Source organism: Sipha flava, unplaced genomic scaffold, assembly GCF_003268045.1.
Source record: "Sipha flava isolate LNK unplaced genomic scaffold, YSA_version1 47_pilon_pilon, whole genome shotgun sequence".
In the NCBI taxonomy this organism is placed as follows: Eukaryota; Metazoa; Arthropoda; class Insecta; order Hemiptera; family Aphididae; genus Sipha; species Sipha flava.
In genome coordinates this window covers 1,188,858-1,324,780 of record NW_020273276.1, presented here as the reverse complement: position 1 = coordinate 1,324,780, position 135,923 = coordinate 1,188,858, and the positions used below count along the sequence as shown (strand labels likewise).

Below are 135,923 nucleotides of genomic sequence, written 5' to 3'. Positions count from 1 at the left end.
TTCCAATTCAAGTCAAGTTTTGATTAAAGGCCACAAGGATTATGTTGAAAAAGTTAAAAATGAAATCAATAATATTATTATTGACTTGGTAAGTTGTATAACAATACTTATTGTTTCATCGTTAAATTATTAATCAATAATCGTGTTACACAGCGGCGTAGCAGTAGTGCAGTAGATGCGACGCACCGAGGCCCTCGTGATTTAGGGTCCTCAATTCAAAAGAAAACTAATATGAAAAAAAGAAGCTTGCGTTAACTACAATCAATTTTTTATTTTGATTTTTGGTAGAAATAAATAATGAAAACATTTTATTGTCTTTTATTGTTTGATTAGTCAAAATAATTAAACTAATAAATTGAAATGTAATTATAATGAAATAAAATATATTAAATACGAAAATCTTAATATAAAAATTACTATATTAACAAACTTATTGTTAATTGTTGATTATGTTCTTTTAGTATTTTGGGTTTGGCCCACTCCATTTTAAAATCTTAGTTAGGTACGCTACTGAATGATAATATTCTTTATTACATAAAGTGAACTAAGCTACAGTCATAAATATTTTTATTCCATATTAATTGATGTAAAAAAATAGAGGAGGATTATTTTATGTACATCTCGTCAAAACAAACTGTACATGCTTTTTTTTTGTAAAATTTGTGCTGAAACTTCTTTCGACAAGATAAAAAATATATTATCGATACCTGGTAAAAATTTTGATTACCTAACCAATCCAGCGTCTAATGGTTGAAGAAGCGGGCAAATTGACTTTTTGCAGTCGTAAAAAGTTATACGTGGTAGGTGATTTATAAAATAAATTTAAAGATAGCTTTTTTTCATCATTTGTCTATGTACGACGTTTATTTTTTAATTGCATGGTTACCATAGCTTTTGAGTTTTACGATGGAAACTTAAAAGTAGACATTAAGTTATTTAAATAATTACGAGTTTTGTGTTTAGAAACAGATTTTTTTAATTTTAAGACAAGGGTATTTTTATTGTGAATTAATTTTGATTTTTTTTCTATTTTTTGTTTTAATTTAATTTTTCTGGGCGAAGCACATAATCTAATTTTTTTTTTTAATTTAGACTAGGCATTTGAATTAAATTTGATTTTTTTTTTTGCAGTGTAGAAATAATTGAAGAAGGACTAGGAAATACTAATCCTACTGTATCTGAAGCTCTAGGTTTATGATACATTTTAGTCGGAGTTAGGAATTGTTATTGGCCAACACCAGTCGATGTGACGGTGCTTCTTCAGATTCCATATTATATCTGTATGGTACAGCTGTCGGTTTCAATGATTTTATATTTTCATGCTTGAAATCATTCAAACTGAAGTGGTCCTGACACAGATATTTATTGTGTTACTTGTTTACATCAAATGCTAACAAACTATGATTTCCTTTATATAAATACAGAGAAAACTGTATTAATAGAAAATAAAACAAGTCTCAAAACTTAAATTTTTTTTTAGCGTTATTTCCAAAAAACTAGAGCTCAGATGTTTATTCAATTAATCTGTACTTGGTATGGCGGTGTTTACCTTGTTACTATTTTGATAACCACTCGTTTAAATATTATGTGATTCCTTTCATACTATTTATATCTTTATTGACTTGTTTCCAAAAATGTAATAATGTAGTATGTAGTATTTCATTTTTATTGCTTGAAATATTTATAATATAGAAGAACAGTAAGAATAATTTTTGTAAAACGGTAAAATATAAGTTATTTGGGGCTAGTTTTAATGGTCTATATTTATTAGTAGGATTTATATGTAAATGCATATTTTTATTAAAAAAAGAATTTAAGATTCGATAAGAAATTTTTACGATTGAAATCATTCTTATTCATAAGAAACTAAGTGATACTTTAAAGTTTCTTTAATTTCACATATTTAAAAAAAAAAAGAGCTGATACAGGAGTTGAGTGGGATACACGAGAGGTATTGATAGGTTAGAAATTTTGGATTGATTTTGGGATTATTTTATATTATAAAAAAAAAAAACGATTCTGAATGGAGGTGATATGTCAGCCTTTTCAATTTTTAGTTTTGAATACCTAATGATTTTTTAGCAAGCCAAATTTTTGTTATCGACATTTTAAAAAAGAAGAAAAAAACTAAGAAAAGTTAAAAATTTCAATTGTCTATAAAAAGCTCAATAAAAGTCGAAACTTTTCAACAATTTTAACATGTATAGATTATTTCAATATAAATATTTGGTAAAATTTCAAGTATCTACTATTTTTGGTTTTTGAGTAACAGCGAACAAAAAAAATCGATTTTGTCGAAAACTATAGTTTTGCACAAAAATTACCGTTTTTCCCTAACTTTTGAGGGGTTCTTCACGGCGCATTTGAAAACTTTTCAAAGGTTTAACTTTTGACCTCTATAAAGTACCTCGGATATTCTATTTGCTACTGGAAACCACCTCTGAAGTTCAAAAATTGAAGCACTATTTCGACTAGTTAAGGTGTACACAGACACAAAAATTAAACAAACCCAAAAAAAAAAAAAAAACACATATTGTAGTAAAATATCTTCACTCTGTTCAGAATCTAAAATCGAATATTTCAAATGCCTAAAAATGGCTTAAAAATTAATAAAATATGTGAAGAAATTGTTACTTTAAACAGCTGGTGAAAATTTCAAGTTTCTGCGACTTATACTTTTTGAATAAGGTCAAACATCAAAAATCGTTGAAGCCTAAATTGTTATTTTACGTAATTGATACCAATGACGGGTTAAAAAAGCTTAAATATTGTGTAAAATATGTACTTATAAGTAAATAATCACCAACATATTATTTATGTAATAATCGAGGTAATAATCTAATTATTTTTATACATCTGAGTCTTAATTTAAACTATTATAATTTAAAATATTTTATACTATACATGATATATTATGTATATTATAAAGTTTGTTTCCAATGATCTCAATTATTAAATTAAATTGTAAGTATACTTAATTACCAGAATAACCCAAATTTCACTTCTTGAATCTTTGGGAAATCTGAATATTCGTAGGCCAGGATATTTAACTGTCGTTTTTAAACAATTCAAATATTGACATTTGTTTCCAGGCATGGTTTTACAAATTTGAATTATTTTAATAGAAAGAAAAACAGAAATGTTACAACAAGACGTGGTGGCTGTATCAATCATTGTTATTTGTAGCGTTGATTATATAATGCCACAATGATAATTGATAAACCAATATTGCAAAAATTATAAGAATAACTATAAATACAATTTATAAATAACCCTAGCGGCACTGCTTACCTCGTCAAAGATATCTATGGAGAGGTGGTACCTCTACCGTTGACAGCACGATTACAGCGCTCCATAGTGGTTGCAAGCGTGGAATAGTCCCCAATATTTTGTACAGCATGGCCTATCTGTTTATTCTATAATCAATGATACAACCGTTTTCGTAAGAGATATAGTAAGAAATACTCCACTAGATGACAGTACTAATTTAATATTGAAAATAGTCAAGGTACCACTTTTTTCGTTGGAACAGTCGATATGTATGTACCGTGCGGACATTTCAGGTTCAATCATGGGGCCAAAAAATTTTTTCGGAGAAATAATTGAAATTAAGAACTGTGTGATGGACTTATGAGAAGTAATTCCCCGGTGTGATAAATTCGAGTTTAAAATCGAAAAATCATTTCACTTTACCGTAACAAGCATAAGTAGAAGGATTCAAACAGTGGAGAAGACAATTTTTCATCGAAAAACAATACTGTTTTTATGTTTTTTTTGTCTAATAATATTTTTGTACTCTATGTAGTAATAAGTGGTTTTGAAAAAAATATTTATATACTATTTAAATTCAATACTATGTTAGCACATTTTCTTTTTTAGTCTTACAATTCGTAAAAGAAAAATTAAGATAAAATATACCATATATATATATATTTATAAATGATAATATAATACAAGTTTGAAAATTGGGGAAAAAATGGTAAAAATAACAGGATTTGATTATGGAATATCGAATTGTATTAATTTTTTGTTGTACCTCATAAAATAATAACTGTGTTTTAGTAAATGTATGTATATAGTAGACATCAAAAAGAGTTCTACGGATAAAAAAAATTTAGAAACGCTGATGTAAAAAATTGCGTCAATATTAAATTATTCCTAGAAATTAAATAATGTACAAGTGTACTGAGGAAAATGTCCATTTTTAAATTACAGGTGAAAAACCTAGTAACAATTTCTCCCATAGGGTCATGGCTTTTATTTGAAAAAAATGTGTCAAGACGTACATTTCTGTACTAATGTACATCACGAATTAGATATTTTTCTGCAATCGAGAGAAATGTATTATACATTTTATAAATCACTTTGCAAATTAATAACAGTTTTTCAAACTAATCAAACTAAAAGTTGTATTGGTAACAGTTTCCCATTCACTTAATGTAGGACTTGTAATTGTATAGGTATTTTTTCATTTATTTTGTGTATATGAATGATTATTATTATTCTATAACATAATATTATCCTTAACTATTTAATGATTTTGTTTAATAATCATAATTATTACATTTGATAACTACGATCAGTTGGATTTTGAGGTTTCATAATTTACTAAAAATAATCAGCTATAATAAATAATTGTAATTTAAATTCAAACTCTAATAAATTATAAACTTCTAATAAATAACTGAGTCGTTCGATTATAATTTGCTGTCAAAATAACGACTGTTATCAATCACCCAATTTTTTTAAATTTCATATAAAATATGTAAGTACTGGGGCATTATTTTGACTATTTTATTATTTTCTAATTGAAGGTTTTCAACACTGAAATAAAAAACGTATTACACATATAATAGTGAAGGTCAGAGTAAAAATAATTATACGATAATAAACATTATGATACAAATATATAACATTTTTGTCTCAAAATTTGAAACATTAATTATATTGGGTTAACTTATTACAATAAAAATAGAAAAACATTATTATAAAAAAATTATCACATTTTTGATACAAAACAAAGTTAAACATTGAGCTTGTTTCAGCTATCCAACCATATATTTTAATCCAAGTCCGAGCCGTTACGTTCTTCCTTTAATTGATGATAAAAAATCAGTGATCTAACTTTGTAACTAACTTCATAAAAATAATTACATTTACGTGTTTAGCGCTTAGTTGTACTTCATACATTTTATATATAAACGCACTCGTAATATTTAAAAAAAATGTACATAAGAAATATATAGTACCTATTTTTAATAGTATAACTTGACCAGGAGCATTTCTGATTTCCTAGAATTTATAATTATATTTTATATTTTTATTGAATTTGGTCGGATTGAGATTAAACTTTAAAACTAGCTTAAGTCCAATTAATGGCCCGTGCAGTATCTGTATTACCAGAGCTCCTTAGTTCACGCTAATACGTATTCACGTGTTCACGTGAAATTAAGGATTATTTAAAAAACCCGTTGCTTAAAATTTCAAGAGTATTTTTAATTTTATTCACGTGAATCCGTGAATTTATATAATCACGTGAATACATGAATTTACACAATCACGTTCTTCGCCATCGGTCCTCGTATGTAATGACTATGGATAAACTATGCCTAATATTAAGTACAAATGTTTAGGTACGTTTAGTAAATAATATTAATAACTAATGTTTTAAATAATGACGTAAATAATTTAATGTTAATTAATATATATAAAACTTCATGAAACAAATTTAAGCAAATAGATTATGTAAAAAAAATAGTATGTGTTATGAATGTGTGTATACGTGTTTGTGTATATACTGTCGTCGTTGACTGTGAAAATGTTTTATTAATAAATTTTTATACGGCGATAGCGCGATTTGGCTTGATTTTATTAAGCCTAAACAATATTACTATATTGCATATATAATATCTGAGCGGAATTTGATTATTTTATATTTGAGGTCAATATTTAGGACATCGAGTAATTAAGAAAATTTACATTTATTTGAATAAATAATTAAGAATATATTTTATTAATTTCCTCTTTTCTATAAATTCTTGTGGTGGTTTAATACCATGAACACTTTCTAAATGTCTTATTAAAGACCCTATAGTGCTGCCTATACAAGAATATTCATTGTTACCTTGACCGTTACATAAATCGCAAATGGCGCGATCACCTTTACGTTTGACATAATCCCACAACTTACTTTTTCATTTCAGCATTCTCACAAAGTAAACTTTTATTTTTTAATGAATACAGTCACTTAAAGGTTACACGCAAACTAAACGCGATGTATACTACGTTGATATCTAATTATTATCAAGTTATCGATAAAGTCATGAAAAGAGGATTTCATTATATACATATAGGAATTTTTATTCATGTATAGAATAATTTTTTACGATTATATATTGTACAATTGTAACTTGTAACGTTCAATCAAAATTATGGTATCAGTGAATGAGTTCTATTTTCGCAACCGGACGCCGTGAATTGCCACGAGCACATAAAGATTTCCTGGCACATCACTACTTATCCAACAACTAGATAAGTCACACGCGACGGGCACTAAAGAGTTCAATAAAAGATCATGAAGCTAATCAATAAAATTATAAATATATTTTCGAATAAAATACAACAAAATAAACAGTACCTAAAATCGGTTTTTATAATGCAATATATAACCACCATGTGGGTATCATTAACAAAATTAACAAATTCATTTTGTTTTATAAATAACTATTTTAAATACAATCATATTTTTGATTAATGCCAATTCACGTGAATAAGATTCAGATACATGCTCACGTGATTAAGCTTTCGTTAATTACCGTATATTAATCATACGTGATTTATTTTGATTCATTCACGTGATCACGGTATACGTGAACACGTACATTCAACACGTACAAAAACGAGACCCCTATGTATTACCTGTTGTGTCCATCTTTATCTACTTCTAATAATATAATACAAAAAATAATAACGATCCATGAAAATGTTTTTAATGTATATTTTTAGTTTTTATTATGGCAAAAAGTATTTAGCATTATAAACATTCCAACCGTTCTAATAAAAAATTGACTGGACCTGCATTTGTAGCATCGGATAAATTAACATTTTTATTACAATGTATGTCAATGTATAAGATATATTCGTATTTGATTGCAATTTGTTATTTATACAATGACCGTTAATAAAAATTGACAAAAAATCAAGCACGTTATTTAAAAAATAACTATACATATTCTGAGTTAAAACCAAATATTATTTCCTACATTAATATCTGGAGTTCCTCTAGGAAAATTATCAATACGGCGTAATGGATAGGCAAAAGTAGAACATACCTGTAATGGGGACAATCTATATATATAAAAATTTCGTGTCACGAAGTATGTTCGCGATAATCTCCGAAACTACTGGACCGATTTTGATGAAATTTTTTACACCGTGTGTAATTTGGTCCAACTTAAAATATAGGATAGTTTTTTTTTAAATTTTTTAATATTTTAAATATTTTAATTAACTTTTTAATAAATGTGTATAATTGCATGGTGTATTTCGGTGTATTTCTATCACCGGAAACATCGATGAAAATTTAAACGCCAATGACATCGGAACTGCATGTATTTTACCTTCAAGCTACATCGGCAGTCCACGGAGCATGCAGGAATACATACAAGATGCGATGACTTATGTACGTCATTACGGTCGACCTGATTTGTTTGTTACATTTACGTTTAATCCAAATTGGGAAGAAATAAAAAGTTTGTTATTACCAGGCCAACAATCAATACATCGTCACGATATCGTTACACGTGTGTTTAAACAGAAGTTAAAATCTTTAATTAATTTAATCGTAAAATATTCAGTTTTTGGTAACACACGTTGCTGGCTGTATTCTATTGAGTGGCAAAAGCGAGATTTGCCTCATTCTCATATTTTGGTTTGGCTTGAAGTTAATCGCGCCGTCTCGAGTTTTGTTTGTTATTTTTATTTATACAGTTTAATTTGTACCGGTTTAGTGTTTTCGTATTTTACTTTACCTACACACTAACCATAAATACTTGGTATTGTGTTATTATTGTGCAGTGTTCAGTATTGAACGAAATTAACTTCCATATACAACAGATTTTGCCCGGTGATTTGATGTCTTTTAATCACAGTTATTGATGAAAACGAAATCGTAAACTTTCCAACTGAATTTTTGAATTCTCTGGATTTGCCAGGAATGCCACCACACAACCTTCAATTGAAAATTGGTTCACCAATTATTCTTCTACGTAATTTAAACCCACCTCAATTATGTAACGGTACACGTTTAGTCGTAAAAAAAATAACCGAAAATATTCTTGAAGCAACAATTTTGTCGGGAAAATTTAAAGGAGATATCGTCCTGTTGCCACGTATTCCACTGATAGCGTCGGAATCTTCAATACCGTTTAAAAGGCTCCAATTTCCGATTTGTTTAGCTTTTTGCTTTTAGCTCAAGGCCAAACAATGTCTATTTGCGGTTTGGATTTGGAAAACACATGTTTCTCACATGGACAGCTATATGTTGCCTGCTCACGTGTAGGAAAACCATCAAATCTCTTCGTGTTAGCGAAAGACAGGTTAACCAGGAATATTGTACACAAAGTAGTACTTAGATAATTTTTAGTTTTAATAATTTAATTTATTTTTGTATGTTTTTAATGTATATAGTATTTTTTGTAAGTAGGTCACTGATTACAAACAATAATTTAATATAAGATGAATAAAATGTAAATTCAGAAAATATATATTTTGGTTTGTACTTAATTTCAACTTTTAGATACTTTACCTATTACTTTTAAATTTTCTCATACATAATAACACTAATACATGGCCTACGAAAATGCTAAAAAACCAACTAATACGCGGGCAACGCCGTGTCGGGACAGCTAGTATATTATAATCATTTTGTTATACAATAATAATTAGAAACTCTTTTTGACTATACGAATGCATTAAATATCGACAATATTTTTACTTATAAATCAAATTTTCATTTAAGTAATCACTTATGACTATAAAATTTGAATAGATGTCAGCTCAATTATCTAACGATGGTAATTTCGCAAGGCTACTAATGAGGGTCAAGAAGGTAACGCGTTGCCTCGCAGGCCTTTTCCACTAGAGGGAATTACATTTGTATTATAATTTTATATTCAATTATGCTATAGTTACTAAATTAACAATAATAGATAATAACACACAAATACACTATCCTGGGGCACGAATTGTTTTACATAATATTATTATTTATTTGTAATATCGTAGATATATCTACATTTTGCTAATATATTTAATAATCTATAGCAAGTAGAGATCTTGATAAATTAAAACTGGAACTTCAACATTTTTCCAAAGTTTACCCAAACATATCTAATCCAGTAGAGAAAAGAACAAAATTAATATTCTCAGAGTCTGAAACCGAAGAGAAAAGTGACATGGAAATCGAATTAGGAAACAAAGAAGTTGATGGGATCTATAAAAATTGTTTCCTTGTAAGACTGATAGTGTAAATATTCGTTTATTTACAATGTTCATTTTATCATGATCAATTGTTTATGGTTTTAGGTAATGCAGTTTACAGTAACCATGACAAGAAAAACTGCTTGCATTGTGTCTAAGTTTGATATATAACTTAAATTTACATGTGTCTGCTTATACTACAATATGCGAAGCGTATACATTTTTTTTTTAACTTTATCAATTATAGAAGTTATACGTGAACATAAATTTAGTAAGCTGAAACTCATTAAAACTTATATTAAGATCCAATTTAAATCAGGAAAATTTGGAGTCTCTGCTTTTAATGTCAATAAAAAAAGAGGTGTTGGATGAAATAGATGTGTCGGAAGTCGATAACTATTTAAAAAAATCATCCACCATTATGCATCAAATGTTGAATTTTTATATTTAAATTTAAATAATAAGCATTTGGTATTTTATTCATTCATTTGTTACCTATTATACTCGTATTATTATTATAAACTATTTATGCGAAAATAAGAAATTCAATATTTTGTGGTCATAATGTATTTGATGAATTTTTGTGCTGCAATTATATTTGACGTAAAAAAAAAGACTAAATCTAGCCACCTAGGGTGGTTATTAATGTACTTAATGGCTGTTAAATTTGCCAATTACAATCCTATATAAAGTAGGGTCATAGGGGGTCATGGTCCCGGGCATACCACGAATATCAAACAATAGTAGGCCCCTGATGGGTAGTAGGTTTTTTCGTTATTAACTATTTTTTTTATCTTATATAAAATACAAGTATAAAATAGTATATAGTTTTACGGTTTTGTGTTCAGAGAATAATGTTTTAGATGTAATTAATACCGATGATATAATTAAAGGGTTTGCTTCCCAAAAAGAAAGAAAAAATTATTTATATAAATAACATTCTTATTTTTTGTATTAAAAAAACCAAGAAATAAATTTATCAATTAGAATATAATTTTTTTTTGTCTCTGAAATATCTTTATGTGTGTGTTTTGATTATTTTTATGAGCCTCTTAAATTGTTTGGCCCTGGGCCCCAAATTATCATAATCTGGGCTTGGCCAATCATAAACGACATAGGCGCAAATCCACCTAATACTCTGGGGGTGTTCAAGTCCCTCCAAAATTAACTTATCAGTAACTCTGGGGGGGGGGGCTTTGACCCTCACACTCACCATAGATCTCAAATACTTTGCCAAATATTTAAAATAAATATTAAAATAAACAGAAGCAAATTCATGAAAATAAAAATTTACTTATATAATAATAATAGGTACATATTATAATTAAAACTTTTATTATATAATAGTAGATCAAAACTGCACAAATGAACAATGATCACTATATCATTAGTTATCTGAAAAATAACTACCAAATAAATTGTTGTCGGAGTAATATCCAGGCCCATATTTAAGGGGGGGCACGGGTAGGCAAACGCCCGGGGGCGTCAAGTCTCAGGAGTGGCGAAATATTTTAGCAAAATTAATTTCAAAAATTATGTACCTAATGAAAAAAAGAAAATAGTATGATTTATTATTTTTTAATTTGTAAATTAAAAAAGAAATTGTATTTTTATTATATTATTATTATTTATTTGGGGGGAGTGGCATAAATTATTTACCTGAGGGCGCGACATTTTTAAATACGGGCCTTGTAATATCTAAATATAAACAAGATTTTAAGTATTAAAAACGATGTAATATAATATTATAAATGATGATAAGTATCATTTATTTCTAGAATATATTGATGGTGCTAAATACCCTATAGGATATAGGATATTTTAGCCTATGACAAGCGAGCACAGCGAACTGCAAATTTTTTGATCATACAAAAAAAAATGTGACTCACTCAAACTTTCTCCACCCGGGCTGAAGTACTCTCGGTCCGATCCTACATATAATCTTTAATTATAAAAATAGTTATGATAAATCGTAAAATTCGTTTTCAAATTAACGTAAATTGAAATTCACATCTTTATAAAAATTATTTGGTTAATTAGGGTGAACACCACGTTCTCCCGTTCCGGTAAAAATATAGTTGGGGCATGCAAAAAAAAAAAAAAAAAGAAATAGTAGATGAGCTCTGTTCCCCTGTGCATCCTTCACAATACGAGCACTGCTGTTGACTTATGTTAAAATTATCAAAGTTACGTTGATATTTCATTTTTATACACAAAAAAATACACATAAGATCATGATATGCATGACTTATGTTGACATTACTCGGCCGATGTTGAATAAATCCAAATTTTATTATTATTTGTATCATTTTATATCATACTAGCTGAATTACCCAGCTTCACCCGTGTGTAGTTTTTGCTTTTTCTAAATTAAATACTTAATTGTTTTAATTTACTTAATTTCATTAAGTGCTAAATAGTAGTAGTTGCTGAATAACAAATAAAAAGCAATAATAATAGTTATAATAATTTTTACAAATTATTCTATACTGAGTTACTCATTATTAAAATTATTTAATTCAAAATCTCTTGGTATATCACATACAGAGTTTTATTTTTTGGTGTAAGAACGTATAAATATTCGGGTCTTCTAACTCTAGAAAATTCCACGTACAATTCACTAATATAGAGTGAGGAACAGCTATTTTCCATATCTACACCACAATAAATTAAAATTTGTCCTTGTGCTTTGTTTATTGTCATTGTAAAACAAACTTTTATTCGAAACTGTATACTTCTAACTAAACTGAAAAATCGTTGAGCTATAATGGTATTTTCTGTAAAAATATTTTTTTTCTCTTAGAAAATCCAATTAAAATTTTAGCTTCAATTATTAATTAATTACATTTTTTGGAAAAGAGGTAACCCGGACACTAGACTTACAATATAACTTTAGAGAATTCAAAATTCTCATGATATGATTGGAATTTCCACCTTCAGTGTTATTTTATGAGGAGATATAAAAAAGACCATTACGTTTTATATAAATAGGGATGAAAATAAAATTATGTCCTCTTTCTCCCCTAAGACAAAAAAATGAAAAACCGGGTGATGTGGTGACACCCAGAAAGATATTTGAAACAACTCTGTGAAAACAAATTGGAAAAATGTTAAATAATGGGAATATAAAAAATTCTTGTTCTTTTATACATATATAATTCACGTGTATTTATGTAGATGGTCACAATAAATAAAATTAAATAATTATATAGTTCGTTGATTGGAAACTCTGACAACAAATTGAATATTTGATTGTTGTTGATTTGAAGATGTTTGAACCGTTTCATTTTACGACTTGTACGGGATATTATACAAAACACTGAAGAGATTTACACAATATTCACTATATTCACTATATATTCACAATATTAACCAATAACGAGATTGATGTTAATAACTACTACACTTGCAACAATCATTTATTTTATATTCCTCATTCCTCTAAAAATTATATTACATAAAGTATAATGAATTATAAAATGTAAAAGCTATTATATTCCTTTTTCTCGCACTATTACATTCCGATCTATTTAAAATATGTTTGTATTATTGAGTATACAAATTCGGTCATCAATGATTACGAAATTCGTGTATTTCCGAAAAATATTCAATGCAAATTCATTATAGTACATGTATTACCGTATAACAAGACCACCAATAGGGAATGGGACAATAAGCAATAGAGATAGTTTCAATGAAGTCAATAGACCTTTATTTTTGTATTATCAATCATACTATATGGAGCGATAATTGAGTTTTAAATTGTGGACATAACAAAAAAAAATGTATCAAAGCCAAATTAATAAATTAAATTACGATAAGTGTACAATAACAAAGAAAAAAAATGTGATTGAAATACTAGGATGAATATTGGACTTTCAAAAATAAAAGGAGGTATTTAAAATATAATTTGATATTATATTAATTATTTGAATACCGATTTTCAAATAATATTACACAAAGTTATGACTGCACTTTGAAATATATTATATGAAATATTAAGTGCAATTTTATAAGCCGATTAGTCAAACAAAAACATTAATATAAATTCAATATAATTGTTACTGAAATAAATCTCGAGTCAAGGAACAATAATGGATTTTTCTCTTCTAATTCTAAATAATACACATGTATCATTTGATTTAAATTAGTAGGTATATGGTATGATTGGTTGATAAATTTAAGTATTTATTTGTTAGCTGGTTTGAACAAAATCAATTCGAGAATTTATAAAAGTCATAATAATAATAATTGTATATTATAAATAGCTCAGTGTATTTATACATATTGATTTTCATTTGTTAAAAACCATTTTCCGTAAAAGTGAAAAATATCAACTACTGTGAAATACAAAGGTATATTTATAGAATGGAAAACAAAGGTATTTATTCGAAATCGATGGGCAAGCTTTGTCAGAAATTAATTCAATAATAAAATTGCTATATAGTTTATCAAGAACGATATTGTTGAAAGACTCCGATGCGGGGTTTTAATTAAGAATAAATGAAAAGAATTAACTTAAAAAGTGACTCGATGTATTTAAATGTAAGACATAAAATTGGACGTCCGGGGAGAAATGTTATAAGTTACATACATGGATCGTATTCATGCGTTTCATTTCATAGTTTGGCAGCTTAAGTTCTATTTTTTTTAGGTAAAATGGCAACGGATTGCAAGATCGATCCATCTCTAGAAAACAGATGTCAGACCGCCGCGTTTGCCGTAATAAAATCATGTTTCACAAAGGAAATGTTCGAAACGCAGCCGCCTACGCAAAAAATTAGGTCAGTAAACACAGGGTACGAATATGTGGTGTCCTCTAAGGTGTTGTGTGAAGAAAATCCAAAAAGGAAGAAATTAATCGTACCCGAAGAACTAAAAGTGAATCGCGTGTCACTGACTTATAAAGAAGATACGCTAGTGTCGAAAATTGGATCACAGTGTAGAAATGAAAATGTTGAGTGCGCTGTAAAAACGGTTTGTAAAAAAACATCAAAGAGGAAGATATTAGTTTATGAACAACGGCCGTAGGGGCAGAATATTGAATTAGTCATTAAAAAACCCATTGAGGTATCTGAAATGAATACAGAGCTTAAACATGTGGTGACCTCTAAGATGTTTTGCGAAGAAAATCCAAAAAGAAAGAAATTTATCGTACCCAAAGAGTTAAGAATGAATCGCGTGACACTGGCTTATAAAGAAGGTACGTCAGTGCCGAAATTTGGATCACAGTGTAGAAATGATAATGTTGAGTGCGCTGCAGAGACGGGTTGTAAAGAAACACCAAAGAGGAAGAAATTAGTTTATGATCAACGGCCGTAGGGGAAGAATATTGAATTAGTCATTACAAAACACTTTGATGAGGTATCTGCTACGGTAGTAGGTGGAAAAAAACCACCGATAATAAAATGAATCGCGTCCGAAAGGCAGAGAATGGACCACGTGTCATTGGTCAAAGCAAAACAGTGGCCGCGGTGGAAAAGTAATACAATATCAATAAAACTGTATACGGTGTAACTACACAAAAGCCAATAGGTAGAAAAAGTGTTGAAAGTTCGACGGGTATATATTTTTTTTTCGTAGTAGCAAACAAATCAATCACTTAATATTTTATTATTAATTAAATTAATATAAAAAAAAAAAAAACAAAAATACAATAGAATCCGAAATAACTAGTGTGTAAGTCGTAATTATTTACTAAAACAATGTCATCACATACTTCATTCCCAGTATATCCATTATGAATGGATATTGAAAGTTATATTCACCAAAATATCAAAATAATCAAGTGTAAAAAATATTATTAAAATATAATTCGACTTATTCGACACTACTATAAGATTTACCTTGGACAGAGGTTTCTCGAGATCCTTAATATCTTCCCTGATAAAAGAGATAGTCCTGATGCTAAACATAAATTTTGGCTTTGCAAAAAAAAAAAAATAAAATTAACATTGGAAAATCAAACATTTAAACTGTACCCGTTTATATAACTATATTTCCCTTTTTCCTAGCAGATAACTCATTTTTTCATTCTTATCTTTCCTTGGTTATATAACTCCCGATACTAATCTTCTCCTTAACTCTCGTTCCATTCCTATCATTCATTCCATTATTAATTTCATCTTTTCTCCTGGCTTCTTTATTTAGTTTATAAACAATTATTTTTAGCTAATTGTTTAAAATCTTTATGTTTAAATAATTTAATTGTATTGCTGGAATGTTTATTAACTAAGGCGAAATAAATTAAAAAAAAGTTTATAAATTCGAAGTATGTTTGAAATGTTTTAAGAAAAAATATCTATTTATGAAAAAATTTTTTATTAGAGTTCATAAAGTGAGTCGTATTATATTGCTATTAGGTATATACTTGATCCACTGATCCTCTGGAGGATTGATAGCAGACGGTCCTGGTTGCTCGAGACCACCTTCGATTTTTTCGTCATTACTAATGACGATTACTGACAGATATGTCTGCAGATAACATAAATACATTTTATATAAATTATTTAATAAATAACCGATGTAACAATAATATGGTTACAATAACAGTTTTATTTTAAATTAATTCCAAATCCAAATAATTGTTTTTAAAATTATTTTTAAGTTTAAATAATTTGTAAAAATTATTCAAAGTCAGAACTATAATTTACAAAACAAAAATCCAAGTATAAATAATTATTCGTAAAAATTATTCAAAGTCAAAACAATTATTTATAAAATAAATATAAAATAAAAAAAAAAATGTAAAATAAAAAAAAAAAATAACTATGAACAATTACCGTAATATATTTTATATTATTAAATCGAAAAAAAAAATAAATTAATGACTATGATTAAGGACTGACATGAAAATATTGTGATTATCTTGATATTAAAAAATGCATTTTAAATTTTTAAACATTTTATTAACTGAAGTCTCAGGTTTTTTTTATTTCCGTCTTACTTATATCTCTTTATTTCAAAGGCAAAATAAAAAATATTACTTCTGTAATATAGGGATATAAGTGAGATCTAATGTCAAACAATATAGTCCACAGATCAAATATTTCTTGTTTAAGTTTTAGAATATCACATAAAATAAACTTTTATATGTGTATAGATAAAAACTCGATAATTAAATCATACAATATCGTTTATTGTGATTTACGATTATCTAAATAACTTTGAACTTGATTGTTACGAAATGAAAATAAAGTCGCTTATCTTCTAATACGTACCTTTAAGTATCTAAGTGTAATGATGTGCGTTTAAGCCATCATATCTTTTTAGATTCAATATATATATAAAATAAAATAATTACAATAATTGTTAGTCGTTAAGAATAAGATAAGACACACACACACACACACACACATACATACATATAATATTAGATATAAGGAGCTCCGTTTTTAGTCACTGGGCTATACGCGTTATTATTGTCTATTGGTGTAGACGGTCAAAAGCGAGCATTAAAAGACTACGCAGATCGTCTGTACAATAAGATATATTATATATTAATTGTAAATGTTTAAAATATATGTACGTTAAGATATATTGAAGAGATTAAATAAATTAATAAGTATTATTGTAAATTAAAGAAAAAAGTTTTTCTTGCTTTATTGGTCATCACATTTAACACCTCAGATATTGGCTACGGTTTCAACAGGCAAGGATCAGAGAGGTAATATCATTTAATTTATAATATAATAGTTAATGAATAATTGATTTAAAGACATATAATAAGCCATAGTTAATTAATGTTCGATTTAATTCATTACAAAGTGGCGCCCAACTAGTGGCTCTTACCGCGTTTAAAAAATCCCCAGTATAGTTTCAATAGCTCAACAAAACCAAAAAAAATATCATGACAAATTACATAAAATAATTAATTTTAACCCAGGAGACTTAGTTCTTATTAAATTCCCATTTTTAGAAGTAGGAAAATCTCCAAAATTAGGCCCAAAATACAGAGGCCCTTTCAAAATTTTAGAAAAAGTCAATGACCTAAATTATAAAATCGAGCTTATTTTAAATAATAAAATAACTGAAGATATAATCCACATTAGGCGTCTTAAGCCATATCACTCAAGAGAAAACATTAAAAATATTAACCATCACTAATTAACACAAATAAATAATAATAAATAAACTATCAAACATTTAACAAAAAAATATGATATATAATCTTAAATAATTGTTTAAGATACATTATAAATAATAAGGTAATAAAAGTTGTCCAGAAATAATTTGATAACCACATACTCAAATCATTATAATAAACACTATATAACGTGAAAACAAAATTTTTTCAAGTATGTACAAATTATATGCGTATTGGATATGATTAATTAAATCCGATATCAATAAATAAAATAATAAAAATATATTCATACCAATTTTTTCAAATGTCCTAAATTCTTAGTATTTAAATATTGAGAAATTAAAACAATGTATATAAATATATAATAATAATACGTGTTAAAAACATATGAATAATTTAAGTTAAAATAACCTAAACTCTATAAAAGAATAATATTATGTAATGAACTGAACACGTCGAGTTTTATCATTACAAAATAAGTTTATTTATAAGCATAATAGTTTTACCAGAATGGATAAAGATATATGTATGAATACATAATAAAATATAACATAACATTTAACATAACATAAAATTTAACAAAATATAACATTTAACATAATAAGTAATATTTAATATGTTTATCACTTACGGCTCTGTAGCACTTTGAAGTAAAACGATAATTTAAATTATTCAATGTTGCGGCGTAAAAGGGGACACGAATGTATTACGGAGCCCTATAACAACGAAAAATAAAATAGTCAAAGGTGTGGGGTATATTAAGGCCACACCGGACTATTTACTTACTCACACAATTTTAAATTTAAAAGGAAAATGATTTACGCGCCGAATATGTCAATGAAAACTGAGATTATTTTGGTGGGGAACGCTGACATCGGTGGGGAGATATTTTTTAGGCCAGGCAGTCCGACAGACGGGGTTTTAAGGCCGTACCCTGAACTCTGAACCTTTAGAAATATCTCGCAACAGATTTTGGTCAGAAAGATGTAACGAATTGGTCTGTCGGTCTCTTATATATGTGTATTTGGTGTTTATTGATTTAATTTCCCGGATGAGTAAAAGGTACATGTTTCATTTAATAAGTTTTGGTAGATTAATGTATATTGTATTTGGAGATATGTATTTATTGTGCACTGTAGGCGTTTCTGAATTTTACTATTTATTTACTGTTAAAGAAAGTTGAAAGTTTATTAATTGTATTACACATTTTATGTTTTTTAATATTACATCGCGCCAGCGCTATCTACCGTCGTTGCAGTGTGAGATCGACGGGTCGATGCGTGACGTCATGAGATACCGGTGGCGCAGTATAGCGGATGGTAGTAGGTGTGTGTGATCGTTACAATTAAATAAATGAAACATCAAAAAAAAAAAAAAAAAAAGAATGTAAAGATAAACTAACCTAAATAAGCATAAGCATATTACATTTTTGTAAAAAACACAAAAATAATAAATAATTCATATTATGATCATTGAAAAATGCAATAAAATGCATTTTCCTCCTGGGCCCGCTATTGATTATTTACTATTTTGATCTTCCCGTGAAAATTACTCTATACGTTGCACACACGTATAATTTACGTCATACCTTGATGGTTTCGCGTTGTTTGGATGTCTACTAGAGCTCTTAAAACACGTGTCACGGAACTCACGCGTCATGTGAAATACGCGCTTATCCAAAATATATATCCATTTTTACAATGGTAAAATTAGTAATTTTATCTTATGTACTTGAAGTTCAATAAAATATTATTAGTACAGTATTAAGTTAAGGTTATACGTTTTTATTTTGGATTTGACACGTGACACGTGAATTCCGTGAATTCACGTGTATTAAGAGCTCTAATGTTTACATTACCGCGGCGTTATTTCCTTAGGCTTTACATTATTTACCAACTTACGAGTATACCGAGTGCCTTCAGATATTGTTTTGTTCGCGGTGTGCATATGGCTGTTAGATCGTCGAGGAAGTTTGCGCCCCGAAATTAAAAAAAAGAATACTTGCTAAAAATTCACGGAAAATTAATCGCCTGAACGTGTTCATTTGCATCGCAGATAAAATTTTCGTTGAAATACTGTACAGTGAATCTACTGAATCGTCATTTGAGTTTGCATAAATTAATACCATTTACATTTTATTTCTTAAAAATCTGAAATAAGAAAACCCAATGGATGTGTCAGGTTCTAAATCTAAATTTTGCATCAATTTATAAATTTACTCATTTTTAAAGAGAACGCCAATTTAAAAATGTTATAATTAACATACATTTTAATAGTCTATAGATAATAATAAAACTAAATGACTTGCAGTATTATTTACACTTATTTACATTAGCATTTCTTAATTAAATTATTAAATATAGATAAAATTTTAAATTTTTTTTTCGTGTCTTACAACTACAAATAGATGAATACGAACAAACATTAATAAATCATAAGTTGATAAGTAATAGATAATTTTTAATGATCATTGGTTAGTTCCATTTTAAGTTTAGAATGAGATTTTTGTAAAGCTGTTACAATTGGATCAAATGAAACCAGTAATCTATGAATTATATCTGTATTGTTGTATATCCTAGAGTTCTTGTATGTTATACGAGAATATTCCCTTTAATTCTTTTAATCTTTATTCTTATAATATTATACTTTCAATAGTTGTACTAAAAAAAAAAAAAAAAAAATTAATGAACTAACTGTTTTAAGTATACATTTTTACTTTGAATCTAAATAAAATACTAACCACTTAGAATAAATGCATATCGAATAACGTAAATCCCATGCAGTAAAATTTAATTTGATTTGACCTGAAGATTAAACGAATGATTTTAGGTTCTATTATAAATTTTGAAATATACACTATTTTTATAGTTACCTTATATGTCTTAAATGATAAACGTTAGAATACATGTAAAATACATTGAAAAAAAAATTTAATATATATAAACTATACTTAAAATTGTCTATGTTGGTTTTTTTTATAACTTTATCAATGCCATTAAAGTTTTTAGGTGTGGACCCAAAAATTTAGATTAATATTTTATTTTTTTTTTGTATATTCCGAAAAGCCCGTGAAAAACGCTCAATTCTACTATTTTTTGCGAGTAACATACATTAATATTGAACCCATCTTTCATTATAAGTTAAAATTTTTTTAAATTACTATTATTTCGTGTTAAGCAACCGCATGATTGGAAATTACAAAGCAAAATTAACATAAAATAATATAATTTATAAAATAAAATAAGATTTAATATTTAAAGGAAATCTAAATAACATTAAATAGAAATAAAGTAGACTTAAAAAATATATATTGGTAACTCTTTTTTTTTAAAATCTTTTTGGTATTAACTTTTTTTTTTTTTTTGACAAAATTAAGAAAATTCTGCACTTTGGTTTGAATCGACGCTTTATAATCCTCCGTCCAGTATGTATTTTCAGAATATGTTTTTTAATTTTTTGAAAAATAATAATATTAAAAACTAATTGCAATATCTAAAACATATTTTTTAAATTAATTCTGTCATTCATATTATTTAAAGAAATCAAACTGTGCTGGATTCTGCGCTTCATCGTAAACTATTCTTCAAGTATTTAATAACGCAAAATTTTTTGCAGATTCGTTTGACAAAAACAAAATATTCTCCATCTCCGTCGACAAGTGTAGGTGTACGGTCATCCGCCAGAGATCGGTGATCCCTATCACTAACATCGATCCGACCTCAATGCGAAACAACATCGTCGCAGCTGTGCTAACCAATCCGGTTAACAGTGCCTACGTGGCTGAAACATATGAATTTCGCAGGCAGTTGAAAGAGTTGCCAGTGGAAGTACAGATTCGAGAGGACGAAATGCTAAACCTGTACTTCTAGAAGACCATCGGAATACAAATTGGATTTAAGCTCTTTGAATCCGAAGAGCTATCTCTATTTTTTCAAGAGAATAGTCCGGTTGGTCATGCCCCACATGAAGCCATATTACGATTTAGGTCGTATAACCAAAACAATGTTTAAATCCTTCGGAAAATTCATTGCCAAGAACTTCACCTTTCATAATCATGATTCAAGTAATTTTTATACATTTTATATTTTTTTCCCGACTAATTCCAACCACATTGATTACGTTTTGTCCCTGGTGTTAAAGTGAACTTTTACAACATTTCAGATGTGGTTATGTGAACTTTTTTAATGCCAATTTTTTTTTTTTTTTGTTTAATTTTTCAGACGAAAAAACATTAGCGAGAACGATGAACGGATTTTCTCTGTTATCACGGAATACATTTGCAAATTTGAAGATATCAATAGCCACTTCATTGCGCAGTAGTAAATAGGCGCTTTCTATTTTTTCAAATCCTGCTGAAAACTATAGAATGACTTGCACACCCATTGTATTTCTAATCACACACTATTTTACATTTGATCACAATACTTAAGCTTGTATTTACTATACCAGACTAATCTTTAATTGATATTGTATTTTAAAACCTATATTTACCAGTTAGTAGATTCGAAGGTTTACAGACATTTTCATTTAGTTGCATTTTATGTACTAACGATTTTTGTCCTTCATTGTCGTTGGCTATTGTTTTACTACCTTTATAATGAACGATTACTGTTAAACAATTTCCTAATTTTTTCTTTTTTACCCGTTATTTATAACGGGGCCCATTGGTCAATAAAAAAGGAAAACCTATACTTCACATACATTTTCTTGATTATATATTAGTATGTAATTTGACGATTACTAATGTATATGTATTTATCCATTATGTAAATAAATTACTTGTTTTATGTAAAAATTATATTGTTTTAATATTTATTATTATAGCTTGCATGGTTTTTATTCAAATTGATATATTTGATTATACAATAATTAATGAAAAACATTTTGCTTTTAGAATATGACAATTTGTTTCGAATTTTAGTTCTCATATAAAATTCAAATTTTTTCTTACCTGTATCTTTTATTGCTCTTTAATATAAAATTGTACATTGTAGGAATTTATTAATATTATTAATAATAATAAAAATTTTTTGTCTTTTACTTAACCAGAAATTTAAAAATTAAAACAAATAACTTTGGATATAAAGCATTTTAAATTTAATATTCGATACGGAATCTCGGTAATATTAATATTTGATATTTATATCTTTAATAATGATTGCAATTATCTACTACAGGTAATATCAGTTTGGTCGGTCTAGTTTTAGAGTTTTTAGCTAAAAAATATGTCTGTAATAATTCGTAATTGTTTTAAATCAAAATACTACACAATTACACCTCAGACAATACTCTTTTAACACGTAGTTTTTGGTCCAAGGGAAAATGGTCAAAGTGTACTATCGTGCACGCCTTTAAATGTCCGAACTCCTAAAAACTTAGGACTTATTGGGAGAGTCAACTCTTTTTATGCCTCATCTTCCATCCTTGTCTAAGGAAATATCAAATAGTTCTTTTGTTATTTCTCCTAGAATTAGTTTTTTTTTTTAATCAAATCATGGATTCAAATGCGTCATCACCTATAGTGAATCAAAAAAAAAAAAATAAAAAAAAATATCATACAATTCAATGCAAGTTATAAGTGAAAATAAATAAATTCCAAGAAAAAAAAAATTAAAAAATACAAATCGGCATTAAAAAATGTTATTAAAAAAATAAATGATCCATGATTACAAGATATATAGACAAAACACTTTTAGAACAAAAACAGTTTTAAAAAATGAAAATATTTTAAATTCAATTTGCATTAGAACTAATAGTAAAAGTGCAAATTCTTCATAAAAAAATACAATATGGAATTAAAAAAAAACTAGTTTGCTTAATAAATATATATGATATTATAGGATTTATAGAACAGGGTTTAAACAAAAATTTAAAAAATCATTAAAAACTATAATATTAATACTTAACTAATATATTGTTCTATTGAAAAAAATTTATTTTTTTGTTAATTTTGATTATTTTCAATATATAAAACCGTATTCAATTTAAAAAAAATATTTGAAACTAATGCGTGATAAATAGTGTTTTATATTTTATGCTTAGTATAATTATGAACTAACAAATAACCTTTTTGAATTTTTTAAACTTAAGTTTATGATATTTAAGTAATTATTTATTTTTAAGTCCTCCCCCCCCAATTAAAAAATCCTGCGTATGTCACTGATAATGAAGACTATTTACAATTTTAAATAAATATTTATGCGTTTATTATATTTTAATGTTTCAGTCATCAATCTACATCAACAAATAAACGAAAATTAACAATAACCTACCATACTTGTTTATAATTCAAATTCCATTTCTATACAAAACAAAAAATACATGTATATTATATATAGTGAAATTAAAAATGTACCTACAAGTCGGTGTAAGTAGATTACCCACTATTGCTATTATCCGACTGTTGATTTATGTTCATAGATGTGATATACAACGTATTTTAAAATTTGCTTAACAATCAAAATAATTTACGTACATTTTTCCCACATTTATGATTTTTTTTTTTCAATCAAAAATATAATATATATAATTTAATATTATCCTTGTGACCCATTTTAATTTGATTATGACCCAAATATTAAGTATACGCTGAATTAGTACGGACACATGATGATAGAGGTATGTAAATGCCACCGCGGCGGTCTTCACAAGGAAACGTCTCCGATTTCCGATTTGGTGCACACACCTGGGCTGTTGTTGAACATCATTTCCATTTTGCAACCGTACTTTTCGGGATCCGTGTCGCGCCGGTGATGCTCGTCTTGAGCTAAGCAGCACATGAGCCCTGGTGGAGGGTCTGCGTCCGAGCAGATGGCACTGTTCGCTGAGTGCATCGTGTCCTGTTGGCCAGCCATCAGCTTGGACACGCCGGTGGTGATGTCGCCGTCCACAGAGCCTTCAGAAAATGTAACCGGAATGTTCAGAAAACGTTTCCACGCTGAACGAAACTGTGAATCGAATTCATAAGGCTGTATAATTATGTAACATATTATCGAGATAGGTGTATTATTGCAACCAAAAATAATAATATTAGTAATTAAAACCTAACTGCAGTTAAATACTACTGTGAAAGATCACCAAATATACAATAATATGCGATATACGAGTATACAATTACACCACAATATTTTTTGAACAAATCGTTGTAGCGTAAGGTTGTCAGTACCATTAGTTGCTCTCTATCTGTGATCTATATATAACATATCGAAGTCTCCAAAGTCAACAGAAACATATATGTCTTCTGATATTGGTAACTTAAATGATAAAATAAATAAATCTATGGATATGGTATATAATTTGAAAAATACTCAAAATAAAATAATTTCGTCTGTCAAATCTTATCGCAAATAAAATTAAATCACAAGAAAAAAAAATTTAATCCGTTATTTAATTAATTATCTCAGAAGCTAGCCGACATTGTCAAAGATTCATTAAAAGCTAAAGTTCTATCAAAAAAAAAAAAAAAAAAACTATTGGCTATATAACAAATTAATATTACTATCCCTAAAAAAAAATTATTTTCCGAATTGTTGGTTCCACAGGCTAGGGCATGTAATAATGTTTAATTCAATATTCTAGAATTTTCACCCATTGTCCTACTGATAAATGTAATGATTTATTCTTTTTTTTATTGATTTATTTCACATTTGGTCTAAAAATTCATCCGATTTTTGTGCATTTTTTGGATAAAGTTTCATTACGAATATTCTTACCAACACCTGGCGATGTGTTTGAAATATTAAAAATTAAATGTAAATTACTGTACAAGTCTAAATTTACTTCAAATCAGATTTCAAAAAATTGAACCGTAGTTAGTACAACGGAATTATTTTAAAACTGTTCTTTCTAAACTAAAATCAAGACGGGATAGAGGCAAAAATATTATTGAATATGAAGAATATAAATATTAAAGATAATAGGATGTTGTTGACTTTTGGATTTTTTTCTCTTTTTTCCTATACAATGCTATCTTAGCTAAAGATTCGTTTCATGATTTTGTGATTCAAAATATTTTTTTTTTTTACATTTTTTGACATTATTAGTTATAAATGCATATTTTACGTTATACGTTCATATTAAATGCCATTTTTGTAGTTTCTCGAAAGACAGATTTTAAAGAAAATTTAAGAAATAAAGTAAGTGTATTTTTATAATTGGAGGGTTTTGTTAAGATTATATTTAAAATCGCATATAACATCTCTAAATTACTAAATATTTATATTTATTTTTAATAATAATTATGGAAAGGCACAAAGGGAAATGATATCTTACTATATGACTTACTAAAGATGACTTGATATACTTCATATATACACCCATAACGAACATTGATGTCGAGCGAAGTTATTCATCTTACAAAAATGTATCGATGTTGTCTTTTGTTTGAAAACATCAGACACATTTTAATTGAACTATGTAATGGAAGGTAGGTATGTAAAGTAACAAGATTCATGTTTTTATCCGAATATTGTTTAAATCATTGTTTTTTTTTTTTTTTTCAGATTTTCATTGAGAAAAATGTTTTAGTAATTTCTTTTATATTTTTTGGTCATTTTCTGTATATTTTAGGGCATAGAGCATTTTTTTTCGTCATTTTTAGTAATTTTTTAAGTTATCAACATCGTATTTTTAATAATTATATTATACTATTTATTACTACTGATGATTGGAGTACTACTTATAACTGTATTGTAGCCAATGGGTTAACGGGTTATAACCTCCCACCGAAATGTTTTTCTTATTTGGTAAGATATACAATTATTTTATGACATAAGTATAATATTATATCATATCATCATCAAACAATTTTCACAGTTTTAACAAACTAAATAATAACAGATTTTATATTTTAACTTGTGTTTAATAGACTTAATTCTTCATGCACAAAAATAAATAAATTTTTATCTAAATATCCTACCTGGTTTACCACTAAATTGAAAATAATTAATATTTTCAAAAAAGATACTTCATAAAATATAAAAGCAGTTTTCTATAGAAAAAATGATTGTAATTATATCTATTATAATAAATATAATCACTATAATTCTTACAACTTACGCGCTTAGGGTAAAATTATAATATATTATACATTATATTATTATACATTATATTATATATATATATATATATATATAATATATATTATATATTATACATTATTATTATAATAAAATAAATTATACATGCTGCTATATACAAAAAGTTCAAAACTTTGTAGCAAATAATTCAAAATATTTTTCGAAAGTTTATTAATAACAAACGGTCTAATGTATCCCTTCTATCTGGAATGTATTATAATTATATTACATTATTTGGAAGTGATAAAATTTCCAAATGATTTTCTCATTATTTTTTTACTGTATTTAATCCATCAAATACTGTGTCACATTTATTTATTTAAATTTATTCACTATGCATAGAAAATTTTTTTTTTTTTCATAAACTTTACAATCTTAGCAGTAATTTAAGTCCTGGTACTGATATTATTTCAAATATTTTTTTTATTAAATTTAAATTTGTTCTAGCAGTTGTATTATTATATTTATTTAATTTATTACTAAAATCTGCTATTATTCCCATTAATGGAAAATTAGTTATGTTCCTCCGGTCTTTAAAGGTGAAGATCATTTTATTATTATAAACTACTGTCCTATCTCTAATATGTCTATCTTTCCAACAATTTTCGAAAATATTCTTATTAAAAGATTATCTTTTTTATTCCACCAATATTATTATCCATGAATAACATGTTTTTTTTCCCGTTAATAAACCTATTATTATTCCAAAAATACATATTTGACGTTTATATTCTCAGGTTGATGTTATTTGCACAAATTTTTCTTAGGAATTCAATCAAATATATCTCAAAATTCTTGCGGCGAAATTATATAATTTAGGTTTTCGTGATTATTTTTATTCTTGGATAGTCTCTTTTATATCGGGTGGGAAACAATATGTTAAATTTAAATATTTCTAATTACCAGTAAATGATTCAAGTTCGGGATTCCACAAAATCTCATTTAGCTACCCTTTTATTTAATATATTTATATATATATAAATTATATAAAGATTATTAACTCTGACTTTCTACTTTTTGTTGATGATTTAAAAATATTCCAAATTATTAACTCTCCTAATGATGATAAATTTTCTTAGAATGATCTTAATCGACTACTTAATGATTGTTGCGTTTGTAATAAATTATATTTTAATTTTGGGAAATTTAAAACTAGGAAATATTCAAAAAAGCACTAATCTCAAATTCATAATTATTAGTTAAATTATACTGATTTGATTAGTTTCTCATAAAAAGTATCTTGGTATAAACCCTAAGTTTTCTTTATCATTCGACGATCACTATGCATATGTTAAATAAATCTGCTTCAATAATAAGTCTCATAAGTATAATCTGTTTTGATTTCAATAATCCAATAGCTCTAAAATCTTTTCATTGTTCACTATTTCGCTTGATACTTGATTTTAATTCTATTGTTTGGTTACCTTATACCTTATATATTAGAAATTATTAAAACAAGGAGAATTAGACTTGATATTTGTTCTACTTTTAAATTATTTTATGGTATCATCAATTGCTCAGAATTACTAGATACATTTAATTTCTTGGTAAGAAATGGTTTTAGTTCCTCCGTAATAGGCAATCTACTACATTTTATGTGCAATTTCATCGAACAAATCATGTTCGAGAGGACCCTATAGCTAGATTAATGAGCCTTGTGAACAGGTATAATGTAGATTTATTCTTTTCTAACTATACGATTATTATTATGTATTCTATTGGGTATTTTAAATTTATAATAAAAAAATAAATAAATTATATTAATTTATGAGGATTAGGTAATCATTTAATAATTTTTTTATTCTTTTATTATTTAAACTTTAAGTTTCTTAAATTGAGTGTAAACATAAATATAATTAATACAACATACACAAACAGTTTATAGGAAACAAACGTTGAAGAGGTATCTAGTAGAAAACAGCGGTTTGGAACGATAAAATAGTGATCTTCCAATTTTTGTTGAATTGAGCAGCCACCCGAACTTAAATAGAACAGATGAATTTAATTGAATATAGATGCGTAACGCCTCAAAGCACAAAATGAAGAACTTATTGTTTTGATATTGTTGTATTGATATTTTAAATTTACAACCAATGTAAAATTGCTCTCGAAAAAACAGTTTTGAGTTAAAGAGTATGGATAGATAATTTTATGTTTCTAAAGATGATAGATACAGAATAGTAAAACCAACAATTTTTAAGGTTTTTTGAACTTTTAATTTTTAAAATTTTATAAAAAAAAAACATCTAAAATTTGGGAGAATTGAAAATTTCAATAGCCCAACAATACAGGTATATATTTTATAAATTTATTTCAAAACTATAAAATATCTATTAACTGCTTATAAAACTATTCAGTAAATGTTTCGAATCGATATACGATTAATATTTTTATAATAACAACTAAATAAATCGAAATTCGTTGAAATGCAAATATCGTCAACATATTTGTGGGAGCATCAAAAGCCCAAAACTATATTGGGCCGACTTGTTCACCTGTTATTTTATTTGATTTGTGCTAATAGTAGGGTAAGAATATAAATAAATAAATAAAATTTATATAATACAAAACGATGTATAATAAATAATTTAAAAATAATCTAAGCCTATGACAGCACAAATAAACAAATATGTAAAATAATATAATAAAATAATGTGCAACTCTATGACACGTCATGACGGCTAGGTAATATAAAACAAATAGGTATAACGGCTCAATTAATACAAAATAAATGCCTATGATGGCTCAATTAATTCTCACTTAAGTGACTGTGTCAAGTGACGGATTTTATACCACCGTGACCCACATCGGCGTATATACAACAACAATAAAATTCAGTAAAAACGTATGATTCCACGAGTGTGTGTCTACCTAGCCACAGTCACTGATGAACAATTTTTCGTCACAGGAATCGAAAACAACAATATGAATGTGTCGAGAGGATAACTGAAAATGAATTGTCAAGTAACATTCCAAAATGTTGAATATAATTATTATATACATTTGTTATTCAAAATTACAATGGAATATATCTTATGGTATGTCACAAATAAATGTCTCTTACAAATAACAGAACATTTAACGATAAACTCGTATTATGAGCAAAGGCAGAAATTACTAACGGAAAATTTTTAATTAACAGTAAGTAGCAAATAAATGCCTGATACAACTAACGGAATATTTTGAATTAAATAAAAACCATTGTATCAGGTTTATACATTTTATGAGAATTATAAAAATGCCATTTTAGCGTAAACCATTTAATTTTCTAAGGCTTATATAACATCGTTACCACTATTCAGTAAATTATTTTTTTGGCAACAAAGAAAAACTCGTATGGAATTATATTACTTGTAGTATAAAAGTTGAAAGTTTTAAGAATTTTTAGTTGCATAAATGTAGTAGATTTTCGTTATTTTTATTTTTTTGTCAATATCTATTGTTCAAATAATCATAACTTTTTTGATATCAAGCTAATTTTTTTTTCATTTTTAGCGGAAGATAAATGATTCAAAGACCAATTCAATGCAATGTACAAATCAGACAATATTTCTTCTTGTGAAATCTCTAATAATTGTGATAGTCATAGCAATCCTCTTAGTCAAAATTTTGTGTACAGATACAAATAAACGTTAATAAAAATAAATCTCTAAAATACGGAAGTTATATCATGTTTTTATCTTCATTTTTTCATATTTTATGTGTTTGTTTGAAAAATATTAACTATAAATCTTACACTATGGTTAACGATAGAAAATGTTCGCAATTTCGTATAATTTTATGAAATATTTTTATGAATGTTTCAAGTTTTTCGTATAGTTTAGAAAAATTTACAAATATTAAAAACAAAAACAGCATTTATAAAATATTGATTTTTGTCGAGATCAAATTTGATTCTTCTTCGGGATTCAAAAATTAAAATTAAAATTAAACTTGTTTTACATGATTTATCTTAATATTTATTTAGATATATTCTCAGCTAATACTTTGGGTCCTCATAATGACAGTTGCAGATGATGGTTGTAGTACTGGGATTAATTTTAACGAATTTTGAATGGTAGTTATCACATTACAGAATAAACGAATGCAATGTAACAATGAAATTGATATGTCATGATGAAATACATGAGTATAATATAATATAGCAATGCAATTTACCTGCGTATTGAGTCCTATGTAGATAATTGGATTCCAGCATATGCTCGACTTGGCGCACAAAGCTGGTATTAAACTGACGGCCGGACTGATTTGAATACCACCAAATGCAACCAAAAGAGACAGCACGGAATACGGTATCCACGCAGTTAAAAAGGCCAATATCATCACGGCCACCATTATCGCTACCCTGCATTCCGCTTTGGTTGCTTGCCCGATGATTTTTTCAGCAGCTCTCTATATCAAAAGAAATGCATAAATTACAGTAAATAGCAACAACTAAAAACGTCAGAAATATTTCATTTTTTATTAGTAAACCTAACTTTCTGAATTAATTAATTTAACCACGTTCATGAAGTTAGCCCCACTAAGTTGGCCGATAAACTCAAAATTTATAGCAATATTTTGCAAATTTACTTATAGGATTTGAAAATCACTCGGCAATATAATTTTTTTGATTGGGGGGCTATATTTATGTAGTTAGTTGATCGATTTAATTGGAATCAATGGCAATATTTTTCAAATTAATAACAAATTAATGCAAATTGGTTTTTACGATTTTCGTTTGACCTACGAGAACTCTTTGATACAAAATGTATTCAATTACATTTTTTTTAAGATATTTTTGGTGTTTTTTACCTGGCACTATTACATTTAAGAAGTGGTTATTGGTAAAAAAGTATATTTTATAATCATCTTTGAATATATTATGCTTATGTCGTTGTTTCATTTGAATTTTAAAAATGAATTTAAATGGCTAGGTTGTTGAAAAATTTGAGTTCATGAATATGAAATTAAATTACGGATGGTTATACTTTGTCTAGAATCAACTATAACCGTACATAATGTACATTGTATTGTTGTTAGTAAAATTATTTTTCTTATTGATAATATTTTTGGCTAGGTAGTGAATAAGCATTACCACTCTCTTAAATTATCTTTGAATACAGGAATATTACAGGATAGAGTTTTACACAAAAAGTGTTTTTATTTCTTCAAAAGTTTTTGTAGCCTAAATAAAAACTAGACTTGTAGAATGTAAGAAATAAAACAGTTGCATGACAAATAAAATATTATTTGTCAAAATATGACAAAGGTTTCGATTTATATTTCCTTATTTAAACAATTCATTTAATAAATGAGTTTTTTAAAAAAATGATTAGTTAATATCAAAAAATGTATGTAATAAAACGTGTAATAATATTACATATTAATTACGGTTATACTGGTATTATAATCGTAATTAATATTAAAACAAAGTTATAAATAATATTAATAACAAAAGTTTTGATGTATAAGGTAAGAGGAAATTTAAATTTTATTTGCAAAACGTGTGCTTTGTATTTTCGAAAAAAGACCATTAACACCATAGTTCCAGAATTAATTGATACAATATTATGGTCTTTATCACGTACACCACTATCGTGGACTCGCTCTTGCTCTCTACCTAGCCACAACCCAGGTAACGACAACACCGACGCGGCAAACTCAATAGTTTATATTCAGGCACTAGAGGCACGTATCTACCATAGGCGCGACTACAGGGGCATAATAAGATTTTTGACACCCCCGAGTTCAAATATAACACTCCTGTTTTTTTTTTCAGATCTGTATAATCTATAGTAACTACAGTTAAATGCTATTTAGTTTTATTTTCAGCAATTTCAGCACCCCCAATATTTGGGCTCTAGTTGCACCCATAGTGCCTACAGAAGTAAATTTTGAGGGGCGGAAATTTTTAAAGATAATAAGTTTTACGGTATTACATATTATTATATTTATATACGTTTTAGGTTTTCTGATATTGTAAAATATGTTACATATACTCCTATATGAAAAGATAATTGACAATAGCTTACCCCATCAATAGTTATCTACAGACGCGTGCACACGGGGGTGTTTTGGGTATTCAAACGTCCCGTGAAATATTTGGTTTTTTGTATGATTATTTACTTATATAATTGTAATGTTAGTTATTGATATACTTTAATGAACAGGTATAATATTACTTGTGTTTGTAAAAAACCAGATGAACCAAAATATCAAGTTAAAAATGTAATATAATTTGAAAAAAAAATTAAAATACTTAAAAAGGATGTATAAATAAAATAAAGCTATACATTTTGTATAATGACGTGAGCACCACATAATTATAAAATATACACAGATACATGCAATACCTAAGCTATACATGAAGGAACAATTACTGCGAATAAGGGTATTATAAATAATGACGTATATCTTATATTTTGTTATCGACATTATATAGTAACGAGAAATATGAACTTATTTTAAAATCGTGGGTACCTTATGTTACCTATACATTTCCAACTTCAAGTAAATGGAATTTAAAGTTTTGAGATTCTCAGTTGCGGTATTTTCCTTGTTGACGTACTTAGCAATTGAGAACATATTTTCCCGTAGATTTAACATTTTATTCTCTCAAAAAAAATGCAGTTTAAGAAAATCACGAAAAAATCTTTTGTAAAGATTTCGTTTTGCAATTGGAAAAAAGCCCTTATAAAATGAATATACCATAAAAATAACGTATGCTACAAGGACGCTGTAGAAGATACACACAATGTCCGTCTGATTTTTAAAAACAAAAGAAACGATGTGATCATTGAAATTACCAAGGTAGGAAACGACAGCAATTGAAAAATTGAAGAAAACTAACTCCTATCATTAGAGTAATTTCACTGTGTGGCAGACAATGACTTGCAATGATAGGTAACCATGACTATGGTCAACTATCAATGAAAGTTTCCAAAGAAAGCGATATAAAACGAGAATTTCGTATAATTATTAAAAAAATAAAAGTTCTACTATTCAGTAACTGATAACTTTTTTTTCCATACGTCCCCGATTATGAATATAGCTATTTTTACAATTTCTTGTCGCCGTCTTTAAATATATATATATATATATATATATAAGATTCAGGTATGTTTAGGAAAGAAATTGTTATTAATGATTTCAATAAATAAAATATCTAGCAATAAACAATTATTCTGAATTCAGTCTCTGTTCACATTGCCATAAATATAAATCTTTTATACGCAAATCATTTTCATTTTATTTTATTAACTAAATCATTGTTATTTATTTATTTTTTTACCATCCTACTTTTTTTTTTGTTAAGTTGAGTAGAAAACGGTTAAGCGGTGACCAATATAAAAAAGTTGCCAAACCGAAGAATGATCATTTGCAAAATGTTTTGAATCAAACAAAAATTGACTGATTTTATTGAAAATAAAGCTTCTTCAACTTTTTGTAGTAGTAACAGTTCTTTAGTGACTACTAATAATGGACATAAGTGACTAATTCAAACCGACTAAGTAGTGCTGATTGAGTAACTCTACGTGGTATAACTAATCGTTTAATAATTGAATTTTAAAGATTTAATCGACGCTTTTGCTACATTGACATTGACCGACATAATTAATAATTTCACATTCAAGTTTGAAAAATGTATATTATTTATTTTATGTAGTTATTAATTACGAGTATTAATGAAAATATTTGAAGCCATAAGAAATTATGTTTTATTATTTAAACAATATTTGTTACATAATAAATGTATATTTTATAGTAAATAAATTATAACTTAGTCTAATAATTTAGTTATTGATGACGGTAATTTTTCACAGGCTTACAAGCGGGAAGTATGTAATTATCCCCTGGGAAAACTCCCGTCTACATCGTCGCCGAGGAGAGGAGTTACCAAAACCGGTGACAACATACCTCTGGGTCATTATTCCACCACAGTAAACGTACGATACTACTCCATCTTGACCGGCAGCTATCGAGGATATTAGGGCATCTTGTTAAATTGATTTCCCGAAAGGAATTATCCCTGGTAAGAGTAGTAAGAGTAAGTAAGAGTTTTTTTTTTCTCGCTGATACTACCTCGAATTTGCTATAGTCCATAATAAATTTTTGGTGTGTTTAATATTTTTGGTTTAACGTACTCGTAATACACATTTTCGTCAAAAATATAATCATAAAAAATAAATTATGATAAATAATAACGAGTATGGAAATATGCGTATCCAGAAAAAATAGCAATGAGACATCGGTTGGGTTGTTTTAGTTCTCTAGCCATTTATCACCCATCCATCGTAAAGCACGGTTTACAATTGTCAGATTTAGCTCATTTGATCTTAATTTTTTAATACTCGCAGTAGCATACTTTGAGCGCCCAAGCTCATTACATTTAGCAACCCATTTTCGAATCCAACATTTCTTTTTACCTTTTTTATCTTTAGAATTTAAAATTTGATTCTTATATTCAAGAACTAAAAGCCCACAAACAGAAATAACATCGTCTGCTACTTTTGACTCTATTTCGCATACCGAATATCACTGATAATGTATACAATAACGTCAGGATTTGTATAAATGACACTTGGATTCGAGTAACACGGACGTGGCTCGAATATAAAATCTGACAAGTAAAACCGCGCTTAACTCTATCTTTCCGTGTCAACCCGCCGATAGTAGACCGACATACGTGAACCGCGGCCTCGAGCACCACACGTGCAACGCGGATCATCGTTATAAATATCCACAATAAACGGTAAATGACCGCATAAAGGCTATTTTGGCAAAATTCTCTACGATTTTTGGTATTCGGTTAACATACACCAGTGACCGTCAACATTCATCGACTACGGTACAGAACATATTTGTGTACAGATGTTGTAAAAAGTACAAGTATAATATATGTATATTTTATTATATAATCTCTATATGCAAATGTAATTATTTGTAACAACTTACCTTTCTCACAGTAATTACGAGGTTTACATACGAATATATAATCACGGTTAATGGTATGAATAATCCAAACACAAATATGTATATGACATAATTGCTGTGCTCACCACTCTCCCAATCTATCGAACAGCTAGAAACAATTTTTTTTTTTTCATATTAATTAATGAAATAATGTTTTTGTTCCTACGACAAAACTAACGCTAAGAAATAAAATATATTACAATTAAAACAAATATTTAAAATTAGTATCAATAATAATTGTTTAGCAATTTTTTTTTTTTTTTTTAATTGAATTTGAATTGAAGGACGTTTAAAAAAGTTTTTAAAACAATTTATTTTACGGACAAATATAGAAATTTCTTATATTTATAATTTATTGGCCTGATAACTTATGAAATATTTATAGTGACATATTTCCATAAATACCCGATGATTAACAAAATACAGGAACAAATTTGGTCTGAAGTACATACATATAATTTATAATAAATAAAGTGATTCCGCACAGGAAATGTATTCAAATTGTTCACGATAAAGAGATGTACCTATAGATCAAATAAATTGCTAATAGAAGAATATAAATACTTCATGTTGTGAAAATGGCTCTATCGACTTAATTATAAATTTTACTAAAGATTGAATATTTATGCATATTTGTATCGAAATTTTTATGTTTTTATTAGAGAACGGATTTTTTTGAAATAAATATGTTAATTTTCTTTTAAATATTTTGGAACACGAGTCAATAAATATTTTTAAATATTTTACAAATAAATATAAATGTTTTGTATTATTGGTGTTAATTGTGGAATTTCGGTTCTTATTTTAGTATTTTATGATTTACGACGCAGATACAATAAGGTATCATTCTATATATATCTAAATAGTAGGAACAAATTTCAGTATCTACTCAGTTACATTCAGTTGTCTTTTTAATCATCTTGTTTTCGTGTCGTGGTTGTATGTGTAATTTGAATTCGTTAGTTTACGTAGTAAATTTTACGTTGGTTTATACATATTTCATATTATACTTTTGGAAGTGATGGACGAATTTGTATATTGTCAATCTGGTGAAAAATTAGTATCTATTGACCAACATGGTCGTATTAGTTAGCACGTCAATACTGGTAAGACAATAGGAAAAAAATATATAAATTTCAACAAAATTCTGTCTACATAATCTGTATTTAATATTAGTAAGAATATTTTTAATAATGGTTTGTGTCATGTACTAACACGTTTAGACATCACTGTTAATGTTTAATGAAAGAATTCTGCATTTAAAGATTTTATGCAGTGGTGTAGTTATAGTTTAAACCCAGGGGCCCAATCATATTGTTGCACCCCTCAAGAAAATACACTTTTTAGGTAAATAGTTAGATGTTATATGACTTATATAAAAAAATATTAAATAATATACTACTAAAGAAAGTATTGCCATTGCGTACAGATAAAACGGTAAAAACAAAAATTGAAACTGTTTTAAAGAAAAATGAGGGTTACAAACCAATGGTTAAAATGTCCAAAATTTTATTTGGAGACGAAGAAAGACTTGAAGGTGTTTACTCAAAAAATCACCCTTATTTTAAATTTTAAATTTTAAATTTTAAATTATATGTTGTTTTAAAATCACGAAGACTATTTGGATGAAGCAAAATAAATATTTTTAAAGTATATTATGTTCAATATATTTTTTACGTTACATTAATTTAATTTTAAAATTTGAATATTTCAAAAGTTTTAAATTAATATTAATTAATATTAATAAAACAATATATAATTAAATATTTTTAATTTTATACTAAATTAAAATCCGTTTCTTAATTATTATGAGTCTATCATAATTAGGGGTGGATCGATTTAGAAAAAATACATGGTATCGAACGATATTGGTGGTATCGATTTTATCAAGTATTAGTTTTTTATCAAAACAAAATATCTAAACAGATATCATAACAAAAAAAGAACCACCAGCATAAAATATTTATACCAGTTATACCACAAGATCGTGGTTTCGGTTTATCCGAATTGATATCGGCTTATGGTACCAGTTCATGATCTCTGTCAAAAAAGATTTTTTTATACATCTGGTATTCGGTTATATATGGGTTACGTGTATCGGAAAATCGGATATCCATTAAAAGTGGTGTCGATTTGTCCTTAATTATAATATCATAATTATTAGCCATTTAATATTAATATTTGTCCTTTTTAAGTCTCACCTGATGTCAGCCGATTCGTTAACGTAACGATTCCATCCAAACAACGGAGGTACTGTTACGGCGAAAGCGTAAATCCAGATTCCACCAACTGCGTATAGTGCAGTCTCTTTAGTTAACCTTTTACTACTGAACGGATACCGTATCATTAGGTATCTATCATACGCTAGCACGGTTAAAGTCGTAATTGAAGCTATTCCTGTAATCAATAGTTCAAAAATTGTACTAAAAGTAGTTAATTTTTGAGTCTCAACAGTTTAAGTTAGTATAATTTTTATAACTTTCGATCAAAAATAATAAGTTATTATCGTAAAACTACAATACTTGGACAAATGAAACATTTTTATGAAGTGATCGCTTTCTCTACATCCAAGCTACATCTTAAAAAATGTAAATTATTTCGTTTTCAAAGAGTTAACATAGTCTAAAGTTTCTGATAAAGTGTTTAAAAATAAAGAAAAAATAATAATATTAATTTAATATATTTGAATAAAAACAAACTTATAAACATTTTAGCATAAAAAACGAGTTTTTTGGAATCGTTTTACAAATCTTACAATTGTCGCGTTAAAATCCTATAATGTTCATGTTCAAATTAAGAACAATAATGTTTATTTTATTCTGTTGAGGTAAGTGTAATAAAAAATAAAACGATTGATCACTAGTAGAATACTTGACCCCTTTTCCCAAAGTTAACAGTCATTAAGTATATAAGTATCCGCATTGTACACATTTAAACACTTTTACATTTAAACAAAGAAAACAACACATTCTCAACATTTCTAGAAAATGGATTTCATTTAAGCTGCGCAACTAGCTCAAGTATTTTGAAGTTATTGAATCTCCTTTTAAATTCGAAACATAAATATTGAATTATATTTATGTGATTTGTAGGATTATAAATATTTTCAGAATAATTAATTATTGTTTCTTGAAGCGTAGGGAAATACTAGACATCACCATTTTTCATTTTATTTTCCCAATATGCTAATTCACTAAAAAACGAACATCTGATATATTAATAATTTCCCTTTTAACTCTAAATATAGGAAATTAATTTCTTCAGTAATATCAATTAAAAATGCAAAATCTTCAAGCCATTTTATATCCTCTTATTCTTCATAAATAATATTAATATTTGGTAAAAAATAAGCTGAATTTTATATATTATCACCAATGGATATGAATGTTGATTCTGTCGTTCATCATATTGCATTGTCAAAACCATATGCTTACATGCCTCTAATTTCAGAGAAATTTTCAGTTGAAGATCAAATATATCATTGGGCTATTCAATTTAATATTCTTCATAATGCAATCAATGACTGTACAATTGTTAAGAGAAAATTATTCCATGATTCTAATGGTAATCGGAAGTTAGGTACTATACTCGTCATTTTCATTTATTATCTCTACCAAAATAATATACCACATAAATAATACATTTAATTTACCCTTCTATAACCGCCTTTTAAACCACAGAAACCCACTCTGCGCGATATTTCTTCTTTGAAATCTTCTCAGACGGCTAAAGAGCAAATGGTGTAGAAGCCTACTGACAAATTAATTCAATTTTAATACTCATATTTTTTTTTTATTGTAGTACCTCCACTGGGAGGCTTCAGTGCTCTGTTGTCTTCATCTATTATTTTTTTAATTTATTTTTTTATATACTATCTCTTACTCCCTTAATTGTTCTTATTGTTCTTTTTTGTAACAGATTGAATAAAACATTTAAAAAAAAATATATATATCCTTAAAGTTAATATAATTTCTGTTAAAGAAGTCTGATAAAAAGTAATGTTTCAGACAAATGATGTCTTCATATGACAACAACAATTATTTAAAATCTTATCATTTTTTTGTATTAATCAATAAATCACATGTGTGTTTAATATTACATAATTTCTATTTTTTAGATTTTTAAAATTATGTAATTAATGCCTTAAATTATATGAAATATAATATTAGTGGCTTAATCAAAGTAAACATGATTAGTTGTTCTAACATTGAATTATTAATGGAACATGCAAGTAAGTCAACAAAATTAAAAATAAAATTATGCCTTCACATGAAAACATTTTGGTAATATTATATTATATTTTTATTCCTGTTGATAGGTTTGCGATAGTTGTAATTTTAATTGTAATCTTATAAAAAATGGAACATAATTTCTAGGGTTAAATGTTGGAACATTACGTGTTAATATGGTTCCTAGTAAATCGGGATCTTTAATAATATTATTTAATAAACAAATTTGACATCTAAGTATTTTCTTCTTTTAACTAAAGATCTAGTTTTGTTCTTGATCAAAATCTATTCAACTGAATTATTAAATTGATAATTTAAATTTCGTAAAAAATGATTTTGATATTTTTAAATATTGTTAATTATATATGATTAAAATGGATTCCATAAATAGAAATATAAAGTATTGAATATATATAATAAAATATAAAATTGAAAGAACCAATGCATAGCAAAATGTTTTTCAATAGAGAAGGACATTAAATTCAAGACAATTTCTAAATATAAATTCTGATATTCGCATATCTTATGCAAATATCTATTTTTAGATAGAAATAGATAAATTTACAAATAGAAAATACTGGTATTGAATGGTAATGAATTCAAATCTAACGTCATTAAAAAATATTACAAATAATAAAAGGGCTGGATGTACTCTCTGGGGTACACCCGAATGAATATCAAACTTTTCAGAAATATTATTACCAATTATGACTTGCTGTTTTCTATTTCGGAGATGAGACACAAACCAAGAGCGAAGTGGATCAACCTACATTTCGTAGCTTGATTATTAATTAATGTATATTAAATAAATCAAACGTATTTTTATGATCAGTGTAAATGGCATCAATTTGAAAACCAATCTCAACAGATTCCAAAATGTTTGTATAGAAGTGTAAAATGTTGATCAAGGTTGATTTTTTCTGAAAAAATTAGTATTGCTCATCAATTCCAATTTTATTAGATGTTTTAAACATTATAGGTTCTAATTAACATTTAAAAAGTTTAGGAAAGACACTAAATTTTAAAATAGTAAATTTTTAACGAATATCAAGTTGTTGATGACATAAAAAAATTTGTATGTAAAAAAATTCTCGTGTATAACTGTTCAATATTTTATTATTTTACTTTCATAATCAATATATTATTATACTGTTATTAATTGTGATCAAATATTTATGTGTTCCATATGAAGGACATTGTGACTGTAGAATTTGTTCATCGCACTATTATTTAGTAATTATGGATTTGTAGAAAAATAACTTATATCTGATCTACTAAGAACAATCTAATATAATCATGACTAAATATATAACTACGATACAAATATATTATACCTAGTTTTAGTTTATTATCGAAATACTGAGGGACGAGAGGGGATGACGCTACGGGATACGAGCGATTCGTTTCCAATAATTTATTTTTACGAAAAAATTAAAAAAACTAAAGTCAATAACGTTTACGGGTATAACAAACATCAATATCTTGATTGGCACAAAACCAAAATAATAAATAACAAAACGCAAACGCGAGAACGTTACCAGTACATAAAATAAGAGAATTTTTGGTGGACGAGACGTAAAAGTGGTGTCGTGTCAGAACACAAGATAGTGACTGGCGCTGTAAGGTGAAACGTAGCCAGAAACGAAAATCGGGTGACGACGAAAGTTTTTGCATACGTCGCGGACAACGGTCAAAAAGCGTGGCGAGCGCGGGCAAGATTACCAATCACGATACCAAGTCACTTCAGTGAGGAATGATTGTGGTGGCGGCCCACCACAAGATATTCAACATATATATTTAATGTAATAATCATGTGACTTATGTGAATTGAGAGTTGCAACTTTTGAAAACACAATTTTTTCGTAAACAATATTAAATTTAAGCTCAATATATTAAATAACTAACAGAATAAATTCTAAATTTTCTTGTATTGTTATATTTAAAAAAGGCTTATAGAAATCATAATATATCTGTAAAAACTGTTTTAGTCTTACTTGATCATAAGTTATCAGACTTTGATGGAATTTCTTGTGTGTCGATCAACATTTTAATAAGTAATTTTTGTAATAAAAATAATTGTTTAACGATAATTTTGTTAGTGTTAGAGATGGACAGTAAATTCGAAGTAATCATGCAACTTAAAAGTGTATACCTACGAATATATGAATTGGTTTTATGGTATTAGGTACTGGATAAAAATCTGAGCAACATTTTGAAAAAATTATTGATATAGATGTAATGTAATGTATAGCTGATCAGCTTAAGCATATTTTATTTTTACAAATTTAATCATAAGTTACTCATTAGTACATACATTGATAGATTATTCTGAAAACACTTGAAATAGTGTATGGTACGACTACTAAGGATGGGCAAAATTATTTGAACATCGATATTCGATGTATCGATACATCGATTTTTAAAATATCGATGTATTCGATGTATCGGTGAAAAACCATCGATGTTTAAGAAAATCGAAGTTTAAAAACATTGAAAAATTTTTTTTCCCCTCTAGAGCTGCCATCTGTTGCACACCTTATTATCTGTACAGTGTACTATTTTCTTGATTAAATAATAAATTAAAGAGTTAAAATACTATTGTTTATTTTATATTTTTTAAAAACATATTAAATACTTATAATCAGGTCTCGCAAGTTCATGTACTTGCATGTTTTCTTTGTTACATCAAAAAATATGCTAATTAAGATAAAAATCCGTTTCATAAAAATGGTAATAAAAATCTAAAGTTTAAAAGAGCATGTTTTTGCATGTTTTGTGCGTATTGGTATATTTAGCATATAGTTGATATTTTTTTTGAGTTATTAAAGCATACTATTTTATGTAAATTCAGCGAAATCGATTTTTGTGGAAGTCGAAAAAAAAATTAGATCAATAAATGTTTAAATTCTTTATTATTTACTTTTCCAAAATTGTTTATGAAATCCGTCCAATAACAAACATTTTATGATTTGATGAAATACTAGTATAAATATATGCACCATTTAGAGCGAAATACAAGAAGTAGAGAAAAAGCAACCACTCTTCATAAAACTTTATCTTAAGAGCTTATATATTAAAAAGTTCGATTTTAATGAAGGACATTTTTAACAATTAATTTCGATTGTTTTCTCCATATTCCTATACCAGCATAGTTATTTTAAATTAATTTTATTTCATAGTAAAAAATAAATATAATTTTTCACATGTTTAATATGTTATGATCATGTGATTCAAAACATTTTATTTGTTAAAATAATATACTTCTATAAAATTAAAAAAATATTAAAATAACATTTTACTAATATTAATATTAATATTACATTGATGTTAATAATTTAAATTATAAACAATGTTAAAATCGTGATTAAAAAACTTTGTAAGAATGTTACATTAAAATTTAAAAATCTGTAATTACCATTCTAGAAACTTAATTTTTTAATATTATAATTTTTTTTAATCATTATTTTAAAGTTTTTAAAATATTGCTGTGTGATTCTCGTCATTTTAAGAGTAACTTTTTACAATGTAAATAATTCATGATAACGGTTCTCACACTTTTACATTATACCTAATGGATATGTTAAAAATCAACAACACTAAATACATTATACGAATAATTACATAATTACCTAATAGTGCCATGAAGAATCCATAGATAACGCAAATGGTCTCACCAAATATCCAACCTTTGGTGATGGCAGCAGCCAAGGTAACTGGATTTCCCAAAACTGATACAGCAAAGTCAGACGATGCTAAATTAAATATGATCATGTTTTGAGGGGTCCATAGCTAAGGAAAAGAAAAATGTTTAAACTAAACAAGCCATATGAAATAGAATAATATTACATTAATATTAATATACATTTTTAAAGTTGTATAAACTTAAATAATTGTGCCGAATATTAAAATTTGATTATGCCCGCAACTTATATTAATATAATTATATTTTAGTTATTGGATAATAAATTTTTGTTATATTAGAATCGTCATAGAATTTATTATTAAAATAAATCGCTTTTTTTAGTAAAGCATTATTGGTACACTGATTTTATAATTAACTGAAAATTGTATTTACTCGTGGATCCCTAAGCATAATGAAGATGACACATGCATTGAATAGACATCCCACTATTCCGATAAGGCTCAATACGGTGGCAGCGCCCAGGTAGGTGGCATCTGAAATGGACTGATGTTGCAAAGGTTCTTCGTTCATAAGGACTCATCATAAGACCACATTGAATGCTGATCATCAAAGAGTTTCATTTTTAAAAACATCTGCAAAATAACATGAAAAAAAATTATGCTGTATCAAGTTTCAAACAATTGACAGCAGCAGGATTGTATAAAAACTAAAAAGGTTTTTATTTTATGTACTTTTTTTTGTATTTTATTGATAATTTTTTAACACCATATTCACTTTGTGGATTTAATAAAGAGACCTCCAAGCTTTTATTCTACCATGTTATAGTTGATAAGAATATTATAAGGTTTTATTCAACCCTTTTAGTCATATTGTCCCATATATAGGACATACAATTTAGTAGCCGATTACATTAAATTTCGTCCATTAATATGTAATATTTTTATCTTATTTTGTTCCTAAACATAAGTATTGTCAGTTCTGCAAGAATTTTTTTTTTTTTGTTGATAGATTTGTGATAATTGATTTTAAGTGTAATCTTACTATAGACTAGTATATTCCTTTTTTTTATGTACTTTTTTTTTAGTATACCAGGTATTGAACTCCAACATTACTTAACTCAACCCGGTGCAATATATACCCGAAAATTAATACGGTAAATGGAATTAAGTCATATTTCAGGATTTAGGCAGAGCCAACTTTAGGCAAGGGCCAGCGGGGCCTTTGCCTTGGGCTTCACACTTAAAATGACAGTTTAAATAATAGATTGTTTCATACATTATATTATTTCACATGTATATATTTGTATATAGAGTAATTCTGAAAAGACAGTAACGCACGAAAAAATATTAAATAGTATATTTTTATTACATATTATTTTTAATATTACATTATAGATATTTAAAAACAAATTAAAAAAAATATTTGCAAATCGAACTTGTACATTTAGAGGACCCGTACGTGGTGGTCTTCCCAATTATCAATTTATAAGCTTAACGCCTTATCAATGAGGCTTCATATTTTACTCAATTTGAATTTTCTTAGTTGATGTATTTATTGTCAGAAATGTACCTGTATTTCAACTTTTTGTGGCCCAGGACTAATTCTCTTTGCTGCCCCTATCTATTCAATATTAGTCTATTGCAGCATTAGTTATTAAAATATAGATAAGTATATAATTTCAAATAAAAATCAGTAAACATATTACGTAAACAATTTCCTTTGTAAAAAAAAAAAAAAAATTAAAAAATTAAGTAATATTAAATGAAGTATCCGAAATATTTATGATTATAACTTTGGTCACGAAAAAATTAAAATTTAGAAAAATTGAATAAAATAAATTAGATATTTAGACATTTTTACGGTGGGATCTTATACATGCAAATTCATTAGTTATATTCTCATAATTAATGTATATTAAAATTTAATTTTTAATGTTAAAAATAGTAAAATTGTTTAAATAATCCTTTGTTAATCGTGACCGCGAGTAATTTTTGATTATTTTCAATGTTAAGAAAGATATATCAGCAGAACCGTTTTAGGCTGGATGGTCCCAAAAAAATATTGAAATTATGTCTATGTAAAGAAATATACCACATATTATTTTCCTTATACAACATACTGATTTCCAATACTGTACATGAAATTTGTTGAATATTTAAAAGGTAGTTACAGAAATGTTGACATTAATTAAAAAATCTATTCTATATAAAATAAATTTGAATCTAATAATTTTTCTGACAAAACTACTTTTGTCTGAAGTCTAGAAACTGCACAATCTGTATCAAACATTGCGAGTGTTTTGAATGTTTTTACAATAATAAATTGCAACATTTATCCAAGTTCCTCAACTGGTGATAATCGATAGAGGAGGTAAACATACTTTTTGCATTACTTTTCAAAATATTTCGATACGACTTTGACATTTTAAAATTATTTTTTTTATACTAATTAGTTAATAAACTCTTGAAGAAATACGTCTTACTTCTTCTGTTACATGATAAAGACCGAGTGCCAAATAAGTGACATGTATTGTTTTATCATAAAACTCTTTTATAACACTATTTGCTTTAATCATATGTGGTGTAGCATCGCTTAAAAAAAGTAATACATTTTCATGTTTTATGCTATTGGGCCACAAAAGATGAAAAGTTTTATCAAATTATTTAGAAATACTAAAACAATTGGCCTAATCTAATATATTTCAAAACTTAATAAACCTACTTTTCCAAGCTTATCCGCATCATATGAACCAATAATCACGTTCCTATGTAGCGACGTTCCAGTCTGTTGTTTCTTCTGTGGCTATCCATATTTTCTTGTCTTGAAACGTAGTTTTTATTTTTCATAGAGTATCTTCAGAGTAATTTTTAAATAATTTTTTCTCAGACTAAATTTATCAGGAATGGCTTCATATGTATATTTCTCTAAAAATGATTTAAATTCGAAATTATTAATTTTTTTTAATATAATATTAACGGACAGTAATGCTTTACATAAAACAAAATGTAATGACGATTTTTTGGTAGTTGATATACACTGCGTGATTAGCCATTACGAAAATTCCTTTTTATCAGAATATTGTTTTACAAAACTAATATGTCTATATTTATTAAGATATTGCATTGCAGAATATCGTATTTCGCTACTAATTTTTATCCCACGTGGTTTACAAAACAAATTTTTTTCATAGGTTGAAAAAAAATGTTCACCCAATTCGGAAACGAATTACCGCATTCGAGCTACTAAAAAAAAAAAAAATGTTTCTTTAGGTATATTAAACAAAAGTTGATATAAAATACAAACATTCAATTACTCCCATAATAAGGAAGCACAACGTAAGCACTCGTGAAGGTTGTGAATCAATTTATGGACGAAGATAAACTGTTGCAGTACTTTTTGACTCATTAATTAACTCTGTGCCCTGCGTCGTGTTAAACTTTCATAATAATAATAATGTAAAATATATGGGCGTATTATGTAATTGTATTGCTGACCGAACAGAAGAATTAGCGGTTTTAAAAAACACATCAAACATCACAAAAAATATAAGCTATCCGGTCATCCAACCTAAAATATTCAAATTCATTAAGTACTTATTTCACTGAAGACTCAAAGAGCAAACTTCAATATCAAATTAAAAGGCGGACATTTTATGTGGATTTTTTTCGGAACATAATTTGTCATTTAATACAACAAACCATTTTAGTAGATTATATTAAGAAACATTTCCTGATACATATATAGCAAAAAGTTTAAACATTGGCCGTAATAAAGCAATGGTAATTACAAAAAAGGTTGTTGAGAAATGAATTTTTAGCTAGTAAATTAATGAAGTACAAATTTAGTGTAATTATAGATGAAAGAACATATGTAGGATTAGTTAAAGATATGGCACTCTGTGTTAAGTACTATGATCTGGAAGAAAATAAATTATTATCATATATATTATTATATTTTATCGATTTTTTTTCAATAATCTATAATTTGAATTTAAATATAAACATTACATATTAATACAAATAATACAAAATGCGTAGTATTATCTACTGTACGAGTATATTGGAAACTACGAGTATAAACTTATTTTATAAAAATTCGATATTTTATATTTTATTTTAATACAATAGAGTAGTTTAGTTGTACTTTAAAATTCCGAATAAAATCTGTTATTTCCATTATAACAAAATTATCAACTATGAGAAAATCTCAATGTCCAATGTCTCTAAAAATAAATGTTTGATAGGAAAATTACTTTTTAGGAATAGATCATTTTATCAATACTGTTTATGAACGGACGAAGAACCAGTCACGCGATAGTTTATTAATTTATAATATGTTACGCCTGATTTTAGTAGCCATAGAGAACTAAACGTAGGCGTCTTGAATTACATAAGTAGGCAACTAAATGTTGCACTTGAACCGTACGCTTTACGGTAGCGACAAAGGAACGGGAAACAACGGAGGGCAGGAGTTAGAGGTTAGTTATCGGGAAGGAGGTCCCTGTGACCTGATGAGGTTAGATGCAATGATCACCGTGCGCACGCAAAAATCGGAAAAAATACTTAAGTAAAAATTAAAACTACGTGATAACTGAATTGCAACTGGTAACTGGTGATTCCGGCAACCTAGGCGGCCTCTCATACACCACTGGAGATTTTAGTAGTCATACGCATGGTCTAAATAGTTCATGAAAGGAATCGTACAAGAACTTCAATAATTTATTTGAAAATTTCACACTTACGTGGTCAAGAAATAATTCACAGACGGTTTTTATTGTATGGTAACTTAAAATTGCAATATTGTGTCAATAAGACCTGATACACTATACAACAATATTTAATAACAATTAATTTGCCACATTGGCGTAAATAACAATAATTTATGTGTCGCTGTAATGGCAGACAACAATTTATGTGATAATAAAAATATAAAAAGAAAAAATGATTTATTACCGCAATAGCAAACAACGATAGAATAAAAAAGAACAGAAAAATTAAACAATATATCTTGTATAAGAATTAAAGAGAGTTAAAGTTATTACAAGAGCGAATGACGAACCACAGAACCGACGGTGCGATATCGAAACGGATGAGAAAAAATAAAGGATAAACCACTACAAAAGTAGTCAAGAATACATTCTTATGTAATAATTCATCTGATTTACATAAATTACGAACACTACGACGATAAACAATTTTACCGACTATGAACGGCAAGTGTAGAATGGATAAAATGGAAAAAGTTGTCGTAATCGCCGCCGCGTGTGCGAAGTGGTTCGGGTCGCGCATTGCCAAGCCCGGTTGACGTAAAATATTAAAAATGAATTATTCTTCCTGATAAAATACAGAAGTTATTTTTGAGGAACAATATTTTTTCATGTACTTGTATTATTTTCGATATACAATAAAATAAATACGCAATTCAGATTTAATTAAAATTATAAATTAATATTTTTCTATTTTAACATGATAAAACAACAATAAAATGATAATATCACAACAACAAGTCAATAATTTGCTTGCAGATCTTGAGTACAGTACTATATTATACTAATAAACAGTATTTGAAGTGTAAAAAAAAATAGAAGAGTTTCAAATATAGGTTAGAAAGTTGATAATTAATTAACTATCTATCTCTGTGTATGTTTCGGCTTCAAATAATGACGGACGTGGTTAAGTTATATATCGTTTCTAGAGCAACTCGGACAGAGCCATATTTAGAGGGGAGCTACAGGATGCTATTGCCTTAGACGGCTAATTTTTTATATTTTCAATATTTAATGATTTAATGTTTTTGAAGTGAAACTTCATTACAAAATAAAAAGTCTATCTCAAAAAAAAATACATATCGCCAATCACCGCATCACGATACACACATACTCGGTAACGGTCAAATACTGTCGATAGATCCGAAGATTTACAAATAATCTATCCTTATGTTAACACTGCGATTAGAATATTTTTGTGTACACCAGCAACAAATTGTTTTTCAGAAAGATCTTTTTCAATCCGTAAAAACATATTATTTTTTAGAAAAAAATTAATTTAAAAAGAAATTGTTCATTTTTATCTGACTACGGTTTATGTGATAACAAGCATTAATCAAGTATATATTTGGATGTACAATCCACCTTAAATTATTGCTTATATTATAAAAAATAATTCAACAAAATTGAAAATGTAATATCATATAGGCTATTGTACGGTGTATTATATATAAATTATATAATAAGTAATAAAAACATGAATAACAATAACGCAAAACTGATGAATGTAAAAATTAAAATCAACATTTGCGAGTAGTTTTCACAATAATCATAATAAATAGGAAAAACCCGTGGAAAACAACATATAAATCACCGATAAACAGGAAACGTTATTAGTCAGCAAATCATGTTTACCACCGACAAGCCATTCAATTTTTAGTTAGATTACAAAACAATACATTAGATAACTATAGTTTGTTGATGAAATTCTCGATAAACACTGTGTAAATAATACGTAAGTAATATTATATTTATTTTTTTCTATACGAAAAAACTGTCAATAGCGCGAACAAAAGTTTCCATTGTCCTTCAAACTTTAATCTGTGGTCGCAGTGAAAGGTTTTGAATTAGGGCGACACGACGTCGAAGACTATTGACGTTGCTATATAGACCAAGTTGGTGCTATGAGCAACCGGTATTTAATTAGGGCAAAGTGCGAATGGCGAAGCTTCATTTAGAATAGTGTCAGTACCAGGGTCGCAGCAAGCTCTGTGTAGGCTGGCTCGCAATCGCCACCTCATGATCCTGTTGGCCATGTCACGTTCACCGTATACGACACTGATACAGCGCTTCCTGATCACCAAAGAAGGAAAACGACGATTTCACGGGACGCGACGTCTGCAGCGGCGGAGAAAACCAATGGAAATGTTCGTGAAACACCACTTTTTCCATGCCAAATGTCAGATTGTTGTTTTTTCGATGACAACTACAACCGCCTCCGCATCATTGTAACCAACTTACGAGAAAATTAGTAAATATTATATAAATCGATTGAAAGCTCCCGCGCTCCCGCGAAAATTCGGCCATTCTGCATTACATACCTCCACAAAACTTACCATTTATTCCATCCCATCGTTCACCTCTCTAATTTTCGGATTCGCTTAATTATACTGTAATATTACATTCTAACCATATACGGTTTCCATGAGTTATATATAATTCATATTATCATAAAGGCAGACTTTGTGGTTCGTGGCGTGGCAAACGATAATTGAAGTCTAACCATGCTTTTTATTATAATCAGTTTGTATTATATTCAACGAGTCTCAAAGCATATGTAGAAAATATATTAAATTCACATACATTTTGTTAATGATAGTCTTTTAAGATAATAAGAGTAGTGATTAGGTACCAAAATTATTAGAGTAGTATATTTAATATTCCCTTTTTTATTTTTATTAAAATCATTTAAAATATATCGCAACCGGGTGACTATAATGACACAAGTCAAAATTTTTCAAGAAAGGATATACCAAATGTATAAATAAATAAATAATAAATTAATATTTAAATTAAAAATTAATCATTTGTTCAATTGAGTTTTCGAAGTTGTACTAAATTTTATTATTTTTGTAAATCTATTTTTGATATAATTAAAAATTTCTAAAACACAATCACCTAAAACAAATAATTTGAGTTGAGTCAATGTTTATGATTTGTTAAGAAAAGATAATACGACTTGTGTCAGCAATAATATTTAAATGCCATTTTCACGTCAAAAAATTTTCGTATAATATAATAAAATTGCACACTACTACAAAAAATTAACATCACCCTGACATTTACATATACAACGAGTGCTAACGAACAATCAAAACTGACTAATAATACCACCGTAATAATGAAATTGGAAAAATGCATTGCAGCATGATGACAAAATTAGATTATTTTGGAAAGGTAAGTATTAAAATCTATAATAAACAAAGTACAATGGATTTAAATTACTGTTGAAAATATTCAATATCAATCCAATATAATAAATAGGTTTAATTTAAATTAGAAAATAAAACCATTGGTTAAAATTAGAGTTAAGCCAGTCTTAATGACATTTTATTTTTGGCTTAATACATTCTATATATGTATAGACACATGTACATAAATAATGTTTTGAATTGAGCCATTTTAACTATAAATGAAATGGATATTAATCATTTTTGTGGTGTTATAAACATTAAAAGTAAAATATTTGACTTCAGTTATTATAGTCGCCGGAGTGCGATATAGTTTATATTATAATACATATAAAAATAAAATAATAGGTAGCCAAAATAATATTTAAAATAAAAATGCATATATTATTTAAATAATTTTTTTTCTAAATTTTTCACAACAAAGTAATTTGTTTTATTTTAAAATGATATGTTATCTTAAACATCATATTCAATGATTAAAATTGACAAGTTTTTGACGATATTCATTCATTGTAGTCTTCAATCTATTTTTTATAATTTTTGAACGCGAACATTTTTGTTTGTCGCTACAATTTGTTACTATAATAATTAAATAGATGTATAAAGCATTTTCTAAAACATTTAGGTACTTCAAAATTTGGGAGTTACTAAACTGAAAAATTACGTGTTTTCTTCTAGTTAAATAAGTAGCTTATCCCTATTATATGATTGTATGTTTATTATGTAAATATTTTTGTTTTAGAGTATTTAAAAATAATCCTTCATTATGTATTTTAGAATAAAACAGTTCAAAGAATATAGATAGAATATAGGAAAATATATAATATAGAATAGATCAAAGAACGAATGAAGAACTATATTGTAAATTTATTAACTTGTTGGTGTTATATTATCTTTTTTTAATATTTTTTATTAAATCGTTTGACATAAGATTTTAAGTTGTAGTTTAGTACTTTCATTGAGTGAGTAAAATTTATTTGTTAAAATATATAATATATGCCTAACTTATAATCCAAACAATATCAAGTATGTCGTGTGTCATTTCCGCCTGTCATTCGAATCACCCTTATTAACGCTGTGATCCGATAATCAGTTGTATACATTTAATTTACTATATTTTATATTTAAGTGACCTTGTTCATTTGATAACTTTATACTTTATTAGATTGACGATTCCTTGAAGTCCCGCAATAAGACTATGAATATTGATCACAGAACTTTAGAATGTCTAGTACGGAGATAGTGTATTCATATATATATAATAGGGATTTCATTAGATAACTCTACGAACGGAAATTTGCTGAATACCAAATAGTCACGTTACAGGTGTAATCACTCGAAAAGTAACAGCAAATATAAATCGATAATCTGTTTAAGTTTTAAGTTAAAATTTTTACTGTACGAAGCTAAAGTATATTGAACATAGTATGGTGTACACGTAGGTCTGTGTTTATTAACACAAGTTAGTAGATTTACTAATACATAGTTATTTCCAACGAATCGTTTTTAAGTGAAAATTTTCTAAAAAAGTTCATGGCTCACGAAAAATCAAATAAATATATATTTATTTTCTGTATTATATATTTTATTTTTAGAATTTTTTCAAATCATCTACTTTTGATTAGTATTTTATAAAGGTGCCTAAATAATTTAAGCTGGTGTAAATAGGTATATGATAATCGGTGAAATATATTTCGTATATTCGTCTATTCTACAACATAACATGGAAATATAACGCTAAAACGATATTTTCGTAGTTTAATTAATAATAACTTTTATAATTTTACGTTTTTTAACAAATATTTAATTACTTAGTTTTAGTATTTTACACTTATTCTGTCAAATCCATTGAATATGAATTCACAAAGAATAATGTTAAATTTACGCAAATCAATGGCTTATTATTAGAAAAAAAAAATTAAACTGTCATAATACTATATATACATCAGACGAGTGATCACATTGTGGACCATGTAACTATTAGACTGAAAAGGATGATGGGCTGCGAAGCATTTGAGTGTGACATAAAATACCTTGTCCTGCTTATCTTATCATTTGACCCGGTTGGACTTGTCCTTAATGCTGAAGAACTCTTTCAACCGGGTTGCGGTTACCCTCTTTGCAATAAATACGATTGCCACCAATGAAGACACGGAACGCAAGAGACAAGCTCAGCAAGGGATAGATCCCACATATTAGATGAGAAGGAGAATGGCACGTAGGCGGGTCTAGCCAATGCGTGTACCACCGGCCTTCGGTCATAGCACTCCAACCACCGGAAGTTAGTTCACTATTATTGTAAGACATCGCCCGCATATGACTGTTTCATAGCCACTCTAAACCCAAGTTATCTGTAAAGTGGTTGGCTGGGGGAGATTGTCCCACAGTCGCCTAAAATAAATATATTGTAAAGTTTTAATAAACGTTTGTTACCTGCCACATGTAGAATCGATTAACGGAATTCTCAGGTGGCGGGTGTACTGTTATATTTTCGGAAAAAAAATGAGTATGAATAGGAACAGTGTCATATCGTGGGTTTCACCGTAATGCATACGTTGATAATATTCAGTAGAATAAATAGTGAGAGTTTCGTTTCTTAAATCCCTTTACTGTTTTCAAAAAATAAATTTAAATTAAACTTATTAATATTACATACAGAAAAATAAACTTTGAATAAACAAGTCATTTTAAATTGTAATAATGTTATATATTAGTATATTAAATATGTCGTATAAAAAAAAATAAGTTAACTATCATAACTAGTACATTATACAATCTAAAATAAGTAAAATTAAAAAAACAACATTTTTAAATGATAAATATTAACCAGGTTTTTAAATTTATATAAGAAATTATAATAATATGTTATATATTGTAAATATATTATACTTATCGCACTATATTTAAATATTATTTATTACCATTTGTAAATAAGGAAAAGGAAAACAGCAATTTTGAAATAACTAACACTAAATAAAACATAATATACACTTTTATTACTGTTTTTTTTTTTTTTTTTGTTAAAAAATAGATCCCATAAACATATCAAATATCGTTATGTAAAATAATATTGTGAAATTGTTCGTTGTTTGAGAAGAATCTTCTATCGCTCCCTCATCAAAAAAAATATTTTGATACTTTTTTTCTAATATAATTGATAGCCGTATTAAATGTTTACGTTAATGACGAAAGTATTGTCAAATGTTGTTACTCTAAGCATTATTGGTGGTTAGGAAAACATTAAGTGGAAATCAGTATAAAGTACTGCTGATGAAAGAAATAAAAAGTAAAATTAAATTATACAAAAATAGAAGAAAAATGTTGGTTCTTTTTTTTTTTTAAAATACAAAATACAGTAGTATTGCAAATATACCTTATAATATATAATATATATAATATATTAAAATTACTTGAAAGTATCAAATTTTATTCAAATTAGTACTAGTGATATTTAAAATAAATGGAGTTAATATTCCTCAAGCTATGAAAATAAAGAAGGCGTTGGCCCGTTGTTGATTTAATAATTGAAGATAATGCAAATTAGAGAATTAATGATTGCCGAGGAATACCTTTAAGTATGTAGATGAATTTAGATTTTCTAAAAAATGTATAATCCACAGTATTTTTTTTTCCTATTTTATAAGGAACACAATTTAATAAAGTTTTTTTTACTGTAGGTATACCTTATATACATATATTAATACTACATTATATAATATTAAACAAATATATACATTTTACCTATGTAGTTTACATAAATTAAATACAAAATTATAATTTTTATGGATTCCAAAAACTATGACAATTTTTGTAATTTATATAGGCGCAGTAATTAAATTCGGAACTAAGACCGTTATTATACAAGTAATTCTATACAAAACGTATTTATAAACTAATGAACGATAACTTTCTTTCAATATTATTCTCAAATAATTTCTTAGAATGTAATGATTTAATTTCACAAATAAATAAACAGTTTTATTAGTTTTATTTAACTATTTTAACTGTACATTTTAAAGTGAACACAATTGGCATCATTATATATATGCATTGATGATTGCATAAACGTCAAGAGTCACATATTTGATGAAATTGAGATATTTGTAAAAACGTGTACTAGTTATATGTTTCTATACGTCAAGTGTAAAATAAAAATATATATTTACAATTTAAATAAATTGTATAACATATACGTCACTAGTACAAACAACAAGTATAGAGATCATAAATCTCACAGGAAACATTTTTTTATAATTGTTTTCTTATACGATGTTTATACATTGACATAACTAGGAATAGAGGAATAGTTGATAAATAAGACAATGGATCGAGATTAAAAATTAGTATTTAATAAGTTATACAAAATAATAGGTACGTGATGTAAAGATCTAGAATTTTAAAACTTAAGATCGGGTGTATAAGTGTGTACATCAACTTTACGTATAACAGCAAATTTGTATTACCGTACATAATGTATATTAATAAGTTAATTTTGCTAACTTTGGTATTTTGTAAATGCCGGAACCGTAAAGACTCGAGTTTCATGGTTAGAACATATAATTTTTTTTTTTTTTTTATATCAATTTACAACACGTTTTTTGCGAGGTAAATATTTATTGATCTGTGTACCGTGAAAAAAACAGTTGAGTAAAATTTCCCAGGCGTCTGGGTTATATTCAGAGCTTAATTATTGAATTTTGTCATCGTCCTACGTAGCTACCCGTACGTCATGCCGTTGTCATCGGGACTGAAACGGAAAGGTGCTATCCCACGGCGCATTTCTCGACGCGTTTCCATGAGCGTTTATCACGATCGTTTACTAGTCACATCGAGGTACGTTTTCCAAGTCTAGGCATTAACGAGTTAATTAGTTAAAAATTAAATTAATATAACTTATTAGCTTAACTCATTTTCTTAAAAATTAACTTGGAATTAACGTATTATTTTTTCATGTATCCCAATTAAATTAATTTTGATTTTCAAGACCAAAAAAATATTTTTGTAAAATATCGCATTGGATAATAAGTTCATGAAATTTAGAAAAATATGAAAAAAAAATTTTGAAGAATCTTTAGATGAGATCATAATAAGGTAGTATTTATCTCGTTATTAACTATTAATTGGGGTTCCACAGATCCTTGGAAAAGTAATCAACCGTCTACAGACTATTGAGCAAAAATAGCTAAGCCCCCCATGAATTACATTACCTTTGTCATGAAAAAATGTCTTCGAAAAAAAAAGAACATGATCCATTATTTAAAAAGAAAAGTACGAAAGGTTATCGCGAGATACTTAAAGATATATTTAAATCTTTATAATCGTCAAAATGAGGATTATAAATTGGCGGATGTTTAGCAACACATTCAATCGAATCATTAATTCGTCTTCGACTTTGTTAAATTTGATCATTTGAGCACTGGTTGTAGAATGACACGACTAACGTCAACCAGCAATCAATTATAAAACGAATGTCTTATCATAATTTTTTTTCAAAACAAAAATAAATCGAGGCGCGAAAAAATTTAGATCGCCGACCGCGACCACGCGAGTTCAACCATTTGTATTTAGTTCACATAGGCAGTTGCGCCATAACGATGCGCGATCTTAGCTTTCTTTGGCACGTGTCGCGTTTGTAGTATTACGGAAATTGTGATTCGACCCAAAAGCGTCTCTACAATGTTGGAGATTAAAAAAAAAATGTTTACGCTAGCTGATTTTCTATTGCAACATATTAATGTGACCGGAATTTGAATCGCCTAAAGGTCCCTTAATGACCTAACGACCCCACTGAATGCGATTTGCGATGCGAGCGATATTGCCCAGCGATTTTTACAATTTTAATGGGGCTAGTCCCGCGTTTTTATTTTTTTTTTGTGAAAAGTTATAGTCGCCATATGATTATTTTTTAGTCATATGACTTCGTTCAGTTAAACCGCTTGCGTAAAATACTTTTATCTGAAAGTTTTGCTGCAATAGAAGCATAAGTTAAAATGTTTAAAGAACGTTTATGGGTACACGTGATAAATATTAATAGTGTACTTGGATAATTTATATTTTGTATATATTTGAATAATATATAATGATTCGTGAACTTACCATCTATAATCATTTTGTTACTTAAATCAGACCAACACTGTTGAATAATAGTCCTATTTTTACGTCCAGCATGACGAGGGTTCCAAATCGGTTCTTTTGAAAAAACTGCTGCAGCTAATTTTTCTGGATCAACCGACACGGTGGGCTTTTCAAAAGCGATTCATCGCAAGAAAACCGACTATTTTGATTTATTTGCGTCGAAAGCGATTAATCGTAAAACGCAAAACGCGAAACGCCGCCAGTGCGGCCATATCATAATTATTCTATTACTTTTGATATAATCGTAAGATCGCAAAACGCAAAATCGCAGATCGCGCTCTGTGGGGCCGTACCGTGATACTGTACACTCACACGAGCCGCGCCGAGCAAGGATGCGCGCGCATTGAATGCGTTTTCGCACGAATTCGATTCGTGTGAACTCGTACGTACACGCACGAACGATCCCGGCCTACCAAATACTAAGTGCGCCGACTGGGTGAGAGGTGTTCGTACGTATACGTACATGTATATCCGACGTACGAAAACAATCCGAACTTGTCCGGATTTCATTAACGTTCATACGTCGGAAATGGAATGTCCGTTGCGTGCCAGGACGTCACGATATCACCGAAACGCCGACTGTTTTACGGACAAAAACGAGTTCAGTGTGCGCACCCGATTCGTACGACCAGTATTCGTACGTTTTTGGTACGAGTCGAATTCGTATCCAATGTGCGCGCGGCCCAACACCGATCGCGTCTTTGTTCGTTCCGGTGCCTTGCCCACGCGCCGTACGGGATCGCGCCGGAACTCGCTCGCCGACACACGGACCTCATGCGACCCTGGTACACGGCGTACGCGTTCGCTGACACAACGCAACTCGGAACTAACCGAGCGATTTTTTTGTGCCGCGACGCGCTCGCACCGATCGCGACGCATGCGGTCCTGGTATCGGATCTACCCGTATGCATTTCGTACGGACGTGCGATCGCCGTTTTGAAAATCCGAGGGAAATTGTTGCCCGCCAATGTTGCCGCGCGCAACACGTGTGCGTCGTGTTGATGTAGTAATCGACAGCGCTCGACAGACAGAACTAGCACTAACTACATTCGTTCTTCGTTTTACGTTCGCTTCACCAACATTATCGACACGCATTCTTTTTTTCTTCTCGCACGTGGAATTTTCCTATAAATCCTTTTTTTTTTTTGCCGCACCAATAAGGTAGATCCGATAGGTACGGCTACCAGGACTTCAGGCGCATTGCCGGTTTCACGATGTTTCGCTACCATAACCGAAACACCGACCACAACGTATTATTGTTATTGTTATTGTTGTTATTATTATTATTATTATTATCAAAGTCGTAAGTGGGGAGAGGGGAGGTTTGGAGGTTTAAACCCTCCTAAAAGTTTTTCGTGGTTTAAATTAACTTTTTCGGTCTACAATTATTACGTTATTACATTTACGTCACATAAATATTAATGCTTTTGTGTTTTTGTAGCGTGTTCTCGAAGCATATTCTGTAACTGCAACCAACTTTTTTTCTCCAAATTTTTCATTTTTATCAAAAGTTAGAAACTTTACCAGTTATTGCGGCAACACCGGAAAAACATTTTTGGACACCGAAAAGAATAAAAATTGACCTAAGAAATACAACTAGAGAATTCCGGCCCACTGACTAGCCACTATTACGCATTGTATATTGTCTATAGGAATATTGTTGTAGATCCAGAAAAAATTATTTCAAATGAATTACAAAGAAATATAGTTTGTCAGTTAAACATTTTACTAATTAAATTATTAGAATTAAGTTAAATAATGTTGAACACCTACCAAAATGTTCTAAATGTTCGTGCAAAAACTTATTATGATAATACAAAAGCTACACATAACTGCAAAAGTACAAATTATTAATAATTGATGCAATTATTGCTATTAAAAAATATACGATATTCAAATAAAACCTATTCATTAGGACTAATATACCACAATATTAAATAAAAAATTAAAGTTATGTTTATTTAATTATTTATACATTATACTCGTAATTTATTACATATATTTACACGTTTTATTAGATAGGGTATTGAAAGTATTGAAGGAATAGACTTGTGTAGAGGATATTCAAGTTATGCAGCTGCATACTCTGAACATAGAGCGTTGTTTCTAAAAATACTAAAAATTATAAAATAAAACATGAAATGTATATAATATGCATTATTGACGATTTCAAAATTTCAACTGAAGCAGAACTGTGTTATGATCAATTATAATTATTCATCAAATTTATTTTGTTTTTTCATTAATGCATTTGAATACATTTTGTTTATTTATGTGATTTAAATATATTAACTATATATTTATATAGTAAATATAAATATTTACCTACTTAAACCATTTCAAATGTTGTGTACTTAATTTTTTTATTTGTAATTTATTTTAAATGTTATCTATGAAGACAGTTATACTATTAAAAAAATGGTTATTCAGTCACTTTTTTTTAGGAAAACATTTAAATTTTAAATTAAACAGTTATTTAGACATAAGTGTGTATATTTTTACCAGAATTTTGAATACTTAAAATAACTGTTGATTGGGTGATGAGCCCCCACCCCCGGGCAGTATAAATGTGCATACCCAGAAAGATAGATATGTGTATGGCGTACATTGTACGCTTATGACACAAGAACCAAATTTAATGCCAAAAATTATAGCTTTATTGAGCAGGCATTTATAAAGTATGTTAAAGAATTATACAAAATTGTTGAACTTCATGAATGCTTTTTTCATTTTACTCAATGTTAATATTAAATCCCTTATTGTACTGAACCAATAGGTAAAAAATATAAATTTATTTCTAATTGAATAAATATTAATTATTAATAATACATATTATATACTTTAAGTAATATATAGGATTCATATCGTAAACGAAAAAGTTCAACTCTATAATGACTCTGAACCTAAAATTATTAATAGCTAAAAATAATTGATGATTAAAGACGTAATTAATTAATAAAATATAATTGTGTAACTTGAACCTATAATATTAGGTTATTTAAATTATTTTTAATAGTTATATTAATGTTATCTTAGTGAAATATTACTTGTTAAAGTTTAGTATTGTATTGGCACAACTATATAGTTGAAATTAAGCATTGATAAATAATATATCGCAGGCCTATTGTTGAATATTGCTGTTTCAAATGTTAACAGAGCAATGTTTATGGTTGATTGACCCATTGATTTCGATTATATTATTCTTTGAAATAATAAATAACGAAAATTAAAATTGGGTAAAGTTTTATATAAAATATTTCAAAGTCCGTACAGCAAAAAAATAACTGAACATTATAAAAAAAACAAATGATTATATACGAATCAATTCCTCATCATTTATCAATTCGTTTTAAACTTATAACAAATTAAAACTAAAATACAATACCTAAAAAATGATAACATTTTTTGTTTGTGTTCTTTGATTTAAATATCCATAGCTATTCAATTTTACTCAAATTAAATATATGCAATTATTTGATCATGCTGTCATGTTTAGATTTACTCGTTATTTATTTTTTTTATTTAAAGCCTTAACAATTCAGATTATTGGTTTACATTTTTAACAATATTAATATTACATTATAAATTATATACATTTTTGGAGTATATCAATATAGCTAGCTTAAACGAGCCATAATAGAAAAAAGAAAAAGAATTAGATAAGGTAGTACAGTTTGGTTATTTTTAAAAAGGTTATGATTTCGTGGAAGTTTTCTTGGTCGGGTCCCAGTGCTTCTTATACATGATCCGGTATATGCATAATTACAACAGTATATGAGGACATGTTTGACGGTCAATGTTTCCCCACAGGTTATATATTGGTCGGGTATTCGCGTCTCATGAGTGATGGGTAAACCAAGTATGTTCAATTCTTAGTCTGTTAATTACGACATTGTGATGTCTTTTAGTAAGGTTACTCGTTTTTATCATTGTTATTAAAGTATAAAATGGCGATTCATACGTCGAACATTATAATGAATATTTTGAAAAATTCAGTCAATACACGGAAACATCAAGTTATATAGGTCATCGTTTGATACATTTCTATTTAAATAATGCAAAAGTAGTGTTAAATTCCGAACTTCATATATTTTAAACAAAAATGTTGTTGTATTCAAGTGCTATCGTCGTAAACTTGCCCTTAAAAATTAAATTATATAGGTACGTGGTGCCTTTCCCGTTTCCACACCAAACACATAATAATATTTACGTGAACATGAATCAGTTTCTTCGGGTCATTGTCTATCGAATTTTCACGATTTTCACTACAGCATTTGATTTAATCCAAAAAGTTATAAATTCTTTAAAATATCACCGCGTCTAGAAGACTTAGTACGTAACGTTATAACGTCGTCGCAGGAAAGAACACAAAGTGTCTAATGTATACACCGCCGGACTGTTTGACCGAGATCACGTAACAAAGGTCTCGCCAAAACTGTATTTGTATTATGTGTTCGAGTTATAGAGGCATTACGAAAACTAAAACGGTAGTGCAGATGGTTTTAAAAATTAAATCCCAATAGAACCTCATAATCGATTGTAGAAAAACTTTACACGCGATCGGAGCCGCGTCGAGAGTAAAAATACGCAACAGAAACATTATCACTACTAGCTTGTGTGTAAAGGGCATCCCGACCATCGGACGCCGTCACGTCGAGAACGGTCGCGTCCGACCGCTGCATCCCTGGTACCGAGTTCCCCCGAATTTCTTTAGCCGCGCGTTGACGCGGTTGACGGCCAAATGACGAGCGACGGACAACCCGCGGGGCCCCACGGTATCCGCGGACCGATCGCGTCCGCCACGCCGTGAACGTTTAATTTTGGCGAATCAATTTTTACCCGACACGTTTCGCCAATCAGGGGACCAGGAGTCGCCCGCTCGGCTAAACGTAACAGGGGCGGTTGCCGGCGACGGGCACCCGACACCGAGCGGGCCGAACGCGCCGGCACCAGGATATCAGGCGGCCCACCGCCGCGCGTTACCGTTCGCCTCGTCGCCACCGCCGTCGCCACGTGCCGAGAGCGTCGAAATGCAGTCGACACGCGGCGTTCGAACGTGTCCGAAGTGGTAAGTCCGGTCGAACGTTTTCGTGTGTCGGTATCAGGGCCGTTCAGAGGGTGAGGGGGGGGGGGGGGGGGGGGGGGTTATATTTTGCCCCATGCCCCATTGTTGGAATATTTTTTAGGGAGCCCCCATAAAGTCTTGAAGTATAATAATTAATAATAAAGCCTCGATTGCACTCAGCAATTTTACACGCTGTGTGTCGGTCATTAAAGTGGCGCGCTGTGAGCATGTTATGAGACTTGTCCAATTATATTGAGCGATAAAATTATAAATAATAGGATTAATATTCTATTCTATCTTGTAAGTATGTAATGCAGTACATGAATTGAAACGAGCTTGATTGGTTAAGGTTTGGAAAAATACGTTTGCAAGAATTTCGTTATTTTTAGTGAGTATTTCGTTTATCATGTTTTATTGTTATGTTCGAAGGGCCCCCAAATTAATTTGCCCTTGGCCCAGAAAAACCTTGGGACGGCCCTGGTCGGAATCGCGTGAAGCACGAGACTTGTAAACTGTTCAAACGGTGCCTTTTCCGGGACGTTGAACCTGTTACCGTGGTAAGAACCTTGAATCTTAATGTTTTTTAAGAATATCTATTGCTAATCAATGAAAAACAAAAATAGTAATTAATGGTTTTAACAAAATCGGATATTTCAACGAATTTCTATCCTAATCCTACAATATCTAATATAAAGCGTAATGACAGTAAACATTTACGAATCACTCAAATTAGCGTTTTAAAAACATTTCATGGCTTACAAATATTTTAATTTGAAATTTGAATAACACGAAGAAACATAATAATATTTTGATGTCATTTACTCACCTACCTGAAAGCGTTTTTCAGAAAGATATTAAAAGTTTATCCTAAATTATTAAGAAATTCGGTTCTACTATAGTATCGAATATCTTTTGAAATATAAACTAATCCTTTTTAACTCAGAACAGTTTTTTTTTTTTTTTTTTTTTTTTTTTTTGAGAGAGGAATAGTACATTGGTTTCAAGTTTAAAAGACCAATCCATCAATATAATTCATCCATATCTGTATCTCGTTCAGCTAAGAAGTTTCACCATTTTTATTATTTAATTTGATTCAGTATATATATGGTTTAAATCAAATAATATACCAATAATTTTTAAATTTACGAATCATAGATTTTTCAAATTTTGAAACTATATCTTCTATGTATAACATTTTAACATTTGAGAAATGTGTGTCACTATTAAAAACACAGTTGTTTGTTAATATATTTTATCATTCTTTATGTTTGGGCGATTTGAAACAATTTAGGTATTATTTAAAAAAAGAAAAATTAGAAAAATTTAAAAAAAATCTAATACATGGAAAATCATTTGAGTATGAAAATGTACAGCATTAGTGTTGTATAATATAAATAAAATATAAATATTAACACACAATTAATACTATCATTAGATTAATGAATTTCAATAACAATTTAATTTTATAGGAATGTAATTTCGATAAATTAACGATACGGTTTACTTACGTATTTTGACTTTTAGTAAAAACAACAATTTTATACTTGTTAAATTTATTACACGTTTTTTATTTGTATTTTTAACTTAAATTAGTGTATTATTTGACCATTTTATATAGTTATATAAAATTCTTTATTTCATTTTTCCGATGTATTTTTTAATGATTTATTTAAACACATAATCTGTACCTTCATTGTAAATACATGAAAGTTGCAAAAGTTTTAAGCAAACATTGGGTTTTTTTTATAGATTAATAATAAATAATTCAGCTGAAATGTATTTTCTTACTTTTATTATTTGTTAATTGTTATACCCAATACAACAACAGAAATTCCACAGTTATTTTTGTTTCATAATTTTTCTGCTCATTGTTTTTTTGAAATTAAATGAACATTAAAATGAATTTAGTTTATAAATAAACGTTTAATTCTGATAGATTTACACTCTTAAAAATAAAATTTGTCAACTCAGTATTAAATATAGAGGTTAATCTGTACAACTACTTTTTACTGAAATTAATTTTTTTTTTCGTAAATGATTAAATATTGAAATTTCGCTTAACTAATTAGCGTAATGAATTTTTATTTTTAAAATTATAATTTTTAGACTAAATAAGAACAATAAAATTAAAGCTTTTTTATTATATGTTACATTTAACTTATTAGTTTTATACCAAAAGACATCTTGCTATTTTGTTTATGACGTAAACACGAGTATAATACATCACCGATTTTCGTTCAACATTTTTTTTCGTAGTGCAGACATTAGGTATTCATTTATTTCAAATGTATATGAAAAAATATGACTAACAAAGTAACAAAGAAGTTGGTATCTTACCGGATTTTTAGTTCTATAATTTAAAAGTTGTTTTCATATTGCCGTTGATACATATCGACTTGTTGATTATTACTTGACTTATTGATAGTTGGTATCTTTCATGTATAATAAGCTATAGGGTTCGGTTAACTTACAAAATGTAAATGAAGTATACTTTAAATATGTTAGTTATTATAATAATTAATATATATTTTTTAATTTTAATTTACATTATCACAATGATAACTATTAGTAAATGCACTCATGTGAGTTCCATCACCGTTATTAAATTCAGTTAATACTATTTCTATTCATATTGAAGGCAATATGTTAAGTTATATTGGTAATCCGACCGTGTTGGCACTTGATGTGTAAGTTCAGTTGTGTTCATTTATTCGTATTTCAAAAAAATGCAACACAATACGTTTGCAAATATTACTTTTGTACATATCCAGTCATTATTTTTTGTTGATGATTAGATGGGCTTGTAAAAAGAATACTTAACCTTTAGAAATCTGACATTTCATTATTACTTATAATACAATATATATTGCGACGTAATAACTCAAAGATTATGTATTTGTATATTAAATTGAATCCTGCAAGGAATGTTTTTTTCATATTAATAATAATTTTGGAGTGTTAAATTACATACATTATATCTGATTAAATGATAATTTTAAGTATACAATTAATTGTGTTTAATTAGAAAGAATAAAAGATAAATACGAGTATATAATTATTGTATAAAAATTATTTAAAACATCTCCAGTTTTCCTCATTGATAACGACATTGAATAAATATTTTTTCTTCTTACTCTAAAATACATAAGTTGAAGCGATGGAGATTTCTATAATATAGATGAAAATATAAATATATTATATCACAGTAAAAATATTGTTCTTTCATTATTTGTATATTTAACACTTTTTTAACTAATATCTGCCATTGACCGGTATCATAACTTATAGTTATTTCAATACTCAATAAATCAACAGATTAATTTGAATTCACTGCTTCCGGTAATTAAATAAAAACTTTTCATTTTGTAATTTCTTTTTTTTTTATCTTAATATATTTTAACAGAATATTTTATGTAAAAATATAAGACGTATTCTTGACCTAGTCTTTTGTGATCTCAATATCAGCATCATTACTTATTTTCTGATTCATCCTGATAAATATCACTTTCTTAGTAATTTTAGCAACTCAACATTCCATGTGAACTGAATCACTATCTCAAATATGCACACATTTTTCATTGTAAATCGGAATATTATACTTCTATGTCTTCGTTTCTAAGTTTTATTGATTAGGAAAATATTTTCTTACTTTATTCTAGTAATTGAACAGTTGACGTGTTGAATTACATACAACTGATTAAGACCTTTTCGACACTCATAATTTCTTTTTAGATCTCCCGTGATTTCAAAAACTTAATAATTAAAAATTTATATTTATTGGCTTAAGTTCAATATTGTCCTCGGATTATCTTATATTTTTGAAAATTGAGTTAAATGCAAGCTTATTCGTTTATATCCAACCACTAAGCTCATGTCAGAATCACGAAAATAGCTTTATCTTCTTCTTCAAATGTTTTAAATATTCAAGGGAATTAAAACGAAAACCATCGATTGTTTTTCAGTGAACTTCAATGTTGTTTTCAAGAAACCATATTTGAATTCTCTGATTTATTTTCTAAATATTTTTCTTCTACCTTAAACCAATATTTGACACAATTAATTAAGAAAACTGATTATAATTATCCAGTTATCTATGGTATTTTTATTGACAGTATGTCTTTTTTATTTTTTTATAATATTTAGCTTATCGATATACATCGAAAATATTAATTGTTCGAATAGTTTTATTGGTGTAACTAAACTTGGTCTCTATAATTGTCATAATTTAATATTATACATATTTTTAATTTGTTTGTCTTAGATGAAGGTATATTTTCTAAAGTTTAAAAAAATTAGTTCCACAATTTCAAGTCTTAAGTCTACTATTACTATTTATCTCTGAGTTTGACATAATTTATTCGTTCTTATTGAAAATAATTTTTAGGGATTCGATTTTTCTTAGAAAGATATTACCATTTTATGTCCAAACAAATTTTTAGTTGAATTTTAATCGAAAATCATGAATCAATTTGAATAAATTGTTCCCATTTGAAATTAAGTTTTCTCGGATATTAATAAGTAGATCATAATTTCTTTTTAATTGTTTAGTAGAAAAGGTTTTTATGACTTTTCTAGCTCATAAAAGTTCAAATTTTTCTTTATGCTGAATAAGTTTAATAATTATTTTTCTTGGGAAATTCGTATGATTTTTTAAATCAAGTCGTTAACAAATTTTAATTGAATTATCATTTAATACAATATTTAGCTTTGTAACAAATTTTAGCACAAGTTCAGGAATATTTTCATGATTTTTTTTTTTTTAGTTTTTCCATATACAATTATTTCATTAGAAATTGATATTTTTCAAATGTTTCAAGTTTTTTTTTTTTTTGAGCAAACTTACTTCATTAAATTTAGAATTTTCCAAAAAGATTTCATCTAGATTATCCAATCTTTTATTTTATGATTATTATGAACTGTTTCTTTATATTCAAAAATAAAAGAAAGATAAGAACCTTATACTTGTATATCTATTATACCTAACAGTGGTGTACATTCAATTCTGGGGGGGGGGTTAACAAAAATAATTGTTTTTTTTTTTTTTTTTTTTTTGTTGCACAGATGAATAAGATAAATAACTGCTATAAAAATATATTATTTTATACAACTTTTTTACCAATTTACAGTTTACTTTTACATTACAGTAAATTAATAGCTATTGGAATATAAAAACAGCATAGTTAACAAAAGTGTTCTAACACCTATTAATATAATTATTTAACTATCATAATATTTGTATAGTTGTATATTTTAAGTTCTAAGCATAATAATGAAACTACAAATATATTACACGTCATTAATAATAAAACAATTGTCTTTTTTTTTTTTTTTGGCCCTAAGGGGGTTTGTACCCGGACCCCTCTATATACGCCACTGATACCTAATATATATTTAGTTATATCAAATTTCTCTCTCCTGCCCACCAAGAATTTACCCGAAGTTACGCCAATGTTTCCACACAAATACATTTTTACTATTCGAAAGGTGACTTATTGATTATGAAATATTAAGCTATTATATTCTCTCCTGAGCTGTTATTACAAGTTTCAATTTTTAAACAAAATACCTACCTAAAATAATAATTAACTAAAACTTTTTATATCATAACTTTTAAAATTAAAGAGTAATTTGAGTATCTAAATAATAACAAATAACAATTGAAAATATTTCTTATAATCAGTGTTGGGAAAGATAACCAATATTTTTATCTAGATTAAAAATAAAGATAATGACTAAAGGTTTATCTAAGATAAAGATAAAAGATAATCTCTCAGTTATCTAGATGAAATAAAAAGATAAAAGATAAAAGAGAATTATTAAAAATAATATTTAAGGTTCGACTCTTGGCTATATTTTTAAAATAACTCTTTTATTTAATGCCTTAAGGTTTGATGGAATATTCTTATTATTCTTAAAAGTAAATAGGTTAATAAATTATTAACAGATGTAGATAAATTTCAATTATTATTTATTATACCTACCTATATTTTAATATCTGTACAAGTAGTGATTACTACGTGGCCTTACATTATTCATAATTTTTTAACTAAATTTAATTTGGTTATATAAGTTAACATTAAGTTGTATGAAGATAATATACTAGTATATAAGTATATAACATTTGGTTGTACTAGAATTTGTATTAAAATATGTTTTAATGTAATAATTTAAATTTTAAAATACATATAAATGTCACAGTTCACATATTTTAAATATTATTGTATGACAAATTATGAAAAACGGCTGAATAAAATAATAAAATCTTATTTTAATAAAAAAAAATGAACCACTTTGCTTGATTTATCATCTATAATCTATCGACAGAGAAAACGCAAAAAGATAAGTATAAGATAAAGATATTCTGGACTTATCTAGATAATAGATGAAAGATAATTTGGATGTTATCTGGTTATTTTTTTGGATAATTTTATCTAGATAATCTCAACGCTGCTTATAATATTCTAATCACTTATGAAACATAAGCTAACATTTATAATAATATAATTAAAAATGATAAATTAACAACTATGTTCAATAAATACAAATAATAAAATTATAATAAATAAAATAATAATAAATAAAAAATAAAATAATAAATAAAATTAATCTTTGTTTAGTAGTTATGACTTAAAATTTTACAATAATTTGATTTATGTCTACCGAGTTTGTTAACTCTTGCTCCACAAATAAAGATAACAAATATTCCAAGCAACCCTTTAGATATATTGGGCCTCAATTTAGACTTGACAGTAGTCATTTAAAAAAAAAAAAAACCACAACTAGTAACTGATATCACAACAAACATTGATAATACTTTATTAAAACTAATGTTTTGTCGGCGTGAAGCGGCCAACCAATCTAATAATTTATAAACTAAATTTGAACATGATCCGGTTGGAATATTTTCATTTCTTTTTAATTATATATATATTTTTTTTGTTTTAACACTTTTTTTGAGTGGCTACTTGCACTGTTAGGTTTTAATGACATCATTAAGTTGAAATAAAATTCAAGACTGAATATTTATTAATTATTATCATCAGCACAGCTATCTAATCACCATTATTATTTAAATGACTAATTTGATTGAATTCTATCTTTACTTTTCTTAATTAATTAATTTATACTTCATTTATCGAACAAATACGATATGAAAAATATGCTAATTGATAACTAACAAAACTAATATCTTAACACATGCTTTTTAGGCTTAAGGTATTTACTAGATTAATCCTAGCCCATGGACCATGGTTTCAGCATTTGTCAATATACGTAGGTATAATAATCTAAATAATATTATCGATACGTATGGAAGCTGAATCCTATGCGGTCGATGGACCAATAAATATCACTCACATATCTATTGACTGCTACTATACCACATAACCTATACTAGACCTATTATCATTTATTCCTATCACGATCACGATATAATCAATTTCAAATTTACATAACTGTAGTAAATATAAATTTTACAACTTAAAAATTGAAATGAGTACCAATGAGCTCTACACAGGTCACAGAGTTTGCCTTTGAGTACTCGGAACAACTTGTAGATTCTCCTATAATTACATCCAATACATTTAATAGAATAAACATTGGTAGTTTATTAAATCTAGATTCAATAAATTATGCAATTGTTATATTTGTATAAAAAGTAATGTTATATTGACTATTGTTATTTATATTTATACATAAAAACAGACAGAGTAAATTTAGTTAATATGATACATGGTAATTATTAAATATTTTGAGGCTGAGTTTAATGAAAACATTATACACAACTATAAAAACTGATTACACACCATCGTCATGGTGATTCGTCGGAGTTTAAGTTGTTATTTAAAAAATCATTAAATTATTTTAAAAAAACTTAGAGCTTTAACTGATAAAACGTAGTATAAGATCATTAAGCATACATTAATACATACGAGTCTCATTTAAATATTTTATTTTATCGTTTTGTTAAATTAACACATTTTTCTTATAAACTTGGTAAGTTTATTTGCATTGCAAATTCAAACAATCCGATGTATTTGTGTATTGAATAGTATGTTGTGTCTTTTGGTAACCCGCATGATAGGTAGCTCGTTTTTAAATAAAAGTTGTTTCTCTCTATCTATAAACAATAAGTTATGACCGGGATTTGAATTTAAAAAAAAAAATTTGTTTTATACTCATTAGTGATTAAAACGTTATCAAACATTTTTGTCTTACGTTATTTAAAATTAAAACGTTGTGTAACTTTTATGTTATATATTATAATACTACACATAAAAAAAATTGTTTTTATTATTTTATTTATTTAAATATATACAGTTTATATGATTAATCTTAAGTTTCCACGGTGTCTTTAGTTATTGCAAGTCAGGTCTGTACAGTCATGTAAATTTACCATATTGCCGTAAATGTTCATAAATAAATTGTTTTAAATGGTTCTCTAAAATGCCTGAGTGATTTCCAGTTCGATTTGAATTTTGAGCAGTTTGGCACTCGTAAAAATTTTAATTTGTATTGCCATTGTATTTAAAAAAGATTTTCAACCAGGAATTGAAATTTGTTCTACTCATGATGATGGTTAGAAAAATAAAATATTAACTTGTATCCGGTAACATTAAGTGATTAGGGCATTAGGTCTATTAAATATTAATTATCAAATGAGTAATAACATTGGAAAGTTTGCAAGTCTAGATTATGACATTAATTTTATATCTTAAAAAGATTTAAAAACCTATTATAACGGCTTATCGCTTACAACGGTATACTATATTCATAGTAGAATATTCGTTTAACAAATCATAGAAATACATCACGGTGAATTCAAAACTTAATGATTTTTAAAAATAATTTTGCATTTGATGTACACAGATTAAGTCTATCACAAAAAATAGTTCATGTTTATGTTTCGAAGAGTTCAACAAAGTTTTTTTTTCAATAATAATATTTTTGTGTTTAACATTAAACTGATGTGTAAGAATGTATAAATAAATACGTAATACATTTATAGGTACAAGTATTTTAAAAATATTTCTACAAAAAAGTATGGTAAAAAAGACAACAATTCATAAATGTATCGATTTATAAAAGTCTACTTCGCAACTAAAATGTTTTCTACAAGTTTGAGGCTAGTAAAATACAATTAAAAACAATTTACTAACATATGTTAATTACTATGGTTAGTTTGCAATAAAAATTAAAATATACATAAATTATAAATTATTATATTTACTTGCTTTTTCAGAAATACGAAAGTATTAGGAAGGTAAGTTATAAGTAAACATTTTAATGTACTTTCCTAATTGCAAAAGTTAAATTATCGACTATGATTACAATTCATTATTTGAAATAATATTTTGTATTCTTTAAGCTATGATAAAAACCATTTGAAAACTTTGCTCAAGAAATTATGCGATTTTAGCTGATTGAAATAAAGAAACTTTTGAATAAAATTCCCAGGAGCGTATGATGTACATGTACAAAGTAGCTTCATTTTGTATATTGCACTCTACTACAAAACACAGCTATTTTAATAATGAGAAGAAATCAATGTTTTCTTCAAAATTAAAATTTGCAAATTATAACAATTATTCATACAAATCAATTTAAAATATATCAGAGAAATTTTATATTAAAAAATATAACAGTTGGCAATTAAAAAATTATTATATGTGTCTTTAGCTGCTAGTTAAATTGTAACTGTTTTAAACGAAAAATTATTTTTTAAATTAATTAATAATTTTGTTAAATTTATTTTATATTTCTTTATTCTTTACTTATTAAATTATTGAACTATTTGATTATTTTTAAGGATAAAGTAATTGTATAATTCCAACTACCTACTTAAATAACAGAAATATATAAAACATTTTTATCTTTAACATTTTGAATTTATTAAGTATAAATATCTCTTTTCGTGTAACTTGTTGTTTAATGGAATTATTTTACGTATTATTATATAATTGCATGAAAATAAATAAAGTTAAAAAATTATTGTATAAATTGTTTAAAGTAAACTTCAGGTGGCTTTTAAATATTATTTAAATTTGGTAATATAAGAATATTTTGATGTTCTTAAAAAGGAATAGTAGATAGATGTAGATTTTAATGAATGGATAGTCTTTGGGTATAGGAATTTCATAAATTATATATAAATAATAAACAAATTGAAATTATTTTTAAAGTAAATATTTGCAAAAGAAATATTTTGAATTTGATTTCTCGAATATTATTGGTATTTGGTTGATATAAATGCCAAGGAAAAATTAAAATACTTCTCGGTAAGTAAACCTTTAAATAATTTCTTCATCAAGATTTTGCCGTGAAACAAAAAATATTACAATATGTTTATAGTACTCTTAAACTATATATATATATATATATATATATATATTGCTATAGTATAGTCAAAAAATAAATAAATTACTTGACAAGTAGATTATACAATTTTATGGCCATTCTATTTATTAATCTATTATTTTTAGTTGTCTTGAACTAAAGAATCTTTAGCATATTTTAGAAAAATATCTGTTACGAGTTCAATATAATGTGTTCGAATGCCATATGTTTAAAATTCATCTACACCAAGGATGGGTAAATCAAAGTAACTGGAGGGAAAATGTATAGAACTTTATAATCTGGTGGGCCAGAGTAAAAAAGCAAAAATTAAAAACAGAAGTCATTAAAATTGATACTTAACATTTATTTATTTTTTATAATTTAATTTTACGAATAAACCAACACAATACTTACCCAATACCTTTAGCTATGTTAGCCATGCTAATATATATATCTATATACATATTTATATTAAATTTAAATATTTATTTATTATATTATAAAATTATATATTTTATTAATATAAAATTATATTATTAAATAATTTTATTTAACTAAAAAAAAAAAAAAAAAAATGGTAGTGTTTGGAATACTTTTTAAAAAATATTTCCATTTATATTTAAATACTTTAAAAAAGAAGTATTTAAATACGTACTCTAAATATATTTAAAAATTATTCTTAGGGAAACTGCTTAAGGGTTAATGTAAATTATTTGTATATTAATAGTTTACTGTGTAAATACAAAATGTTTAATTAGATGATCCACTGGCATAGTGTATTTAGCATATGAATAACTTAAAATAAAGTAGGATATAAAAGTCGTGTATTATACTATTCAAAGTTAACTTAACTGAGAAGATAATTTGAGTTTTTGATATTAAGTGTTTATGATTACTGTTACATCAATATGGTATCATGAGTTAAACAAAAGTAGAAGTTTCTCTCTCGTCATCAAATAGCAGACATGGATGACTGGTTAGTATTGATGGAGGGTTGAAAAATAACAAATTATTTTTTTTGTCAAAATGTAGTATAGAGTGAAGTAAAGATTCTTTTGTGGTATAAGCAATTTTTTGATATTATTTGTTAAATGTATAATGTGATTCCAGTTGACTGGAAAATTACATAGATTAAAATGACTATTTTTTTAAGGATCAATGTAATATTCAAGTCAATCGTATAATAGGGAATTACATTATACGTTCAACAAATAATTTCACGAAACTATCTATGTCATGAAAATACTTAATTTCACCCTATATCAATATATATATATATATGTAATTGTTATATACTACTTAATTATATGTTATAATTTTTATTATTTAAATTAGATAATTTCGTTGTTGAGCATTTTATTTTACTGAAATCATGGTATAAAAAATATGAAATTTACTGTATGTCATTAATAGACATAGGATTAATTTTACCTTGCGGTAAAACTAAAAAACTAAGTTATTATTTATTTAATATTTTACTTATTAAATATGCTCTTTTAATGATACATGTACCCTTTTCGAAGTATATGGTAAATCTGTGCGCTCTCTATTTTCGTATCCATTAGTATGTAATTTATTTATATGCTATTTGAATTCTTAAATTATTACATTTTCGAATAAATATCAGGAAAATAATTTATCTTGTTACATGTTAGGAAATTGTATTTTGACAAGATATGAAGATATAATTAGCTGTTGTTGGACTTAAATCGTAATAGAACATCTGAAACAATTCGTAATGTGTAACAAAGGCATTAGAAAACCGGAACTTGTATTTCTGATAGAAACGTAAATTTTAATTAATCATGCAGACCGTAATATTTTCGAGTTTAAACGGTACGTTTGGGAGTTTTTATTTTTATTATTTTATTTTATTTTTTTTTTAATAATCAAATATTAATTTTGGAATTATAATTGGAAACGAGATCATCTTGAAAACCGTACGATATCGGGAAGAAAAAAAAAAAAACAAGTGTTTTACCACAGCCCTCTCACCCGAACCAAGTTATTTTTCAAGATCTCTCTAAACGTGTAACACACTGTTATTACGATTGAATTACGGTCTACTCACGAATCGTCGTCGTATGGCCCTCGTGCGTTTGTTGTGCGACCGGGTTGGCGGTGCGCGACGAGATCGGTGCTCCTTAACGAACCGAACGGAAACGTTAAACGGCGATACGGTACTGTCGGGGCGAACGGTGGCGCGACGGGTTACGGAGCGGATCGGAACGACTTCGGTCGGGCGATCACGGAGAGACGTTTGCACGACGCGCAGCGGTGACGGCGACGGCGGTCGCGGCAATAGTGGTCCCGTCGACGAACGGCGGCGTGCGATCGCCGAACGTGCCGTCGCGAACGTAACACGTAGTCGTCCGCGGTCGGCCGTCCCCGCGTCCCGAGCGTCGTCCCGAGTTGTGGCGCGCGCCACACCGTCCCGACGGCGTACCGGCGACGTCGTCGGCCGTCGGCAAATCGCATCGGTGCAACGGTCGTCCGCGGGATCGCCGCGACCTTGAAACTGCCCGATCCCACCGTTAATCCCTGTCAGCGGCGAGTTCACCTGACCCCCTGGTTTTCCCCGTTTTCCTTGTCTGTTCGTGTCGTGTGCGTCAGTGACGTAGCTACCGTAGGGCAAAGCGGGCCAGTGCCCCGGGGCCCCGGATCACAAGGGACACCTCGAACATTTCTGAAACTATACTATACTTCCCTAAAATAATTAACAATGTTGACGATTTTTAACAATAACTCTCCAAATCGTACGCGCTGGTTCCGGTAACAATCAGTATTGAAGTGGAATAATACACGCAATATTCGTTTGTTTTTCAAAATAGATACCCAATAAACCGAATTTTCTTTTTAATCTGCACATTTGTTAATTGTCTGGCAATTCATTTTATCTATCAATGCGTAACAATTAAGTATTCACGTTTAAAAAATAATGCTACGTGCATACTATAAATTTTCATGTAAACATAATGTAAGTTAGAGAGCCTAGTTAACATACGGCACCGAGGCTCTTTTCTGCGAAGCTACACCACTGGTGCGCGTTCGTTACGTGAACATTTCTTTTGAAATTTTATCTCAATCGCATTTCAATGTTAAACCCGATACAAATCATTACTGTACATTTCACGTATCCATTATGTATTGTTATTGATATTTATTAGTTAGAAACGTATTATTAAAATCAGGAGCGCAATTTCAATGAAAAAACTGGGGGTGCTGAAGCCCTTTTATCTTTTTCATGATCCTTAATGTTTATAGACACCCGCAAACCGTACAATTCAACAGTTACTAAAATATTTGGTAAATATATGAATATTTCTAAATTTAAATTATTCACTTTAATTTTATATTTTTATTGCGCCTATAACGAATAACCTGACTGTAAACACAAATGTTTTATCACATGATTACTTTTAGATTCTGACTGAAGCGAAGAATATTATGGTTTCATAATGATGTTTGTATTTTGTTTGTTTAACACTTTTTCGGATAGAAATACTGGCCCAAAAGTTTTTTCTAGGACTTTTTTTAGATTTTAAATTGGCATGCGGTGGTACTTTAGATAGGTCATTTTTTTAAATCATAATAATTTTTCTAGACGTTAGGAAAAAACTGTCCTGAAATGATAAAAATACGCTGTAAATAAGACGTTCACATTTCAAATTTTAGTTATTTAGTTATAATTAGAAACTTGAAACTAGAAACTTGAAACTTTTACCCTATAGTAAAGATATTTTTTTTTCGTATTGCAAAATATTTTTGTATTGTATAAAAATTTATATATTTATACAAAAAAAACTCAAAAACTATTATGTTTTTCTAAACATAATGAGTAATGAGTATTTAAATGTAAATTAACATAAACACGTTTGGGGGTACTAATTTCGAAAATGGGGGTGTTAAGCACACCCAAACCCTCCCAAATTGCGCCTATGATTACAATACTATTCCAGCCCTGTAGACAATAACTGTGATGCACTGAACGTTTACAATTTATGCTGAAATATCGGATGTCTTATGATACGTAATGATTGATTATTGTTTAATATTTTGATCAGTTACGCGATATTATGAACATTGCCTTGTCGGAATACGATAGTGGCTGCATTTGAATGAATAATGCATGGTTGACAATCCAGTTGTTTTATATGTCCACGGGAATAAGAAATGTACGGATTCGAAATTTCCGATTTTGGCTTGGCGTGGCGGCGAGATTCGTTTTTTGCTTGAAAGAAACAAACGATGTGCGTTCCATATAATATATACGGTGTTACGTGCCGGTCAGTGTGCATCGCCTAGTGCAACGAGAGTAGAGCAAAATCAATTAAACTGCTTTTTAATCAAAGACGTGTGAAATAAATAAACTCCCAACTTAGAATAAAAACTTTATTGTTAATAATTCCAAGTATAATTAATTTAATTATCAAGTAAACTGATGTGAAGGTGATTGCCTATGATCGCATTAAAACATATCTAAATATTTTTTTTCGTGTGCAAAATAAAAAGTTTTTGATATTGTGTATAAAATTGTGTGTGTTTTTTAAGTAAGTTTGGTTTATGAGGCCAACCATTTAATTTGACAACGCGTCCATATTAAGTGGATTGAATATATTGAGAGAGTGCATATGTGTCATATCCGCGTTTCATTTGGTCATCCGTCTTTTCGTTATTTGGGCTAACATCAACCAATTTTTTTTTTATTATTCACATGGCTTGACAGCAAACAAACATTACAGCAAATTAGACATTATTCAATATTTGGGATCCAAATACCAAGGGTATCCTTTTAATAATCATTAATACTATGACACAATAAACATGTTTATTGTATTACTCATTTGATAATCATAAATCATATATTTTACGAAATATATGAACTCTTTGAACTCCGCTTGAGGACTTTAAATATTAATTAGGGAGCTTAAAAGTATTGATTGCTGAGATAGTCTAGCTAACTTGTTATATTTAATAGTGATAACTATATCGTCGGACATTCACTATCGTATGATAAGTATCGAATAATCAAGTTATAATACTTATTACAAAGAAAAAAATGTATCAGTCATTAAATTATAAAATATATTCATTAGTTAGTTATCTACCACAATTTTTTAACTGCAGTCTGCAGATATTTATCTAAAAACATACTATTTTATTCACATCATTTTTATTCCCTGTACTTCAATATTATAATTTATCTATTTAGATTTCAAAACGACCTTTTGCCGTCAGTTGTGAATGATGAGTTTTTACTTAGGAAAACGATATCCACTGCACTCGAATAATAAATGAAATTAAAATAAAAATGGTATGCCGCATCAAATAGCGGATGAAATTTTAAACACTTTTTTTTTATCTTTATGTGTTTTTATTAGAAAAACATTAGTGTAAAAAAACACTCAGTCGATGGTGAACATGTCACTTAAAAATACAAATATCTCGACAGAAATTTTGAATAAAAATGTGAAATATTTTTTCTGATTTTAAAACTTTCATCTGGTAAATATGTTTTGAAGCGTTACTATTGGAAACGAAACATATAGTTTAACATACTATAATATATATTAAATTTTGTTAATAATTTATAATATTTAATACTAAAAATATTTAATATTTATATTTAATTCTAAAACTTCATATTTAAATATTATTTTTATTTTTAAATTAAATTTTATAAATATTAATATATTACCCGGTAATAAGCCAAATTGATAGCAGATACATACATACACACGCAGTAAAAATAACAAAACCCTATATATATATATATAATAATATAACCCTCCTTTTGGCAGTCAGGAAATAAATCATAGCACTTAGTAGTAACCGAAACACACTCATAGTTTAATCACAAGTAAAAATGATTACAGCCCATCAAAGTGGGCATAAGTCAGTTAGTATATATTAGTACTCTACGTGGTCTGTTCTAATACGGTCCTAACATACAAAAACTATTGAATCGTCGGTTTGGTCCGGTTCAATAGTTTTTAGTAGTTCGGTTCAGTCTTCAGATCATTATTTTCAGTCCGTTCCGGTCTCAGTTTGGTCACAATCATGATACTTAAAATCTAAATACAGATATTATTATGTAAACAAATAAAATGAAAAAAAACCTACAACTTTAGGTAAATATTTATTTATAAAGTTGAGTAGTCCGATGCAGTATAATAATAAACGCATCATATGGTACGGTCTAGGCTAATACAGACTGAATCTTACAGACCAAAATGTTTAAAGATCGAACCGAAAGTCCGGTTCATGGTCTACTTCATTAAATGTTATTTAATTACTGGCCGGTCCAGTCTAAAAATAATATGAAGCCGTCAGTTTGGTCCAATTTTCGTCTTTGATTAACGTTTAAGTGTGATCCGGACCGACTACGGGCCCCTGGAGAAATTTGAATTTCCGTCTGGTTCTTAAAATAATGGAATAACGGACCGTAAAAAGCACTAGTATATATATACTATGTATATACAAGTGAGCATAATCAACATAAGATATATCAAAGTAATGTTCATTAGAAATTCTAAAACAGTATTTACAGTATATAGCTCCACCAACTCCACCTAATCAAAATATTAACATTATTTTTCAAGTCAACATTTAGCGGTCAATTAGCAACAATATTTTCACAATATTCAAGGATTTAGAGCAGTGCCGTAACTGAACTATTTGAGGCCCGTGTGCAAATCAAGATCTTGAGGCTCCTTATCGTTTTACATTTTTGAGCATTTGACCTTTTGGGGTCCCATAATATCTTACGAAGTCCGGGGCCTGCGTGCAAAGCACACTCTGCACACTTGGTTCTTACGGCACTGATTTAAAATAATCATACAACAAAAAAAAAAAAAAAATTAAATTTTCTTTTTATATACTCCATTTTTCATTTTTACTCGAACATTCAGAGATTGATTATTCTGTTAGAATATTTAACAGTAATTTATCAAGCATGTTACTTGATATTTAACGCTTTATATGTCATACACATAGTATTCATACAAAGTATAATCTGCGATGATTTAGTTCATATAGTGTTTTTTATATGGTATAATACTACGATATATTATATAGGAAATATTAATTATTAATTAGTTAGATTCAAAATAATATTCTAAAAGTAATTGGATAAAAACCAGGTTAGAATGATCGGAACAATGCGGGAACAAAGAATAATCGACATAGAAATGAAAGCTACTTGAACTACGAGACCCTAAATCGAACTTTGGTCCTCTGCGGTTGTCGTTTCGATCGTTGCCGTTGGCGGAGTAGTTCCTAGCGATATCTTCGGCTCGGCGGTTGCTTCGTACACGGTCTCCTGTTGATGGTCACCTGAATGGGATACAGTCACCAGTTTCGTCAGTTATAGGAAAAGCAAGGCAATCGGACGAGTGCACGGAACGTCTGTTGACTGGCAAAAAGTTCTTGGAGAACTGTGCGTTTTAGCCAACAACAACCTATTGCAAAGCGCAGAGTTTCAAGATTTTGATCTGGATGCGCGGATAAAAAACCAAATTAAACGAAATGAAATTACTTCAGGCTGGTGTGTCCATCGAGAAAGGATTGTCCTGCAAAAAAATAATCAAAATAAAAATTACAAATATTCGAGAACGTAAAATTAACCCAGTCAGAGGAATTAAATTGCTATAACAACGAATACCGACTTTTTCTCATAGCTAACTTGAATCGCCTGTTAAAAGTTTGAAAGTCAGTTGAACAATGGCTTGAGAATCAGCGCATTCGGTACATGCTAAATTTGAATATCAAGCTTATTTAGACTATATAAATTGAATACATGTATAAACTGACTCAATGAATAAAATTTGCAAACATTGTAACGCCAAAAAATGGAAAAATTATGCATCTGGTATGTGCTGTGCAAAAGGTAAAATTTCTTTGCCCCACTTGATGAACCACCTGAACCCTTAAAAAGAAATAGGATTACATCCTTTATCAAAACAATTTATTCACAATACTAAAAATTACAATACATTATTTCGAATAACCTCTTTCGGTGCTAAGAAATTTGTGGAAAATAATTTTATATCAACATTTAAAATTCAAGTACAAGTTTGCCACAATATATGAAATTCACTTCATAAGCACAGTTGTTGCAGCTTTATAATAGCGATACATTGATTCCCGTACACCACCCTTCACGCCTAATACTTAATTAATATTTAAATTGTATCAAAATACAGGTAAAATACGAGATAGGAACATTTGCACACACACTCACTCACCCGCACCATACTAATAAGTTTATTTTAATAATTGTTTCGTGAATCACTGTCATTCGTTATATAAACGGAGAAGCTTAATGAGCGTAATGTGTGCGTATTATTTTCGTATCCGCTGGTGTGTAAATTATTTCGTGTTTCTATAAAATCACCGCCGATAACGTTTGTCTCGTATCAACCACCGTTCAAGAAAGCTAATATAAAATAAATATTTTTTACCATATTTAGTCTGCACGCTAATCATAATTTGTTATTATTTATGTTTCACGTATGCTAATTGCTCTTATTCAATACACTTAGCAGGTGCAAATCGCCTTTAATTGTGAATTTTATTCTATATTATATTTTGTAGGCGCGAATCACTATGGTTTATTTATATATTATTGTTTCAAGTGCGCTAATCCGTTCTATTTTTATATTTATAATTGTATCATATTATCGTAATTACAATTCGCCACTGATTCGGTTATTATTATTATAATTTTCTAATCACCAAAAATATATTTTTACCAATTTATTTATTAAAAAAAAAAAAGGGCCATGTTTATATTTGATTATACAATCAATTTAAATCATTTTTACATTTACTTTAGTTCCTATTTTTTTTTATAAGTATACACACACACATACACACATGAATACATACTCTTAGACCAACACATTTTCACTACAACTAACATCATGCAGTTCGGCAGTATTTTCCCGGCAATCCCGATCACTACTGTCTGAGCTGCTACGCCATTTAACATCCAGCTGTTTTTACAATTATTTAATTTATTGGTGTTATAGTGGTACCATATAACTTAAAACTTCAAGTTGGAATTCCAATAATATTATTACCTTATTTATAACCACCAACATTTTATAACGGTACGAGTTTGCGAATAAAAGTTATGTGTAAAATAATATTATTGAAGATTTTCTTACTGGACCAGTAGCAGGAAAAATTGCCTTTATAACCCGTATACCTATGAAGCCTACTGATATACCTTTCCAGTTGATGTGACTTAAATTCTCCATTAAAGTTTGGTTTGCTATTTCAATTAATAAGGTTCAAGGTGAAACAGGCCACCGCCGACTGATGCTTCAACAGCGCAATGCACCGCTGCACGTTGCGAAAATAATAACATAAATGCATCAATACAAACATCTGAAAACTGGAAACATAAAAACTTGTTCAAAACGTGAACAGCATTCATTATCCTGTTTTAATTTAATTTTATTATTTAGAAAATACATAATATAACAAAACCATCATTTTGAATAATATTTTTTTCAGTTCGTATATTCGGATATAGAGTACTAGTATTTTGCTTTTGAAATGCCCTTAAAATTATAATAAACCGAGTAGTACACTTAAAAAATAATTTTTTGGTTGTATATATTTACGTCTGGGCACATAAGGTTAGGTTAGTTTAGGTTTATTCGATATTATGTTCATAATAATATTTTGGGCTGTTTTCTTCATAATTCACCAAACTTTAACACTTAGCTCATTACTTTTTAAAACGCATTACTGTGTATTTAACATTATTCCGGGATTATTAGTGATGGGAATAATTGAATCATTCAATTATTATTTTTCGATTACTAAAATAATCGAATGATTTTAATAATGGTACCAGACGTATTTATCAAAAGCAAATTAATTGAATTATTCGAAAAAATTACGTGTTTTACTCATTGTTTATTGGGTAATAAATTAAGGAGTCGACTATCAGTATTTTGTTATTATTTATTTTATTTTTGATATAATTCCCAGTATCGGTAATCGTCATACTAATCGGTTTAATAATATTTGGATTGAAAATGCATTTCACCTTCACGCTTATAGATAATCATTTAATTATTTATACAACCAGACAACCAGTTTAAGCAGTTAAACAATGAATCATTCCATTATTCGATTATGTTTTTTTTTTCAATCATTAACCATTCGATTATTCCCATAACTAGTGATTATATAATAAATAAAATGATGATTTTATACGAGAATTTATACCTATTGAAAAAAAAAACTTTGAAATGCAAAATATATAATATTCTATTGAATATTTTTATAGTTATAAATATATATGTCGCATCCATTTAATGACATTTTTATTTCATGAAAATTTATCCAGTTTATGAAATGGACTAAATTTTCTCATCATATAATTTTTTTCATTCAGCATGAATTAAATATATAACTAATATTTTTCACCTGAAAATTACTATTCAATAATATTATAATGATCAATTATGTCACTTATCTAATATAATTATCCCAGTAAAATCCTATTAAAAATATAACTATTATTTTTACTCAACAATTATAATATACGAATTCTATAATATTAATCTTAAATAAATTAATAATAATAAAAAAAAACTGATAAAAGCAGAATGTAGTAGGTACCAATATAAATTAATATTTTAATATTTTTCAAAATGTATATATTATTTTTATTGATTTGAACATGTAGTTGTTGAACTGTGACAATCACTATTACATTTTATATTAGATTTATAGCAAGCAGCACAACGGTTATTATTACATTTTCCTTTACAAGAGCAACTAAAATACCCTTGACACCCCCTCCCATCCACCCAATATAGCAGCAAACGTTTTACGAAGAGTTATTTCTTTATTTTGATTTATTTGATCAACCGTTATAAAATTTAATGTGGCCATCTGCAAATGTCATGATAATCTATGTTCATTTCCTGTCTATTTCATTTTATTTTTTGGTTAACGATGACACCAATTACATTTCCAGGATCTGAAGGTCCTCTATCAAATTTTAGTATTATAATTATCACACAATTGTTTAAATTATACTTACGAGATATCTTTGCTATTCTAAAACAAATTATGATAGAAATGTTGTTAATATTTTATCATTTTTTGATCATTTTTTATTAATTGAATATATATGTATATAGGTACTTGTAACTTAATTTTCACCACATTTTGTTGTCCTTCAAGCTCTCCTTGATGCTGTCTTTTCTTCGTTTTTACTACATAAATCACAAATGATAGTTTGTGCAAAATTAATGTACACAACAACTTCTTTATTACAAATGGAACAAGTTTAATATAATCGGAGTCTTTTGTATTTTCCATATATATTTTTTCAAGTTCTTCCTCGGTTGAATGTTTTTTGATCAAATACAGAGGCTAATTTAAAGAAATAAATTTTTGGTTTATTGCCAAAGAGATGTTTATACGGAAACCCTAGAATAATTAGATGATAAAACATTTTTTTTTTAACTGCACAAAGTTAAACCTTATGGACCATTTTTTGAGATATTATTTTTCTTCCAAGTTCTAAACATGTTCTCAGAATTTTAACTAATCAAGCGCTATTTTGACTTTGAAGATGTCTCTATTTCTCGTAAACAATTATGTAATCTAGCCAAAGTTCTCTTATTTCATTAATAATCATCACTTAGTAATATTTGAAGTGCTCCAAACGTAAAAAAAAATCGATAATAATTTATAAGCTATTTCAGTGACAAGTTTACTCAATAAGAAACGTAATGAAAACAATTAAGTGTTGTGGTTCTGATAATTTAAAACTCATTAATATTTTCTATCAGGAACTGATTGAAAGTTTATTAAATCTATTTGGCTCCTCTCGTTGAAATTTTTATTACCTATGAAATGAATTACTAATTTACGATTAGCACCTTTTTTACAATTAAATGTTTTGAAAATTCAGGCATACTATTGTTTAATGTATTAATAAATTCAAATTGCACACTACATTTTTATACACGAAAATGATATGCTAATTATATATATAAATATATATCGTATATTAACAAGATCAGTTGCAGATTTAAACTAGATCATATATTATATAATAGCTTTATTAGGATATTTTTTAGATAAGTGACACAATTTATCATTATGATATTATTGAAAAGATTGAAAAGTAATTTTCAGGTGAAAAATATTAGTTATATTTTTATTTCAAGAAGTGGCTGGCCAATTGATAAAAGAATTACACGATGTGAAGATCTAGTGTCCATTTTATGAAAATGTATGCAGTTGATGAAATAATTTTGTAATTAACGTAATGTAAAAAAATAGTTTCTATTTCATGAAATTAATAAAAATTTCACTAATGAATGCGACATATATATCTTCATATAAATTTGTGAATTTATATGCTTATTATTTAGTAGGATTAAAAATAAATAATAAGTTTCAACCTTCATCATAATACTGTAATCTTCAAAATACTGTAGTTGTGACTAATAACAAAAAAAAAAAAAAAAATTAATATGAAAATAATAACTACTGAAAAAATATATTCTGAATCAAGTAAAATTTTATAATTTAGCAATATTTACCCGGTGTGCAATAATGTGACTTCTATCTCTATGTGATATTCTGTTTAGATCTCAAATGTGACCACTCCTTTAGCATCACTAAAAACTTATCGCAAAAAAGGATTCCATACGTATGAACATTTAGATTGAAAATGTAATGCAAATTATTAGTCTGTATTCGAAGTATAGTTTGGGTCCCAAAATTGACTACACATTTCAATTTCTATGTGTCATCGCATGAAGTTCGGGATAATCTAGTTACATTAAGGACTTCCATGCGTAGTTCAGTTTGTAATGAGTAATGACCATATTAAGTAAAAAATAAAAGACCAAAATATATGTATAAAACGTTTTCTTGCGCTCTTAAAATTAGCGAAACATAATTTGAAATACCCGTTTTAATTTGCTTAGTATATTATATTATTATAGACCAGCGTTTCCCAAAGTTTTCCCGGTAGTATAGGTCTAGGAATAGAAAGATAGGGGTGAACGGTTCAAATCTTAGCGAGCGTGAAATAAGCATCTTCTTGTTTTTTTTATTTTCTGGATAATAATTATTGCCAAGTCGATGCGCAGAAAATGAGAAGTTCTGTTAATCTTTATGTACTAACATTATTAACCTCTTAATATGGTATTATTGACTGCTCATAGTAATCACATGTTGATATTGCATACTGTAACTTCGTCCAACCTGACATTAAGTGTCCATAATACATCTATGAGAAGTCAACAGGCATTTATTCGTAATTTCTCAACCATCAGTTTGACAACTATGGGACTGCTATGCTATAGGATTTTACACAACGGGTATATATTGAAAGGTTTATCTCATATAGACAACTTTATACGACAGTAATCCAGTTTCTTATCATTAAATTGGAATTTAAAATTAAGGTTTTATTAAACAGTATATTAGCATATAAATGCATGTAAGGTAGTGAGTTGAATTATTAATCTCATATATTTACATTGTAGTGCCCCATGATCACACATAAAAAAATTTAAATTATGTTTTCTTTACGTCTTTGAGATGATTTTACTATACGATTGCTAATTTATAATATAATTCTATAGTCAAACATTTAATGTGATCGTAAATATCTTTGTACTGAAAAGTGCCTTCATTAAGTGAACCAAGAATGTTATGTTATGTACATTTGCAATAATTAACGATACGGTAAACCTCTTATTCAAAATCAAAATTGTTGTTTCATTTAAACTTATATATATTATTATTATTATTCATTTTATAATATTAAATGTTTGAGATTAAATAAAATAAAAATATTTGAACAAAATTAAAATTGTACTCATATTAACACAATATATCAAGTACACATAGATTATAAAGACCTCTTTGCTATTGAATAAGGCATTTTTATGGTTTGTGTGTACTTGATAATATTATTTATTTATTTATTTATTTTATTTATTTTTTGTATAATACCGTATTATATAGGTATTATACGAGTATTTTACCGTATAGAACCTTGCAGTACCTTAAATTATAAGGAATTTAACAAAGGCTATCATCCCATTCTTAATTATGAAATATAAATTATTTTAAAATGGAATAATTTAAAAAGATGGCTAAAAAGTTAGAAAAAATTAAAAAAACACATAATACAAGAATTATTCACCAAATTAACCAAATTAATATTTATTCATGCTATCGATTTGCAATTATGATATAGGTAACATACGTATGTATTTTATACATAGAAATACATATTTTTTAAATAGAAATAAAGATAAAACTATACTTTATACTTTTATAGTTATATACTATCTCACTGTACCCAGTGCTCGAAGTGGGGGAGATACGGAGGGATGGTATCCCTCTATTTTTTTGTATTTACAGTTTTCATCCCTCTACTTGTATTTTAAAATGATATACTTATCATTTTTATATTTATATAAAAGACATTTTTTTTTTCAGTAAAAATAATTATTTTTAACATTCAGGTCGGGGCGCCCGGCTTATCGTGTTGTTTGGTATAAGCCATTTCGCAACTCCTATTATACCCGTATTTAGAGTCACGGACTAAGATAATATCCTTTATGTGAACTATAAAAAATAAATAAATGTTATAGGTACACAAGGTATGAAGAATGTTATGTTGGTATTATGTTATCACTTACATTTATTATTTGGTGATATACTGATTTCATAGTTATATACTATTACACGGTTTAAGATATGCAGGTTAGCTATCATATATCTAAATTGCATTTATAGCTGACGGTCGAAATGCGTTACTTGTTTAGTACACATTTTCGCCACATCTGTAAAGCGTTAGTAGAATGTAGGACTATATTATTACAGTAGTTATATGGCAATCAAATTATAATAATAATTTACCAGAAGTTGAACTTATTAATTTAAAATCAAAATGAGAGTTAACCAATCCAAATTTACATTTACTTTAATTTTTATACAAAGTAGAAGAGTGCTTTGCAGAACACTGCAAACAAAAAAACGTATTTGATCTAACAGTTTAAGATGCTTTAAATATTTCTTTTATATTTCCATGTTTCGAACAAATAATATAATCATATCTATTTTGATACATTTCATTGTGATGCAAATGCGCTACTTTGCAGTTTAAGATTATCGCCAAGATATTTAAAAGAGTAGACAAAAGAAAAAAATAGCCAAACTAATCTTAACATGAATAATACAGATTTTGCTTATTTTTTTATTAATATATTGTTTTTTGTGTTGCTTAACCGCATTAATTAAAAATATTATTAATTTATTTTGATATTTAATTTTAATTTGCACAGCAAATTCCCCTGTAGTTTAAATGTTGAGAATCACTTATTTTATTAATATTGAAAATTAACTCATTTTGTCAAATTTTGAGATACGCACTGTTGAAGTTTAAACGACGATATCAAAATTAATATTTTTAATTTTATTTATACCATATGTGTCCGTTAAAAATCCCCCCCCCCCGTTATCTTTGTTTGGATCCGCCCCTGATTGATTTTAGTCATTTTTAACACATGAATTCTAAATTAACACGATTACAATAATATTGCATATTTTTAATTTTTATAATAGTACTGTACTTTATTGAAGACCCATTATATAAGTACAACTAAAAAATTAATAGTTGAGTTACTAAAAATAACAAAAATAACGATTTTATTTATTTTTTTTTTTTTTTGTATACTGTCTGTATAAAATAATTTTATACCATGTGTATAATACCTTGTAAAATACAGTTTTATACCACTATATAATACAAACTCACATTACTATCAAATGTCAACGATTGTCAGCGGCTGTTGTCGCATAACGAGAAAATGCATGTAGGTATCAAAATTGCCTATACATGATGCCGTTATATATATTATTTTATGCATCACAAACGCCGACGATTATCGGACTCCGTGAAAACATACCTAAAAGTATATAAGTATTGAAATTGCCTACACTAAAGGCCGTCCTACAATATCCTAATACAGTCTACACATTTAGCAGCAGCCAACTGATATTTTTCAAACACAATATGTGTCCTAATAATCTTACTTTGTGCCTATTACTTATTGAAAAGTTTCCTTATATCAAATGTATATGTTGAATATTTACATTTATCTAATATTAATAATGAATATTATGAATTTATAATATTCGGATGGTAGGTATACATTTATAATGTTTTAATTTGTATTGTAAACAATAAATAATTAACGATAAACCAAACTATTATAAAATAAACAAAACGAAAAATCGGAGACCAAATATTAAAGAATAAATCCGTATAATTGAATTATACAGACATATAAATATCATAATCTAAAATAAATTACAAATATAATTAAAAAATAAACAAAAACATAAAATCCTGTGATCAGTGTCCGATACGTATCGTTGAATAGAATGTGATTTGAGTTTGACGATAGAAATCTACATACACATATGTATATGTATAAGTGGAAATAAGTGAAATAATAATAAAAAATAAATAAATATAAATACAATTTAGTAATTATATACTTATGCATGGTTATATATTAATATATAATTATTGTATATAAATAATACGTGAAATCCATCGCGTGATTCGTCCATTTAAACATGAATGTCTTCTCTTGTTAATCGAAAGCTACGTGAGATCCCTCACTCATATCGTGTTTGGAATTGCGTCTTAACTGCTTCGATTTGATCACATATGCTTAATGTCTGATTTTTCTGCGATTCAAAAAACGAAGAGTATTGTAAAGAACATTGTCTTGTGGGTAGGAAATAATGACTTGAGCATTCGAAGGATTCTTACTTAAGTGCCATTGGACATGGGAAGTGGAAAAGATTCCATTTTCTCCTTGTTGATCTATATAAAAAATTCTATGTTGAAAAAAAAAAAAACAATTGTTTTTCATTTTATAAACAAATTTTCGATACTTAACAGTGTTAATAATTAACTTACGAATTGAGAGTTTCTTTAGACTTAAACTTATTTACCTCTCAATTATTTCAGCTTTTAGATCAACAGCACCACGTAACATATCACATCAATTATAAAAACTAAATACAATATATTATCATTAAAACTAGACATAATTAAGAATAAAAATAGTTCGAGTTCTATTATTACAGATAAGAAAAAAGTACGAATTTTTATCTTAAAAATATATGATATTAACTATTTTTTTGGTTCTTGAGAAATAATGAATATGTAGTATCGTAAGCAATTAATTTTAGGACAGTGTATGTTTCCACACCACCTTAGCTATTAGAAACTAAAACAAAATATATTATTGTGTTTCAATAGCATGAGGTATTACACACAGTGCGTATTTTTTAAAGTGGTTCCCCACGAAGCATAGGTGTAACTTTTCCTGACCATATTTACGAATGAATTAAATACCGACAATATTTTGACTTATAAATCAAACGTTTATTTAAGTTATCCCTTATAGCTATGAAATTTGAATAGATCTCGGTTCAGTTATCTAACAATGGTAATTTTGCAAGGCTACTATTGTGGGTCAAAATGGTTACGCTTATGCCTCGCAGGCCTTCTCCACTAGTGGAAATTAAATTCTTCTACTATACATTAATTTAAATTTGATGTATACATATTCAAACTAAGACATTTTTTTAGCTATGAAGACACACATTTTCAAAAAAATTTAATTTTTACTTTAAATTATTTTTTAAATATTACGTACTTGATGTAATTGGTCCATGGCTTTTTGTTATTATTTAAATTATATAAAAATGTGAAAAATATTTTACTGCCACGAATTATTGATAAAATACGTATCCTAATATTGATTAAATTATTATACGAATACACTTGTACAATTGGCACCAATAGAAAACATTCACTGCCAGCAGGACTATTTGGAGGGCATATTTACCCAAAAAAAATCATCCAAAGTCCTCCAATAGATCATTAATCATCCAATTGTGCTTGTGAATGTTATAGAAATATTTTGAATGAACATAAAATGTTTGGTAACAATGACATATGTATGAAAAAATCTATATAGGTTTTTGGCCATGGAAATTGCCTTTCTGTACTGTGGATAACACTGCAGCAAATTTTCATAGAACTTTTTATTTTTAGTGACTCTTCGGAAACAATGCCATAATTATGATTAGGATTAGATTTTTAAGTTTGTACAATAAAATGTCCATCGGTATTTCGGTGCAATTAAACTGTCATTCCGCATAACGTGTGGAAATTATTTCGACAATAATTCAATAATACAGACAGAATTTCTTCGACATCACGTGAGATAGATCACATTCATAAAATAGTTTAAACCCTTATTGTATACAATATATAAATCACAGCAGGGTCAAATGGACGGAATATCAGTTGCATTCTATAACTAAAAATGAAATATATCTAATGTAATAGAATATCTATGCTGAAAATTGACAGTAACGAAATACATACTTACAGTGAAATCGTGGAAAACAATTTTTTTCAGCACACGTGATAGGCAAATTATCCGTACGTCATATATGATATTAGGTTAAACAATTTAGAGATATTCATCAGCTTGATGTGTTTTTAGAGATATATTATCTACTGTTGAGGAAGAAATCAACTGACACAAAGGAGTGTCGAAATCATATTGCATATGAAATATCTAAATAAATTGCAATTATTTCAAATATTTTCTTCAATAAAACTCAATACTTTAAGAAATTTATCGATTCATCAATGGTTTTTATATCCAATGTAATTTCATCACTCCTTTGTGTGAGCTAAAGTCGATACAAAGGAGTAATAAAATTACATTGAACATGGAAACTATTGATTGATCGGCTAAAATTTTAAAGTATTGAGTTGTATTGGAGAAGATATTTGGAATAATTGCATTTGGTATCGTTGTTTGTATAGACTGAAAGTTTCTCAATTTAAATGTACAACTGTGTGGTAATAGTTTGATTGACTATGAACGTTTTTTCTTTTGGATTTGCGAAAATTATTTTCTTTGCAAATACTTTTTTGGTGGATTGCTTTTTTTGTTTATCTGAAGATTATTTCTATCTTCCGACTTTTTTGAAAGTCTAATTTCCTCAAAAACTTTTTTAAAATAATGCTCATACACTTCTTTTTCATTGGTTTGACTACTATCAACACATAACTACAATTCAAATCCATAAATAATTGAACGTAACAATAACACGATTCTTGAAATGTGCTAAAGTTGGCAGTTGGTTTAATGGGACCACTCTGAATAGCATAGTTCCTATTAGTCATCCTTAAGTAATTTTTGATTATCAAAAATCCTTTCTCTAGTGAACTGTAATACGCTGACTGAATAGTAAATAAATAGTTTATATTTTGTTTCTTGATAAAATAGTAGGTGACGTCACCAGGCTTAAATGCTTTATTTTTAATGACATTCATTAATCTATGGTCGGACAAAAAAAAATGAGGATTCAAAACATACGAATTATATTTAGATATACATGCTTATTGTTAAGTTTGCTCAGCACTGATGTTTACGTTTTATTTTTGTTTTAATTATTTAAAATATATTTACCCAACAACAATTGAAATAATGTAATACAGTTGTAAAATAATTACTTTTCTTTGAAAGAAGGATATTCTAAGTTTACAACGTCTACCAAGTCATTCTTCAAATTATTTGATTTTATATATACAATATCAATCAGTAGTATTAAGACACTTAACTTGTCTTTAATTTCCAATCATTTTTTTGGTATTATATATATTTTCATTTGAGATGGTAATGGACGATAGAATATCTTAAAATAGGTTATATGATTAAGAAACAGTAAAATATTCCGTTATTTCCGATACTTAATTTGTTGATATACAAACAAATTTGAATTCCGGATCCGGAAAAAATATCGTCAATAAGTGGTTTAATTTTTGACCACCCCAATCCGTCTATTCCACAGTCAATTTGAGGAATGCCTAGTTTGATTTTCTTTTCTCGCATTTTTTCTATATGCGACTTTTATGTATGTGACAATGATAACATCGACGTGCTGTTACATATTGTTTTGTCACTAGATAAAAAGCATATTTTTTTTCGTTTTTAACACCACTCCAACATCGCCTACGGTAAGTTTTTGATCCATAAGTTGATCAATGCCTACAAATTAACGTCTAAATAGCGAAGAAATTAATTATTGTTTTGATCAATGTAAATTTAAAATAGTTTTACTTGAATTGAACCACGACTCCTCTTTCCATACGTAAATCTTCTGCAATGGGTTAAAGCAATGTCCTAGGTAAATTGAACAGATTTTCGTCAACTTCTCCTAATCGCACTGGAAAATATATTTAATTATTTTTTAATGAATTAAAATTCGGTGGTATTAATGGAGTAAATCATAATATATTAATTTCCATTTCCTTTGGTTTGGATTTTTGACACGCTTACATATTCCAAAATCTTTTTGTTTTCATCGTTACTTGTAATAATATTACTTTTTATTTCAACATTTTTATGATTAACTTAAACGATTATAGTTTTTTGATTTGAAGAATGTTGTTTGTATTATTTTAGAATATCTACAAATTTTAAATCATTTTACCCACCTTAGCTATGTAAGGCGCAGCATCAGTCTCAAATATGAGCACTTCATCGTATTTCACATCTTGCGGCCAGAGCAAGTTTAAAGTTTAATGTTTGATCAAAAATCTTAAAAATTTTCAAATGGTTTGTATATTCTTATTTTCCCGAAAATAACAAAAAATACTACCACGTTCATTAACTATTAAAATTCTCGGTAAAATATGATTGAGAACACTCGAGTTTTTTTTTTTCAACGTTGCTAAATGTAATCGATAATACGAGCACAATAATCTTTTGATATTTATCGGACTTTTATCGGATTAGCTGGATGTTAATAGTAACTTACGAGTAGATACCAGATACAAGAGAATGACGGTTAGGCTTTGCAGTTGTCGCACAAACTATTTGTCAATATATTTCGTAATTTTAAAAGCTCTATTTATTTTATAATTTTTTTTTATACATATATACACTATACAGATATTAGATATTATTATAAGTCCTATATATTTTAATTTTTATTCATATTATATATTAAATATTTTTAGGCGCTTATTTGTATACGGTTATAATTATTAATTTATGACTTTTTTCAAGAATATTTATTGTACTCGTATGTATACTTAATTTTTTCAAAGCCAAATAAATGATATGGCAAACTATGGCAACGGTCCACATAAATCCATTCTCAATCGTATCATTTTTGGGATTTTCTTTTGGGTCAGCGGTAAGTTTTTTGTCAATTTTAAGTGTTCTCAATCATTCGGTCAAAAAGATGTAATGCTCTCAATCGTTTGATAGCTAAAATTCCAATAATTATGTTAGTGATATATCGTCCTTCTGCATCAATAGTTTTGTCAATTAAGACTCAAATTTCTTTTTCTGTCAACAAATTTTTAATTTTTTTTATATTTTTCACAAATATGTCGTCAATATAGCCTTCATGGAGAGTAACTTAATTTGGTATATCTTTTTTTAGTGTACACTTCTAAATATTCTCGAAAATTTTTATTTTCTAGTTTATAAAGTGGTATATTTTCTGACAATATCGCTTTCTATAAGTCTATATTGAATTGATTTTTTTTATAAAAAAAGTATATACGGATACGAGTTTCTGAGTTTTTGTTGACTTAAATTCTTGTCGATTAATATCCTGAATGTGTTTTGTTGTTCTTACATACCTATTGAATTATACTACATCGTTTCTCAGCATTAACTTTAATATCAAATATTTTATTATATAATATGGATTTATCTTCTGAAAACATTTTTTTTTGGGAATTCTTTCATAAAATCATTAAATTGATTATAAGGTTTTAGTTTTGATTTGATCATTTTAATTTTAGATTTGCACGATATTATACGAAAATAAAAACTATACAGCACTAAAACCCAATAAACAAAAAAATAACTGTCAATTTATTGGAAACAAAAAATATTGTAATTGGGAGTACAGGTTATATATGTTATAGTCCATAGAATGTTATATTTTTTATATCATTATCACCTTACCATGAATCAATCGATGATATACCGAGAAGTAATAATATGATCGATCGACGAGGAAAATACAAACACTAATTTTATATAAATAAAACCATCATACCATATGTTAGGTCTATTATTGAAATTGATTCAAGTGTTTGATGAGAGTGAAATTAAATTTTAGTGACCGCAGTTCTGCTTCAATTTCAGCTACTTCCAAGTCGTGCGAATACTCATTTATTCGTTTTAAAACAGTTTAATTATCGGAATTTGTATGTTTTCTAATCTCACAATTTCTTTTTCTACACCTCCAAAATTGTTTTTTCCACGCTATATGCATCAAACACATACATATACCTACCATAAACAAAAACATCATGATGTTGAGTAGATTCTATACGTAACATTTTGGTACTGATTCTTTGCGACGATCAGTATTTCGAATTATATTTTATCACAGTTTTAATCAAAACGTTCCGAGGCTTGTTGTATAAATCCTGAACAAAAATCTTTTTACAAGGAATGGTTAGGTTAGCACTGCGCTTAAGCTCCAACCTGGAGGATCAGAATACCCCAGCCAGTCAATGCCAAGTTATGGTTACACCACTAATATACTGGGCGATGAGGAAACCACATTGAGGATTCGTTAAAAAAAATATATTATTCGATTATAACGATGTGAATATTTAGTATTTTACTCCTCATTAAAATTTAGTATACAACATTTTTTTTAGATTTTTTCATCTTTTTCTTGATTTTAAAAGTCAGATGACTTAAAATAATGTTTATAAGTAATTATAATTTTCAGTTGATTGTTAATTAAAAGTTATAACATAAAATATACAAATTAAATAAATTTATATTTTTAAAAAAATACATGTCATGTTTCTTTTCTTCCTTGTGTACTTATTATCTAAAATTATGTGTAAAAAAATGTGTGTAATATTGCTGTGTCCAAAATAAAACGTAGGAAATATTTTATTTTAAAAAATAGATCTATAATACCTCATGCATACGGCTATTTACTTTATTTTGTAAAAGTAATTTTCAATCAGTAAAATATTTTCTGTACACAGAATATGAACAAAAAAATAAACATAGTTAATTTATCAATAAGTTATAAAGTATCCTCGAAAAGTTACTTTGAGCAAACTTGATTCAAAATCACCATTAATGTATAAGGAATAATAGTAGCTAAAAGTTTATAAGTAAATTATTTTCAAGACTTAGACGATTGCGGATTCCTGAAGTGGCTTCCAACAGTAACATATTTTTATAATAATAAAAAATATAATATAAAAATAATAAAATTGAATTTATAGAAGGTTAAATGTGTACTACGAGAACTTTTAACAATATGGTGTACGTAAATGTTCAACGAAGTTTTAAATAAAATACGCAAACTAAATAAATAAGAGCTTCAATGGTTCCTGCCAATTATTTTATATGATATTTTTTGTTGTTCGGCAAGTACTGTTCTCTGTCAGAATATAATTGAAATATTTCTGTAGCCAAAATTCTAAAATAATAAAGGACGAAAAATATATATATGTTAAGTATAAAATTTATTTTTATACTGTAGAATATTTTCTGATCCAAAAATATTTATGAAAATGGGAAAAATTTTAATTAACTATGTAAACAATAAGTAAATTGATGACCAGAAATCGTAGGATATATAGACTAAAAAAGTAAAATATATAAAAAGTAAATATATTAATGTATAAATAAAATGAATAACACCGTATGTGTATATGTTTAATTTCTTGTATTTTGCACTCAATTATTTACAAATAATTCAAACTTTTTAATTTCAAAATGATTTTTATTTGAATTGTAAATTATATCTTCGTGAATTTGCAATACATCTCCAGTTGCTTGCAAATCGGGTTATTGGCTGGTTTTAAGGTAAGCTGACAATTTGGACAGAAATACCTGTGTACTATAAATTATTAATCTTAAAACTAATTTGACTAAAATGTCTAAAATAATTAAATAAATTAACAATAATTATTAGTGAGACAATATTTTGGTTTTATAACATATTAAAATACATACTATAATTTTACATACAATAAAATAATAATTAAATAATAAAAAACCAAAATTTACTCTTCACAGTATTGTTTGATTTCTCTACAACCCAGTGACTTAAAATATATACATAGATAATAAATAGTAAGAATTTTCATAGTGTATTAGAATAAAAACTAGTATTTTTGTGAAGTCTAAACTCAATTTTACAATAATTATTGCAAATGCATATTAAATATTCGGTGTGACCTCCATTGTTTTAACACTATTATAGTTGAGGACCACTGCTAATATAATAAATACAATACCCAAGGCGACCAGTACGAATTTGGCATATTTGACGATGGTAATTGGTAAATATAGTTTATTTTTTATTTGACTGGTCCACGTTTTATTCAAAGCAATTCCCTGTAATTAAAATAAAAACAAATAAGAATGTAAGTAAATAAACAAATAGTTTGTGTACAGATATGAATGAATAAATAAATGAATAAATGTCTAGAGTATTATTATATTTGTGAAGTACGATCGGTTTCAAATTAAAAATTCATTCTCAGGTACATACAAAGTCAATAAAATCATGACTAAAACTTATATATTAATCTTAGAACAGTCACAAAGAATGAAAGACTACATTTGTAATCGGCGTAAATTGAAGAGGGGATATCACACAACCTTGCCGAAATTCTCATTGTGTAGTGCGTGACAGAAAGTTTAATTGAAGCTTTCAATATCGCGTGTTTGCCTTTGAGGCCTTCTTACGTTATTACGAATCAATCGTTAACACACAGCTCGCATCCGTACATGGTTTGATCTCCCTCCGCGTGTATTTGTACCACCGTGTGACTATGTTCCACGATTTTTTTATCACTTATCTAGAGGAAAAAGAAATGGACATTGAAAACATCTGGTTTCAACAAGACGTTGTCGCAGCGAGAATTTTAATAGATATCATCCATTTCACTTTTCCTGGAAATTTGGTTTCTCGAAATGGTAACGTTCCTTGGCCATCCTGGTGACCCGATCTTTTGCACTGGAACTACTTCCTTTGGAGGTATTTGAAGTCGAATGTTCATTTCAACCAGCTGAGAACTTTTCAAATTTTAAGGGCGCAATTAGAAGAGAAATTGTATCAATTTCCGTATAAATGTTGGATATAGTGATGAAAATTTTTTTATGAGCGTCTCAAATAATGCATATCCGTGTACGGACATTATCTATTCGATATTCTGTTACGCACTGAATTGTTTTTCAATAAAAATTCCCAAAGTTCACAACAGCATGTTATTTAATTCGTCTCTCTACATCAACAATTTAAATCGTGACGTCAATTTCAAATGTGGTATTTCAGTCTCTGCCACTCTGTACATATTTGTAATATATACAGTATATATAACTGATGATGCATTTTTAATTCGGAACCAGCCGTACCTTACAAATATAATATAACCCCAGACTAAGCATTTATTTATTTATTTTTATATATTAAATATTTGTTAATTTATTTGTATATTATTTATGAGTATTAACCATTTATCAATTTTTAATATTTTTATTATTTTTATTATTTTATTAAAACCAATTAATTTTAAAGTACATGTTATGTATTAGTGAATTAAAATAACATTTTTTCTCTGTAAAAAATAATCTCAGTTAAGGATTCAAATGCAGATGTTTTGAAAATAAAAATATGTACCATATATTTATTACCCTGTAAAAATGTTCATTAAAATTATAATAACTCTGAAATACGTGATGATTTTTATGATTATATGAGATAATTTTATGATGTTACATATTGATTTTTAGAATAATAATTACTGTCACAGAACTTAATTTAAAATGTACACTTATTATTTTTGTGTAGAACAAAAATAATTTAGCGAACATTTATTATACAATTATATTTTCAAGTGACAGAAAATAATATTATTTAAAATAAATTAATTTCTCATTTAAATAAAACAATTTTAGTATGAAAGAAACGAAGAAAGACGTGAAATCAAAGTGGTTACAAATTAAAAAAATTAAGAATCACTAATTTAGAAACCAAAATTCAGAGAATTTACATATATTGACATTGATCAATTTCATAATTTATATAATATTTTAGAATCACTAAAATACTGTAGGTAGCTAAATGAGTAAAAAACACAATTTAATTAAAAAAAAAAAAAACCTAGCCACTGAAATGTTTTAAAGAATTTGGAATGTTATTTTATTCAAGTTATTCATAAAGAATTAATACCAGTGACTTCTCAGTTAATATTTTTATAAATTATAAATTCATTGGTTTTTATAAAATTGTTATAACAATTTATGTGATTGTTTCTACAAATAGAGTTAAAATTGCTTTACCTCTTCGACCCAGAACAATGGCACTAATTTCTCTTCTTCGTTTAGCGTTTTCATAACTGTTATCTTTGGTTCTTTTTTCAAAAACATATTAAATTGCATACGTCTGTAACCAAGTAGTGGAGTGCCAGTCATCTGAAAAATAATATAATTGCAAACCCAATAAATAAATAATAAAAATAAATAAATAATGTACGATAGTAATTATAATAAAATTGTATAATTTGTATTTAATAGAATTTTGTACGTGAGATATACTCACAGGTTCAAAATACATTTTAATTCTGTGATTTTCATCTTTAGGGCTTAATCCATCGACATCTTTTAAATATTCTTCAGACTTATAAAAATGCGGAAGAGTTGCTATTATCGGAGAACCTGAGTAACATAATAATTTTTATTTTATTTTATAGCACTTACAATTATAACTATACAATAAATAACTATACAACTTACATTATATCTTTTAAATATAAATAACACTATTATTTATTTACTTATATTATATTTCGAGATATCTTATCATTAAGAAAAAATTAGTTGCGTTTTGTATTATTTTTAATCCATGTAAGTATATACATTTTAAAACGCTCCTGATATAGTCGAATTCTAAAAAAACACACGAACCTGAACAATTTGTCAAATCCAACGCACCATGTTTAAGACATTTTTTCTTATTCAAACAGAAACATTTTTCTTCTGGTTTTACCAACATAGCTGTATATTCAAACACCTTTAAACCATTATACTGCGTTTCTTGAACATAGTCTGTATTCAATGATCTAAATCATATTAAAATATAAAATTTAAACCATGAAAATATTTAAATTACGTGCATATCATATTATTACTTGTAATACATATAATTTGGTTCGTTGAAATTAATGATATTTGAAATAAATTGATGAAATAAGTATTTAACAACTAATTTTACAATATTTTTACCAGAAAATTATTGATTTATAGATTTTCAAATTAGTTTAATAATAGATTTTCATTAAAAATGAAATGTTATTATCTTCATTTTTTTATATTAAATGAAACAGATATCTAATTACATCTTTATAACATTCGGTTACAATGTCCAAGTTTTAATAAATATATAGAAGCAAAACATTTTCATAAGGATAAATTCAGATAAATTTTTAATAAAATACTGTCAGCATTTAAAACAACATCATCGATGCAAAAAAATGATACTTTTCTACTTGATGTAAAATGTTTTATTCATCGTAAATATATTTTCAAAATGTAGGTTTAAAAGGTTAGGTCATTACTCAAACATATAATGTTTTTTTAGTAACTTTATTGTTATATTTATTTGAGCTTCTATATATATTTCTTGTAACGGAACCTACAATTTTTATTTTTATTAATGAAACAAAAAAAAAAAAAAAAGCAGAATATGTATATAAAGAACTTTTAATGTAAATAACAATTAATTTAGTTTGATAATTTTAACACTATATTATATTTATATTAAAAACTAATTCAAATTATATTAGATTGGTATACAATTTGTGAATTTATTCTCAACATTTGAAATAAAATATTTAAAAATAAAACGATATTTTCAAACATAAAAGTTCTTAAATCCAAATGATTATAAATACTAATACTGTGATAAAGAGTGATTCAATTGAATTCGATATAAAATTGAAATTATTATAAAAAAATCACTCTCCACTACAAATAATCTTTTGAGAAATCGCGAACTTAACATTTTTATTATGTCGTGAAATATCTAGTTTTATATATATATTTGTGATTCTTAGTACAGTTAAAGTATTTATATTTTAAATAAAATATAATCAGTCCTCGAAATATTGAAAAAATTATATTTTATTAAAGAATTTTGGTAGTTTATAAAGCTAGTAATTAAAAATAAATATTTAATACAATAATTGTACTTACATGTACGTGTTAAAAATGCTTATTCAAAGGTTTTAATAACTCAAAAAAATAATTTAAAAATTTGTTAAAATAAAACAAATATTAAGAAATATTCTATACAGAAAAAAATATTAAATCCATCGTGTATTAGATATTTCATATAGATGGAAATTTAATAAAAAACCTAGTCTTAGAATAATCGGCGTTTGTGCGTTAAACCATATCAGCTATAATATCATCGCTGTAGACATTTGAATATAACGTGCTGTAGCTTTACCGGCAAAGGTCACCACTGAAGCTGGCCAAGTTGGTGTCTGTCGAGATGAATGGTTGAAATATTGTTGTATCCGTTCCGTATATCCGATTACACTCGTCACCCGGCCACACGTCCATCTTGTGCTTGCCATTGAACCGAATCACCTGACCGACATCCATGGGCATTTTCAACCCGCGGTTCACTACGTAGCGATTGCTTTCAACCGTTCCATTTTTCTAAACGAATCATTGGTAAAGGGTCGTTGAGAAAAATTGGGAAATTTGAATTAACTTTCATGGGTTAGAAAAAAAAAATATTTAATTATTTAATTCGTAAAGAGTGGGGAGTACAAAAGTTATAAATTTCATGTCTTGAAATCAATATCCGTAAGATTGTGTCCATTCATATATATATATATATATTACTGAAATCGAACGCTGTCACGGGACACTTCAACACTTGAAAAATCATACTATCGATCGCGACTACAGTTTAGTGATAATATCACTAAAGAAATTATAATTAAATACCTATTAGGACAAAATACATTTATGTTTAAGGAATGTATACGTCCAAATAGACACCATATCCTTTACATTAACTTTAAAACATGATACTTTTAAATTTTGGACTCTCAATAGTGAATCATTTAGATTCATTTTCAATCATTTTATTTTACTTTTGTAAATGTATATTAAAATTTTCCTTTTTTATAACTATGAATACAATGTATAGATTATGTTACTGTTAAGTACGAGGTTACTGATGTAATAAACGTACTTGCTACTACACGGAGAAATGCATTAATAGTGTTATTGCAGGTATAGTACTGAAAAAATTGTGTAAATTAATATCGGTTTTAAAATAAATAGTATTTACACCAATTTTTTATAAATGATAACACCGACCGTCAAAAACTTTTGACTTGTACTTTTGACCTCATTTATTTCAGAACCATCCATTTTTTATGAAGCATAAGTTATTCGTAGCAATATATAATTATAATAATAAACATTATACTATGCTAAAACAGAATATATAATGTATTTTGTGATGGAGGTTAAAACTGCCCCTTTGTTTGTGTCATATTAAAAAGAAATATTATAGGATAACAATTGTGTTTAAAATAAGGATGGCATTTATTTATTAAATATTGGCAGTTTTTAGATTCTGAGGAAAACTAGAATACTACCAAAGAACTATTATATCAACCACCTTTAGAAGTAAAAACTATTTAACCCGACCTCTTTCACTCAGAAACATTTTTCGAGAATAATTTTACATTGGTTTTAAGTTTAAAAGACTAATAATGCAATAGCATTCATCCCTGCATCTCATCCGACCATAGAGTCTCATCTGACCTAGAATTTTCGTCTTTTTTTCATTAATATTTTAATTGATGAATATAAGTATAATGTATTTATATCTGGTTTAGAAAATTTTCAAGTATCACTACTATTTACCTATTAAAAATAATTATGCTTTCTTATGATTCTTAAACTCGTTTTCTGTGTTATGTTTTAAGATACATTTAGTTTTGTGCATTTATTTTAAATCCATATAAGATTTTGGTTAAGTGTTCATTTAATGTATTTAAAACTGATATATTGTAAATTCTAAATGCATTATCATTAATATTTTCATACCACTCCTAGTAAGGAAAATTTGAAATGATTATTGTTGATTTTGTGTAAGCTTGCTGAGTTTTGTCTTATTTGTGTACAAACTGCAACGGCTGGAAACTCCGAAGACGTACAGTTTATATCCAAACCATTCCACATAATATCATTAGCAGTTGCAGTCATAAAAGCATTAGTTTGATCTGGATATAACAGAGGAATGGCTTTATTAATTAAGCCTATTGCTGCTGGTTTTGTCATTTTAGTCATTGTCACCATTCCCTGAAAAAGTCGAATACGTATTAAATGTTTTTTTTTATTTCAAACTCTACTTGTAGTAATTGAAACAATAAAAATTAATATTTATATTTTTTGGCTAAATAATTTAAATTACAAAAATAATAATTTTTGTTATTTTAAGATGATGCGCTCAAAATTGAATTGTTTCAAAATATAATTTATTTTCTGAAGTGCTCAGAAATATGTTTATTTAAGTTTAAAGTAGTTTGAAAATTTACTACCTTCAGTCTAATTCAATGCATTTTTTTTTTTTTTGTTTTTTAAATAATTTTTATAAATAATTTATAATTACTATTTTTTACTTATGAGTAAAATATTTATAATTACCAACAAATGGATTGTTTTTTTTTATGTATTTTGATTTCATTTTATTTATAATTAGCTCTGGTCAGTTTTGTAGGATTTTTGTTTTTTGTGTTTATAAATGTAATTTAAAGAATTATTTAAGTACAAGATGAATGTCGGTTAAACTTATAAAGGTATAAAATACTGTAATTTTCTTGTTTTATTTTAGTATATGTGGGAAAATAACATAAAAAAACCAGACAATTGTTGGTCAGATTTAGCTAAGTTAATAAATGTTTATTTTTAATCAAAGAAAAAAATAAAAATAAATGGAAACTGCTAATAGTAAACTTACTATTAAAGTAGAAACTAATTCAACTACTTTCTATGGTATATGTAATGCTTACTCGTACAGACCAACCTTTACGTAATAAAATTTGCTATATTTCTAATAAAGTAGAATCTCAGTAGCTCAGTGTCAAATGGGAGGATAAATAATTTAAGTTATTATGAATACTGATTTATCTAATGAACTCAAATTGTGTAATATCAAATACATTTTAAATTAAGTTCGTTCAATAAAATATTATAGTAGTAAATATTAAGTATATTATTATAATTACTTTGAAAAAAATGACCAATATTGTATTTATACATTCTTAACCGGTATTTTATCATACCAAATATTCTTAAAATAAAATATAGATTATAATTATTTACTTAAATTTGGAGTAAAATATATATATATTTTAAAATAATTAATATATTTATTATATTTTTAAATGTTTATATGTATAAATATAATTACATACACCACATCATCTCTGATATATATTTTCGGGTGCATATAAATTCAGCCTAAAAGTGGTAAATTCCACCATAAATAAATTGAATAAGGTACATGTAACCGGGATGGACTGTATTTGTGACTAAATACCGTATTTATGTCTATCTAGAAAAACTTTGTACTTAATAAAATGTTATTATAATAAGTATATTGTGCTATAATTTATTATTATATTAAGTATTATTTGAGCCTATATATTAATTTGACAACATCGCAGTATAACTTTAATTCCCGCTTTTTGTTGACTTTAAACAAATAGAATAAAATATACCTACTAATTATTCCAGTAATACATTACCAATCAATAAATTTGATAACAAGGTGTAGTGGTCCTATAATGAAAATAGTTATACAAAATTAAATATTTTAATTTTTAAAGCTCTATTTAATAAAAAAATTAATTTCTTTATCTGTCTGTTATAATCATATATTCATACCTACATTTGTGTCTTGTAAATAATTTTTATTACTTCGATTAGGTATTTTACTACTAGTCGAACGTTATTGTTAGTCTATTGTCATCGCACGTGATAACGTGTTTATGTTTTAATAAAAATGTTTTAAAGATTTACTTACTGTCGATAGTTTTAAATTTAAAATGTTTACGAAAGTAAATCTGGTAATGTTACGTAGTGTTATACAATGAAATCCTGTTTAGCAAGACTTATTGAAAATGGAAATCCAACTACGAATAACAATTTAATTTATAACTATAATATGGATGAAAAAAGTTAAATGGTTATCTTATTCAAAATGCTTTTAAAAAAAAGAGCCTTAGATATGATTGATCGTCCAATTAAAATTATACGTTCTGTAATTACAAAAAATAGTTTTGATGCGTTATATTACAAGGAAATTAAATTAATTTGTGATAGAATTTACCTTTGTAGGAACATACAAATGTATATTTCTTAAAAATATTGTTAAAGTTCAAAAGTATTTACGATGTGTAAATATTTTATCATCCAATGGCAAATCAATGGTTGTAATTAGACTCAAGAGCCAAAGACCACATAACACATAAATTAAATAATGCTGTACAATCCGATCTCCAATCAAATGTCAACATAATCAACTTCTTAAAGGAAATCAAATTAATCAACCAAATTTAAGACCTAATGAAAAAGTTAAACTTATATAAAAAAAAAAAAAAATCTAATTAAAAAACTAATGGCTTAGTAGCCGATGTTTTTATTTTCAATAAAAAATAAATAAAAAATAGTTGCAATTAATGATATAAAAAAAAATATTGTAATTTTTACATGTACTACAAATTTACAGTTTTTGAGTATGGTGAGTATTTTAATACTAGACATTTAAATTTTACTGTAACGTTGATAAATTTATATATAATAATTTGGGCGCAAACAAGTATTAAATTGTAGTAAGCGCAATCAAGGTTTTACTATATAGACGCAAATACGGTATTAAGCACAAACACGACCACTTAACCAAAGTGAATTCCACCCAAATAAATGTATAATTAATAAACAAATACTTATATTATAATTAATAAATATTACTTATATATTACTTATATATTTATATACTTAAGTATATTTTTTTTTTCCGAAATTTCCAAAATGAGCCACGTTTTCTACATAATCATCAATAAATATTTCATTATTTTTATATTTTCTAATTATATTTTGCATGTATACATTTATTTTTTTAAACTTTTTTTAACTATATATTTGGAGGAGAAATTGCTTAATTATTTATATAATTATTTGATAAATAATCTAAAAATTGTGTTAATCTATAATCATTTGGCTTAGAACTAATTAAAAATTTTCAAAGTAATCTAAAACCATTTCGGTTTCTAAATTTTTTTTTTTTTCGGAGCAGAATTTTCAAATTCATTTTTATATCTTTCTATTTTTGCGAACGGAATTTACATGTACATATTTTATGTGCAGTTTTTTCTGGGACATATAAATCACCATATACCTTATTTTTACCTGTTCACTTTGGGTGGATTTTACAATGGCCCATGATTTTAGTGATCAAATATTATTATCAATAGGGCGTGGATTTTTATATAAATATGTAATTTTACTAAATGCAGATTTATTTATTCTGATTAAAAATAAACAGGTTTCATAACTCCCTGAATGAAATCAGACTTTTTTTATTTTAAACGAAATCTCATATTTTGACGTAAATTCATATTTTAAATATTTGAAAATTCGCGGGCTGGCAGTGCACACGCATTTCTACGTCACTCTCGGATTATGTTCAGCCCTGAACCTTTTACCGAATGGAAAATTCTATATTTTATACCAATTGACAATATACTTAGTTTTTGACACCAACTGGCAAGCGGATCAACCTTCGGGAGAATATTCCTTCAAATAGAATAATACACTTCATTATATGATTATTATATTATATTATATTATAGTTTCACTATACTATTTCTATATAACGCGTTGCAGTCATAATCCTAACATTAATCTGACTACAGGTACTGTTATACGCGGTGACCTTTGGACTCAGATAATACTGGCAATATAGCCCCGGATACCGTATCTCCAATTACGAGTAAAATTATCAACAACCAAATAATCAGCAAAAACAAAAAAAAACAAACATAGATGGATATATCTATAACAGGTACTTTTTTATACAATCATCAATTAAAAAGTAATGTAAAGTAAAATCATTTTTGATACTATATGTTTTTTATGACATATTTTGACAATAATAAGAACATAAATATTTACATTTATATATATATATATATATATATTTACTTGAGTATTAAATGTATGAATGAAAATATTAAGTTATCATTTATTAAGATATAATTAATCGATTGGATAGTAATAAATGGATAAACATACTAGCATAGCTAAATGAGGCATAGTTATAATTTCTTCTCCGGTTAAAGGTAGTGTCATCATTTCATCAAAAATAAAAGTGTTTTTGAAACTAAATTCAACGGTATCCGATTTAGAATCGTCTTCCAAATCTTCTTTAAATTTCCATTCACTGAATAAAAACATTTAATTTATAAACCATGTATTTTTAGTGTAAAGTATTATTGTAAAATTATAACTTACTGATAAAAATATGGCCCGACTTCTTTCAGTATAACTTTTTCTCCTTTTTGTGCTTCTTCGGGATTAGTTACGTTGAACAAAAAAATTTTAAAATCTGCAGTTATTGGCGGATGTTCCCACATTTGACGCATGGGAGATCTTGGATTTATAGCTTTGCTCTAAAAAAAAAAAAAAACATTTTTATGCTTATTTAACTGATTTTAAAATTATAAATTAAATCATTTTATAAATTTACACAAAAAACATACATTTGTTATCGTTTTAATAAAACTTGATTGTACAATCTCTTACATATTAATACACTAACCTAAACACCATATGCTTCTTCAAAAATAATAAAGTTATAAATGCATAACATTAATTCAGATTAAACTTAGATAAATTACTAAAAATATTGAATTAGATTTATATTACATTACGTACAATAAAATTTATTGTTGTCTGATATGCTCATAGATATGTTTATAATAATATATATATCATAATCTTTTATATTTTTAAAGAACATAACACTGCTTATTATATAAACATATTTATCTTAATTAGTAGAGCTCGGAAGTTAGGATGACCTTAAAAACATTAAAAATTACCTAAAGAATGATGCGAATATGACATAAAAATGACAAAAAATGACCTAAAAATGTACAAATATTTGTTTTATAAATTTATCAAAGCTTTCAAATTACTCAAAAATAAAAATAATTGCATTGTATATAGAGTGTATTTGATGTTATCAAAAGTAAATGAACGACGATTATCTGTTTATAAATATTTACGATATGAACGACGATTATCTGTTTATAAATATTTACACTTTAAAAAATTTCTCTCCACGTCTACTGAAATTATTGGGAGGTAAAGACGAACAATAACCCATGTTTTAATTTTCGTCATTTCGAATATATTACGATAAAAATAATAAAATTTAGATATAATAAGTATCATAATTTAGTGTGTAAGCACAATTTTTCCTATAAATTGAAATTTAAATTGAACATTTGAAATAAATAACTTGAAAAATAAATTGTATTTAAAAAAACTGGTTGAAACTCAAAATTATGGTATAAATATAAGCAAAAAAACAATATTGTCCTCAAAATATGTACATGATAATGATCATAAAATGCATTTTTGATAATTTGATGAAAGATAAATTCAAAATATTTTATAATAATTTTTATTTACGAAGCAATAGTTTATTACAAAATATGATATATTTATTAAAACCAGGGAGTAATATATGGTTTAAAAAAAAAAAAAAAAAAAAACAATGAGTTGTCTGCTTGAAAATTACTAACTTATTTTTAATTCGTCGTAACATTCCCAGATTTTACAAATTTTTCAAGAACTCATATGTATCGTGGTGACCAATAGATTTTCTGAAATACGTTTTTTCAGATTTAAAAATTATTTAACCTCTAAACAATAATCAAAATAGAAAAAGAGTTTTTTGCCTGAAAAAAATGTTCTGTGGATTTGAATAATAGTTGTAGAAATTCATACTAATTTTATGATAAATATTGGCCTGAAAACAATTCTTTAAGATTATTAAATTAATTATTAAAATATATTAATAAATCAATAACAAAACTGGTTGCTGTTTATAGTTTCAGTGTGCATGTGAATACTTCAAATAATAAATTACTTTTATTATTAATAACGTTAATATAACTGTTGAAAAATAATATAATTTATACAATTAAATATTATAAAGATTTTACATTATATTATTTAAAGAACATATAAGCATAGTTCTGATATTATCTTAAGCTTTAATATTTTATCAAAATAAAAGTATTTTTATTTTAAATGTACATAATTAATAATAAAATCAATGCATGTGAGATCAACAATAATTAATAAATATATTTTATCGAATATGAGTTATTGATAGTATATTATAAAAGTAAATAAAAAATAATGTTTTTATCAATTAGAACCAAGAACAGTATATCACTAAATTTTTAAACGGTCACCCATTCGAAAATTAATGACGTGCAAAGTGGTTTAGTTGGTTTCAGCTATCCGACAAAACACTAACCACTCCTTTCACGTCATTAACCTAGAAAAATAAGAATACTATACAATATTAATGTAATAAATCTATAGCTCTTTATTAATTTTCTATAATGTTTACAAAATACATATGATCAATGTATTAGAAAAATTGGAAACTTTTTTTATCTACTATCAGATATCTACTAATCATTATACTATTAGATAATAAATTACTTATTATCTGTATTTTGTATTATATGATAAACAGATAAACATCTAGTTTTAGACCATAATATTATTAAAGTAAGTAATTAATGAGTGTATTTGATATGATTTTACTACTAATTTTAATGTATTTTTCATTGCAATTTTAACATATTTATATTGCAATTTTGGCATCTTTTTAATGCAATTATATCCGGTCTTTAATTATAATTCATATATTAAAAAAATAGCTTGAATGATTTTTATTCGAATAATTGACCTATTTTTAAGCCACGTTGATGGTTTGATGGAATCATTTATTATTCTTATGCATGTCATTTCGTAAAACAAAATATTCAATAGAAGACGAAAATAAATATTTTAACAAAAGATTAGTCGAGAGATTTGAATAGCAATTATGAGCGAAAGGTAAAATATAGATTATAATATGACTTATATAAATAAAAATAACTATTATAGTAACTAATAGTAACTATATCATTATAATTATGAAATGCAAATAACCGAGTGGGTCATAAGAAAATAACTACTCATAAATAATATTATTTTTATTTTTTTTTAAACATCATTCGTTAATTCCAATTAATTTAAAATATAAATCTCACGTTCAAGCTACTAGGGATAATTAGTTGTTAATACCATTAATACCTACTGTAAGTCGTTTTAAGACTAGGTCAAAATATTAGTGAACGAGAAATTTAATGTTTAATTAAATCCATCTGTACCAACTGGCAATCAGACCAACGCATATTTTAGTAAGCTCTCTGCGGATATATTTACCATGAATGTCCCTTTTTTAAGAAAAAATTATAGTTATAAGTTATATATTGTTAGTAATATTAGTTAATTTTGTTGGTAATATTAATTATATAGTATATATATATATATATATAATTATATATAATATTATATATATATATATTAATGTTAATAATTTTAATTCTTCTTAAAAAATTGTATAGGTATTTATATTCATTAAATATTGATCGTGGCTCACAGATTAAAACTAATTGTATTTTATTTGTATGCAGTATAATATAAAATATTATATGCTCACATAATTTATATAATATATTGTCATTATTTTAATTTAATTTAGTTTTATGGATCAAATCATCTGCTTATACAAATCAGCAATCAAGTCAAGTATAAGGACTTTAGATGATTTTATAATTGCAACCCTCCACTTCAAAACATAATTTAAACTACTCAATACTGGTAGTTAAAAGAAGGTCATAAAATATATGTAGTATATTCTTTTATAGTATACAATACATGCATAAACAATCTTGCATCAAAACAACTCTTGGTTTTTAAACTGGGCATACACTATACTAGTTGATGTCAGTATTAATTTTCAGTTCAGAAGTTCTGAAATCTATCCTCAGTAATTCATACTAAAAAGATCTAGTTTTGTCTACCGATAGATTCAACTATGTACTTGGTAGATTTAATAAAACATCGGTAATATTTAGTTTTATGAGTTGAATTTTGAATTCATTTTTGATTTTGATTTTTATGTCATATTTAAAATGTTCAAATAAATAATACAATAACAATACTGATTGGCGTAAATTTGGAATTTATATTATTCAACAGAAGCCAAAACTGAAAAGTGACAGTTCATATGTATACGGGAACAACACACACATATACTTCTTAGAATAAATAATTCACATCTGAATTTCATTTTTCAAGTAATGAACTAAAAATATCTGTATCTGTAATCAATAAAAGTATTTCCTCCCGAAATTTGAAGTAGACAATCAGATGCTCGCACTCAATTCTTACGTTAATCGCCCGAAACACTAACACACCAAAAATAATAGATTACCAATAATTTCTTCATGTACCTATCGTAAGAAAAGATTCCTGGCTTAATAGTCCAATGCCATTAAAGGTAGGAATAGTTTATTCCTATACTGTAATTAGTAATAATATATGTAACTATTATCACGCTGCATGAGCTCACGTGATATCGTATGGGATCACACCACAGGAAAAAAGTGTGGGATAAAGATTTATATAGAATTCTAATGTATCAGCACCACACTAATGTCACTTTACGCTTCTCACATCACATTTCCAACTTCACGCGTGACAGCACGTTTTGATTTTCTAACATCGCATACATTTTTGACTGACATGACCTCACGAATTTTGTTCATAACTAATAGGTTTTCGAAATCGAGTATTTTTCTTTGTATGTCTTTTTAAAAAAAAATCATGCAACTAATCACATTCTTCTTTTGTTATCCGGAAATACACGTGAAACTATCTTAGTTCGTTCCGTAATTCACAAATTAAACGATGGAATTCACCAACTTTTTTTCTTTTTTTATTGATTGCATGCACCTAGCTTAATCGGATTGTTTTTATTATTTACTTCATTTCAAACCACAAAAACAGTTGTAGTTTCTAGTTCTTTTCCTAACTCTGAACTACTTGAAATTTCTATATCCATTTAAATTTTATTTTAGGAAAAAAACATGTATGAACACAGTTTGTAGACAGAACCCAGACTATACTGAGTAACTGTGACGTGATAAAGTATGAAAACTTGATAATGTGACAAAACAGGTAGATTGTTCTAAGCGTGTCATCACGTTTCAGATGTGTCCACGTGATAGTATATGAGCTCACGAAATATAACAATAGTCTGTTATTACTTTAAAACAACAAGTATAAATCTCTGTACAAAATTATTGTATTTTCATCAAAATCGAATGTATAATTGTGTAAGGAAATCTTGTTTTGAGTTGCGCACATACATTTCACTTATTACGTTTAGTAACAACTGTATTTTCGAATTAGGTATATATATATACGAGTATTACTCATCAGTTTAATAATTAACTAAAATAATAATATAAAACGTATATATTCGAGAATAAGCTTGATTATTTTTATATGTGAAAAAAAAAAACTAAAATATTTCGTGATACTAACTGTACTGTGCAATACTGTTTGGCCAAGTTATTAGTTAATATTAACGATATAAGGTTGTAGAAAGAGCTATGACTTATTAAATTGATAGGTTTTAGAAAATTGGTTACGTAAGCTACGATTAAAATTTGAATCATAAATATATTATGCATATTATAATATTTTTATAATATATAAAATCGTATATTAAATCTATTTTTAATTTTATTTACTATAACGAAATTAAATATTGCGTTTAAATTGTTTTTGTATACAAAATATAACGATAGAGTTTCCTTTATAATAAAATATAATATCTAAATATTCAGTATTTCAGTGATAATAGATAAATAAATCAGAATAATATATAATTATATTAGTTAAAAAATCAATTAGTTATAGTTTATTTACACGAGTACACTCGATAGACTCAAATATTCATGGTTTTTCTAAAAAAAACTATATATTAAGGCTAAATCCCAGACGGAAACAACATTTTCGATGTGGGATCATGAGTTCACACGATTCGTAGTGTTAACTCGTAAATATATACGTACATTATTTCTATGTACTTTCATGCACCACAGCGTGCACACAATTTATATTTATATTTTTAAATTGTGTAAAAATATGGAACCTACTATTTATTAAGTATTTGACGAGTTCATTTTTATATTATGATGTTTGGTTAGAGTGATATAAAATAAAGGAATTGATAAAATACGATATTAATGGAAATGTTTTGAATTAATTCCACATTAATTGAATATAAATAATTAATATTTATTACACGTAGTACGAATATTCCACCATTTAAAGTAGATTCTGATTTCTATATGAGTATAATTAGAGTAAATATATTCATTAATACGCATATAGTATTTATTATGTTAAAAGAGTAATTCATCACTGGATAATTTATTCAAATAATCAAATTGAGTTTTTGTGTTGCATTATCAAATTTAATAGTTTATTTTCTTTAAGCAGAATTAGTAATTCATTATTGTATCATAATGATATTTACTATATAGTATAATTAAGTTATTATTTTAAATATTTAAACATTTTGAAAATGGAATTTTTGTATCCAAAACATTGTATTTTCATCACTTTATTTATCAAATTATAATATTAATTGATCAAGAATAACACATTAAATGTCCGCTCAAAAAATTAAAAATGTATTTAATTTAGTATAAAGTATGTTACTAGTAGGGTTAAGATTTCTATAAATTTGCATGCTTTTTCCTTAAGTCCAAATTGATTGGTCGTCAGATATATGTTCACGATTTATATTCATATATTATTTTATATTCTTAAATAAAAAGAACAATTTTGTGTTGCATATTTTAGCATATTTTGAACATAACACATAAACTTTCATATATGTAAATTGTTTAGAATCTCGTTAATTTTAAATGGTATTTATTAAATATATTAATTTTTTTTTTGTTTCTGACACCACGTCATATATAGTTAAAGCCGCCTATTCTTTGACTATGTTATTTCCTAATATAAACCTTTTAACGTATTTAGAACTTAAGATTTATAGAATTAGCGAATGTTTACGAAATTAATAATCTACTATTGATAAATTAATAGCGACCATTAAAAAAGGATTTAAAAAACTCTCGTCGAATTATCAAACTATGTAAAATTATTCCTGGTTTCACTTTTACCACTCCAAGCAATAATAACAAGATAGAGATATGCAGTATAATATTATTTAAATAATTTGATTCAATGAAATCTGTAATATTTGACGAAGCAGATTAAAATCAATTACAAATGCAAAATAATTATTTGAAGACAAAAATTTAAAATATGATTTAGCTTATTTAATAAATAATTTTTGTTTTCTTAACAAAACAATTATTAACTTAGATAAAATTACTTTATATCTCGAGGAGAGTTTAAAAATTATTTTGAATGTGAAAGATAAACTGTATAGTTGTAACTGAAGAGAATCAGAATTGGTAAAAACTAAAATGGACTTGATACTAAAAAAGAATAGGGTATTTAAAATTTTTTTAAAAATTTGTAGAAATTGAACGGTATATGAAACGGAAGAAAAATATGTTAATATTATCTTAAATCCGGGAAAAATCGCGTAATTAAAATATGCTCAAATAATATTGTGTAATATGGAATGAAGTTTCAGCTAATATAAATATATTCTTCAATGTAATAGTTGGTCGTTAATATTTGAAAATTTGAAACAACATATAATAATATAAACTAATATTTAAAAAATTAGTATGATAAATTTGGACTTCTAGTGTTTGAGTAATTGGCACTTATGGTTTTTTAGATTTAACATTTCTTATTTATGAATATTTAATTTACTACTTTTATTGAACCTGCATAAGTTGTAATTTATTGGATGTTGGATGGACAAAAGAAAGACTGTGATTTGAGAATAGTATTTGAGGACGAAATTATGAGATATAGTCAGCGTATATATAATTCGACTATGTAAATATTATTTTTTCACACGTATAGTTTATTTACATATTTTAGCATCTGTGCGGTTAAATATTACAATATCCTTATGTTTCATCATTGGAAAATGATAATGTGCCATTTAACATTATGTGTTTTCGCTGTTGTACTTTCATGGATTTTAAATAGATTATTGATGAACATCACCATATAACGGATTTCATAAAACTCTTAAAAAATGTGTTAAAATCTTCCTTAAAATGTATTCAGCCATAAAAAATCTGTATACTATTTGGATAATATTCAACGTCATATACTTAATTCAAACGAAATATAATATAATAGTGATATACTTTGGACTTTGATGTGTTTTAAAATTATGTCACATTTTGTAAGTTTTTTTAATTCTAGATTGTTCTACAAGATTAAAAAGAATAAAGTAGTACATAGTTCTTGCATTAATTATATAATAGTTAACTATAAAATAACTATATAACAATTACTAGAACCATCTATTGTATAATAATAATTCTATATTTTTAAAGGTTGACATAGGAATTATATGTAACCTTGTTGAAATGTCTTTTAAAAGTATGGATTAGATATCTTTCTGTAGAAAATAACAAAAACAATATTAAATTATTACTCCAACTATATTTTTATAAATACAAATTTTATGTCAATAATTGGTACACATAAATTTAACGAAATCCCCATTTCTTCTGTATCAAACAAATAAAAACGAAAATATTTTTGTGTTTAGGAAATAAAAAAAAATTGGTTTAAAAACTAATAATATATGTATAATCTCATAATCACGTCCACAGAGAAAAAAAAAATTCTCTGAAAACGAATAAATACAATATTGACATATCTAATATTGTAAGTGACTATGGAAGTTGGTAATAAGGTCTAAATAATCTTTTATCGGTAAATTGGGTCCCGGGAAATAAAGGGTAGTAGGTTAAGTTCAAAGTAAACAATTTTTTTTTTTAAATATCTAATAATTTTTATTAGACGTCAATTTTAATATTATTATGTTTTTTATTACATTTTCGATAAAAACTTAAAATATACGTACAGTACGCAATGCACGCTACGAAAAATATAATGAAAATGCTCAAATTTTGTACACTCGTATCTGTGAATAATCATAAGAACTATCATCAATATTAGTGTTAACTGATAACTGACACATAATATACAACAAACTAATGTACGTATATGTCTATATACGTATCTTAATTAGACATAATCAAAGTTACATCGTTACGAAGTTATTTGATCACAATGGAATCGATAACCGAAAGAAACAAAGTGAATTGTCTTTTCTAAAACGACTACGGTGAGATAGTATAGTTTATAGTTGGAACTCAATTTACCTACTACCTTTTTTTTCCTGGGACCCAACTTACCTAATATTTTTTTTTTTTTACCAGGACTCAATTAAAATAAATAAATTAAAATTAAGTTCACAGTTGATAATTATTATGTATTGCTATGGTTTTTCTATGAAGTGTCATGATGTTTTATTATAATCATTTTAATGGAATCTGTACAAAACTTATGTTTTATTCTGTTCTTTTATTACTATCAGTATACCATACTCGAACAGCTTAACTGTCAGATATGGAATGACATTCTCATTCCACCGATATGGTTTGCAGATTTGGAATGCTGTCCCATTGCACGACTAGATTTGTAGGTTTATGTTTAAACCTATGAACTTTCCTGTGATTATGATCTGTCTTCGATCTCTTAACATGTTACAAACATGTTTTGTCATTCCCATGGATTTAAAAACAGTATAGATTGTTTAGTTATATATAACTTGATATTTCTACATATGTTTACAAAATCATAATATTATAATAATAGTTTTACGTATTTCGTTTGATGTGTTCACGATAAAAATTATTTGACGTTGTATCTGAGTTATCCACTTGATTCAGTAAAATATATTTATTTATAAAAAAAAAAAAAAGAAGATTGTTACTTGCTATGACTGCCGTTGTGTAAGGAACTTCAAAAATAATTCAGAAAAATCGAAAAACAAGAGTAAAAAAAAAAAAGTTGATTGAACAAAGAAACTAAGAAAGTAATGTAACGTGTATTTACGTATTTTGAAAACAATTCAAACTGTAGCTGTATGAAAATATATTGCATAATAATTGGTTGATCTCACTTGAAGACTTAAGAAAAGTTAATACGATTTTAGTATTCAATAATCAACAAATTAATATTTATTATTATAATGCGTATATCATTCAACATTCAAAAGTTGTTATTGGTATTAACATATAGATTCTTCTCTCTGGATTTTTGCAAGTCATAACCGCTATGTATTTGTATAGCTGCAATTTGTACGACTAGGTAATAATAATTCCATACTTCCTAGACTTTAGGACTCTCTATTAATGTATATTTATTATGCGTTGCTGATAAAACAGAAACGCGATTATGTGTTGTTTGTATGTTATTATTATTTAAGTTATTATGATTTCTAGGTAGTTATCATTAGCAATATTATGTTTTACATAGTGTAAAAAAAAACATAAACAAGAAATAAATATCATTCCCGAATTGAACTTATTGGTCTTACATTCCTATACATAATTTAATCATTAATTTATATGTTTTACTAATCAATCAAATTCTGAAACATGTTCAAATTAGCATTTTTATAGGGTTACATTTAACCATAAATGCATATAATCATCATAACAGGATAAATTAGAACACGATAAATACTAATTTTAGATTTTGGAAGGCCTGTGGAAATATTTTGTAGATTTACAGACATAACATAGATTTATTTAAATTTAAATATTGGTTTAAAATTATGCATAAATGAGTGTTGAAATTCATAACCTAATATTAATTTTAGTCTTTGTGATATACTCTAGAAAATAAACGTTACCTATTAGATATTTTTCAAAACAATGTTTTCACTACATTTCTATAATCCATAATCAATTATAATAAGTGAATATTAATTATCTAATTCGTATAAATTTTAAAGCATTTTCTACTGAATCACGAAAGTTAATAAATTATATACTCGTATCATTGATAATATGTTGTTGAATTATATTTATTTATAGCCGAATAATTTTATTTATAAGATTAAGCAGAAACAATATTTAGACAAAATGTTTTAATTTGTACTGGTCCTATGTGTAACATTCAGGTTTTTAAAAAAACTTATATTGTTTTCATTATTAGCAACAATAAAAATTCTATACCGGTATTATTAGACATTAATGTGCAGTGAAAAATCCTTCAACTGATGCGAATGGCTGTTAATCTTTCTCGGATAGAAAAATTCAACTGAAGAATGTGAACAGGTCATATCTTTACGATTTCCAAAATATCCATTGTTATTTACAATATGGGATACGTGTGTTCAGTTATTTTACGTAAATTACCGGTCGAATTGGAAAAAAATACGATTCTCATCCCACCTGCTCGGAACGCGTATTCGAGAGGATGATGGTTACTAATATCTCAAGTTGAAACATTACCAACACCACGAACGGATTGACTACGACGCAGACGCTACACGGGACGTTCATTCATGATGTACCTCAATCCGCTCGTTCAACACAACCCGTACACGGTAGCTCGACCCTTAGGAGACGTCCATCGTGCACGCGTATAGGAACAATATTTCATAAAACCTATAGCGAACCGGACGTGCGTTGACGCGTTACGGTCGTCGGACGTCGACGGTTGAAACGTTGAGATCCCGCGGGACGCCTATCGCGGTCGGCTCACCTCCAAGATTTTGTTGTGTATCATTCTCGGGAAAGCGAACCATCCGATGAAAACGCCCATCGAGAGGAACACGATACCGGTAACGGTAAGCGTGGTGGGCGCGCCCATGCCGGCGGCGGTGTTTCGCCGAAGACCGAACGTTTTCGTTAGCAGCCCGCGAGGACCGCGCGATCCGTCGCCGTCGTCCCGATAACCGCGCCGGGCACCGTACGAGCGCACAACCGAAATACGTCCGCGGGTCGTTTCGCGCGAGTCCGACCTGTCGTCACAGTCGCCCGGAACACGCGACACGATGACGTTAAGCACGTCCGTACGACTACTGCTCGAGCCCCCCCCCCCCCCCCCCCCCCGACCGATTCTCCGACGAGTCGACCCCGGGCCACCAAGGTTTCCGTCGATCGCGTGGAATACGGTATTCGGATACGGTACGACGGGCGTACGTCACGCGCGCACGCACACGGTATCATCCGCGTAACCCGTCATTATGTTTTTAACCCGTTCCCTCCGACCGAACCCGACCGACGGCACCGCATTAATACATGATAACACGTTGGCCCGCGCTCGCGCCCGATCACTACTGGCCCCGTGTTATTAATTATTACGCGCGTCCGACAGTGCGTATTCGTGTGACGTCCCGGTGCACTATGTATCGTTTTCGCTCCGCGTCCTAGATACACGTCCGTCGCTTTTTATTTGTCTTTCTTCGAGTCGCCTCCAGTCGATAATGGGTGTGTACGGTGGTGTGCGTGTGCGTGTGTGGCGGTGAACTATTTTCCGAGTAAGGGACGGCTAAATATTGATGGGCCGCCCGAACGCACGCCCTATCCGAAGGATATGTTATATGCTACCGCGTGTCCAGCCAAGTCCGAGTTAAAATAACTGACGAGCAACACGCTGTGTATATATTACACGAACCATTTGAAGCTGCTTTCGACACCCTTATAACTCAAAAACTATTTCAAATTGTCAAATTTAGCTCATTTATTGAAACTTGCGAGATATGCACGTGCTCTAGATTTCATAAACACACCACAAACGGTTGTTTAGATATTAATGTCCGAAAATCGTCATTTTTATCACCGACTGAACTTTTTTTTTTCCGTTTTGAATCGAGGACCAAGCGGATACTGTTTTTCACATTACTGCCGCTCCTTTATTATAAACAACAAATAATGTATACATACTGGTCCCTTTACCGCGCAATTAGACAATCGAAACGTCAACTAGAGTGGGACCGCGACCACATTACATATTAATTAACGTTCCTTGATCAGCCATGATCATTATCTTCCTTTGGTTCCATGGTAGTTTGGGTTAAACGGTATGGGCGGTGGCACCTCCACCGATCTCGCTGATCGAGTTGACCCTTGGTTAGTACGTTTACCGTTCGTTTGTTGACATTTTTCGTGGTCCGGCTCACAAGACCCACCGACCTGGTCGTCGTCTCCTATGTGCCATTCGCTGCGCTTCCCGATTGATGAACAGGGTCGTATCTACCATTTCCGAGAACGCCCGCCTTCTTCTTAACCATGCTGCTAGAAGGTGAGCGTATCGATCGGGATCGTCTTTCATTCTGAGCATATCACGGCGTCCGCAGAGCAGTTCGTCCACGTCACCGGGAAGAGGGAACCTTCCGCCGGTGAACTGCTTCATGACTAGCCGGTGTTCATCCCAGTGAGGACACTCGAAGATGGTGTGTTCTGCGATTTCGTGTTCGTCGTCTCAGTAAACGCAGGTGGCGTTCGGGCCCTGTTCATCCTGTGTAAGAAATGGCGGAAACATCCGTGTTCCGTCAGAGACTGGGTAGCCGAAAGGTGTGCGTGTTGTCTGATCTCCTTAGTAGTGATGGGAATTATTCGAATATTTGAATATTCGATGCTACAAAACAATACGTTACGAAAATTATTCGTTTAAGTTTTCACGCAACACAAAACGTTTAATAACAATACTTAATAGCTTATGATGCATAAAGGCTTGTGAGAAGTGAATTCGAAGCCAACGATATTTACTATTTGACAGAGAAATTAAAATACAAAAATAAAAATTGCGCAAAATACTCTAATATTATAATTAAATTATTATTCATACAGTATAAACTATAAATCACTATAGCGAGCATCGTTTAGAACGAGATACTGCTTACAACAAGCAAATCGATAGGTCCCGGCACGGCACATATGATTGTATATTAAAATATACGTCTACTGTTATTACGAGTTATCGGCTATAAAGAGTAAAATAAAGCTTACTACAAACAGGTACCTGTAATATAAGAGCTATTTTCATATTTAAGTTGATTAATCATTGACATACATTATCTTTAATTGTGTAGATATGCAGGGCCAGTGAAAGCTATAGGCGACCTGGGCGATTGCCCAGAGCGCCAGTGAGAAAGGGGCGCCAAACTGACATTATATTTTTCTAATTTATCTTTTAATACGTACTAAAAACCTACAGAAAGTAAGAATATAACAGTTGTGCCTTCTACTTAAATACTGCATCGATATCGCTGGTTTTGATGTAAAAATAATGCATGTAACAATACTGCATATCACCGCATTTGTTTGTGTAAATAAAATATATATTTAGTTCGTAAAAATTATTTTCAAAAAATATCTACCCGTTTATAAATAGATACATATTACTAAATGATTACGTAAAAATCGTTCGGGCCTTATGGCAAAAATACCGCAGTGTGGCGTAAATCAAAAAGACACAGTTGCCTGAAACGCACGCACAATTTATTGTTTTCGACGAACTCTCTACGTACGATCTGTTGTGTAATGTCAAATGTATAAACTTACAAGTTACAGTCGACAGGTAATAAATATTCATATTTTTTGTTTAGTTGATTTTTACATAATATTTTGGTTTCTTATTAGTCATTTACAATGAATTCTGTTCTCTGGTTATCTTAATAAATAAGTAATTAGTGAAACATAGTATTTTTATATTATAGGTAGTGTCGCATGATTTAATATATTCTCCAAAAAAACTTTCAAGAATTAAAAAAAAATCCCAAGCTCAAAATTAAAACTATTATATTCTTCCAACGAAAAATAAAAAATCTGTCCAAAAATGCACTGATATAATACTAATTTATAGTACTAAATACATACAAATTTTATTTAAATTTACTAAAAAACTTAATTTTACTATTACTCAATATAAGAGGATTGGATAGGGGAGGTTTAAGGGTGCCAATACTTTTAGCACCGGCCCTGTAGATATGGATTATTTATTAATAATATATAATATAAAAAGCTTGTCATGAAAAAACTGATAAAACAAATTAGGTATTGTAGCATCGAATACTGATATTCGAATTATTTACGATATACCTATTCGAATTCGAATATTCGATTATTCGAATATAAATTACATTAGTGCTCCCCAGCCACCACTTAACGTTTGGGATCAGATTGACGGTCCACCTGATCGTGGTGACCCTATCTTCCCTAGTCTGCCATGCATTTATAATGATATCGCGCTCCTGCCCCCTTAGTTCTACAACGGTTGTCTCCCGGGTATCTTCTTCAAGGCGTTTTTCCACTCGCATGAAAATCCACCGGTACCACGGACGCCAATAGCAGTGCGCCCTCTGTTAGGATGGTCCTGTATGCCCACGTTGTTTTTATGGCGACCTGTCTCTGTGGACATGCCATTGCTGCTCTGTTTTTGGCCCCTGAAGACGAGACATAGAGCAGCTAACCAAGCCTAGCAATTTACATTTCGACGTTGACGAGCTTCTGAGGTTAAGCATGAAGCACCCTACAGCCAACGTGGACTGTAAGGCGCTGGTAAATACCCTAGCCACGTGCGCGGTAATAGATATCAGAAGGTCGAGTTTGACACCTAGATATCTGATAGACATGTGCACGGATATTGGGTGTCCATGCAGTGTCAGTCTAGGCTTCTCGTAGTGGTTTTTTCGCGCTAGAACCACCGCCTATGTTTTTTCTGTTGATCCACGAGACTGATTTGAAGGCGTTACGTACGTCCAGGGAGACCATGGCATAGATGTCCCGGTGTTGAACCGCTCCCGTGGCTGCGCCTTTTGCCACCTTGATGACCCTGTTTATAGCGTCGACTGTGGAGTGCCCCCTCCTGAAGCCGTGTTGTTTTTCGGACCTCTGCCCTGTTCGATCTAAGTGGTCGTCCAATCATGCCAGAAGTAGCCACTATCACCGACTGACCTATAGATCAAAACTCTAACCCAGTTCCATATGACCTAAAAATTTCAAATTTGGCATACAGATAGGTCATTGGGTAATTATAAGGGAATGAATCAGAAATTAGTGATGTTTTATAATTTTATTATAATTTTTCAATTAATTGGTTCTATTAGGAACACTTAACTTACTCATGGTTCCAGTAATATAATGTAATAAAATTGTATGTAAAAATCTTACGGTTATAAATTAGAGACCCAACAGGATAAATAATTGTAAATAAAATTACAATTAAAAATATATTCAAAATCTAATAAAATAATTTTAATTTTTTTTAATTTTTCTGTGTTCTATAGCAAGGATGCGTAACTCAAAATTACTATAAGGCCAAAATTGCAATATAATTTAAGTAAAATTTAATTTACGAATTAGAACTAGTTAAGACCAAATTTCAGATATTAAGTAATATATATATATTCGCAGGAAACAGTTCCCTATTTGCTTAGCATATGCTATTATTATTCACAAATCACAAGGTCTTAGTCTTAATAGCGCTGTTCTTAAAATAGGCTCCCCTATATTTAGTAAAGGGCAGGCTTACGTTGGACTCTCCAGAGTTAAAACCTTGGATGGAGTAAATCTTATTAATGTAGGTCCAAGTCAAATCAAGGCACAAGATAGCTCTATTGTACTATCTGTGTAACCGTTGTATCTTTCTTCAACGATATATTGTTTTTCTAAGCCGAGTTTTTCAATTATCTGCATTATTATTTTAAATAGACCCTCACCAGTTAAATTATCTGCTACTTCAAACTCGATAAAATTGTCATTCATACACTATGTGGAAGTATCAATATAAATCACACAAATCGTCATTTGTGCCAATTTTAAAATATCTTGACAAATAAAATGTTAGTGTTACAAATTATATACTGTAGTATGTCATTATGACTGCATACTGCAAACGTACTTTTGATTTCTTAAACTAAAGTAATAAAAGTAAAAAGTACAATGTTTGATGAAATATTATCGTGGTAATTTTAAAAATTATTTGCGTTTTTTTCTGTGTCTTATATTAGTGTATATTGGAACATTGACTTTTGCGCAATAAATGTAGTATACCTAATCATAGAATCACAAGTTGAAAATATGTAAAGCAAAAAAAAAATAAAACATTATTTGTTATTGATGATTTTATATTTTATTTTCAATAGTATATTAAAAGGTGGGCTTGTTGAATACTCATTAAGTCTTATGTTAGATTAAATAGTGGACATAAAGTTATATTCCGTAAGATAGATCAAAATCACGACAAATATGAAAAACAAAAATTAAATAGACAGCATTTTTCGACAAATTTATCGTCGAAATAATATTGCTGACTTCGAACAAGCTATTCATTCAGCACTTTTAGTTTTTTTTTCCTAATACAATAAGAAAAGGATGTTGTTTTGTTGTTTTCACTTTTGACAGAGCTTATGGAAACAAATTCAATCAGTAGGTTAGGTCAGTTAGGTCGGTACTAAACTAGTTTAGTATGTATTTTTATTCAGAGTCTTGGGACCGAAGGCTGGATGATACTGTACGAATGATTTCAAATGACCAATGTAAATAGGGCGACTCATACCCAGTAAATTCATGCTTGAACTCGTTTGGTCACAAATATTCGTATTCGTTCGTGTTCACGCCAAAATTTAAACGCACCTTAATAAAAATACCCAAATAAAGTATATTATTATAACGCTTAATAGATGACGGAAATTTTAATCTACAGAATTATAAACTACAATAATGATATTAGAACAAATAATATGACAAACATTTTATTTTTCTTCCTCATTGACAGAAACCACTTAAGTTTCGATACTTTTTAAAAACATTTAAACGTTTTAACAAAATTTCCAGGGTGGAGGGTTTCAGACCCCTAAAACTCTTTTACCCAGTATTACAATAAAATAATAATTAAAAATTATAAATAATGTTATGTCTGCAATAATATTTTGGTATAAACTTATTTATATAAGTGAAGAGCTATTTCCGTAATGCAATATGATTTTAATATGAGTACTTAATTGACATATTTTCTCACCCCTTGGAAGTATTAAAATTATCACACACATCATGAGTCAGATAGAGACGTATAATTTATCTTGAAGTATTAATATAGGCATTTAATTTATTACATTCACTATAAAAAGATTTTTTAATTGCCTTAGAATTTCAAACAGGGATAATGAAATTAGTTTTTACGAGAACTGTTTATAGAGTATTGTATTTTAAAATCTGTGAATAGTATATTTGTAAAGTATAGTTTTATGTATATATAATATGTATATATATATATATATATATATATAAATTTATTATTGGCTGCAATATAATAATACTGCATAAAAGCCAATAACAACATATTTTTTTATCTACTAATAATAGCTTCTCAAATTTATATCTGCGATATTCTGAAGCTAATGGATTTCCAGTTCGAACAATAACTGTGTACTACCTCCTTATCATGAATAACAGTATCGTGTAACATATATAATAAATCTAATTCGATTGACTTTTAGATAGTGAATTATTATAATTTAAAATTATTAAAATAATGTTAATATCTATATTTTTCTTTGTCTGTAGTGTACATATAATCGTATTATATATGTATTTACTGTAAATTTAAGTAGCCTGGACTGAATTGGACTAAATTGTTTATAAAAATTATTAGATGAATTCTGAATACGATTTTCTACATGAAATAGGCAATAATTAGGTAGTTATACATTGTAAAAAAATCCAAAGAAACCCTATGCATTAAATGGGGATTAAAATTGTGAATTATAAATGTAAATACTCCAGTACAGTATATTTATAAAATGTAATTTTGATTTGGATACTCCATGAATACCATATGGACAATTACTGCTTGCACTATTAATATCTAGATACATTCATAAACATATTGCAACATAAACTTTAGTAACATTAATATTGCTAATGATGTTACTATCCAGATTTAATTTTGATGGTTTCATTGTCATTGCTGGATTAATCTTTAGGTAGTTAGGTACTATCACTGTTCGTATATTTTGACGAGATTGCAAGTTTTAGTCTTGCAGGATGAAATTAAATAAATACACAATTCTTGTGAGCATTTTAACTATATTTTATACAAATATTTATGATATTGTAAAATAGTAGTTTATACCGCACCAATAGTGACAAGAGATTTCATGTTGTAAAATTAAATTAAATTTACATTAACTGAAACATGAATGTTTGGATAAAATCTATCAAAAATCGTGCGCTGTGTAAATATGTATACCTGCACCATGTGTTTATACATAATGCATTGTAAATATAACCTTTTTAATAAAATATCCAATGGATAAAATCAACAAAATGGTATTTTTTGGAAACAATGAGGTATTCCAACCCTCATATTATTTTCTTGGAAGATATTTACGAGTATGAGCAGAGCAGGATTTTGGCCTAGGCTGGTAAAATTTTATATATGGATAAATGTATTGTATCGAAAAAATATTATTTATTTTAATTTTTAAAGATCGCTTATTAAAAATTGTTTGGATTTCGGTTATACTTTTTTTTCTCAATATTTTTTTGTAAGATATCGGCTATTATAATTCAAATAACATTATATGTTTATTTCGACGAAAAACTTTGTAAGAAATTGTATGTATGTAAAAAAAAAATATATGCATTTTATTCGTGATTATGTTTATAACTTTATTTCAATAATCATTATGTAGTGAACCTGTTGAATAGGCTAACTAGATTATTTAAATAAAATAACACAGCGACGATTTGAATTACAATATAATATTTTAATAATTTCTATTATTATTATTCTATCCTATTATTCTATTATTAGTTTGGACATCAGTTCTTCACATACAGATTACCTTAGTCATTAACAAGAACAAAATAAAAAATGAGGCCCCAAGTAATATATCGGTTATCCTTATATACTAATATTTTATTAACTAATCAACACAATCCATATTATTTGGTTAATTGCAAATGCGATTAATCTATTACAAAGGTGATTTATATTATTATACAATCTTTAATATTACATATATCACGTGATATTACAATTATTTAATCAAATTGGTTTTATTATTTTATTTTCAATAATTCAAATTTACCTTTTTTCATCGCAGGAAGGGATAGAGGCATTGGATGGAGGAGCAGCAAATTATATCAGGACCTATGGCGGCATCTGTGAGGAATCTCGTCCTATTTATAAGTATTCATACGACAAATGCATATTGTTTGTTATTGTTTGTTACTAATATACTCTTCTACTACGTACATGTACATATTCTAACATTTTATACGGGATAATTTACCAGTTACTTTGAATTAAAAAAATTCACGTTTGAATAGATGTATTGTGTACATAAAAACGGATTTTCGAGGATAGATAAAATAACTAATTTGTGTATTATAAATATACATATATGTTTTTATTATAGATCGAACGAATTCTACACTTTAATAAATTAATTACATAATAATATAATATAATAATTATACATGATTATAAATTTTGAATCCCGCGACGGATATTGACTACCACAGTGGTCGGACGGTTAGTCGCCGTTACAGCGTGACAGTTAGGCACGCGGGTATCGTTCAGAATCTGCAAAAAAGATTTAAAAATATTAATTATAATATCAATAATACTACAAAAAGGGGCAATTTATGGATAACTCGATACGTTAATTATTATCGATGACAAAGGACTTTCGACGAAAATACGTCGTACACGTTGAGATTGGGTTTTAAAGTTCTCAATGGGATTTTTTCGAGTTTTAATAAAAAAAAGGAAATTCTCACGGTGATCGGCTACGTGTTGGAGAAACGTTAAAGCGAACTGTCTTTGTTACTCACGTCATGTTTTGGATGTCGGGAGTCCGTTCAACGACGGTGGTAGTAGACCGGATGGGCAGCCGCGTAGACCGGATGGCTGGCCACCACTGCGGGGTGCGAGATGCTAACGCTGGAGTAAGAAGTGGCGGCGGCCGGTGCGTGGTAGACGGCTGGTGCGTGGTAGACGGCCGGTGCGTGGTACACAGGTGCGGGTGCGTGGTACACGGCCGGTGCGTGGTAGACGGCCGGTGCGTGGTACACCGGTGCGGGCGCGTGGTACACGGCCGGGGCGACGATCGGCGCGTGGTAGGCGGCGGCTGCGGGAACAGACGAGAAACAGATTAATGAATCGCAAAAGTACCCCTGAGACGGACGTAGTCGATGCGATTTAACGGCCCTCGGGAACACGCAAATCGAATACGATGTTAACCGTAATCGAACGGCGAACAAAGCAACGTGGATTGCAGTCGAAATTCTCCGGTGAGTTAAAAACCCGCCCGGGAACCCAGCACCGTATCATAGGTACGAGTTAAACGTTTTCGAAGCGCTGGCACGTTGGACGCGATAAAATATCGGGGAAAAAAAACTAGAAGTGACGAGTGGACAGTGTCCACTAGACACCCCGGAAGAGGATAAGTCACGACCGGCCTCTGCACCATCGACGACCGATTCGCAACATCGTTAGCTGCCCCCCCGTACTCACCGAAAATGGCACGTTTGTCCTTGACGGTCTCGGTCTTGGCGGCCGCGTCCGGGGCCACAGGGGAAGCGGCGGCGGCGGCGACGAGCAAGAAAGCGATCAACACCTGCGGGAACAGAGGAATAGAAACTGGTTAAAAAACGTGACGGCGACGACTGGTCGTCGACCGGACTTACTGTGAACTGCATGGTCGATGGATGGTCGGCGACTGGGGTGAGTACGACGGTGCGAAGAGATTACTGGGATGTTTGCTCGAGATGAACAAGACGATGACTGATGACTTTAGACGCTGGGCGCACAACTTTTATACTTCTTTGGGGGCCCGGCAACGCGTGGCTCCCTCCACGCGCGCGATTATTTCGCAAAGTTGATTTTGTCGCCGCGTCCGAAAACGGTTCGCGTCGGCAACCGATCGCCCCGTCCCGTTGCCGCCGCTCGATGACGAAAAGAGTAAACACTCTACAAACGGCAGTGTTATTGTTGCGCCGGGCGTATAAGGTCAGCGACGACCGTCGCCACTGCGCGCGAGAAAGTACAAGTGTGCGCGCCTGAACGCGTAAAAGGAATGCGTGCGCATGCCGTGTTATGCGCGTGCCGCGACCTCGAGACCCAATAACGCCTTTTGATCCGAACCGGACCCTACAGCAGCAGGTTCTCCGGTCGCGCCTACCACGCGGGCCCGGTCCGGCGCCCCGTAATCCCGATCGTCACGTTCACGTTCGGCCACACGTAGCGGTTGTGCGGGTTGACGTCGTCACACCCGTTGTACCGTTGACCGCGCGAAACGAGTCGACGTTTTTCACGCGTCGTGCTCATCGCTGACCGTTTACCAGTCATCGCATATTCGATTATGATTTCCTCGATAGAAATCAACGCATCCGATTAACCAAGTTCGGTTTCTTCTAGGTCAACATTAAACCAACGTATAGTTTTTTTTTTTTTTTTGTCTAATCATGTGTTGTTCGATTATACGTTTCAAACAACGGACCCATGAAGCCAAAAAAAGTTTAAACTATTAAGTGATACCTAATCGAAATCGTGGTAAAACTATATATTTATGATTATGAATTGTGTGTTCCGTATACGTTCATAAGTTAATGATAGTCACGAACAATTTTGAAATAATGAGTTTTAGTTTTATGTCTATTTAGTTTTTTTTATTTTATAAATATTATAAATACATAATTACTAGTTTTGATACTTCATGAATGTATTAATGTAGCTTCATCTATATATATATTTAATTAATTTGATTTATTATTCACAGTTAAATTAAGTAAATGGTGTGAAATTAATTTTTAACTCAAATGATTTTTTTTTTATTTTGCAAATTAATATAACAATAAAACGTAACCGGGCTTAACCGAGTTATTTTGATTTTATCAGAACACGTATGATACATTAACAAGTTTGTGATTTTACCCAATAACTACAACGCTTCGCTCTACCGATTCTTGCGCTTCACTTACATAATAAATTATATCCGATGTTTACATGCTAAATGTTTGTCTAAATTTATCTTATTTTAAAAAAAAAATTCTAACATTGTTATATTTTACGGGTAGTCATTATATACATTATATATTATAATAACTGTCGCCAATATTTTAACTTCATATTGTCAAGCGAAATATTTTATATGAAAATAAACCAACGTTTTATTATTCATATGGATGTATTAAAATATAATGGTAAAAGAGGTATAAAAACGGTAGAAGTGTGAATGACATGTTTTTTTACTGGTATTTTCTTCTCATTAATTATTTTACACACATTTTGAACGATTTAATAAATAATTATGCTGTATTTTTGATATTTACGAAAGTAACATCAGTTTTCCCAGAAATTTACTCAATTTTCGAGTATAAAATCAATACTAAAGGCAAGTATCTATCTGTTAGAATACAAAAATATATAAATCTTTTATTATCTTTTATATCTTGTTAGAGACTCATATTTTCTAGGATACAAAAATAATAATGTGTAATACAAAAGAGAGTCAATATTGTATTTATAATGATTTCCAACACGGGTTATTATATACTTTTTGTATTTTTCAATTATATTCTTGAAAATTTAGCTATGTATTTTTTTCTATGCTTTCTATTTGACTAGTTTTTTTTATATGAATGAATGGGTTACGAGTCTACGTCTTATTGAGTGCAAATTAAGTCATAATTATTATTTACTCATTTCATAATTAATTTTATAAATGAATTTTCAAATAATATTTTATTAATAAAACCGGTTGATGTTTATTTTCTTACGATTAAATTTTTCAGCTCAGTTCCAGATGAACTGAACACTTGAATACTATTTTAATATGATGCTTTCAATGCTTATAAAATTATTATTTTAATTTGCAGGTTATCATCACTTTAAGTTGAGTTAATTTATTAAAACATCGTTAAAAGAAAATGTTCATTGTGCACCCAATGATAATTTTTGGAATAAATTATAATAAGTTCTTTTTTAATTAAAATTATTTATGTCAAGAATAAACTGTAGTGACTTTTTATAAGATAATTTACAACTTAAAAATTAAATATTTCTCTCTCTCTTTCTCTCTTTCTCACGCATTCACTCATTTTCCCACTTAGTATATATATATATATATATATATATATATATTTAATTAGTCTTTAACAATTTCTTGTTTAAACAATACAATGTTTCAAACACCATTTTCTAATAGTCGTATAACGTAATCTCGACCAATACAGACGGCTAAACACTACCATATTCACATTGATATAGATTAATTTATATGAAATTTGTCATTATACCATCGAAATGTTTCCTGAAAAACAATATTTGATAGAAATTGAATGTGGTATTTATAAATATTTTGGTCATTTTTGCTCTTATACTTTTTTTATTTTACCTGAAATTTCAACTGAATAATTTATTGTAATTATGTTATATAAATATACATAGCAGGCTATAAATTGTAATATATATGAGTTTGAAAAAATTCATTAAGCGGCTGCCACAAAAGAAACCAGAGATCTGTATTAGTCTAGCAATGGTTTTAAATAGACAATAATCATTTTTATATTCAAGTTTGAATGAAGACAGTCTCTATAAGAGAATTCTGATGATTGTAATACGCCATAATTGTCGATCGACTTTTTCAGCAATATTTCTAATATAAAACTAGAAGCAATTTCACTATCCTTTTTTATAAAGAAACTTGGAGTGATTCAAGAATTTAATGGAATAAGTTGAAAATATTATCGATAATTTAAGAACATTATAATGAAACTCATTCTTTCGTATTAAATATTGAACGAACAATTTAAATGCAAATAAAATAAGTGTATTTTAAAACTAAAATAATTTTAAATAAAGGCAATTTAATTTAAAAAAAAAAAAATTAAATTAAATAAATACAATTATAAACTTTTACTAATAATTTGCAGGTTAAAACTGAAATATTCTTAATTGTTGACGTTAATTATTTTATTTTATAATAATTTTAATGAATTTTTATGATAATAATAATACAGGCAATGTTTTTGGAGAACTAAATCATAGCTGTAAACGAACTAGTAACTTTTATAGATTTTTGAATCAAATGCTTTTTCTGAACTGATGAAATAAACTTTACAAAGAAAGCGAGCCGTTGATTAACATCGCTCCGTGTTACTGTAATAACCCAAAAATACAAAAAATAAAATAAGTGAAGTAAGGTGAGATCAAGATGGGGGAGATGGTATATATATGAATGGCGGTGAGGTATTAATGTATTAAAGGGTTGTTACTTTCTTCCTTGTTCAAGGGAGGGCTTGAGAAGGTTCGAGAGCCGATCAGCGCAATTGTACAGTCTGCCAAGCTAAATAAAACAGCACTTACTTATTTTGCCGTAGACCTTCAGATGTCGATGCGAGATTGAAAGAAAAAGGACAAATGCAGAATTTAATTGCACTGGATCCGGATACTCTTCAATACTCGTACGAAAAATACAAGTCGAACGGATTAAAATTATAAGTCAAAATAAATTGCATAGGTATATAAACTCTTCGTTGATCTTACGATCGGTGCGCATGCACTGACGACCTAAGATCAAGAGCTCTGTGAAGGGTGGTGTGTGTCCCTGTTACATAGGGACACGCGATGGCATGGATCTTGGGCAGTCCTTTGAATGTAGGGATGTCAATAGTATTTATTGTTCGATCCGTGTTCGCGCGGGTATCGAAGATACCATTATTTATTTATTTGAAATGGTTTTAGAAATCACGTACATATAAATAGTATACATAATAAAATATTTGTGCCGTCTTTTACAATCGAATAATGCATATCATTACATTACATAATGATTTAAGTAACTACATGTGAAATATACATTTATGATTCGTCAACGATTTAATGGAAATTTAAGGTAATAAACCGTTTTTTCGTGCTTCCGCGTTTGGTTAAAACGTTTAATTAAATATAGTATAATGAAATATTCCTAAAAAAAGTTGTATTCTTTGCTTAGTTTTATGAACTTGGTAAAAAATCATTTATATGACATTTAATTTTTTAGATAACTCAATAATAAACTTTAATAAACATCAAATAATAATTAAATATTAAGAAACGTGAAATTTTATTTGTTTATGTATTAGCTCCGTATTTATTTTCAACATAAGTCAAAAAATAGTTATTGTAGAGACCTTCCATTTTTACAAAATAGTAGAATCATTTTTTTTTATGTCTTATATAATTTTTAATGTAATTTCTTCTTATGTCTCCCTAATTAAAATAGTGATTTTTATACATATAAACATATATACATATAAAGATTAAATGTTTGAACATGGCAAATAGATTCTAAATTTATCATTTCAACGACTACTATGCATCTTCACAATATTTTAACAAATACCAAATTATTGTATGAGACATATTTTATCTCCATCTTACAAACGTACAAAGTAAAAAATATGTAATTAGTACAACCAATTTTGTGTTGACAATTTTGATATTAATGTTGACTGACGTATTATCAAACTAAAAGTAAAGAACATTGTCTGTGTCTTATAACAGAGGATTTACTGAATGCAGATTCAAGGGCGTATTTGAGGGGGAGACAAAAAGGGCATTCGCCCCCCCCCCCATGGCTCGTATTTTTTTTTAATGCAATAAATTTATTTCTTTATTTAAAAAATGTACTGTATAAATAATTAAGGATATAAATTACTAGTTCATCATTATAATATGTCATCATTATAATAGGAACATATGCTGTAGGTAATGAACTGTAAATTATTTTTAAGTTTGTATTGAAGAAAAATTAGTTTCTTCCCCCCCCCTCCCATAGCCATGACTCAAATACGCCCTTTTGCAGATTTGCTACGTTGTACATTTTAAGATAAAAACAACAAGAGTAGGTAAGAAGTTCTATTAATGAAAAAAAAAGTAGTAATAATAATGATTAAAATATATTTATTTGTAAATTTATATATTTATCATATCCATCCCGAAAACAGTTTTATAATGTAATTATATAAATATTTGAACAGTAAGTACAAATTGCATAAGATATCATATTTATTTTTGTAAATTTTAATTTTATAATCTGTCTTCTAATTTAATAACTATGTAGCCATAATAGAAAAAATACGGATATTAATATTTTAACTATATTTTAACTATAAAATGTTTATGAGAATATATTTTCTAATTATAGCAAGACATTTCAATAGTTAATTGATTAAGAAAGTAGTTGAATTAATTATTTTCAATCATATACATTTTTAACAATGGATTGATTTGTTATCAGCCGATATTAACAATTTTTTTTCAAGAGATCAAGGATTCTCTCTACCAATATCAGTGTTTTATACAATTTTCTAACCTAAATATTAGATATCTAGAGCTAATAATATATATTATATTTATTTAAAACTGAAATTTCCAAGAAATTTAAAATTATTGTAAATTGTTAGTTTATTAAAATATTAGCACTACTTAAGTTTAAATCAGAAATATATCAAAAAATCTATTCGAGTGCTGGAACTGGAGAGATTTAGACGTTTTTACGTAGTAGAATGAATTAATTGGTATTAAGTAGTTTTTATTCAACTCATATTTTTTTGTAATGTAACTTGTGACATGTGATCAATTATTTATAAAATGTCTGTACTATTCGAATTCGTTTAATATTGCTGCATCTGAAATATTGATGTACATAGAAAATTCTAAACAATCACGTTAAATAAAAACTATTGTAATTAAACATACATTCATAGGCGTGCACACGCGTGTTGCTGGATATGCTATAGCAACATCTGCAAATAATTTCAGTTTTCACTCACTTTCTTTATTATTTTTCTACGTGATTTAAACCTTAAATAATATGCTGTACGAAATTTAGTGTGCAGTTCAAAATTCCAGTGTTGTAAAATTTGACACTTAATTTGATTGTGGTGAAAATTTATGTGATTATAACGCGTCCGCTACTACCATGACCCCGGTAGGTAAATAAGTGTTAATAACGCGTCTGTTATCACTATAAAATGTTCGATTATTTGATAATTATTTTGCGCGTTTTTCATAATTAAATCATATCAAAATAAAATATTATAAAATATCAAGAAAGTATTCAACTTTGTTCACAAAATAATATAATAATTCCTGAAGTGAAAAAACGAAAAATATCTTGTTTATTAGATAATGATCTTAAGAAAACTCAAACATTTCATCAAACAAAAGAACAAGAAATAAAGATCAATGGTTATTATGTAGCATTAGATGACATCATAAATGGGCTAAATACTCGATTTTCTCAGGAAACATTAGGTATTATTTTAGCTGTAGGTAATACTCTTCGACTGAATTCTACAGATAATGATTTACAATTACTTCAAGAAAAATTTAAAGTAAATTCTGATTATTTAAAAACATAAATTAAATTACTCAAAGAATTTCCAGATACTCCTGAAAAAAATTCTTCGGAGTTAATAGAAAATTGGATAGAATGGTTAATTAAATTAGAAAGATTTAACATTTTTACTTATTTTTTTAATATTTTAAAAATTTTTTTAGTCATTCCTGTTACTAGTTGTTCTAATGAAAGATCATTCTCAAAACTTGCTTTAATAAAGTCAAAGTTACGAAAT

At 27.8% G+C, this 135,923-nt stretch overlaps 5 protein-coding genes across 8 annotated transcripts in view; 2 read left to right on the top strand and 3 right to left on the bottom strand.

Annotated features, from left to right (window-relative positions):
• LOC112689892 (vigilin-like) overlaps positions 1–1,198 on the top strand; it is a 2,167-nt gene extending 969 nt beyond the window's left edge. The window contains exons 4-5 of the mRNA XM_025563768.1: positions 462–469; positions 1,132–1,198. Coding sequence (XP_025419553.1) covers positions 462–469; positions 1,132–1,198 — 75 coding nt within the window. The remainder of the gene's footprint in view (positions 1–461; positions 470–1,131) is intronic.
• A 13,690-nt stretch (positions 1,199–14,888) lies between these two features.
• LOC112689891 lies at positions 14,889–22,252 on the top strand. The gene is made up of 4 exons (XM_025563767.1): positions 14,889–14,962; positions 17,064–17,146; positions 21,182–21,629; positions 21,787–22,252. The coding sequence occupies exons 1-3, from the start codon at positions 14,889–14,891 to the stop codon at positions 21,433–21,435; spliced, it is 411 nt and encodes a 136-aa protein (XP_025419552.1). The 3' UTR covers positions 21,436–21,629; positions 21,787–22,252.
• A 1,496-nt stretch (positions 22,253–23,748) lies between these two features.
• LOC112689909 (pinopsin-like) lies at positions 23,749–75,292 on the bottom strand. 2 transcript variants are annotated; one of them, XM_025563788.1, is made up of 8 exons: positions 75,033–75,292; positions 46,192–46,394; positions 43,903–44,102; positions 43,457–43,616; positions 37,800–37,995; positions 35,581–35,707; positions 30,802–31,035; positions 23,749–24,513 (listed from the first exon to the last, which is right to left on the bottom strand). In XM_025563788.1, the coding sequence occupies exons 3-8, from the start codon at positions 44,038–44,040 to the stop codon at positions 24,211–24,213; spliced, it is 1,158 nt and encodes a 385-aa protein (XP_025419573.1). In that variant the 5' UTR covers positions 44,041–44,102; positions 46,192–46,394; positions 75,033–75,292; the 3' UTR covers positions 23,749–24,210. The 2 variants fall into 2 exon arrangements, with proteins under 2 accessions (XP_025419573.1, XP_025419574.1); XM_025563789.1 differs by lacking the exon at positions 46,192–46,394.
• A 21,796-nt stretch (positions 75,293–97,088) lies between these two features.
• On the bottom strand, positions 97,089–119,368 carry LOC112689880 (sensory neuron membrane protein 1-like). Of its 3 annotated transcripts, none has more exons than XM_025563754.1 (9): positions 118,800–118,873; positions 107,686–107,843; positions 107,467–107,614; positions 103,216–103,470; positions 101,591–101,805; positions 100,048–100,202; positions 99,683–99,798; positions 99,424–99,555; positions 97,089–97,473 (listed from the first exon to the last, which is right to left on the bottom strand). In XM_025563754.1, exons 1-9 carry the CDS (start codon positions 118,848–118,850, stop codon positions 97,297–97,299), a joined length of 1,407 nt encoding a protein of 468 aa, XP_025419539.1. In that variant the 5' UTR covers positions 118,851–118,873; the 3' UTR covers positions 97,089–97,296. The 3 variants fall into 3 exon arrangements, with proteins under 3 accessions (XP_025419539.1, XP_025419540.1, XP_025419538.1); XM_025563755.1 differs by having other exon boundaries at positions 97,090–97,473; positions 118,862–119,026; XM_025563753.1 differs by lacking the exon at positions 118,800–118,873 and adding an exon at positions 119,053–119,368 and having other exon boundaries at positions 97,091–97,473.
• Positions 119,369–127,728: 8,360 nt separating this feature from the next.
• Positions 127,729–129,102, bottom strand: LOC112689882 (cuticle protein 16.5-like). Its single transcript, XM_025563756.1, has 4 exons — positions 128,991–129,102; positions 128,818–128,920; positions 128,136–128,431; positions 127,729–127,884 (listed from the first exon to the last, which is right to left on the bottom strand). Exons 1-3 carry the CDS (start codon positions 129,000–129,002, stop codon positions 128,163–128,165), a joined length of 384 nt encoding a protein of 127 aa, XP_025419541.1. The 5' UTR covers positions 129,003–129,102; the 3' UTR covers positions 127,729–127,884; positions 128,136–128,162.
• Positions 129,103–135,923: the final 6,821 nt, after the last annotated feature.

What these genes read in the sequence shown, in the direction of transcription:
- LOC112689880 (XM_025563753.1), bottom strand. Translation starts at nt 119,160, where the DNA reads ATGGGCGCGCCCACCACGCTTACCGTTACCGGTATCGTGTTCCTCTCG. An exon ending in GGATTTGACAAATTGTTCAG is followed by an intron (nt 99,799 to 100,047) that starts GTTCGTGTGTTT and finishes TATGTTACTCAG; the next exon opens with GTTCTCCGATAATAGCAACT. An exon ending in TTAAAATGTATTTTGAACCT is followed by an intron (nt 99,556 to 99,682) that starts GTGAGTATATCT and finishes ATTATTTTTCAG; the next exon opens with ATGACTGGCACTCCACTACT.
- LOC112689909 (XM_025563788.1), bottom strand. Translation starts at nt 44,040, where the DNA reads ATGAACGAAGAACCTTTGCAACATCAGTCCATTTCAGATGCCACCTAC. An exon ending in ATTCTTCATGGCACTATTAG is followed by an intron (nt 37,996 to 43,456) that starts GTAATTATGTAA and finishes TATTGATTACAG; the next exon opens with GAATAGCTTCAATTACGACT. An exon ending in AACGAATCGGCTGACATCAG is followed by an intron (nt 35,708 to 37,799) that starts GTGAGACTTAAA and finishes AATTGTTTCTAG; the next exon opens with CTGTTCGATAGATTGGGAGA.
- LOC112689882 (XM_025563756.1), bottom strand. An exon ending in GGACAAACGTGCCATTTTCG is followed by an intron (nt 128,432 to 128,817) that starts GTGAGTACGGGG and finishes CTGTTCCCGCAG; the next exon opens with CCGCCGCCTACCACGCGCCG.
- LOC112689891 (XM_025563767.1), top strand. Translation starts at nt 14,889, where the DNA reads ATGAATCGCGTCCGAAAGGCAGAGAATGGACCACGTGTCATTGGTCAA. An exon ending in ACAGTGGCCGCGGTGGAAAA is followed by an intron (nt 14,963 to 17,063) that starts GTAATACAATAT and finishes TGTAAATTAAAG; the next exon opens with AAAAAAGTTTTTCTTGCTTT. An exon ending in AACAGGCAAGGATCAGAGAG is followed by an intron (nt 17,147 to 21,181) that starts GTAATATCATTT and finishes AATTTTTTGCAG; the next exon opens with ATTCGTTTGACAAAAACAAA.